Source organism: Mesoplodon mirus, assembly GCF_964341445.2.
Source record: "Mesoplodon mirus genome assembly, chromosome: 1".
NCBI classification, from domain to species: Eukaryota; Metazoa; Chordata; class Mammalia; order Artiodactyla; family Ziphiidae; genus Mesoplodon; species Mesoplodon mirus.
In genome coordinates this window covers 204,484,347-204,628,525 of record NC_138976.1, presented here as the reverse complement: position 1 = coordinate 204,628,525, position 144,179 = coordinate 204,484,347, and the positions used below count along the sequence as shown (strand labels likewise).

The 144,179-nt window shown below is 37.1% G+C and overlaps 2 protein-coding genes across 2 annotated transcripts; one reads left to right on the top strand and one right to left on the bottom strand.

The window, feature by feature from the left end:
* Positions 1-26,775: 26,775 nt before the first annotated feature.
* Positions 26,776-43,705, bottom strand: LOC309801880 (E3 ubiquitin-protein ligase RLIM-like; the record flags this gene model as incomplete). Its single annotated transcript, XM_082616969.1, has 4 exons — positions 26,776-26,823; positions 33,255-33,709; positions 35,038-35,281; positions 43,616-43,705. The coding sequence occupies 4 exons, from the start codon at positions 43,703-43,705 to the stop codon at positions 26,776-26,778; spliced, it is 837 nt and encodes a 278-aa protein (XP_082473095.1).
* A 9,083-nt stretch (positions 43,706-52,788) lies between these two features.
* LOC309801876 (E3 ubiquitin-protein ligase RLIM-like) lies at positions 52,789-104,775 on the top strand (the record flags this gene model as incomplete). The annotated part of the gene is given in 4 exon segments (XM_082616954.1): positions 52,789-52,857; positions 101,609-101,852; positions 103,181-104,472; positions 104,476-104,775. Coding segments are annotated over 4 exon segments (1,905 nt in total).
* Positions 104,776-144,179: the final 39,404 nt, after the last annotated feature.

Genomic DNA, 144,179 nt, shown 5'->3' with positions numbered 1-144,179 from the left:
AAATACCTAGAAACAAATGACAATGGAGACACGACGACCCAAAACCTATGGGATGCAGCAAAAGCAGTTCTAAGAGGGAAGTTTATAGCAATACAATCCCACCTTAAGAAACAGGAAACATCTCGAATAAACAACCTAACCTTGCACCTAAAGCAATTAGAGAAAGAAGAACAAAAACATCCCAAAGTTAGCAGAAGGAAAGAAATCATAAAAATCAGATCAGAAATAAATGAAAAAGAAATGAAGGAAACGATAGCAAAGATCAATCAAACTAAAAGCTGGTTCTTTGAGAAGATAAACAAAATTGATAAACCATTAGCCAGACTCATCAAGAAAAAAAGGGAGAAGACTCAAATCAATAGAATTAGAAATGAAAAAGGAGAAGTAACAACTGACACTGCAGAAATACAAAAGATCATGAGAGATAACTATAAGCAACTCTATGCCAATAAAATGGACAACCTGGAAGAAATGGGCAAATTCTTAGAAATGCACAACCTGCCAAGACTGAATCAGGAAGAAATAGAAAATATGAACAGACCAATCACAAGCACTGAAATTGAGACTGTGATAAAAAATCTTCCAACAAACAAAAGCCCAGGACCAGATGGCTTCACAGGCGAATTCTATCAAGCATTTAGAGAAGAGCTAACACCTATCCTTCTGAAACTCTTCCAAAATATAGCAGAGGGAGGAACACTCCCAAACTCATTCTACGAGGCCACCATCACCTTGATACCAAAACCAGGCAAGGATGTCACAAAGAAAGAAAACTACAGGCCAATATCACTGATGAACATAGATGCAAAAATCCTCAACAAAATACTAGCAAACAGAATCCAACAGCACAGTAAAAGGATCATACACCATGATCAAGTGGGGTTTATTCCAGGAATGCAAGGATTCTTCAATATACGCAAATCAATCAATGTGATACACCATATTAACAAGTTGGAGGAGAAAAACCATATGATCATCTCAATAGATGCAGAGAAAGCTTTCGACAAAATTCAACACCCATTTATGATAAAAACCCTGCAGAAAGTAGGCATAGAGGGAACTTTCCTCAACATAATAAAGGCCATATATGACAAACCCACAGCCAGCATCGTCCTCAATGGTGAAAAACTGAAACCATTTCCACTAAGATCAGGAACTAGACAAGGTTGCCCACTTTCACCACTCTTATTCAACCTAGTTTTGGAAGTTTTAGCCACAGCAATCAGAGAAGAAAAGGAAATAAAAGGAATCCAAATTGGAAAAGAAGAAGTAAAGCTGTCACTGTTTGCAGATGACATGATACTATACATAGAGAATCCTAAAGATGCTACCAGAAAACTACTAGAGTTAATCAATGAATTTGGTAAAGTTGCAGGATACAAAATTAATGCACAGAAATCTCTGGCATTCCTATATACTGATGATGAAAAATCTGAAAGTGAAATCAAGGAAACACTCCCATTTACCATTGCAACAAAAAGAATAAAATATCTAGGAATAAACCTACCTAAGGACACAAAAGACCTGTATGCAGAAAATTATAAGACACTGATGAAAGAAATTAAAGATGATACAAATAGATGGAGAGATGTACCATGTTCTTGGATTGGAAGAATCAACATTGTGAAAATGACTCTACTACCCAAAGCAATCTACAGGTTCAATGCAATCCCTATCAAACTACCACTGGCATTTTTCACAGAACTAGAACAAAAAATTTCACAATTTGTATGGAAACACAAAAGACCCCGAATAGCCAAAGCAATCTTGAGAACGAAAAATGGAGCTGGAGGAATCAGGCTCCCTGTCTTCAGACTATACTACAAAGCTACAGTAATCAAGACAGTATGGTACTGGCACAAAAACAGAAAGATAGATCAATGGAACAGGATAGAAAGCCCAGAGTTAAACCCACGGACATATGCTCACCTTATCTTTGATAAAGGAGGCAGGAATGTACAGTGGAGAAAGGACAGTCTCTTCAATAAGTGGTGCTGGGAAAACTGGATAGGGACATGTAAAAGTATGAGATTAGATCACTCCCTAACACCATACACAAAAATAAGCTCAAAATGGATTAAAGACCTAAATGTAAGGCCAGACACTATCAAACTCTTAGAGGAACACATAGGCAGAACACTCTATGACATAAATCACAGCAAGATCCTTTTAGACCCACCTCCTAGAGAAATGGAAATAAAGACAAAAATAAACACATGGGACCTAATGAAACTTCAAAGCTTTTGCACAGCAAAGGAAACCATAAACAAGACCAAAAGACAACCCTCAGAATGGGAGAAAATATTTGCAAATGAAGCAACTGACAAAGGATTAATCTCCAAAATTTATAAGCAGCTCATGCAGCTCAATAACAAAAAAACAAACAACCCAATCCAAAAATGGGCAGAAGACCTAAATAGACATTTCTCCACAGAAGATATACAGACTGCCAACAAACACATGAAAGGATGCTCAACATCTTTACTCATTAGACAAATGCAAATCAAAACTACAATGAGATATCACCTCACACCAGTCAGAATGGCCATCATCAAAAAATCTAGAAACAATAAATGCTGGAGAGGGTGTGGAAAAAAGGGAACACTCTTGCACTGCTGGTGGGAATGTGAATTGGTACAGCCGCTATGGAGAACGGTATGGAGGTTCCTTAAAAAACTACAAATAGAACTACCATATGACCCAGCAATCCCACTACTGGGCATATACCCTGAGAAAACCATAATTCAAAAAGAGACATGTACCAAAATGTTCATAGCAGCCCTATTTACAATAGCCCGGAGATGGAAACAACCTAAGTGTCCATCATCGGATGAATGGATAAAGAAGATGTGGCACATATATACAATGGAATATTACTCAGCCATAAAAAGAAATGAAATTGAGCTATTTGTAATGAGGTGGATAGACCTAGAGTCTGTCATACAGAGTGAAGTAAGTCAGAAAGAGAAAGACAAATACTGTATGCTAACACATATATATGGAATTTAAGAAAAAAAATGTCATGAAGAACATAGGGGTAAGACAGGAATAAAGACACAGACCTACTAGAGAATGGACTTGAGGATATGGGGAGGGGGAAGGGTAAGCTGTGACAAAGTGAAAGAGCGGCATGGACATATATACACTACCAAACGTGAGGTAGATAGCTAGTGGGAAGCAGCCGCATAGCACAGGGAGGTCAGCTCGGTACTTTGTGACCGCCTGGAGGGGTGGGATAGGGAGGGTGGGAGGGAGACGCAAAAGGGAGGGGTTATGGAAACATATGTATATGTATAACTGATTAAATTTGTTATAAAAAAAATAAAAAATAAAATAAAATAAAATAAACATCTCTGCAAAAAAAAAATAAATTTATTTTTATTGTCTCTGTGATCAAATGTATTGTGATTATTGATCTATTTCTCCTTTATTTTTCCATGTTTTATCCCTCCTGGTACTAACTTCGTTTAAACACATTTTTCATTCTCTTTTTATGGTCTACCTTTTTATGAATCATATATGAAGTCTTCATTTTTAGTGTTTTCTGAAAAAATTGACATATATGTCTAACTTGAAAAAGTCTAAAACTAATTATCTCATCTTCCTCCTAAGCGGTTCACGGACCCCTCAAATTTTAAATCTGATCTCCAGTATTTCAGTATATTATCTAGTGTTTTAGTTTTACTTTGTACACACCCCCATTGGCTATTATTTTTTACACTCAACCGTTATTCAGATTCATTCCAACATTACAAATTTCTTTGCTGGTCACTGTTCAGTGCACCTTCCTACTTCTTTTTATGCTTATTTTCTTTCTTACTGAAGAACATTCTTTGTACAATGGTCTCCAATCTTGCCTAAAACACATGAGAATTATGTGAGAACTTTTTAAAGCTCCCATTATTGAAACACCGCCTAGATCACTTTGGTTAAAAAAAAAAATCTCCAAGTATTGGCTTCAGGCATCAGAATATTTTTTAATGCCTTCAGACAATTCCAATAGCTGCTGCTACTGCTTTAGTCATTTTGTTGTTGTTGTTGTTACAGTTTGTGGGTGGTAATTCCTCTTTGTCTATGAATGAAAATTTCTTGACTTCTTGTTCTTGAGTAGTTTTTTAAAATGAGGTGTAGAATTTTAATTTGGACAGCTATATGTGCTCAGTACTTTGAAGATATTATTCTATTGTTTTCCAGCATCTACCTGTTTTCTGATAAGACAACAGCATCTACCTGTTTTCTGATAAGACAACAGATATTTAAAGCCAGCCCTCAAAAACAAGGCTAATTATTTCCAGGGCCCCCTTGAATTTCTTGGTTTCAACTCCTCCTCACTATTCTAATGTTGAATTTGTTTTTTCTCCTTAAATCCTGAGACTGGGGATCCCCCCATTTTTTATAAGCTTGTTCATTTTCTTTTTATGTGCTGCTACATGTAAAAGCAACATATAAAAGAAAACACAAGTATAACAAACTGTGTGTTCAGGTTGGAAGAAAGGATTCTCAATATCAGTTCAGCCTATCCTATTGACTGAAGGCATTTACCTTGTTTCTTTTACAACTAACTTGAATATTATGAGTCTTACATCTAATATACAGTACTCTTCACCCTTCTTGGAACGTCTATGCTCAATAAGGACATTAGTTGATTTGTCACTAATATTGCTTTCCCTACATGTGAGTGCATTCAGAGTTCTATCCTGTCCCATATACATAGCATAATCTTATATTTTGTATCTAACTGGCATCAGTTTTCCTTTTTTTTTTTCGATTTACTTTTAAGGTTTACTTTTAGCAAGACTGTACTGAAACACTCTTACACCTTAATAGATCTAATTGTCTGGACTTAAAATAATAGATTTCTCTATCACAGGGGCATTTGTCTGTACAGATACTGATTTCTGTTCTCTGCACATGTTTTCATGTTATATGCCCAGTGTAATATGAAGCGAGTTAATTTATTGTGTTGCATATAGTAAAGAATCCAGCAGAATAATGTTATTTAGGGTTTTTTTTCCCATTATTTCTATGAATAACAACAACATCAACAATAATAGTAATAGAAAAGATAATTTCTACCTTTAGCAAGTCTCAGTTTTTTCTTAAATGCAGTAGAAGGCCCTTCACACTCTATTTGTCAGCTTGGCTTCAGGTTTTCATATTGTTGGCTAGAAGACAGACAAAGGGGATTATGGACAGAACTGAGCCTGGTTTCTGCTAATCTCCAACTTGAATTCTTTCAAGGGTTGCAAAATATGATTCAAGTATTTCACAGGCCTTTATAACCTTTGTCATCTGTCTGGTATATGTGCCATCACGGGTGGATTTGGAACTGACATTTTATATCTCTGATCTCAACTGTATAAATATTTGTTTAGACTGACTATCAACATAGAACACAGACATTCTCTTCTGATGTATGGATGATAGAATAGTCCTTAACTGGGCCCCTAAGGATGGGGCAGGCACAAACTAACAGAGGGCAATGAGGCAAATTTTCAATGAACTCAGATTTTATATTTTCCTTTAGGTAAAAGAGTGGTTGCTTCTATACCAAAAAACTATTTCTTATAATTTGGGTTACATTAAAAATATCTCATATATACAACCATTTATCGGAATCTATAATAGTGACTTGGTTTTCTCAAATACATTATATATGGAGTCCTTTAGACTGGAATTAAATTAATCATGGTTGTATTTTTTTTTCTTCTATAGACTTCCCAGCTATTTTCCCCTAGGAAAACTCTCTTAAATAATCAAGAGAAATAGTTTAGGCAACATTATGTAAATCATCACCCTTATTAGATGAATTAATATTCTTGAAGTTATAGCTCATTTCATGGAAATCAGATTAACCTGATGTTATGGGCATTGTCATTTATCAGTAAGTTATTTGTTAATATGCTCAGTATGTGACATAAAATATGTAACTTTAATAAGAGAATGGATCACCTCAAATAATTTAGCAAATCTTGAAAATGATAAGGATTAAAATTGTGGATGTATAAAGGACACAGAAGCTTGGAGAACTTTAAAACCATCTATTTCTCTCCTGTTTCCCTCACACAAGGAAATGAAGGCTGACACTTTAGCATGGTTTGGAAATCCTTCTAAAAAGTATCTGACTTTCTCTTAGAATTAACAAGTAATTTAAAGTTTTAAGAACTGCAGAACTGATCACATGAATTACCGTAATTTAGTCAAGAATTTTTTTGAATATCCACTTTTGACAAACATTGTACATATATATACCAGGTTGTAGAGATGAATAAAATCATCCTTAGTCTCAACTGAAAGAAAAATCCCCCAATATTAGTGAATACTGAGGAATTAAGGATGATGCTATGAGAAAATTTTTATAATGTGAAATTTATTAAGTTAAATAAAATATTGTGCTTTTGAGATTAGAATGACTTGGTTTTGTTCTAATGATACTGATGATAGACAGTGGTTGTATTTTGCCGAAGTTTTATGGGAGCAAAATAAAAACTTGATAATGTGATATAAATTTGTTAAAGGCTTTCTCTCCCTTTAGAATTGTTCGTAGGAGAAGTGGTATTTTTGTGGGAAGAACACTGCATCTTCTCTACTACTCAGCTGTCAGGACTATAGACGTACATTCTCAGTTGTATAATCAAAAACCTGGCCTGGCATCAACTAGTGGGATTAAAAAGACTATGCAAAATAGCCAGTTGTTTTAAAACATTATGGCTGGTGATATAAATGGCTGCAGCATATTATATCTACACCTGCATGTTTTTAACTTCCAGAAACTAAAAATCACCTCTGCAACATGCAATCAGCCATGAAGAAAGAAAGAAACAAACAAAAACCCAGTATTGAAAATTTTCTGCCTGATATGTGAATGTATTGGCGAACAAGCCTGCTACTTCTAGTATTTACATAAAGACAGTAGTCAAATAACCAATGCAGTAAAACAAACAATTCTTCTGTGAGAAAAAAGAATGATGCTACTTAGAGTTGATGGACATGAACTTTAGGAATTTTAGAGCTGAAAATAATCTTGGAGGCCTCCTTTTAGAGATGAGGAATATGAGGTCTATGGTGGTTAAGTGAATTGTCCATTCCAGAGATGGGACTAGGGTCAAAGTTGAGGTCTTCTGCCAGGATGTTGAGCTTACTCTTTGAACTTGCTGGGTGTTTTCATATTGCATCAACAGAGCTTATATGTACTGGATTTTCTTCCATTTACTAATAGAAGCAAGTTAGTGCCTTTACAGGTATTGTAGTTTAAAATCAGCCCATTCAGCGAAAAATTAGTCAATCTAGGAGTCCCAAAGAGACAACGCTTTGCAGGCTTTTTCTTTTCTTTTCTTTTCTTTTCCACTGGAAATGGGAATTACATAGATAATGCATGTTTGTGTGTATGTATGTATACATATATATATATATATATATATATACACTTATATCTTGTTCAAATTTAAAAGAATACGATTTTTATAGTCTAATTACGTATGACATAAAAATAAAACATCGTTAATCAAATACATTTGCAGTATTTATTTTTGTAAGTAACTTTCTTTCTTTATATATCTATACAGTTTTAAAGATAATGGGATGACACAGAAATATTATTCATTTTCAAGCTAACACTGATAAATAATGTTTTGTAAGTGCCCTAAATTATGTAAAGACTAAAAGTTCCATTGTTCTATCTATTCTATGGAAAGTGGTTAATGTTTAGCTATGAAATAATGTATCAAACTCAGGAAACAATTCTTAGGTTAAAAAACTCATTTTCCCTATGATGTCTTTTCACGAAGATTTAATTCAAAGAATTTGCCTTTGTAAGATCTCCATCACTTTTCACCATTGTTCCCATGCATGTTCCTGTTAAGAGTGCCTGATTCTGTTGCTAAGCAACCTTGCAGTCTTGTTGGTTCATGATGGTGAACTAATGATTATTTAAAATGTGTCTGTTTGGATAGGGTCTTTTAAAGAATATCATGATACTTTTGTGTAAGAGGCTGGGTAAGAGGGTTCTTCATTTCAACTTACAGTTCTACAGGAATATAAGTGATAGAATGATGTTTTCCAGAAGAGTTGGAAGAATGCCAAGAGTACACTAAAAAGCACTAGGTCTTACTTCCTCCCGGTATGCTTTTTTTCTAGAAAAGGGTAAAAGTCAGTCAGATGACAAGTCAAGAAATTTACCAAAGGATTTCAAAGAAATAAGAGGAACATCATTATTCCTTTTATTGACTAGATTAAATTATTATGTTTTTCCTTCTCATCCCAAATTCTTAAGAAAAATTGTCAAGCAATATTATGTTGAAAACCAAGTCCCATGCAAGCGAGACATGGGTATTTGAATTTTATCAGGCTTCCAGATAAAACTAAATTGTTGATTAAATCCTCTCCATCCTGCTTGCTCTTGTCCCAGACATTCCTCTCCAGTTCAGGAATATCCTCCTTTAAACAGCTTATTTAACCATATGGGACTGATGCCAGTAGCCTTAATATTTTCTGTATGGTATACTGGGATATATAAGGGGACTACCATCATATCTCTAGCATGTAGTGGGAGTTGGTAAATAGCATTCCCAGTGTGTATCTGGAAAAACAAAAAGGTTGTTCTTTTAAACAAACTTTTTTGGTGATAAAGCAAAGAATCAAAGGTATTTCATTACTAAAGAATCAGAGAATGTCCTAACTCTAAGAGAAGAGCACTTCTAATGTCATCTCAATATCCATACAATCCAGAAGCAGAGCTGATGGTGCTACCAAGAGACAGAGTCTCCTTGTGGGGACACCACCTTCAAAAGTTTTGGAAGGGGGGCTTCCCTGGTGGCGCAGTGGTTGAGAGTTCGCCTGCCGATGCAGGGGACACAGGTTCGTGCCCAAGTCCGGGAAGATCCCACATGCCACGGAGCGGCTGGGCCCGTGAACCATGGCAGCTGAGCCTGCGCGTCCGGAGCCTGTGCTCCACAATGGGAGAGGCCACAACAGTGAGAGGCCCGCATACCACAAAAAAAAAAAAAAAAAATGTTTTGGAAGGTACCCCCAAACATCACCAGTTTTCTTTACACCCTTGCTTGTCTCTAGTATTTAAAGATACATCTGATACTTATTGATTCTATTTATATTTTGAGGGTGATCCCTTCTTAGGGATATCATCTCATATGCAAAGTTAAAAGTATTGATCATTTTTCTCTCCTAAACTTAAACTATTATAATTTATGTTTAAGGCAGCCAAGTTTAATAGCTTTATGACTTGGGGCCATAAAGGCGAGTGTTTCAATCTTGGTTCACTGTTCTGTAGGTGGTATATGGCCACTCCAGGTATCAGTTTTCCTACTTATAAAATAGGGTTTGCAGTGCTTTCTTCACAGATACATGATTAAATTTGATATGCTAACATAGTGTCTACCATATAGTGTACATTAAGTGTGAGCCCTCTTTCCTATCTCCACTGGGTATGGCCAACTTCTAGTTTTCTAGGATTTACTAGAAAATTTCATACCTTCTAGGAATATATGGCTTCTGATCATATTCCCTTACCATCTTCATTTTACTAAACTAAAGGCTCTTAATTTTTTTGTAATTCCCACATTCTTATTTCCTATCTCAGCTACTTTTCTGTTAATTTTTTAGAATTCAGTTTATTCTAGCAGGCATTAATTGAGGTAAGGGGAATTACAGTAGGTCCTGTGGTTACAAATGTAAACAGGATCCCTGTTCTCAGGTACCTTACAGTCCAGTGTCAAGAGTAGTAAACAGACAAAAAATTGCAATTTGACCTGATAAATTCTGTGATATTGGTAAGCCTGTGACAACACAAGTGAAATACCTAAATCAGATTAGGGAGGATGGGAAATTAAAGGTAAAGGAGCTGGTCGTACTTGTAGGCTTTTCTCTAGAGTTGGCAAACATCTGTACCTGTGTTCAAGGTTTAGATTGACCAAGACAGCCTTAACATTCCTTTCAGCTTAATAAAACTTTAGACAGGTTTCTTCCTGACATATAGGCCCTTGACCTCCCATTATTTAGAACATTTACTCTAAAAAACATGCAAATTCTTTTTTCACACCTTTGACTCGTAAATTTTCTTCTAGTCATCTTGCCAGATTTACAACCCAGGAATGTCTTTCTCACGGACATGGGAGGCAGTTTTCGAAATGTAATCATCAAGAAACATAGCACCACATTCTCTGTGGGAAGGCAAGAGTCTAACTTCAATAAGTGCTGATTAGCAAACACAGATGGCCTAATCACATTAACCAGTCTCCTCCTAATGTCCTCCAGTACCAGTCCACTAGCTCACTCCAGAATTGATAAACTGTCCCACTTTTTGTTTCAGCAGAGTTTAGTCCAATCTCTCTCTCCAATTGCAAATTTTCAATAAACTTTCCCTTGCCTGTTTAAGTCTGTCCTTGGACAGGATGCATCCACGTTTTGTACAAGGGGAAAAAACGGATTTTTGCCCAATAATCTACTCACTGATGCCTGGCACTTGGTCAACTTTTGTAATTGCTGATTAAAATAAGTCCATCATTTCAATGTCCAGGGGGAAATGTCTTCAATGGCTCTAAACACTTTGAGCAGTGATAAATGAAATCTCTGAGTTCACCATCTTCTAACTGGAACTAGAATTATTTTTCCAAAAATACATTTCTTTACACTTATGCACAAAATGAGCCTCTGCCTCAAAGAGATTGTGAGTAGGCTCAAGTATCCACTTGTCCTAATAGCTTTATACTCATTCTTTTGGTATTTCAATTATCTCAAGTGTTCAGAATCATGAATAAAGTTGGGAGCAATTCATGATGATGTTAATCAATTATAAATTACTCAACAAGGGCTCCCCTTATTATACTCTCCATGAAGCTCTCTAGAGGATCAGCTCAGGTACTGGCCTCAGGCACAGTCTAGATTGAGAGAGGATTTCAAATAATTGATGGCTTTAGCCAAAATTTTGAATTCTATAAATGGATGGAAATTTGGAAATTCTAAATCAATCATAGCAAATTACAAATTATCATCAAGAAAGACTGCATAATAAAAATTTCTAAAGGTTAATGTAGAAATTAAGCTTAATTTCAAATTTAATTCTAAGGTAAATAAAACTAGGTATTCCATTTTCTTTCTTCATTATAAAATTTATAAAACCAGAATTCTCCTTCTAATGTGCGCATTTGGTGTACTTGCTTTTTATTTCCAAAAAAAGTTTCCCTAACTTAAGGACATATACAACATAAGGTACCTTAGAATTAAGGAAATATGGGAGAATGATTTTGATTACCTCCTCATGCTACATGAAAATTCATTACTTCAAATTTTCTTGAACAGTTTTTTTAAAAGATGCCAGTTACCTAACTCATACAAACACCCACATACATATGTACATCTTTCTTGTTGGGGAACAGACTTATATTAGTGTCAATAAGTGGTCATTAAAGTTAATGTGTTCATTTTATATAGTCATAATTTAAGATATAGTAGAAATTCGTTTGAACATGATATATACCTTGTAAAAATATATTAGAGACTTATAGAACCACCTCACAGTGACTATATTTGTCCATTATGAGGTTTAGAATATACTTTACTACTTAAATGAGTTGAGTATGATATTTTATCATTATACCTTTGCTTTTGTCATATATTGTGGATGTAGAGTCTTTGGTCAGAAACATACCCTCTATATTATAAAAACATCATTATAGAAAAATGTAGTATTCTTTTAATATATAATTTAACATGAAACTAGGACAGATTTTCAGCAAAAGAAGGGAGCTGCATATCGTTGGCTTTTACTGGCAGGCCTGTTTCTGCCCAGTAATTACCCAGTCTTTACATACATGTTACAGTTCAGTGCTTTGAAGGAAATCCAGCTTTCTTTGCTCTCTGATCTTTTCTTCTCACAAAATACTTAGCAAACACATAGCTATTAGCTCCATAGGAAGTGGTTGTATACATCAGGTATTTTTCCCAAGCCCACTTAACCAAGGTACCAAGTAATTTGACTAGAATCCAAACCAAATCAGTTGAAGAGCTAAGTGTGCAAAAAATCCTGTAACACACTAGATTCCAATGAGCCACAGTTTTATTAACACTGCATCACTTAGCAAACTCAGATGGGGTCTTTGGGTCTTTAGGTTGAGTTTCTTTAATTGGCAAATGCTTAAGAGCACACTTTATTGATTGATTGATTGATTGATTAAAGAATCAACTTTTTTAAAATTTATTTATTTTTGGCTGTGTTGGGTCTTTGTTGCTGCACACGGACTTTCTCTAGTTGCGGGGAGTGGGGGCTACTCTTCGTTGGGGTGCGCGGGCTTCTTACTGCGGTGCCTTCTCTTGTTGCAGAGCACGGGCTCTAGGCACGTGGGCATCACTAGTTGTGGCACACGGGCTCAGTAGTTGTGGTGCATGGGCTTAGTTGCTCCACGGCCTGTGGGATCCTCCCGGACAAGGGCTCGAACCTGTGTCCCCCGCATTGACAGGCAGATTCTTAACAACTGCGCCACCAGGGAAGTCCCTAAGAGCCCACTTTAAATGCAGTTACACAATGACATCATGATAAGAAATGCTATAGGAATATAGGCATAGAAAAAAAAATTATCATCACTCACATATGCCCTGAGCATTTTCTGCTGGAGAATCTGAACTTCATAATGAGGGTACTAATATATTACATGCTTCTGATAGTAAGTTCTTATCACTTGAGAAATATCATTAAACGTTATATCTCTGCAGCTTAATCCTTCTTAACCTGAAATATACGTTTAGAAATAATATTTTAACAGTTTGAGAAAATTCAGCTATTACATAGCTATTTACCTAAATATTTATGTGAGATAATTATGAAAGCATTCTATTAATAATTTTTTGAAGACATTGTAATAAAAATTTAGTCTTAGAATTTTAGAAAAAAAAATAAACCAATAAAGGTACTTCTTCTGGTTCAAACTGTACAAATGAAAATTCTGAAGCTAAGTAAATTGGGCAAAGTATGTTGCTGTTTCATAAGTTAATGAAAGTAAATTTATTTATTAAATTTTTATTCATTTATATTTTCATGGGTTTATAACACATAAGGTTCATGTGTATAATATTATATTTTGACATTTATATAAACTACAGTGTGCTCACCACCAAAAGGTTAGTTGTCAACTGTCATCATATTGTTGACCCCGGCATTGTGTGTCCAGCACTGTAGCTTGCTGGGCGTTGAATGGAGCTGGGTCTTGGTGTTGAGATGGAGATCTCTGGGAGATTTTCGCCATTTGATATTACATGGAGCTGGGAGGTCTCTTGTGGAACAGTGTCCTGAATTTGGCTCTCCTACCTTAGAGGCACAGCACTTACGCCTGGCTGGAGCACCAAGAGCCTTTCATCCACACGGCTCAGAATAAAAGGGAGAAAAAGTGAATGAAAAAAGAAAGAAAGAAAGAGAGAGGAAGGAAGGAAGGAAGGAAGAGGATAAAATAAAATAAAATAAAGTAATATAAAATGAAATAAAGTTATTACAATAAAATATAATTATCAAGGAATCAATTTTCTTTTTAAAGTAAAGAACAAAAATGGACGGACAGAACCCTAGGACAAATGGTGAAAGCAAAGCTTAACAGACAAAAGCTCACACAGAAGCATACAGACACACTCAGAAAAAGAGGAAAAGGGGAAAAAATAATATATCTTGCTCCCAAAGTCAACCGCCTCAATTTTGGGATGATTTGTGGTCTATTCAGGTATTCCACAGTTGCAGGGTACATCAAGTTGATTGTGGAGATTTAATCCACTGCTCCTGAGGCTGCTGGGAGAGATTTCCCTTTTTCTTCTTTGTTCGCACAGTTCCCGGGGTTCAGCTTTGGATTTGGCCCCACCTCTGCGTGTAGGTCACCTGAGGGCATCTGTTCCTCGCTCAGACAGGACGGGGTTAAAGGAGCAGATGCTTCGGGGACTCTGGCTCACTCAGGCCGGTGGGAGGGATGGTTACGGAGTGCAGGGCGAGCCTGCAGTGGCAGAGGCCGGCGTGACATTGCACCAGCCTGCGGCGTGCCGTGTGTTCTCCCGGGGAAGTTGTTCCTGGATCATGGGACCCTGGCAGTGGCAGGCTGCACAGGCTCCCGGGAGGGGAGGTGTGGATAGTGAGCTGTGGTTTCAAACAGGCTTTTTGGTGGCTGCAGCAGCAGCCTTAGTGTCTCATGCCCGTCTCTGTGGTCTATGCTCTTAGCCTCGGCTCGCTCTCTTAATCCCCTCTCCTCGCGCACCAGGAAACAAAGAGGGAAGAAAAAGTCTCTTGCCTCTTCCGCAGGTCCAGACTTTTTCCCAGACTCCCTCCCGGCTAGCCGTGGTGCACTAACCCCTTCAGGCTGTGTTCAGACCGCCAACCCCTGTCATCTCCCTGGGATCCGACTGAAGCCCGAGCCTCAGCTCCCAGCCCCCGCCTGCCCCAGCGGGTGAGCAGACAAGCCTCTCGGGCTGGTGAGTGCTGGTCGGCACCGGTCCTCTGTGCGGGAATCTCTCCGCTTTGCCCTCTGCACCCCTGTTGCTGCGCTCTCCTCCGTGGCTCCGAAGCTTTCCCCCTCCGCCAGCCGGAGTCTCTGCCCGCGAAGGGGCTTCCTAGTGTGCGGAAACCTTTCCTCCTTCGTGGCTCCCTCCCACTGGTGCAGGTCCCGTCCCTATTCTTTTGTCTCTGTTTTTTATTTTGCCCTACCCAGGTACGTGGGGAGTTTCTTGCCTTTTGGGAGGTCTGAAGTCTTCTGCCGGCGATCAGTGGGTGTTCTATAGGAGCAGTTCTAGTAAACTCAGGTAGAATAAAATTTGTTTACATTCATTATTGTAATTAAACCAACACACATTTTAATTAAAATAACAAACTTAAACTAGGTTTTATTTACTGAAGATTATCCCAGATTAACACTTGGGTTAGTTTCTATATTTCTGAGAGTTTTAGAAGACCCAATTTTTTCAAGTACTTGACCTTCAACCCAACTAAATAGAGCTCTTTTACAAATTAATTTTGGCAATACCATCCTAAGGTAGAAAAATACCACACAGATACAATGTACATATATAGACACACGTACATATATAGACACACATAAACATACAGACAGATGCAAACAGGCCTTATAACTATAGTTTTAATATTTTAGCTATGATTAAGGTACAGTAATATAAAACTCACTAGTTTATAAATGAACAGGTGGATCCAAATTTTGTTTTGGCAGTTGGAATAAGTGACGTTCACCTGCTCAGATGGCTAAAGCTTTTTATTAATATTTGTGGAGAGGACATTTAAGATTTTTTTATTTGCCCAATTTCCAATTACCATCCCTCCCCGTTTTTTGGATGAGGAACATCTCCCTAAAATTTGCATTTTAGGGAATGGCTGTTGAGTCAATAGAGATGGAGGTAGAAAATCTACATCACAGAGAAAGTATCCAAGTTTTCTCCAAGATGGAGTTTTTCAGGCATATTTTCCTGTTTTCAGAGGTCCAGGGTAATTACTATTTAAATTTTTCTTTTTCTTAAGTGCAAGACAGTTCTGTCTCCAATGTCCTGGTTTTTAACAATATCTACAAGCATTTTGAGATGAATAGGGGAGGTTTGGAGATTGGTAAAATAGGTGGAATTTGATTTGCTTCTAGAGCCACATTTCTGGTTTTTTAGAGGTTTGTAAGACAAAGATTGTTGTTTCCAATTCCCCAAAGACCTGGTTAACAGCCTATCAAGGGACTGATGTGCCCATCCTACTAAACCTGCTTCTTTATATCAGGGAGATTTCCAACTAAGATGAAAATTAAAAGATTTCTAGAGCTTGAGGGTTTAATGCAGTACGCCTTCAAAAAGTCTGTCTAAAGCATTTAAGAAAGACCTTTCTGAGTACCAAATTCAACCTCAGACCAATTCACCTTAGGGAGAAACCTGTACTATTGCTTCTACTAGCCCCTAAACATTGGCCTCCAGGTGACCCATTTCCCGATCATTTGTAGGAGGGCCTGGGAGAACTTCTGGCCATCTGTTTCCTCTGCAGCGGGGAGGTGTTCCTCAGGGGACTGCCTGGCTTGTCTGATAGCTGTAGTATAATCAAGGGTGGGAAGAACATCCCTTAACAGCCAATCTAGGTTGCTGTGAGTGTGGTTGTGAATGGCCACTAAGCTTTCCATTCCTCTCTAAATTTGGTAAGAGGTTCTGAAAGTTGAGGTAAAAGGCTTTATAACTTAGAAGATCTGCTGCTGTCTGGGGGCCATGAATTTTTTGTGGTGTGGGTCCTGGAAACAACCACAGAGGCATTGCATAGGAAGGCCTAAAGCTGGCAGAGCCTGTTTACAGAGCCCTGGAAAGTGGCAAGGGTCATAAGGGATGGAAAAATGATCCCTACCATCTGTCTCTGGTACTTGTTCTGAATTCAGTTCCTTGCTTTTAGTATTTTAATGCCTAATCTGTATACCCCAGGTCTAGAGGTTAGGCCAGAGTGCTCTCTGTAAATCTTGTAAAGAAAGGGAAGTCAAAACAGGCAACTTGATGTTTAATGGATTTGGGGGGAAGTTGGAGGAATCTGGGGACCTAAGGGAGTTCACTGAGGTGATGGAGTTGGATTTTGAGAGGTAGGGTTGAGACCAGAGGCCCAGAGAGCCAAAAGATCTGGAGGGTCAGGGACAGGGAGTTGGGGGTAAAGAAATGTATAAGAGGATGAAAAAGGGGAATTTATGTCAGGTGTAGATGTTATTTTTGTTCTGAGTCTAATTTCTGTTCTCTCGTCTTATTAAGGGAGTCCCTAACAATAGCCATTACACTTAAATATAGCCAATTCGAAGCTCCCATTGTCTGGCAATTGACAGGTAGGATCCTATCTTAATCTCAATATCAAATCAAACCAATAAGACGTTTTATGGCTTAACCATGGATGCAAGAAATGTCCCAAAGGAGACTGCAAACATGCAGCCCTAACAATATCTAGAATGAGACAATGAAGGTTGAGATGACAAAGGCCCCTTATGGCGCAGGGCCCCTTGTGACAGACTCCCCTGAGAGCTGGCATAGTCAGACAAAGAGATGCCAGTTGCAAGCCCAGATTGTTACCAGTGATTCTGATCAACTGGCTACCGCACTTGGAATCCCAGTCTTTTCAACTGGAAATGCACATAAGTATAGGTACCTTCCAGGTGGTAGAGACTAGACGTGATATTCTCACTGGTCATAAAGCTAAGCTCTTAAGCATAGAACAACACAAAAGGAAAATTTCCTGCACCTTATTTTTTTTTTTTTCATGTACACATGAATGGCTTCAGATAAGCCTTGGGTCTCTTGGAGCCAAACTGATAGCTAAGAGGCATGTGCCACTGGATTGGGGATTGTGGTATTTTACCATGTACCTCATGACATGGGAATTTTCTTGAGGTTGGTGGTGACCTAGTCAATTTAACCCATTCATGACCAACTTATCCTAACCTGGGGGTCTTGGAGTTAGGTTGCAAGTGCTCTAACAGCTTTTAAGTGCTCGACTGTGCCCACCAATTTTGTGGCTTGCTTCTGAAATTCCATTAGTCATAGCCTTTACCTCATGTGCACATTAACTCACAGTGCCTGTCTGGTGAGAACTGGGAACTCACCAGTCTGTGAGGCAGGCTCAAATGACAAGCTTATAGGACTTTTGCCTCTGTTATACACTGTGGTTTTCATCCTTATGGCAAATGACACAAAAGACATAAACAAAGAAAAGAAACAGTAGGAAAAGAATCAATAGAAAACAAGAGTACTCATATCAAATTTTTACCAGAGTAGGTGTTCCTAAGGAACGAATTCACCCAAATATTTTCTCCTGCTAATCTAAATTTAGAAAAAGCAAAGGACTCTCACCACCTTCACTTCCATCAGACCCTGCAGGCAGAGATCTGGGAGACTGACATGAGATTTCTTCTTTTGGCTTTTGTCAGAGGTCCCAGGTTCTCTCAGCTGCAGCAGCCAGAGTGAGCAGTGTCCAGCCAGTGAAGGTCGCTTCATGGTTGCCAACTCGAGTGGAAACATTTTCCTACTACCCTTCTAGGTTCTTTGGCTGGTCTAATAATCAAATTGACCTAAGACATTAACAGGAGAAAAACAAATTTAATTTTATATGTATGGGAGTCCCATAAAAATAAGAGCCCCAAAAGGCAGCCAGGGAATTGAAGCTTATATAACATTCTGAGCTAAGGAAAGGGGTAGGGGTCTGGGGGTACAAAGGGAAAGAAGGCCATTCACAGGAAGGAAGAGATGCTTAGAAAACAAAGTTTGCCCTGTTACGCAAGTAAGTCTCTTAGGTAAAAAGTTCTCTCTGGTAATAGCTTTTTTCCTGGTACAGGCTCCCTTTCCAATGTAAATTTAAGCTGTTGAGGGGCAGGTAAAGGGCTTTTCCTGAATCTGATGTATTTTGATTATCTTTCGCTCAAAATAATCCTTATGCCAAAGAGACATCTTTTGGGGTAGAAAAATGTGTTCCCCTTTAATCCTCCTATAATAAAATACAGAGTAACAGGAATAAAAAGATAATTTTAAAAATAAATTTATTTATTTTATTTTATTTATTTTTGGCCACATTGGGTCTTTGTTGCTGCATGCGGGCTTTCTCTAGTTGTGGTGAGTTGGGGATACTCTTCGTTGCAGTGTGCGGGTTCTCATTGCGGTGGCTTCTCTTGTGGCAGAGCACGGGCTCTAGGCATGCGGTCTTCAGTAGTTGTGGCTCGCAGGCTCTAGAGTGCAGGTTCAGTAGTTGTGGTGCACGGGCTTTGTTGCCCCACAGCATGTGGCATCTTCCCGGACCAGGGTTCGACCCCATGTGCCCTGCATTGGCAGGTGGATTCTTAACCACTGTGCCACCAGAGAAGTCCCCAAACAGAATTTTAATAACAGGTATACCTCCTATATACATGGGAGGTACCCAGGAAAACTGAGTATCTCCCCAAAATGGCCCAAGCCACCACCTGAGATACCATCTCCAGCTAAAGACAAAGAAGATGTTTAGTGTGGGGGGGCAGTTATGGGAGGTTACCGGGCAAAGCACAGTAAATAAAGATGTTTGTTATGCAGATTTAAGTCATTTTCCTCTCTACTGATAAGAGTTTCTAGAGATTTAGAGTCATCCTTCCTTTTCTGATATAGAGGGGGAGACACCCTTACAAATGGAGATTTTCCCTTGTAAATGTCCTTTACAAAATGGTAACTTCTACTTGGTTTTCTGAGTTTCTCCTGAGTCTGCTCTTTTTTAAAAAATAACCAGTCTAAAATAATTCTTATGCCAAAGAGGCATATTTTGGGGTCCCAAATTTTCCTCCACTTTTGTATAATGGATGATAGAATTGAATTAATGTTAATTTTCATAAGTGTGGTAGTGGTGATATGGGTTTGTATCCTCATTACAGGCATAATGAAGTATTTAGAGGTGAAGTATAATATCCTCAGGCTAATATCAGATTGTTTGATAAAAGAGACATAGGTGTGTGTGAGTGTGTGTGTGTGTGTGTGTGTGTGTGTGTGTGTGTGTGTCTGTGTTTGGAGAGTGAGAGAGAGAGAGAAAACTGGCATTGTGGTACATTAATAGTTGGTATATTTATTCATTGTACTGGTCTTTCAACATTTCTTTGAGTTTGATACTTTTCTCACAAAAATGCAAAAAATAAAATATGAATTAAAAATTTGGTTTAACTGCTTATAGACATTATCAACTGTATGTGTATTTATGCGATTTTATAGATTTTAATATTTCATCTTTTTTTCCATAAATAATTGTATACCAAAAATCTATGGAACATCAATTTGAAGGAAACACTCTAAGTACGAATACCAAAAGTGTTGCATGTAGTGAGTATCAGCTCATGTTTTTTTGTTATGTATATAGATGATTGTCAATGAATCTATCTGTGGACTCAAGGGACATTCTGATATCAGCATTCAGTTCTCTCCTTGAGTCCATAGAATAAATGTACAAAAATCATAGCTGACTATGAAAGAGAGTTTGACTTAGAATAGATTTTCAAGAAAGGTTCACAGTATTTTTAAAGAACAGTAGTAAAATTAATGCTAGAGTAGATTAATGTCTGTGAATTTGGATTTTTTTTCAAGTCTTGAGATATTTATCTCCAATTCATTTCACAGAATTATTGTATAATGTGTCACCCAAGTAGAACTAACCTTAACATATGGATGTTCATACATTATTTCAATTCTGTTTTGTTCTTTTTATACTATGCAATCTCATTATGAGGACACTGCATAATGATAGGTTTTACTAAATCTCACGGTAAGCTTAATATTCTCTTTTCATATTGTGTGCAATATTGCGGTGTGGGGGGAAATACATATTACTTTTAGAAATCATAACCAAATCGGGTATATAGAATGGATTGAAATGGGAATTAAATGATCTGGTTAAAAGTATTCTAGCAAGACCTAGTAACTGGAACGAAAATATTTTTAATAAAAACGATTATTTTGTAGTTTCATTTTCATTGCTAAAGCATATATTTCACATTTTTATGTTCAAAAAGCTAAAATTTCCATTATTCTTTCTTTCACCTTCCACACTTGAGAAACCTATTTTTCTGTACCAGCGAGTGTCCTACTTTATAATAGTAACGCAAGTGCAATTCTGATAGCATTTATGCTATCATAAAAATTGGCCTTCTACTCTCACCTCTCTTAAAAATTATACTCCTAGATTAATAGATTACCTTCGCATGCTAGATATTTAATAGTTTCCCACCAAAGTTATATATAATTGTGCACCAGTAAGTACTTTAGTCATAAAAGCTTTGGTCCCACCAGTGTTATATGATGTCACTTTCTCTACAGAAACTTTTATTTGCAAAAATAGGTCTACAGGATTCACGTCAGAATCATATTTAGAAAATTCCTGTCTACAATTTTCTGTAGTCTAGCAGTTTTCTGGAAAGACATCTAACAAAGCAATTTTTACCTAATATACTGATGCTAGTTAATTGTTTCTTTTGTTTTTAATGTTCTTTAAGCTAGCTTTCTAATTATGGTACATATTTTCACATTTACTAATGTTGAGGTACTCTGTAGCACATAACAGAGTTTATTATAGTGGTTCACTTCTTGGAAGACAATTGTGCTATTTTGTGAGGAGTTTATGTTTAGGATAATGGCTTTAGTTTGCAAAGCTCATTCATGTGAATTATTCATGTCAACACATGTTTAATGTGTACTTACTATGTTCCATATACAAGGTTATGTACTAGAGATAAAAGGAAAAGGAGGAAGAGAGAAGGACTGGCCCAAGGAGGAGGAGAAAGCATGATCTAAGACTCAGGACTTAGTAAAGGACATTGATCCATTACAGATTTTTTTTAACTTTTACTGTTTACAACTATTCAAACTTAATAAAACAGCACAGAATCACTAGTATATCCAAAACTCAGAGTCAAGATGTGATTTTTCCCTATTTGATTGGTACCTTGTTTTAGAATAAAATATTAGTGATACACATGAGAGCTCTCAAAGTCCATGGCATTTTCCTTGCTGCTTAGTTACACACGGTCTAAAGTTTGACTATACTCTAGCATCCATATTTTTGTAAATCAAGAATTTGTTTATAGTTAGAAATCCTATTCTACTCTTTTATATTTTGAACTTGCATAAATAATATATTTCCTTTTGTAACTTGCATTTTTCATTCAATGTTATGTTTTTCCCCTCAACAGATTTGGAGTTTATCTATTCTAATTCTAGATTTTTAGTAATTAAAGGTCGAACATTCCTACTTGAGTGATCACAGTCTTATATTTAATAGCTCTAACCCTTACAGAAAACAAAATTGATGAGTTTCAAAGCATTGGTTCTGATTGTATTTTATATCATCTCCATGTAATTATCATCTCTATTTTAACTGTACTTATTTATTATTATTATTATTTGAGTTTCTAATTTCTTTTTTAAAAAATATCTATATTGGAGTATAATTGCTTTACAATGGTGTGTTAATTTCTGCTTTATAACAAAGTGAATCAGTTATACATATACATATGTTCCCATATCTCTTCCCTCTTGCATCTCCCTCCCTCCCACCCTCCCTATGCCACCCCTCTAAGTGGTCACAAACCACCTAGCTGATCTCCCTGTGCTATGCGGCTACTTCCCACTAGCTATCTATGTTACGTTTGGTAGTGTATATATGTCCATGCCACTCTCTCACTTTGTCACAGCTTACCCTTCCCCCTCCCAATATCCTCAAGTCCATGCTCTAGTAGGTCTGTGTCTTTATTCCCATCTTACCACTAGGTTCTTCATGACCTTTATTTTTTCTTAGATTCCATATACATGTGTTAGCATACGGTATTTGTTTTTCTTTTTCGACTTACTTCACTCTGTATGACAGACTCTAGGTCCATCCACCTCACTACAAATAACTCAATTTCGTTTCTTTTTATGGCTGAGTAATATTCCATTGAATTGCACTTTATTTTTGACTTGGCCCCCAAATTAGTCACACAATTACACAGTGTTTAACAGTTAAACTTCTTGGATTTATCTACATGTATATCACTTTCTTTGCTCAGTTTTTTCTTTAATCCCACTTCTTCACGGTGAGTTTAATTCCCTTCAGTAAGAAACCTATTCCTTGGAAGTTTTAGTATTGAAGATCTATAGGTAGAAATTTCTGTCTTTGTCTGAAAATGTCATCTCTTTCATTTTTTAATATGGTTAGTTAAATGTTCTATTCTAGGTTAAGAGTGATTTTTCCATTAGTACTTTAAGGATAGTGCTTTCAGTTATCTTCTGGCATCTATTGTTACTGATGAGAAGATTGCTACTTGTCTCATTGCTCTTTTTATTTGATATTCTTTCTTTCTTCCAAGTTGCTTTGTAGACTTTCCTCTTTGCCATTATTTGATGTGGTTTACCAGCTGTTTTTTAGCCTTGGTTCCCCAGAAAGCAGAGCCTCAGGCCAAGAGTTTATGTGCTATTATTTAATTAGAAAGTACAATGTAAGTGAACAGGATTGCAGGGCAAAAGCAGTGAAGCAGGGAAGGATGGCGATTCAATATGAGAATGCATGATCAAGCTGGGATTTGACCTCTGGAAGTTCTCTAAACTGGATCTCAAAATTATGGGGAGGGAATGTGAAGAAAGGAGAAAGAATTCATCCATGGGTTTAGCCTGTGGGGGAACTGAAACGGTTGCATTAGGAATATTCTCACCTGCTGGAGTAAGGAGAGAGGTGGAGGATAGATTTGTTGGAATCATGAACACAGTGAGACACTGTCAGATTGTATATATAAGTAGTCTGCCAGTGTTGCACATTCTTTTAATGTGGAACAAAGGAAGGATCAGGCTGAGGTGAGGTATACGATACAGGATATAGTCATATATTTGTTTTTATTTCTTTTACTGGTGGCTCCATGCACTTCTTTTATCTGAGGATTTATTTCTAACTTAATCTCTGAGAAGTACTATTTCTTCAAATACTTGTTAAATTCACTCTAATCTCACCTTCTAAAAATATTATTAGATGAATGTGGGTCTTCCATTTTATCTTTTATTCCTTTATCATTCACATTTTCATTTAATCTCATCATTTTTTCTGGCTTATTTTCAACTTATAAAATTCAAATTTAGTTTTATCAAATATGTTATTTAAACTTTCTATGGAGTTTTGAACTCCAATGAACATACTTTTTCTGCCTTTTTCTGCATCAATTGAGATGATCTTGTGGTTTTTCTGTCCTTCATTCTGTTAATGTGGTGTATCACATTGATTGATTTTTGTCTCTTGAACCATTTTACACATAAATCTCACTTGGCCATGATGTATAATCCTTTTAATATGGTGTTCAGTTCATTTTTCTAGTTGGAGTATAGCTTATCTTTGAAGGTTCCAGCTTATCCTTGATCTTCTAACTTCAAATCATCTCTCATTCCTGACATCCAGCCCTACTGACTTCAGGACTGGCACCAAGAGGCAGGGACAGTGGATTTACATAGACTGCTTAACAAAGCCCCACTATCATGTAAGGTTTAATCTCTATAATAAAGTCCTTCTAGTGGTTCTACTTGTCCAACCAAACCTTAATATAGAGTTTATCGAATGTCATTTGATATTCTGATCAAGGAAAAATGGAGAAAGCCAAGGTATAAAGTATAGGAACAGAAAGAAAAATAACACAAAGGGAAATATATTAAATTTAGGATGATGCACGGAACATAAATATGCTGTAAAAATCTAAAAACTGGATGAAATTGATTATTTGCTAGTAAAATATATACCACCAGAATTGATTCCAGAAGAGTGTGAAAAACAAGAGAACCCTTAGAAGACATTCATTGCTACTTTTTGTGAATTTGTCCACATTTCCATCTGGTTTGGCTTGGAGATCCCACCTCCATATTCTCGTGCTGGGCATGTGACCAAGACCTGGCCAGTTAGAATTCCCTGAACTTGAGGATTTAACAGAAATCCCAAGCTGAGTCAGTCTTTTGTATAAAGGCTGTCTCTTTGCCTGGGTTGAGTAAATTGGTAATATACAAAAATAGAGTTGTGTTTGGTCATTTTTCTTGCCACCCCTTGGAGAAAGGTTTCCCCAAAATAATACAAAACAAAACAAAACAAAACAAACAAAAGAAACTGCAGAGGGAAGAATATCCAAGTCAGAGAAACATTTTCTATTTATATCCTTTGGGACACCACACTTACATGTGTCTGAAAGTATCAGCACTTTCAAACTTTGTTGAATTGTGAGTCAATAAATTCCTTTCTAGCCTTTAAACTAATTTGTAAGTGTTCTCTAAAATTACAACTTAAAATTAATACAATGAGCTTGGCAGCAATTGCATAAGATTTCAAGAAGCTAATTTTCTTGCAAAAATGAAGTTATGGGTATATACTCTTTCAAGTTCACATACTCTGAAACCCTTTCCCTCTTGCTGAATTTTTAAATTCCTTTATATTGGATTTCAATATACAAAAGAAAATGGGCTCTGCTTCAAGATGTTTGTGAATGTAAGCATACGTAGCCATTACCTTTGCCTCTCAAAAACCTATCATAATAACGGTGAAATCTGAAAGAAAGGGAAGCCCACTACTATAATATGCAAGGAGGGGGCTTCAGCTTCTGAGATATATATGTGCCCAGCAGAACTCCTGAGTAACTCAGGATGGCAAGAGGGAGACGTAGACTGAAAGTCTATGTGGGGCAGAGTTACTTCACCTACACCTTTTTCTCCAAACAAAAAGCCTGACAGAAAGGCATTTAACCACCCTCTTACCAATTCTTTCTTTTAAAAAGGAGCCTTTTAAAAAAGATATGTAAAGACTGTTTCCAGGTGATCTATAATGGCCAGTGTGTTTGTTACAGTTCCTGCCAAAGACTTATTCTTTCAACATTTGTATGTGTTTAGAATAGTGGCAGGCCTCCATCTGTTCATGGTAAAACTAAGCCTTTCAGGTTCTTTCCTAATCCATGAATTATTCCTATTTCTCCCAGGATTTATTTTGCTATTTTTAATATTTATCTTATTCTCTCTTATGTCATGCCTATCTCAAATATCTCAACAAATATTTATGGAACATCGACTTTGGGCAAGGCAGTATTTTTTGGGTGCTATGACTATTGTAGTGAAAATTACAAAACCCTTGCTTTCCTAGGAGTTTGCATTCTTCTTAACATCTAGAGATATTTTGTTTTCTCTTCATATTTACGAATGAAGACCATGAGCTCTGTGTTTATGATTATCTTTACACCTCTCATTTTTCTGTCTTGATTATCTTTGCTAGCTTCTTTATGTCTGTCTTCTTTATAATTGCTCCTGTTCCAAAGGATTCCATCCATCTCCCTCCACTACTACCATGGAACATACTTTCACAGGCAATACCTCATACTTCTTTGACTTCAGTCTGGCATCTTTATCCTAATTTTAGAAGCATACTTGATATTCCGTGATAGCTAGATGAACATTGCCACTAAAATATCACTCTGACATCTCAAATCTCAGAGATTCCAGCTGAATTGTCATCTATTCCTCTACTATGACAAACAAGTTATATTGCATTTCTTATATCAGTGGAACTTCTCACCATCTACTCAGTCACCTAAACCAGAAACTTAAGGTCATCTTTAAATTATACAAGCAGCCACCAAATTTTATTGTGCTTCTTTAATACTACTTGAATCTATATGCATCCATATCTCAACTGTCTCACCATTATATCAGGACTTTATACTTGTTTCTTCCAGTTAATGCCGTAAATCCGTAAGTGGGACAATCTAAATTTTGACAATCTGTTCATATCCCTGCTAGTATGACCATTCTAAAAATTGAAAAATTTTATTCCTATTAGAAAAATCATGTTGACTGTGCATTGCTTAGAAGATCTAGTTCAACTCTTCAGCCTGATACACAATACCACTTGTTACCTCTTTGGCCTCATCTCTTCATTTTTTGCTAATGTACTTACATCTCTTCCTCTTCTACCCCAGAGCATGATGATTCATACTTACTGTTTACTGAGCCCTAAATTTTCAGTGCATCTTTACTGTTGCATGCAGTGTTTATTTTGCTTAGAATAAAATTAATGACTTCATTTCATTGGCTAATTGCTACTAGTCCTGTAAGATATAACCCAACTTTAAGGAGGTTTGAATTATTAGTGTAGATTTCTCCTCCTAGATCATTCCATTTTATCCTGTATCTGAATCTGTGTCAGGGCATCCCTGACCTAGAGTGTTACTGTATGTTTATTCATCTGCCTTCTTTAAAATGTAATACTTTTCGTCATGATAAGTGCTGTACTTCGTAACTATAACCCTAGCACCCAGCATCGCGCATGGAACATTCTTGGTCAGCGTTGAATGCCTGAAATAGTGATTTAGAAAAGGGATGGCAGATATTATAACTTAATAGGCAAGAAACCCTATACAAATATGTTAAGTAAGTGAGAGAGATCTAGGTTGAAATACATCAAATCCAGGATGGTAGGTAACAGTATTAAAATAGGTTTTCTTTGGAGAATAAAGGGTGAAAAATAAGTCTGGGATGCTCACAGTGGCCAAAAATTCTGAAGCAGTGTGTGTGTGTGTTTGTGTGTGTGTGTGTGTGTGTGTATGCCAGTAACTGTTCTAGTTTTTAGAAATGTAGTAGTAATTAAAAAAAAAAAAGAAAGGTCTTTTGGAGCTTCTATTTTGGGATAGGAATGGGGAAGAAAACAAGCACAAGATAAATAAAAAATGTTTTAGATAGTCACAAGTGCTACTAAAGAAAAAAAAATACACTTCCAGAATAGAAGATGACAAGGCCAGGGGTGGTAGATAACTGTGTTGTGACTAGTGATGTGAGAATGGAGAACCCAGAGCCCAGAGTTGGCTTATAATTAGTGTCTGTCCTCTACGAATGGTGGATGAGAGAAAAAGGATTTTCCCAAACATGCTTTTCCAAATCTCCACATTTTTGCAGTGATGTTAAAGATGCTGGCTTGATGCTTAAAAATGGAGAGTTTTGAATATCACACAAAGGAGAGCCTCTTATTTCATAGGGAGAAAGCCTGAGTTAGGATGGTAAAGAATTTTCAAATCTTAAATGAAGTCACAGAAAAGAAATGCAGTTCAGTTTCCATTCGAAATTCTCATACCAGGAACTTCTCATTGAAGGGAGTATACATTCACCTCTCAAATAATGAAAAGACATGAAATGTTTGGTTAATTGTAGTAAAGAAGATACTGAAGATCTCAAAGTATTGCATATGGATAACAAGTAATATTACTTAACAGAAACGTCACATTTCTTTGTGAACTTTCCAGTACATGCAGTGTTTTGATGTTCATGTTGTTCGATGCTCAGGCTTGTTTGCATTTACAAAAGAATCTTTATACTTAATTCTTCATGGAATATTGAGAGCACAACTTATTTTCATGGTTAGCCAAAAAAGATAGACTTTATATTGCTATCAAAAACTTATCCACAGGCTATAACTACTTTCAAAAAGAATTTGTTATTCAGACAAGGTTTTTTTTTTTTTTGGAATTAGGCCAAAATAAACAAATGTTTTAAAAACTACCAAGAAAATACAGAGAAAATTCTTAAGATGGAAATATTTATGCTCACAACCACAGTGATGCTGTGTATTTAAACTGATATTCTGTAATGTAAAAAACGTATCAGGTTGAGCTCAGAAGATTCAGGTACAAATCTTCTCCATTTCTGATTTGTCAGGGCAGACAGAGAGGAATATGATTTGGAAGACCAATATAATACTCAGCAATCGCTTTGAGAGAAAAATAAATGGATCTATAGTTTCAAAGTCAGAGTGTTAAATTGGGTTTATGATATAAGCAGCATACACTGGTAGAATGAGATAGGGTGATGTGAAGTAAAGTTAGAGCGATAAAATATTGGTGGTTGTTCAAACAGGAAAGATACTGTCTTCTAGCAGCTTCAGTAGCAGGAATTAGGGATTCCAATTTTGGGAAAAATGGTAGAATATAATGTTATAGTGGGCCTAGAACCAAGACATTAAGCCATTTACTTGTCTAGGACTCATTATAATCATTTTCTAGGTACAGGATGGATCCTAGATGAGAAGTTGTATTAGTTGTCTGTTGCTGCATAAGAAATTAGTACAAATGTAATGGCTTAAAACAGCATCCCTTTATTAGCTCACAGTTCTACAGGTTGGGATACTGGCATGGAGTGACTAGGTTCTGTGTTCAAGGTCTTAAAGGTCTGAAATCAGCATTTTTAAACCCTTGTCAGATAATTCTAACATCTAATTCATCTCTGTTGGCATCATCTGTCACATCTTATTCAAGCTGTCATGTATCTGGTTCTTGGTATAAGTAGTGATATTTTATTGTCTTTTGGACATTTTGGCTATTATGTTAGGATACTTTGGTCCCTATTTAAAGTGTTTTGTTTTTTTTAATTTTTAGCAGGCATTCACTCTTTATAGGTTTGGCACACATTTCCTGTACTTTTATGGATGGTGGTTCCATGATCACCTAATTTTCTGACCCTTTGTGGTACTCTTATGGTCTGTTTCTCTTGTGCAGGTGGGGTTACCTCTGGTCCCTTCTCATGCTGCTTATGGGGTCTGAAGTATCTTCCCCAGGATACGGCACTTGGTGCTTCTGGTGAGGGAAGGGAATCTCTGGAACACGTGATGAAGAGTCCTTCCTGGGCCAGGCACTTGTGACAGGGTCTCCCTGGACTGTAAGGAGTGGAGGGTGCTTACCAGGTTGAGAGCTTTCTGTGGAGGGATCTCCATTGCCGGTACCAGCAAGTTGCCTGATGTTTCTGGGGAGGGGAGAGGAGTCTCAGGCCCATCTGAGGAGAGCATTGTCCAGGTGGGAGCTTTTTGTGGTAGGAGCACTTTTGCTGGGACCCTTAGCCACTGATGTGTCTGGGTGGTGAAGGGGGATCTCAGGCCCAGTGGGGAAGGAAAGCACTTTCCCTGGTCACTTAGTGTCATCAGGGCTTCCAATTGTTCGTCCTTGCAGGTTCTGCAAGGCTCGCCTGGTGTTTGGGGGATTCCCATTTGATGTGATGGAGGAAGAGCCTCTTTGAGCCACTTCCTGTTACTAAGTTGGGAGTTAGGAAATGCTGGGCCTGGATCACATTTTTTTGTTGGTAGAGGGTCATAAGGTGCCCTGCCATGAGGCTGTTCATCCTTTCTGAGGGTCCCTAGGCAATTCACTTTCTCTAGACCTTTCAGAGATCTCCTTTGGTTGTCTCATATTATTTCCAGGATATATAGTTGTGCGTATAAAGGGGGAGCAGGGAGAGGGGAGTATAAACCATCTTATCTGGATTAGAAGTCCTCTCTGTGCCTTTTAAGTGCTCACCTGATTAGGTCAGGCTCACTCTGGATAATCTCCCAATCAACTGTGCTATATATCATGATCTAATAATGGGAATGATATTCCATCACATTCACAGGTCTCATACTCAAGGGGAGGGGCTCCTACAAAGATCACTAGGCATCATCTTAGAATTCTGTCGACCACAGAAGGTGCATGTGAATGTACTGATGTATTAATTAAGCAATTATCATCCTTTGGAAGGTTTTAATCTGTTAGGATAGTATGAAAGCCAAGTACTGTTATAAGTATTCTACTCACTTTAAGTGAAGTATATCTGATATCAAAAATACTTCCTAAAAATCAGACTATTCAAACAACTTTCAGAAGTTAATGTAAATTTCAGAGGTTTGATCCAAGCCTTCATTTCTGGCCATGCAGATATCTTCTGTGTGAAAAATATGCTACCTCAAAGATGTTTTCAAAAACTTCACCACCACTCCCCATTTATATTTTGTAGTTATGTGCAAATACTGTGGCTGCCAGCAATTCACAGAGAAAAGAAAGGTCAGTGATGTTTCTGACTTTAACTTTTTAGAGAAGGTGTATACTTAACACTGCCTACATTTGTATAGGCTGCACATTGCACAAAATTTCTGATTATTGCTTTAGGTTATAATACAATGAACTCTCACCTATACCAGGATTGAAAACTTTAAGCAAAATTTTCTGGACTGGCCAATACAACCCCCCAAAAATAGTCTTCAGGCTGAATTAGGAGAAAAATCCTTCACTATGTTTAGGTTGGAAGGAAGCATGACCTAAATTTTGATTTCAAATACTCGGGGTTTTGGGTGATGGTTTTACTGGGGACAATTAGAATTGAACTATGTAGATATGTTTCTTGAAGCCAAGTTTTACCTTTAAGGCTTTCATATTGCAGCTTGTGAGGCTCCAAGCAGCAATTGGCTACTTTGGGTCATTCACACAAGGATTCAGAGTCATATATAAACCATAAAACCCTTTATAAGAAATCAGAATCTGTTTTTAAAATTAATTATATGAACTAAACATATATAGAAAGAAATTGAACCTTGAATATATTGAAGAAGCAAAAATTAAAGACATACCTATAACTGCCCTTTATCCTTAGTTGTTTACAATCACAGCAAATCAAAGTGTGACATGTTTAAGAGAAAGGTAATTAAGTTCTAAGGCTTTGTCATCTTATCACTTTTAAAAATACAAGATCTGAGTAAATGAAAGAAAATAGAGAGGGTTGTTAAAGAGCTGAGTCATAGAGTGGAATAGAGAACAAGCGGAAGTGGAAGAGGCAAGAAAGCATACACAGGCTGGGTTTGAAGAGAGTTGGGAATGCTGGTTGTGGTAGATGGTCTCTGATTTGCTTACCGGATCTACTCGCCATCCTTCTTAACCCTGCTTCGTGATTCCAGGAGGCTGATCTTTATCAGCTTCATGGACCAGTCTGTGTCTTCAGGTTGGGTTTGGTTAATATGAACTACTGATAAGTGATTAGAAGTCAGGAGGAAAGAAGGCAAGGGTATTTATTTCCATGATCTGCCCCCTTCCAAACTTTAGGTTGGCAGTGGATGCCATTTTCTAAGGTTACATCTCTTGTTGGGTGGGCTTCTCCTATAACTCGAAGACATTCTGGGTTGCAGGAACTGCTATCTCTCTATGCCCCTTCAAACCTAGTGGTTAGAATACTGGTTTCTCACAGCTGCTAGCCTCAGGGTACTTCATCATCTCTTGGTTTCCCTTCATTCTTTACACACTTTAGTCTCTTCATTAAATGCTATTCCATCACTCTTTTAAAGTGTGCCATCAGTTTTTAGCTAGAACTGACTGATACATTGGTAGTGGGGAATAGGCAAAACGTTAAGGTAGTGTTAGGGAGGTGGGATAAACTGCTGTGGAGAGAGATAGGAAGAGAAGGGTTTCAAAGCTTTTTATGGCATTCTAGGAATGTAACATGACTTCTTTATGTGAATGACTCTAATGTAGTCTTAAATGGCTTCTTAAATATTGATATTTGGTTGGGTTTCTGTTTCTTTGCATGCACAACCAGGATTGAACAGGGCTAAGAGATGTCTGGGATTTACATGACGAGATAATACTACTAGGATCTATCTAGATTCATTATATCATATTAAGACATTTCTCCCATGGAATCAGGAACATCCCAACCCAGTGCACATGCTAAGTTTTTATTGAAATTCAGTGAACTGCTATGGTGTGAAATTAATTTTTATTGTCAGTCCCCTGCGTCGGCAGGCCGACTCTCAAGCCCTGCGCCACCAGGGAAGCCCTATAACACTTTATATAGCTGAGAATTCATCGATCAGGATTTTCACTCTCATTGGAATCCACTACTTGCCTACGACAAATCGGACACGTAGAGTTCTCAGACAGCCAGCGATCAATGCAGTGAATGTGATATTCATGGGAGCAAGGTAGTATGCGAAGCTTGCTGTTTTCTGTGTACTCTGTAAGGCAAATGCTACAGGCTTTTAGTGCATCATTTTCACCAAACGATCTTACAGCCAAGCTGTCAATCTCTGCTTTGGTGAGTCCTGTAGTTTGCAGATTATGGGAGGACCCAGAGTCACTTTCATCAGATATTATTAGGCTAATTTGTATACCCCCTTGGCTGGTCTCTGATGATAAGTTTGTTTCTTCAATGCCTTCAAACATCAGTGATCTAATTCCTGAATTTTCATCACTTGAGCTGGAACCAGAAATAGGACTAGAACTGGAACTAGACGTACAATTGGGGCTTGAATGCCAACTCAGTGTGGAACTTGAATGGGTATCATAGCTAGCATTTGAATCAGAACCAAATGTACCACTACTACTACCATTAGGTGACTCTAGCCATTCCATGTTTTGACTTGGAGGTGAGACACTATGCTCTAAATTACTGTCACTGTCCATAAGGTTATTTGAGTTACTAAATTCTGTCATTGTCTGCCTTAACGTGCTCTGAGTTGGAACAGATGTTGAATCATTTAAGCTAGTATTTAACGTTCTGCAAACGGGATTTCTAATGGTATTGACATAAGCTCTCACACCTGCCTGCTCAGAATGTGAATACATATGCCTCAGTCCTCGTTCACTTTCAGAAGTGACAGTGTTGTTTGGTGTCTCAGATGTTAACTGAGTTCTACTAGCTCTGCTGTCTCTCTGAGAATATGCTCCAGAATGAACTTGTCCTACTTCAAGATTGAAGGGTATGGTTGGATATATTTCCCTCATTCCCCAAGATTCACCACTGCTGGTTGTATCTGGAGAATTTTCTCCATGAACGGCATTCCTTGTTCTAGAAGTTTCAATAAGACCGCTATTTTGCAACTCAAATCCAGTCATTTGCTGTGTCAATATTTCTTGGTGCTCAGTTCTAGAAAATGTCGCATTCTCACTTAGCAGAGGCTGCTCAAAATTCTGAGAGGGTATACTATGATTAAGTCTTTGTACAATTTCCCTAAGTGAACGTGGAGGTGACCAACTTTCAATTCTTGCTCTGGTTCTCCGATACTCTGGGCTCCTACTTCTTGCTCTTCTCTGACTTGTGGTATGTGGGAATTCCATTAATGTTTCAGTTGTATCTTGTTCAGACATAGATGGTCTTGTAAATATTGATTCAGATTGTGGACTTTCCACTTGCCTTTGGCTGTCTTCCATATTTTCTCTTCTGGGAAGTCTTGCAGATGCTACATATTCATTCTCTGGATTTGGACTCCCATTATCAAGGTTAGCATTTATTTCTAAACTGAATATGAACTGATCACTTTTAGGATTAATTTGGCTCTCTTCTCTCCAAGATTGGTTTTCTCTTTGTCCACTTGTCATATTTTCAGTTTGTCCAGAACAGTTAAGCCAGTCTATTATAGAGTCACCACTAGACACGTCATCTGAAGAGTCTCCTCTGTCTGTTAACAAAAAAAATGGGGAGGGTGCATAAAAAACCACCAAAATTAGAACCATCATAAAATAGCACTCTGAAACTTTGTTTCAAAAACAAACAAAAAATGAGAACTTAAATACTCAGATGTTTTCAACTGATTTCACATTTATAGAGTTAATATTTTATAAACTGCACTGTGTAGATTTATAAGTAAAGGTAGAAAAGTTTCGATTCCATCCAAAAAGAGTGAGCTAATCCTAGATAAACTTAGAGAATTTTTTAAAAAGGGAATCCGGAGGAAGTCTGTGTTTCAGTATTTCATCATATACACAGCCCTGTGTACCACTGTCGGAGGAATGTCAAGAGACTTTTTTTTCAGTCCACTGTCAAAACACTAATGCAATTAAACAAGGTAAACACCAGTTAAGGTACAATGCTAGTAGTTTAGTTCAGTTTACATTATTGTCTAATTTTCATTAGTCTCCAACATGACTACTTCTAGGCTCTTCACTTATGTGCTTTTGATAATAGATAAGCTGTTTTAAAATATAAGGTTTTTGCCCAAACATAAACAAGTTTTATAGGTTTAAAAGTGTTTGCATTTTGAATACTTCTTAATGTTACCAAGATTTTTAATTGACATTAAATTGAAGGTCAGATCAAATGAATAGACTGAACCTAGCATGGTACATATAAGACCATATTCAAGAACCAAAGTATTACAGTATCCTCTTCATTAGACAGCAAAATCCTCTACTTCACACTGGAAGGGAGGGCACCAGACCTGAGGTCCGACCAGAGTTTCTCAGCCTTAGCACTATTGACATTTTGGTGCTGGACAATTCTTTGTTTTGGGGAGCTATCCTGTGCATTGTGGGATATTTGGCAGCATCCCTGGCCTCTGCCCACTAGATGCTAGTAACACCCATGCCTCCCCTGTGACAACCAAAAATATCTCTAGCCATTGTCAAATGTCCCCAGGTGTTGAAGAGAGCACAATTGTCCCCAGTGGAGAATATTTGTTTGCTTTTTTTACATGTCTATGTAGAAAAAATAATTCAAGAAGTAGGAGGGACTTTCAGTTGAGGTAGAAAACCAAGAAAAATACAAATAGGCTACTTTGCACTGTTTCCCAATTAAAACAACCCAAGTGTGAATGAGGAAAACAAACAAACAGACCTTGACATGCTCACCAAAAATCAAGTAAATGCCAGTTCTTTTTATGAGAAGTTACTTACCAAATTAATGTAAGTCACTTCTGTATAATTTACTATTTACTATTATGAAGTTACTATTTCCTATTATGAAGTTCCTTATTCATCCCATCCTATTCCCTCCAAAAGCAAAATATACCTGTATTTTCATCTGAGTCTTGTGGTGCGTTTTCTTTGATTAGCTGAAGTCTTCTCAGCAACTCTTCTTCCGTACTTTCACCTGGAATGCCTAGAAGATTGTTGTCTCTCATAAGTTCGTAATCTTCTTCACTCAGATTATTTACGAACCTGGAGAAATCTTCTTCCCGAACCAATCGGTCCGTTTGACTTATGTGTTGGGCCGAAACTCCATCTCCTTCATCGTTGGAATCCGAGTTTTCCACCTTAATAAACAAGTGGAAAATTATCTGAAATTCACGACGTGATATTGAAATTCACCAATGGTCGTTTCGCTTTCTACTTCCTGCCAGAGTGTCCGGTTCCGACTCAGTCGGATGACCCTCTGCACAGATTCCTCCCTTCTCCCTTCCCGACTCAGTTCTGTGGCCCCTGGTGACGCAACAGTTGGGAGCCGCCTCTAGCCCAGAACTTGCTAGACGTTGCCTAGTCACCCATTATCTTCCCCGCTGTTACCAAGTAGGGACTGGATTCAGGTTAGGTTTCATTTCATTCAAAACCAGCCAATGTTACTGAGGGTTTATAGTGTACCAAGCACCGTGCTTCACCTCGTTTCACCCACAGGAGCCTATTCTCAGGTTTTCAGGCTCTGATATGCTCTATTTATTCGTTACATTCCATATGACTGCCTTCTTCAAAATGCCATGCCAAAGTCAGCCTAGTTCAATGCAGCAATTCTCATTTTCAGGTGCCCAGGGACCTCCGCCTTTCCTCCTCATGAATTTCTCAAATCCTAGACTCTCACTAAGAAAGCCCACAATTTTTGATAATTTACCAGGGCCCTGGCTGAGTCTCTTTAGTGTATCTTCTCCCTTTTAACTGTTAATGGCTTCATCTTGCATTATATGGTCCTTCAGTCTTGTTTCAAACAAACAAGAAACACCAAAACTTTGGCAGGCTTTTCTGCTCAGCCAGGGAATTCCTTCTCCACAAAAGCATCAGGTTCATTTTTGTCCTCCTTTCTCATAAATATTATAAATAGTACTTAAGCAAAACTAGCCAGAACATCACAGGAACTTTTAGGACAGATACATAATAGTTACTTTGTCTGCCACAGTGAGTACTGACTTTGCTGATTTTGTCGCATGTATCACCTGAAAGCCTTGGTGAAAATAAAATAACACTCATTTGCAATGCTATCTGGAGGAGACCTCTAATTCACTCTCAGTACACAGCTTAGAAGTTGAAGGAGCTGTGTAAATTCACAGTTGTTGTTTTGTTCACGGTCCACAGCAGGCTTTCTTGTTTGTTCTCAAGGAGATGGAAGGATGGTAACTTTACCGGTGTGACAGTGAAGAATCTAAGTCTATGTCCTGCTTTTGACATTTGTTCCATGCCTCATTTAACTTAAGCTAGAAAAATCAATCTTTCCCCTCTGAATCAAATCTCAGCAAGATTTTGGATGAGAACAGAATCCCCTAGACTACCCTGCCTCCTTTATGGACTTCTGAGTGTATTTGTTATCTTTTACTGAAGTTATTCTTTTCACAGGGGAAATCTGTTGTAAACTTGTTTGCTGTGCCTCAATCAAAACTAGCAGTATTATGAAAATTCAGCGTGATTTGTACTCTTGATGCAGGAAACCCTCACAATCGTTAGTGTTCTTGAGAGTGATTGATTCAGTTTAATTCAATTCAATCAATTCAAGTGTCAAGTATGTTTAGCGTTTGTTAAATGTCAGTCATATTATCGGATATTAAGATACAAAGATGAGTATATTTAAGAATCTGTTGTCATTAGAGTATAACAAACAATTGAGCTACACAGAGGTAAAATTACAGTTTTGAGGAGAAAGTGATTTGAGTGAGAGAGAAAATCGGTTTCACTGCATTTGGGTTTTAAAGGATGAATAGGAGTTTTCTAAGTGAATGAAAGGGGGAAATATTTTCAAAAGTGAGAACAGCAACTAATGACACTCATAAAACAACAAGGATAGTAGATTTTAATTACTAAAAAAAGACATTAGTTAAATTGGCCGAGCAAGGCCAAAAAATGGAGACCTTTATGACATGTTTAGAAGTTGGACTTTATCATTAGTGCAATGGAAAGATGTTGAAGTCTTTAGACAGTTGATGGTCAAATTTGCAATTTAGAAATAATATTGATAGTAGTGTTGAGGATGAATATGAAGGGCAACAGTTCAGATGGGAGGGTCAGAAATAGATAGCGGGCAGCCTAGGCTAGTGATGACAAGGATCTGAATCAGGGCAAAGGAATATGATTAAAATGAAGGACTTTAACAGATCTCTAGGCAGCAGAACTGATTAAACCTAGTAATATGTGGGAAAGAGGGAAAAGTGGGGAGGGGGAATATATGAGGGAAAGGCAGGGGTCAGGATTACTTCTGTATTTCTGTCTTTGCTTAGTGGACAGTGGTACCAATAAGAAGTAACACCTGATTCTGAAGTTGTATGGTTTAGCTTAAGAGGGAGCATGATTGCTTATGATTAGAATAGTATGCAAGTTACCTGAAGATTCAGAAAGTCTTACAGTCATTCCAAATTTAGGTACAGAAGCACATGAACTAATAGCCCCGGATGTTTGGTGTTCCCTGTAGTTGGCTCTCAGTGTCAATGACTCTAGCTTCCTGAACTATTTGTTCCTGGTTATGTCCCAATTCTGGTGCAAGTAACAGGGTATAGTGATCATCATCCCAGAGACCTACTTATTGACCTTGATTATTTAAATAGAAGCCACCAATATAGCTGTGCTTTACACTTAGTTCTCTCATGTCTTGACTTTCCTTCTGAGTATTGCATTGTAAGTTCAGTAGTTTTTCCTCTGGATGGCAATATTGCTGCTTTGGCCTTTGTTCTATCCCTTGTCTTGATATCAGAAGTCTTCTGAAGATGTTTTTTCTTCACTTCTCATTTCAGAGATGGGAGGTGCATCAGGAAGTCCGGAGGTTGACTAGAGCATCACTCGAAGTTGAGTTGGAGGGGAAGAGATTGAAGATGGAAAGCTGCTTACTTTCAATCAGAGTCAAGCACTTAAAAATTTGGCCAATCCTTTGTTTATGATGTGGTGAAAAAATGGGGTGTGTGTGAGCAGATTTGGCTGTTCTTTTATCCTGGTTGTAATAATGGAGTTTTGTAATCAAGGGTTTTCTTTTACTGACTCTGTCCAAGGAAGCTTCTGAACAGATTCTATGACTCAAAGGGAGACTGAAAATAAGCAAGAGATAGCATTCTCCCTGAATATGGGTAAAAGGAGTTCTGTGGCTTTAGAACTGTAAGAAATGATCAAGACATATATTCCAGATACCTATTGCAGTATAACAAACCAGTCCAAAACGCAGTGGTAGATACAATAGAAACCATGCTGTTATAGTCAGGACTTTGTGAGCTAAGAATAAAGATAAAGAATACTGGGGATGGCTCATCTCTGCTCCATCATGACTGGGCCTCAGCTGTGGTGGCTTGAATGATTGGAGATAGATTAGACAACTTGACTGGTGTCATATGTCTGGGGCCTTGGTTCTGGCTAAGTTTTCTTTGAGTCACATCTTTTGGTGCTGAAATGTCCAACCAAGATGGCATCTTCATTCACAAATCTGGGGCTTGAGTTGGGCTGCACAGGGTGAAAAATCTGGGGCTGGTTTTCTCTCTGTCTCTGTCTTTCTCCATGAAATTTCTCGGTGTAGTTTTGGAGTCTTAGCAACCTGGATATCTCAAAGTAGTTGAACTCTTACATAGTGAGTGGCTTCACCCAAAAGAAACATCTCATGAGACTTGGCTGGAATCTGTAAGGCTTCCTATGACTTAACCTCACAAGTGCAAGAACACCTTTTCTCTTGCATTCTGTTGATTGACTAAGCCACTGTATCAGCCCATATTCAAGAAGTGGGACACCACATTCTACCTTTCAATAGAGAGGTAACAAAGATTTTATGGTTGTATTTAATGTACTATAGCACATGATGAAAAAAATCTTATAATGATGACTTTTCAGTTCATGTGGAAATTAATCTCTCCCTCTGTTCTCTGAATTGCATTATTCTCTGGGTAAAAATAAAAAAAGGGAGGACATAAAATCTGAAGTTCTTTGCATTCAGCCTGATTTTAAAGATACCCGATTAAGGATCTTTTTATTATGTAATAGTTTTCCCACATCAGAGACCATTGGTAATATTAAGAGCTATTTACTGAGCAACTGTAATTGCTAGACACTCTGCTTGTGTTTTAACTTATTTGATCTCAAGCCCCATGCAAGAGAGGTATTACTATTCTCAGAGATAAAGGCATTGAGGCTGATGCAAATTAAGTGATTTTCTCAAAGTTACAGTAATAGATAATATGTTTAGATTCAAACAAGGTCTATAGGATGACTCTCCCTGTTTCGCTCTACTCTGCTATGTTTAATGAAAACACAATTTTAGACATCATTACACAAACGTAGTAAAATCTCAGTTAAATGAGATGCTTGAATCATGTTTGATCATTTTCGTGTGCCATTTCAATTCTGCTTTGGGGTTAGTCTAGAATATCTTCGTTTTAACTTAATAAAGAGTAATTTTAAATCAAGAAGTAAACATAATTAAAGCTTGATAAGATATTTCATATTTTTATGTCTTTTTCTTTCCCACCAGAAGGATGGGTTAAAAGCTTGAAAGCATTGATGCAGAAAAATGAATATAAATATGCATGTCTCATGGAATCTACTGGAATTGGTTCTTTGACACAAATACTTGTTTTGAATCTAAACAAGAAATTCTTGTTAATTGAAATCACACCCTTTCCACTTACATAGGCTTGACACTAGGAATTAGTTTCATCTCTTCCTTATTCTTACGTCTAATTATGGAAATAAAAATGTATTTATTTAGCAAGGTCTCATCCCTCTTATCATTTCCTTTCTTCCTGGTTCTGCTCAGATTTAGACTGTTTTTTTTTTTTTTTTTTTTTTTCGGTACATGGACCTCTCACTGTTGTGGCCTCTACCACTGCGGAGCGCAGGCTCCAGAAGTGCAGGCTCAGCGGCCAAGGCTCACAGGCCCAGCCGCTCCGCGGCATGTGGGATCTTCCCAGACCAGGGTACGAACCCATGTCCCCTGCATCGGCAGGCGGACTCTCAACCACTGCGCCACCAGGGAAGCCCAGATCTAGACTTTTGATAGCTTTTCTATTAGTGCCGTGTCAGTGGTTAGTTTGTTTCTATGCTTTCTCTAGTTTTGAGACATTTTACACACTTTCTCTGAGGCATGCTCCAGGTCTGTTATTCACAAGCAAGTTAGTTCATATTTCCGCACATTTGTTTATTTGTAAATTCTTACCTCCTAGATTATTGTAATAAATAAGTAAACTTACATATACATAAATAATATTCTGTTTGTTTGAAAAGCACTCTGACTTTTTGTGAAAGAGACTCACTTCCCAATTTTACAGCATTAATCTGAGGAACAGGGGCCTGCTGGAATACTCCCCAGGGACAGTGGCTGGCAGGTGCCATCTTCCTGCTCTCTCTCTGCCTTGATAAAACTTAAAGGTGCCATCTTTTTTCCCATTTTTCCTTTCCTGCAGGTGACAACTTTGTGCTCCAGCCAGCTGGCTCCTTCTTCCCTGCTCTTCCTCTGTCTTGCTATATATATATATTTTTCTTCTTCTTTTTCTTTTTTCTTTTCCCTCTTTCCCTTTATTCAAATGGTGTATCTTTGCACTCTTCCCACCGCCTCACTCAGCCAGTAAGCATCATCTTCACACTTTCCTTCTGATGTGCTCCAGAGAGCCAGAATCTCCAAGACAGGAGATCCCATTTTTGTGGCCTCCACTCAGGGGATGCTCCTTGATCGCCTGGCTCTGGAGGCCAGGAGGGATTTCTTTTCTGGGTCCCATGGGACTGTAACAATTGGAGAGACAGTTCTTGGCAGGATACCACCCCCAGGATGTACCACTACACATCAGACTGAGACACAGCCCCAGCCTTTACATGAGAAAAGCCTATTTGCTAGTAGGGACAAGACTTAAGAGCAGACTTCAGGTTCAGCACACATCTAGAGGCTACGGATGTGCTCTCGGGGAAGGTAGGCTGGGGGTGCCATCTCTCCACCCTCACTCTGCCTTACTACAGTTCACTGGTATCTCCCAGAATGGAGCTTGTACACTTATCTGAAGCACTGTTTTCTTGTGACTGCTCCCCGGGGAACACCTTCAGATTGCTTGCTTCTGGGGCGCAGCTGGGCTTACACTTGCAATCTCACAAGGCTAAATATATTTGCATTCTTTAAAAGCTGTTACCAAATTTTCTGGCTTCCTATCAACCTGAATCTAGGTACTGCCTGAGATCCTCCACTTTGGGTTGCTCATTTGTCTTGGCACACCCTCAACTGCTGGGATGGTGTGCCAGGTCTATTAAAAATAAACTGCTTAGACAATCACAAAGATTTGAGAGGCAACCAAGAGTAGACAGGGTTAAATGACAAGGTTCATCTGTCACACAGCTCTTCAAGACTGGGAGATGTGGCTATTTCACTTAATGCATAGAAACCAACACAGAGAGTCAAGCAAAATGAAGAAAGAGAGGACTATACTCCAAAAAAAGAACAAAATAAAACCTCAGGGAAAAATCTTAATGAAATGAACATAAGTAATTTACTTGATAAAGAGTTCAAAGTTATGGTCATAAAAATGCTCACTGAACTCAGAAGGAAAATGGATGAAAACAGTGAGAACTTCAACGAAGAAACAGAAGATATAAGAAAGTTCCAAATAGAAGTCACAGAACTGGAGAATGCAATAATTGAACTTAGAAATACAGTAGATGAAGCACAAGAAAGAATAGGTGAACTCAAAGACAGGTCAGAGGAACTCATCCAATCAGAGAATAAGGAAGAAAAAGGAATGAAAATAATGAATATAGCTTAAGGGATTTATGGCACATCAAATGGAATAACATTCACCTTATAGGAACTCCAGAAGGAGAAGAGAAAAGGGGGCAGAAAACATTTGTAGAAATAATATCTGAAAACTTTTCCTAACCTGGGGAAAGAAACAGACATCCAGATACAGGAAGCCCAGAGAGCTCCAAAGCAGGTCAACCTAAAGAGATCCATACCAAGAAATATGAAAATTAAAATGTCAACGTTAAAGATAACAAGGGAATCTTAAAATCACCGAGAGAAATACAGCTTGTTATATAACTTGTTATATACAACTTGTTATATAACTACATCAACCTAAAAAGCTTCTACACAGAACAATAAACAATCAACAAAACGAAAGGGTGAGCTACAGAATGGGAGAAAATATTTGCACATCATGTATGTGATAAGGTGTTAATATCCAATATATATGAGGAACTCATAAAATGGCTATATATATATATATCTATCTATATATAGATAGATATAGATTCTCAAACAATTCAATTAAAACTTGGGCAGAAGAACTGAATAAAAATTTTTCCAATGAAGGCATCCAAATCACCAACAGGTTCATGAAAAGATGCTCTACATCACTAATCACCAGGGAAATGCAAATCAAAACTACAATGAGATATCACCTCAAAGAGACTAAGAGGTAACAAATGTTGACAAGGATGCAGAAAAGGAAACCCTTGTGCACTGTTGGTGGGAATGTAAATTGGTACAGCCACTATGGTAAACAATACGGAGTCTCCTCAAAAAAATTAAAAAGAAAACTACCATACATTAGCAATCCTGCTTTGGGTGTATATATATCCAAAGAAAATGAAATCACTATTTCAAAGAGATATCTGCACTCGCACATTCATTGCAGCATTATTCACAATTGCCGAGAAATGGAAACAACCAAAGTGTCCATGCATGGATAAATGGATATAGAAGATGTGGTACATACATAGATGGAATATTATTCAGCCATGAAAAAGAAAATCCTGCCACTTGCAACAACATTTATGGATCCTTGGGACATTATGATGAGTGAAATAAGTCAGAGAGAGAAAAATAAATACTGCATGATGTAACTAAATTGTAGACTCTAAAACAGCCAAACCCAGAGAAACAGAGAATAGAATGGTTGTTGCCAGGGGTTGGGGTTGGGGGAAATGGGGAGATGTTGACCAAAGGGTAAAATATCCAGTTAGCACATGAATTTCTGGGAATCTAATCTACAGCATGGTGACTGAGGTTAACAGAACTGTATTATATACTTTAAAGTTGCTAAGAGAGTAGATCTTACATGTTCTCACCGAAAAAATAATGTTATTTATGCGAGGTAACGGAGTTGTGTTAACTAGCTCCGCTGTGGTAATCATTTCACAACATGTAACATACCAACAGATTGTACACCTTAAACTTACACAATGCTATATGTCAATTACATCTCAATGAAGTTAGAAAAATACAGAAAACAGACTGTTGCACAACATTCAAGCAAAAATACTAGTTTTGGGCTGCTTTTTCTTGAATTTAGTCATTGTTCCTTCTTGAATCTGTTTTGTATCACATGATAGCAGACTCATACAGGCAGCCTACTTCTGATCAGGCGCAGCCAAAAAGAAGCAACTGATGGTATATGGGAGTTTAGGGATAAGCTACGAGATTTCTCCCTTTCTTCCTCTACTTTGTGAAGATTCTCCAGCAGCAACTTTGTAACTTCCATGGCTCCAACTCCAATGAGACAGAACTGGTATGGTCTGACATTGATGATCATTTAACCTGGCCCTGGACTCCTTTACAACCCTCTGCTTAACTCTGCCTTTCCAGCATAGGGGTAAAAGTAAATTCCTGTTCCTACTAATCACTCCATTATCTAGGTGGCCCTTCTTTACTTCTCAGAAGTTTCATCACTGGTGTTCTTAATACCCTGTATTAAATTTATTTGCAAAGACTTGAAACAATTTCTATATTATTTGTTATGGGCAAATACAGTATAATAAAATTTCCAAATATTAAAAAAATATTAGAAGAGACATGAAATCTCAAAATGGGGAAATGTTAGCCACGTTTAGGAAGAAAATGTACTAATATTATTGGAGGAAAGAATTCAGGAATTGGAAGAGAACACTAATGAGTTTGGAAGGTATAAGACTGTGGAGAAGTTTGAATGGTGGGCTTCATGCCACCGGAAATAGGGAGTGATTCAAAGTTCTATAAAGATTGTGCTCACTTCAGCAGCACATATACAAAGTTTTATAAGATTAATCTGAAAGTGGTAGGCAGTTTGAAGTATGTGATGGAGTGATGTCAAAGAAAAATTGCACCAGATGGTTACACAGGCAAGGAGTACTTTACTCAAGATGATTCTGTAATAGAGGAGAGAGACTGCACTCCATTCTGCTGAAACAAAAGGCATGGAAGTTTTTAGATGCCAGGATGAGCTGTAGGAAAAATAGTAGAGGATGCTGGAGAAGAGATTGGTCAATATAATTAGACCATCTCTGTTTGCTTTGGCTCTTATCAAAGTTAGGCTCCTATACTCCCCACAGAGACTGGGAAGTAGGGGCAATACCTTTCTTGAAGGTTATATTTCAAAGAGCTGACTCCCAGGTCCTTGAGAAAGACATTTCTGGGTTGGAAAAGTATCAAGTGACTAGGAGAAAATTTACATCTCAAAGGGGCAGAGAAAGAATTTACAATTTCAAGTTTCTTAAGGTAAATGTTTTCAGAAAAGGGAGGTTAAGGGCCTATGGTAAAGAAAAAACCTGTCTGAAGTTGAGCCAAACTGAGGGACACATTAAGGCCATCTTGATCAGTAGTTAAAATTAGCATTACCTTCAGGAAGGTTATTTTATAAAGAAAAGCAATGCTTTAGAAACTTTCTCAGAAGAATCAAAAGTAACTGTCTGCTAGTTAGATACAGGTCAGGAATAATGAGAAAGGGCAGTTACAAAGTTAACTCAACTAATGTTCTATGTGTTGTAGCTTTAATAAAGATGAAATAAGTAGAAAAAAATAATCCATTGGTACACGGTGAGAGCCAATTGGATGGATTGCCCAATTAGAAATACTTCTTTATTTTCTAGTCATTATCAGTCAAGGATTAACAAACCTACTTTTATTAGATATACTTCTGTCTAGGGATTGAGAAATATCAATTATTTAAACTTAATCACTACTTTATTTCTGTGAGATTTTTAAAAATATACTTTGGGGAAAAGTAATGGAAGAGTGATATAGCACTAAAACATTGAAGTGAATGACATAATAAGACCCTATCTTTCTCAATTTAAGGAGAAAAAAAGGGAGGGCAAAAGAAATGGGCAGAAAGTAAGTTTACCTACCAGTCATTGTGTCAAGTGTTTTCATATATTTATCTAATTTAATACTCACAAAACAATGAGACATAAGGAAGATATTTATCCCATTCCGTAGGTGAAACTCTGTTTACAAAGTAATATATCAACCAATTGTAGAGCTGACCCTTGAATTTAAGGCCTTGCATCTGTGGAAATGCAAGAGCCAAACCCTGCTAATACAAGGTGCTTAGAATAGGTAGACTTCAGGGAGCAGGAAAATTAGAGCATGCGTGAACTGATGACAAGTTTTGCTGATCTAGTAGCTTTGTGAGATTTGTCTAGATTCAAAGGCCCTTGCTCTACTAAACCATCAAATTAGAGGTGGTCTCCTTCTTAAACAACCAATATTTGCAGAGCTATTCAGACTTTGGGTCATGGTATTTTTTTCAAGGATTAACTATGATCACTGGCTTTTCAAATTTTAACTTTAGAAAGTCCTTGCTTTTGTTGGAAGCAATGTTAAATTTTGATGCAGTTGTTTGCAGGGATGAAACTTGGTCGCCCTCTGGAGGCTATTCTCAGGTCCGACTAGCATACCTTAATTTTGAGAAAGAAGTCAGGGCTCAACAATTTAACAACTCATTTTAAATGTGTGGAAATTATGTATATACATTATACTTTTTTAGAAGTTACAAAACATTGAGTTCAAAATGCTCAAAATATTTTAAAATGCTGAATTAAACGTTTTATGGCATAGCATGTTTTGAATTCCTGTTCTCCCTTTGGATATGGAGATGGTCATCATTCTCCTTTTATCATGCAATATCTATACTGGGACTAAAACCGGTTATTTTTCCTCCCCTATTATAGGAACCCATGGGCAATTAGTTCTATAAATTGAATGATAAGGCATATGACACAATACTATACACTCAATTACTACCAAGATCTTTCATTTTAAGTTTTTTTTAAAAATCTCTAAATTTCCAATTAAATTTTTTTTTCTTTCTCTCAGAGATAAAACATCGGAGCTTACAAGAACCCTTAAAAACAGAATGGCTCAAAGGATAAAAATGTTTTGCTCCCTAGTTCATTCTTGTTCAGTTTTCTTTTAGAAGGTGTATTATACCAGTTATTGTAAATTATACAAGCAAAGTTCTTGCCATATATTGGTGACAGCATTTCTACATAAAGTAAGCATTTAAGGGGCTTCCCTGGTGGTGCAGTGGTTAAGAATCCACCTGCCGATGCAGGGGACACGGGTTCCAGCCCTGGTTCCCGAAGATCCCACATGCCGCGGAGCAACTAAGCCCATGTTCTGCAACTACTGAGCCTGCGCTCTAGAGTCCGTGTGCCACAACTATTGAGCCTGCGCTCTAGAGCCCATGCACCACAACTACGGAAGCCCATGCACCTAGAGCCCATGCTCCGCAACGAGAAGCCACCGTGATGAGAAGCCCACGCACTACAACAAAGAGTAGCCCCCACTCTCCACAACTAGAGAAAGCTTGCGTGCAGCAACGAAGACCCAACACAGAGCCAAAAATAATAAATAAATAAAAAAACATTTAAAAAGTAAGCAGTTATGAGCTGCTATAAACCTACTGTTTCTTTACTTGATTTAAATGAATTTAATTCTTTAAATAACTGAGCAGGTAGAGAATTTAGACTCAGCCATTATTAGAGGTACCTTACACAGCCAAAGTGGTATAAAAACCCTGTAACATGAAAGTGTTGTGGAGGTCCTTCTGGTCTTCTGAGACCGGGACACCTGGACCTTTATGTCCCATTTATAAATGTTCCTGTATAATGTTTGGGATGTTGAAATATTTGATGAGATAGATACCTCATGCCTATTACATGCCTTCCCTATATCTCTCTCAACTACATCCCTCTAATGAGTTGGTGCAGCTCCAAGGCTCTATCCAGTAAAAAGGTAGTGTCAGGCAGTGCTTGTTGTACTCAATGGCTTTTAATCCTCCAACTGCCTTGTAATCTCCTCCTTCACACCTTGATGCTTAGAAATGGCATATTTCCTGAGGAAGAGGTTTCTAGGGAGTCCTGGATACTTGCTTGAAATGGGGACAGGAGGATGGAGGAACAGAAGGGAAGATATAGGGAAGATGAACGGATTTTTTTAATATATATATTTTTTAATTTATTAATTTATTTATTTATGGCTGTGTTGGGTCTTCGTTTCCATGCGAGCGCTTTCTCTAGTTGCGGCAGGTGGGGCCCACTCTTCATCACGGTGCGCAGGCCTCTCACTGTTGCGGCCGCTGTTGTTGCGGAGCACAGGCTCCAGATGCGCAGGCTCAGTAATTGTGGCTCACGGACCTAGTTGCTCCGCGGCATGTGGGATCTTCCCAGACCAGGGCTCGAACCCGTGTCCCCTGCATTGGCAGGCAGATTCTCAACCACTGCGCCACCAGGGAACCCCGGATTTTTTTTTATATAAATTTTTCTGCCATAAAAACTATAGGTACCAAGCAAAGCAATCAGGGAAATTTATATTCATGCATTAATTTACCACCTACAATGATGAGTAGATAGAGGACATTAGATAGATTAAGGAAGTATCTAGGAGATAAAATGGATAAGATTGATAATGGATAGGATATAGTGGCTGATGCGAGAGGTTGAACTCAAGGATTATTGTTAGGTGCCTGGTTTATACAACTGGGTGAATGATATCACTACACACTAAGACAAATGAAAATGAAGGAGGAGAGATTCGGCAGTTTAGGGAGACCATGAGTATTTAGCTTTATGTATATTTTAAATGAACAGATTTAGATGTTAAATAAGCAACTGGATTTACAGAATTCAGATTAGAGGTCTCAGGTACACAAATGTCCAAAGTTTATGGAGTTGGTAACTGAAGCTGTGTGTTTCTGTGAAATCATATTATGAGTTCTAGAGTGAGAGGACATAATGGCCTAGAACTGAATTTTGCAGAATTTCAACATTTAATGTCTGAGGAGAAGGATACGTACCTGCAAAGAAGATAGAGAATGAACTGCTGCAGAGATTAAAGGAAAACCAGAAGAGTTTTTGGGTCAAGGAAAATCAAGTCTCAAAGACAGAAGCAAATCCTACTTACAGGTCAAGTAAGTAGGAGATAAAATTTTCACATCGCATCCATGGATTTGGAAATAACTTATGAAGTACCTTTTTATTGGAGTAATAAAAGATGGATTCTATTGGGAGTGGGTTGAAGCATGAGAAGGAAGTAATAAAGTGAAGATATCAAATATAGATAAACATTTTTAAACAGCTTTATGGAGGTACAACTGATGCACAAAAAATGGCACATGTTTAATGTATACTATTTGATGAGTTTGGACATATGCATAAACCCATGAGACAATTAACACAATCAAGGTAATAGAAATATCTGTCCCCTCCAAAAGCTTCCTTGTGTCCCATTTTTTCTGTGTGTGGTAAGAACACTTAACATGAAATTGACCCTCTTAACTAATTTTAAGTGCTTAACACTATTGTTAACTACAGACACTATTTGTACAGCAGATTTCTTGAATTTACTCATCTTGTATAACTGAAAATTCATACCTGTTGAACAACAGCTCCCCATTTCTCCCTTTCCCCAGCCCCTGGCAACCAACATTCTATTCTCTGCTTCCATGAAGTCTGATTATTTTAGATACCTCATATACATGGAATTATGCAGTATGTGCCCTTCTGTGACTGGCTTATTTACTTAGCATATTGTCCTCCAGGTTCATCCCTGTTGCCACAATGGTAGAACCTCCTTCTTCTTTTAAAGTTGAAAATATTCCATTGTAAATATATACTACATGTTTTGAACCATTCATCTGTCGATGGACATATTGGGAAAAACTTCTTGACATTGATCTTGGCAATGATTTATTGGCTATGACACCAAAAGCACAGACCACAGAAGCAAAAATAGACAAGTAGAACTACATCAAAATAAAAAGCTCCTGCACAACAAAGGAAACAACCAACAGAATGGAAAGGTAATCAATGGAATGGGAGAAAATATTTGAAAATCATATATCTGGTAAGGGGTAAATATCCAAAATTTATAAGGAATTCCCACAACTAAGTAGCAAATAAACCATATAACTCGATTAAGAAATGGGCAAAGAACTTGAATATACATTTTCCAAAGAACCCATATGAATAGCCAAAATGTATATGAAAAGGTACTCAGCATCGCTAATCATCAGGGCAATGCAAATCAAAATCACAAAGAGATATCACCTCACCCCTTTTAGCATGCTTACTTTCAAAAATACAGAGGTAACAAGTACTGGGGAGAATATGGAGAAATTGGATCTCTTGTACACTGTTGGTGGGAATACAAAATGGTATATAGTCACTATGGAAAATAGTATGGAGGCTTCTCGAAAAATTAAAAATAGAACTATCATATGATTTAGCAATCCCACTTCTGAATGGATATATGTAGATATATATATTTAGATATATGTGTGTCTGTGTGTGTGTATATATATGTATAAGAGAACTGAAATCAGGATCTGAAAAAGATTGCACTCTCATGTTTATTGAAGCATTATTCACAATTGCCAAGATATAGAAAAACATTTTCAAGAATTATTTTAAAAACTGTGCCTTTGAAGAAGAGATAGTGTGGTAATTAGTAATAGAGGTCAGGTGGAGAAAGGTGAGTTTGGTTTTGCTTTTCTTTTTTGCTTTACTCTTCTTTATTATTTTTCCCAATTTGGAAGATTTTAGAATGTTTAAAAAAGATAGTGGAAAAGATCCAGATTAGAGAAGGTATTGAACAAAATAAGGATCCTTAGAGAGTGCAAGGTGATGCAATCTAAATCAGGAGTAAGGGAATTGGGTTTAGTAGGAATAGAGCTTCTGTTCTCTTAAATTACCAAAGGAGATAAAGATGGCAGCAGATGTAGTAACTCTATTATGTTAATTAACAGGAAAGTTCTCCTAATGTTTTTTTCCTTTCTTTGAATTAAAAGAGATTATCTCCTGATATTATAGCAAATGGTGGGGACATGCCATTTAAGAATAGTGCAATAGCTGAATCACTTTGTTATACAGCAGAAACTAACACAACATTGTAAAGCAATTATACTCCAATAAAGATTTTTTTAAAAAAACAAAGAATAGTGCAGAAAGAGAGAACAAAGTGTAAAGAGTGGGAAATGATGGGTCCAGATTAATGTAGCAGAATTAAAGGGCAATATTAAAGGACCTTTTAGGTTAGTGACCATGAATTTATAAAGGAAACCATCTAAACTATTATACACTTTACTTGGGAAGACTTTGAAAGCTGGAGATCAAGAAAAGAGAAAGCAATGGTTTGGGTTGATCCAGCATAATTAAAAGACACTGGAACAGGGCTAGGGACAAACACACTATTAGATAATGGACATTGGAATGTAAGAGAGTAAGGAGAGATACAAAGGCAGTATCAGGAGAAAGCAAGGGAGTAAACAGACTTGCATCAAAGTACTATCATAGTGGTGGGGTATGTGAACAAGTGAACTGGAATGTGAGAAGTTATTGTAAAGGGATGGCATATTTGTGTGAATAATTTTTAAAGACTATTTCTCTTTTTCCAGCTCTGATTTTTATTTCAGAGGACTGACTCCTGAAAACTCGGTTTCCCAGGATTCACTGGCAACTAGCTTCCAATTAATTTTGAGTAAAGGAAGGACTGGTGAGAGTTTGGAAGAAGGGGATAGGGGAGAACCCAGAATGCCCTCTTTCTTTGAGTTGTACATACAACTGAGGCTTCGTCTCCCTCATGCGTCCAATTCCTGCTCAAGGGCTTCTCCCTCCATGTCCCCAGCACCCACCAGCAGTCTCTACATTCATTCCAGTTCTGCTTAGGGGATTCAGTCTTTCCAAACTCTAGGTTGCCTTCCTATTTCATTTGACTCCAGATTTTATAACTTTTGAAACAAGCTCCTTTTATTAAAATCTACTTTCTAAACTTCCTGAAGCAGATTTCCTGTCCTGCATGAGTAATCCCAGGAAAAAGATGCTCAAGATGGGACTCTGGAATAAGGTTTTGAGCTTGAATGTAGTAGTGACTCCATTGCCAATGCAAAGACAAGTGCTTCTTCCGAGTAGTGGAAGCCATAAATAAATTACCAGCAATATTTGCTTTGAACATATTGCCAGTTGAAGACAATACTTTTACATGTCAAGCGGCAGCTGATTTTGTCTATTACAGCAGTAATAACTACAAGCACCACGGGGACCATTAGCTGCTTCTTATAGCACCAGAGAGCTTACAAAATGAAAATGTTTACACTTAATGTTAAAAGGTGTTAGGTGTTTAAACTCTCAGATCGAGGCATGGGAAGGCACAGAGAGCCACACTGAGGGCCTTAAAATTTTCTCATGTCTTATAGCCACACAGCAGACATGGCTGAGGATCAAGTTTCAAATCTAAAAGTGTGAGTTGCAGAATTAAAATGCAAGTTCAAGGTACATCTGTGCTAAGTCTCACAGATTAATATCAGGACATTGATCAGGAAGAGCTGGGTATTAAGATAAGGATATATTGAGTATTTAGGATAAGTGCAGGTAGGCAGACTCAGATTAATATGAAAATTTTTAACCCAAATCTTCCTGTGGTTTCCTCGCCAAAGGAAGCCACCCTTCTTCCTCCCCATTTGAGGAAACTAACCTTCCCTTACTTAACATATCTCTAAAGACCTCATCTAAATAGGTTAGTTTTCAAGGAAATTGCTACTTTTCTCAAGACCTACCCACATCAGCACTTACTGCATCCTAATAACTACAGTCAGATTCCACCAGGCCCCAGGAGGCAAGTATAATGTCCACCCTGGTAGGAGTTAGCGTATACATCAAAAGAAATGCTATATCCTGCTAATGTGTATCAGCAGAAACCTGTAGAATGTGTGTGTGGCATATGGTTTGTTGGGTTTTTTTGTTTGTTGTTTTGCAGTACGCGGGGCTCTCACTGTTGTGGCCTCTCCTGTTGCGGAGGACAGGCTCCGGACATGCAGGCTCAATGGCCATGGCTCACGGGCCCAGCCGCTCTGCGGCATGTGGGATCCTCCTGGACCAGGGCACCAACCCGTGTCCCCTGTATCGGCAGGTGGACTCTCAACCACTGCGCCACCAGGGAAACCCTGGCATATGTTTTATAAGTGCTAGACTGAGAAAGATGGAATATAACGTTGGAAGGGGTTGAATTTATTATAAAGAACTTACCTGAGATTCAAAGTATTAGCTCTAGCTGATGGAATTGGCTCTAATCGTTGGCTTGTTTGGCTGACTGAAACATAGATTCAATAGTCAGCAACATTCAAAGAGGGCAAGATGCCATAATTTATCTGACAGAATGTAGACAAAGGAATCCATGTACTTAAAATGAGAATGTTGGAGTGGATTAATTATGTAAAACCCACTCAACTATCCCAGAGTTATGCCCCCACAGAGGTCATCGATAACATTCTTCTTCAAGACATTAAGACATTCTTTGATGAGAGAAATACAAGCATCCTTGAAAACCTCTATGGCATCTGTCTTCTGTGGGCTAAAGATGACAATGCGGGATAGCACCAATGAAATGGCCCCCATGCTTTTAACAGGAATATGGGGTTACAGAGTAGCAGAGGTTAAGTGGTAGCATTTAATATGAGAAACAAGGTGAGTGCAATTATCATAAAAGTCAGCAGGGCAGAGTGGCACTATTTTGACCCAAAGTGACTTCCAGCAGTAACAGATTAATCACATTTACACTGGGAATTACATTGATGAGCAGGCTTGAACTGTATCAATGAAAATAAAATTCAAGCACAATGAGCAGAAACCTGCATTGATTTTCCAGGAATGAAAATTACAGCCTCGCCCAGACCTAAACCAGAGATCAGGTGGCTACAACAGCTTCAGAAACTTTGCTGCAACACTGTCAAAAGTATAGAGTGTGATTTTTTTTCTCCAGGTCTACCTCAAAGGGGTTTACAATGTTCCAGGGGGAATGTTTAGAAAGAAAAGTGGAAAACTCAGAATTTTTCAGAGATTATTAAGATAAATTTACACACCTGAGGTTCCAAAACATCACTGTGGTCTTCAGGTCATAATAGGGCTTAAGGAAGCCATGTGATAATTGAAACTTTGACACAAGTTCACCTCACTAGAAATCCTGTGCAGTGACCTACTCTATATTTCCCCATATCTGAATGTACATTTGGAGTACACATACTTGGAAAATGACAGAACTCTCAAACAACGTAAGTGCTATTAAGAACGGCTACTGCCTGACATCCATTAGGATAGTTATTATTAAAAACAATAATAAATAACAAGTATTGGCATGGATGTGTAGAAATCTGAACCCTTCTCCATTGCAGTTCCTCAAAAAATTAAACAGAATTACCATACGATCTAGCTATTCTACTTCAGAGTATATATCCAAAGGAATTAAAAGCAGGGACTTGAACAGATGTTTGTAATTTCATGTTCTTAGCAGCACTATTCACAATAGCCAAAAGATGGAAACAACCTAAATGTCCATCAACAGAGGAATGGATAAACAAAATGTAGTATATACATACAATGGAATATTAATGACCCTTAAAAGATAAAAAATTCTGAAACACACTACGATACAGATGAACTTTCAAGACATTATGCTAAATGAAATAAGCCAGAACCGAAAACACAAATACTGTGATTCCAGTCATATGAGGTACTAGAGTAGTCAAATTTATATAGACAGATAATAGAATGGTGATTGCCAGGGTCTGGGTGCAGTGATGAATGGAGAAGTGTTGTTTAATGGGTACAGAGTTTCAGTTTGGGAAGATGAAAAAAGTCCTGGGGATGAATGGTAATGATGGTTGCACAACAATGTGAATGTACTTAATGCCACTAAATGGTACACCTACACATGGTTAAGATGGTAACTTTTATGTCATGCATATTTTGCCATAACTGGAAAAAAATACATAGGAAGGGCCAAGTGGAAGCTCCTGGAACTGTCCCTACATGAAAACAATACCAAAAATTAGCAATAGCACATATCTGGGGAATTGGCAGAGTCTAAAATAACCATGCAGATGGTAATCTCCATCACCTGCCCCATTTAAATAATCTGTTTGGCCTGTAAAAAAGGCAAATAAGTCATGGACAATGATTGTTCATTATCATAAGATAATGAGGTACTAATTCTAATCAAAACTGCTGGATTTTATGGGCCTTTTTTTCCTGGAACAAATCAAAACATCTCTAACTCCTGATATACAGCTATTGATCTGGCGAATAGTTGTCTCCACATCAAACAGCAAAGGTAATGGAGCAGTTCACTTCTACCTGAGAGAGACAGAAGTACACTCAAACTCTGTCTTACCAGAGTGCTATGCCAAGTCTCCCGATGTCTATAATATTATAGCCCAAAAGGAGATTAGTCATCTGGATATCACAAAAGCATTATGATAGTCCCTTGTATTGATGAGTTTATGGTGATTGGACATGAGAAAAAGTAGGAAGTACTCAAGTTGTGTCAGTAAGATACACAGATGTCAAAGAGTGGGAAATAAACTGCATGAAAATTTAGGATGTCAAATATATCACAGCCTAGGTATGATAATGCACACAAACAGAAACCAACCTCCAGAAAGCAGTGAAGATCATGTTGATTTGTTTTAAATATGGAGGCAGCACACAGCTAGGATTCCGAACGATTTTTTACACACTCCCTTTCCTAAATCCCATTCCTGATAGTGACTGCTCTTTCCTTTTACCTCTTCTCTCCTGTCCTCACCCTTCCTTTATTGTTCCCTATCCTTCTTACCCCTCTGCCCTCTTTCATTCTTCCTCATAGAGAATAGCCTGGGCTATTATTTGTATTTTTACATTCTTTGTATCTCTCTCCCGTCCACCCCCCACCTCAACAAAGGCCTTGTACCAATTAAGAAAGTAAACATTTCAAGTCTTCAGAGTATTGAGAGGAGAAAGGTTATGGGGAAATAGCAAATCCTGACAATTTAAATATTCTCTATGTATCACATAAGTATATTTATCGTAAATAAATTCATACATGCAATAATAGTACAAACAGAAAATATTCACAAGCTACCAGACTGCCAAATTCTGCGTGAGATACAAAATCACATACCCATACTATCTGCTTTTCAATTTATAATTAAAACCACGTTACCTCAGAATTTTAAAAATAGCATTTTGATAATTATAAAAAAAATTATAACTACATTAAAATTTTAAATTTCTGCACTTTTAAAGACACCATTAGAAAATGAAAGGCAAGCAACAGATTAGAGAAAATATTCATGAGATATAGATATAGATATAGATATATACATAACATAGACTGGCATCCAGGATATGTAAGATGATCTTACAACTCAATAGTGAAGTAGTATTCGGGGGAAATATTACTTCAGAATTATAAGAAACAAATATTTGTGTTTAAGCCACCCAGCCTATAGTATTTTTTATTGAGATATAGTTGAAATATAACATTATGTAAGTGCAAGGTGTACACTTGTTGGTTTGATACATTTGTATATTGCAGTCTGATTACCACCAGTAGCATTAGCTAACACCTCTATCATGTCACGCAATTATCATTTCTTTTTTTGTGGTGAGAATAATTATGATCTAGTCTCTTAGCAACTTTGAAGTTTATAGTAAAGTATTGCTGAGTGTAATCACTATGTTGTGCATTAAATCTCCAGGGCTTATTTATCTATCACTACCAGTTGCAAGTTTATATCATTTGACCAACATTTTTCCAATTTCCCCACTCCCAGCCCCTGGACCACCATTCTACTCTTTGCTTTTATGACTTTGGCTTTTTTAGATTCCATATATAAGTGATATAAGACAGAAAAAGACAGTCTATGGTATTTTTGTCATAGCAGACCAAACAAAGGAGTATTTGGGAGATGCCATATCATGTAAGCTTTTTAGTCAATGGTGAGAAATATTGATTTTATTCAATTACAATAGGATAGTGCAATGCAGAGTTGGGTTTGGAGGCTTAAACATGGGAGAAAAATGATCTAATTTATTTTTTTAAGATTATGTATTGGGGGCTGCTTCCCTGGTGGCGCAGTGGTTGAGAGTCTGCCTGCCGATGCAGGGGACACGGGTTCGTCCCCCGGTCCGGGAAGATCTCACATGCCGCGGAGCGGCCGGGCCCGTGAGCCATGGACACTGATCCTGTGCATCCGGAGCCTGTGCTCCGCAACAGGAGAGGCCACAGCAGTGAGAGGCCTGCATACCACACACATACACACACACACACACACAAAGATTATCTATGGGGAGTTTCCTATAGACAAGTAAACAAGGATTCAAGAAGAAACTTTAGAAGGCCCTTTATAAGAGTCCAGGTAAAGGATAGCAGATTAAGGTGGTAAAAATAGAAAAACATTAACTAGCAATTAACTGAGAAATAGATTTTCAGGAACTAACCCCCACACATTTAGATAATTCATCTGAAATATGCTATTTGAAAATATACCTTCTTAGGATGCATCATATCTCTGAAGGAAATGCTAAAATACCAATGGGTTGATAGTCCAAGCAATGAAGATTTACTGAGTGGTGTGTGTGTGTCTGTGTGTGTGTGTGTTTGTCATCCTCAACTGTCCTAGGTTCAAGGAAAGGCAAATAGAAATAAAACCTTCATGTTGGAATACTGTCCCACAGTGAGTAAAGGTATCATGTACTTTTAAATTATATCTATTTAAACAAAGCCTAATATAATGGGAAAAATAAACTAGACCTGGAATCAAAAGACCTGAGTTTGAATCGCAGCTTGATTAATTACCAGAATATTAAGTTCGGGCAAGTTGTCCACATTTGATCAATTTCAGGTTCCTTATTTACAAAATGGTAGGCTGGATGGAGTGATCTCTAGGCTCCCTTCTTGCATGAGATTTTGTTATTCTACAACACCATACTGGTATTCTCATTAAAGTGAATTTCAAGTGTTTGGTCAAGAAGAGACTCATTTATTTACTTCTTTTATTTCAAATTTAATAATAATGTAAGCCCTCATCCCATCAGGCAAAGAAGAAACTCTACCAGTTTGTCATCATTCAAGAATCCATTTATTTCATTAGGTCACATGAACATTCTAGAGGCTTAAAATAACCCTAGAAAGTGTGGTAGAGGCTCTGTATTTGGGCCTTAAACAAAAGATACATCTTGTTGAACTTTCATGGTGGCTTTAAATCTGCTGACTCTACTGCTTCACTGATAAACTGGAATCACAGGAAAGTTGGTGCCTGAACCCATATTACTTGCATGAAGTGCATAACCACTGTTTCTGAAATCTTTCTCTATCTCTGGAGACATGCCCTATTTTCACATTGCCATAGTGAATGTTTAAGTTTTCTGCTACATGAAGATATGTCCCTCTCTCCAGCCTCAGGGACATCTATCCCTCTTCCTTTGGAGTCTCAATGGCTCTCCTCTTTTTCCTCTCTCTCTCTCTCTCTCACCTAACATTATTCTTTCAAAGTATTTGTGCTTTTCAAAGAACAAAGGAAAATCTGTCAATTCCAGGAAACACCAGCTTTTCACCCTAACACAAATCTCCCCTGAAGTAATTAACAGCAAATGTTAACTACCATCTCGAAGTGGTGGTAATAGAGTTCTTGGGGAAAATAAACACAAATTAAAGCTTCAGTATATTATACTGCCATAAGTACAAATAATTAGCTCTTCAAGAAAACAGATTTATATATCGACAAAATCCTCACCAAATAGCCTTAGTCTTTAAGGGAACAATCAATGATCTGAAACCTATCCCTCACCAAGCATACTTTGAAAAGTTCATTCTACTATACAGCTCATTAGATCGAACTTGCAATAAATCTTAACAGATTCAGAGAAGAAAATGTTTATTTAAAGTGGTAAATTTTTCAAAACTTCACGTGGAGCCTGACCGTGTTTCCAAAGATCTGATTCCTGCATTTCGCTTCAGATCATCCCCAATCATTAGAGAGATCTCTAACCAAAAGGTATGTAAATCTTCTATGTTCATGTTGCCATATCTGACTACATATATATTCTTTTTTTTTTTTTTATAAATTTATTTATTTATTAATGGCTGTGTTGGGTCTTCATTTCTGTGCAAGGGCTTTTCTCTAGTTGCGGCGAGTGGGGGCCATTCTTCATCGCGGTGCGCGGGCCTTTCACTGTCGCAGCCTCTCTTGTTGTGGAGCACAAGCTCCAGACGCGCAGGCTCAGTAGTTGTGGCTCACGGGCCCAGTTGCTCGGCGGCATGTGGGATCCTCCCAGACCAGGGCTCGAACCCGTGTCCCCTGCATCGGCAGGCAGATTCCCAACGACTGCGCCACCAGGGAAGCCCCATATATATTCTTATTTAACACACACAAAAACTCATGCACACACTGTCTCTCGCTCTCTCACATACATACACAAAGACACACACACCCATCCCTTCAGTTCATATATTTGTAAACCTACATACTCTTTTTGTAACTGCAATTTATTTTTTAAATCCACATTATGTTATTATGATCCACCCATGTTAATACACACAAAAACATTTCATTCAATTTACCTATTGTATAATATTACTTTTGAAAACAAACCATAATTTATTTACCAATTACCTTTAAGAAGGGAATTTAGGCAACATCCACCTTATTATAAAAGGCACTACATTAAGATTCCAATGCACCTAGCTTCTAATGTAGATAAATAAGAACTTCCTTAATGATAGAGAGGCTGACCTTTCTATTATAATTTTCGTGGCCACCCAGATTTATTCTTTTGTGTTTTTATTTGTCCATTTGTCTATACTGCTGTGGAAATGTTTCAATATTAATGTCATATAATCTGTTCAGCCTTTCTTCATATGTGATTGTTTAAATGCTGTCTTTAAGAAACCTTTCCCTAATCTGATTTCATAAAGCTATATCCATATTTTGCTTTTAAAGTATTAATGTTTTTTCTTTCATATTTAATTTTTGATTTGAACTGGAATTTATTTTCTCATTTCTTTAAGATAGGGGTCTAACCCTTTGTCCATATGAATTTCCAATAATCTCAACACCATTTATTAAAAGGTTCATCCTTTCTCCACACATCTGTAATGTTACCACATTAGTCTTTTTTTTAATCTATCTATGTTCCTGGGCCCTATATTCTGTTCAATTTTGTTTGTCTATACCTTTGCTGTGCCAGTACCACACTGTTTTAATTAATATGACTTTAAGTGTTTATATCAGGTAGCATAGGTTGCCCTTTCTTCATGTTTCTTAATGTTTACACATCTTCTTCAAAAATTTTTGGCTACTTTCAACTCCCTACTTATACCTAATGGTCACCTTGGCTAAGACACGGTAACCAGACATTTGGTCAAACATTATTTATGATATTTGTGTGAAGAATTTTTTTACATGAGATTAACTTTTAACCCAATCAGTTGAAAGTCTTAATAGAAAAAAGACTGACGGCCCCTCAAAAAGAGGGAATTCTGCCAGCAGACTGCCTTTGGACTCACACCGCAATATCAGCTCTTCCCTGGGTCTCCAGCCTGTTGCCCTGCCCTGCAGATTTTTTCACATACACATCTCCTATTGGCTCTGCTTCTGTTTCTCTGGAGAACTCTGCTTAATACACTTCTCTCCCATATAAACTTTAGATTTAGCTTGTCATGGCTTATGAAAATATCTATTGCAATTTTCATTGTAATAGCAATACATACACAAGTTATTGCCATGGTCAATTATAAGATATTGATTCATGTTTTCAAAGAATGTTACAAAGTGTTCCATTTAATTTTTTACATCCTTTAAGAAAGCTTCATTTTCTCTATGAATATTTGACTCACATTATATTTATTCTCAAATACCTGATATTTATTGTTTTATTGTGAATGATATTTTTACTTAATAGTAAAAGTATTAATGGAATAGTATTTACTAATAGTAGTACATTTTCTTACTGGTTGTTGCTAATATTTTAAATTCTTATTGGTTTTTGTACGTCAGTCATCCAGCAAGTTCAGAGATTAGATTTTCTTGTATTTTGTATGCAGACATTTTCCACCTCTTTTTTTGTTTTCACATATATTTTCCACTGGCTTTTGCTTCAGTACATATAAATTAATCTTGTGTTAATATTTTATTTGGAATAGTTTTATTGATTTCTATAAATGGATGTGTTGTATATTTTATTTATTTATTTGGTTTGGTTTGGCTATTGTATATTGAAAAAGTGAGTATACCCTCTTGTTTCACTCTCTGAAAAATTTTATATAAGATAAAGGTTAATTTGAGCCCTGAAGGATTTGCAAAGTCACTTTTAAAATGTCTGGTCCTGGTGTTTTTGTTTGCTGATTTGTAGACATTTGACCAGACTATCCTATTCATGTAAAAGTTGTTAGTATACTATGTTTCTCTATTTCCTCTTAAGACAATTGTGTTAATTGTATTTTTTAATTCAATTTTTTATAAATTTTCATATTAATGGCATAATACTCTTTACTTTATTCCTATAATTAGTAAAACTCCAAATATATGTAAATAAAACCCCTTTTCTTTCATAGTTTTGTTTGTGCCTTCCTCTTCTATGAACATAAAAAAAAACATTCTTTATATTTTCAAAGAAACAAAATTGAAGTTTACTGATCCTCTCTATTGTCTATTTAGATCCCATTTTTTACTGACATATAATTCACATACCATAGAATTCACCTATTTATATATTTCAGTGATTTTGAGTATATTCTCATATAAGTGCAACCATCATTACAGTCAATTTTGAACATTTTTATCACTTCAAAAAACAAATCTAATATTCTTTAGGCATCACCTCCCTATATTCCCACCCTACTTGCCACAAGCTCTAAGCAACCACTAATCTATCTTCTGTCTCTGTAGATTTCACTATTCTGGACATTTCATAGAAAGAGAATCATACAATATAAGGTCTTTTGTGACTGACTTTTTTACTTAGCATAATATTTTGAAGGTTCATCTAGGTGATAGCATGCATCAGTATTTCATTCCTTTTTATAACCAAGTAATATTTCATTGTATGGACATACCAATTCTGTTCATCCATTTATCAGCTGATGGACATTTTGGCTGTTTCCACTTGTTTGCTACTATGAAAAATGTTGCTATAAACATTCTTCTTCAATTGGTGTGAACATAGGTTTTCATTTCTCTTGGGTATACATCTAGGAGTAGAATTGCTGGGTCATATGGTAATTTCATGTTTAACTGTTGGAGGAACTGCTTAGATGGTTTTCAATTGAGTGACACCATTTTACTGTCCTACCACTATTTTTTTAAATAGTGTGAAGTGTGAGTCCTCCTACAAGTTGGAGATTATTGATACCCTCTAAAGTTTGTTTTCTGTTTGTCCTACTTGTTTTATTAATTATCTCTTCTTCTATGGCACAATCTATTTAATTCTTATGTTGCAAACTTAGCTAATTAATTTCTAATAACTTTCCTTTCAAATGTGTGTGTGTGTGTGTGTGTGTGTGTGTGACACAGATTACAAGTATTGATTTACAGGTTCCCAGCAAGGTTTTTTTTTTTTTTTTCAGCTCTAAATATTTAGTAAATTCTGACAGAAATTGTCATTAAATAATAAAATAGAGCTTACAGTTTCAAACTTAATAGAGTAAAAGTAGACTGTTATAAATATTTCATGATTCCAGAAGAAAAAGAAAAATATGAAAGGATTTAGACAAGTAGGAAAAAAAGGAAGATTTAAACCAAATTAGTAACTACATTTAATGCAAATGGATTGGCTGCTCCAAATGAAAAGAAAATAAGTGTCAGATTGTATAAAATGACATGTAACTATGTGCTGTCTTCAAGAGACATACCCAAAGAAAGTGGAAGAAGTAAATAATAAATGCAAGAGCAGAAATTAATGACATAGAAAATAAACAAACAAATTCAAAAGCTAACACTTGGCTCCTTGAAAATACTAATAAAAATGGCTATCTACTTGAGAGGCTTCTCAAGACCAAAAAAGAATAAAAAAAGATAGAAAGCACAAGAAACCAATATCAGAAAGGTAAAAGGGTCATATATCACATACATGTTACAGACTTTACAAAGGAAAAAATGAACAAAGTGTTTTCAAATAAATTTTAAATTTTATAAAAGTCACAGTCCCCTAGAAAAATATAACATCAAAATAGATTCAAACAGAAATAGAAATTTATACATACATTTATACATTACAGACATTGAATCATCACTCACTACTCTCACCATGAAGAAAGCTGAAATCCAAGATTTTTCACTAGTGTGTTCTAAAGAAAGGAAGAATTCCAGTAGTACACAAACTCTTTGAGAATAGAAAGAGGGAACACTATTCAACTACTTTTGAATATTTTCTTCATTTCAAGACAGGAAAGGGTAGTATAAGAAAGCATAATTAGAGGTGACCTTACCCAGGAAAACAGATGATAAATATAATATAAGCAAACTGAGTCCAATATAAAAAGCTAATTTCATGACAGACAACCAAAATTATTTTACACAACAAAATTAATAAAATTAAACATACAAAGAAATTAAATCAAAAGTTTCTTATAATTTCAGCAGTCATGTATGATTTTACAAAAACCTGCAGCTAATCTTATCAAAGTAGAAACAAACTTTCTTAAATGAAAATTAACAATCTACCATAGAGTAACATTATAGATACAGGTGAGATGATGAAAGATTTAAAGATCAGGAAGAAGACAAGGATGCCCCCTGTCACCACTCTATTCAGTATTGTACTTGAGAGTTTAGCCAGTGGAGAAAGTCAAGAAAAAGAACTAAAATGTCTAAGGATTAGAAAAGAAAACACACAACTTGTTCTATTTATATATGATATGGTTGTGTACAGAGAAAATACAAAATAATGTACAGGAAATTGCTAGGATTTGTAAGAGAGCTTCTTAAGATTTCTAGATAAAAATCAATAAAAATAAATTGTGTTTTTATATAATAGCATCAAACAGAAAGTGATAGTAAAAAGAAAGAAATCCTTTTAGATAGCACCAAAAAGCTGAAGTAGCAATAAATCCAATAAGATATACAAAGCCTTTACAGACAACATTATAATAGTTTTTCAAAGGCCTTGAAGAAATCAGAAATGAATAGAGATATATTTTGTGTTTATAAGTTGGATATCTTAATAGTGAAAAGATGTTAAGTCTCTGAAGATTAAGTTATAGAGTAAGCAAAATCTAAGTGAAAATGCCAAAGATTTTGTTTTGGACCTGAAAAACTTCTTTAAAAATTTATACAGATTACAAAAGCCCACCACACACTTGAAGAATAATATAAATGTGGGAAAACTTGTTCTACTGAATATTTAGTGTTCTTATAAAGTTATAGTAACAAAGAGGGTGCAGTTTTGATACAGAGACAAACAAATGAACCAAAAGAAGACTTAATAGAGACACAGAAAAACAAACCAAAACATATATTATTAAAACAAAACCATATGTATATATATGTACACACACACACACACACATACATATGGCACCTCTGTATAACAGAGGTATCACAGCACCTCAACAAAGACATAACGAACTTTTCAATTAAAAAATGCTGAGCACTAAGGTATCCATAAAGAAAAAATAATTAAAATTGTATCATATTGTAAACAAAATTATTTCCAGATGGATTAATGACCTATATGTGAAATGGTACCAAATATATTTTAAAAGACAATATAGGAGGCTATCTTTAAGCCACAAAGTAGAAAGATGGAAAAAAGTATAAGCTTTAAAGGAAAAGATTGATGTATTTACCCACATTAAATCAAGAAATATTTTCCAACAAAAGAAAACACAAAGATAGTTAAAAGAGAGGTCATGCCACAGAGTTTGAAAAAATCATTGCAACATATAAAACCAATAGAGAGACTACTATTCAAAATATGAAAAGAACTTAAAAAGAATAAAGCTGGAGGTATCTCACGCCCTGACTTTAGAGTATAGTACAGACCTACAGTAAACAAAACAGTATGGTACTGACACCAAAACAGACATATGGAACAGAATAGAGAGACCAGAAATAAACTTATATACACTTATGGTCAATTAATCTAAGACAAAGGAGGCAAGAATGTTCAATAGGAAAAAGGTCTCTTCAATAAGTGGTGCTGGGAAAACTGGACAGCTACTTGTGAAACAATTAAATTAGAACACTTTCTCACATCATATACAAAAATAAATTCAAAATGGATTAAAGACCTAAATACAAGATCAGAAACCATAAAACACCTTGAAGAAAACATAGGCAAAACACTCTGACATAAATAATAGCAATATTATTTTGGATCTGTCTCCTAAGACAAAGGAAACCAAAGCAAAAATAAACAAATGGGACCTAAATAAACTTAAAAGCTTTTGCACTGAAAAGGAAACCACTGACAAAATGAAAAGACAACCTACTAAATGGCAGAAAATATTTGCAAATGATATGACCTATAAGGGGTTAATATCTAAAATATATGAACATCTCATAAAACTCAATTTTAAAAAACAATTAAAAATGGGCAGAAGACCTGAATAGACATGTTTCCAAAGAATACATACAGGTGGCCAATAGGCACATGAAAAGATGCACACCACTAATCAACAAAGAAATACAAATCAAAACCACCATGAGATATCACTTCATACCTGTCAGAATGGCTATCATCAAAAAGACTACAAATAACAAATGTTGGCAAGGATGTGGAGAAAAGGGAACCCTAGTACACTGCTGGTAGGAATATGAATTGGTGCAGCCACTATTGAAAACAGTATGAAGGTTTCTCAAAAACTAAAGTTAGAACTACCATAAGATCCAGCAATTCCACTCCTGGGTATATATCCAAAGAAAACGAAAATACTAATCCAAAAAGATGAATGCACCCAATGTTCACAGCAGCATTATGTACATTATTTACAATAGCCAAGATATGGAAGAAACCTAAGTGCCTGCTAACAGCCAAATGAATAAATAACATGTGGTATGATATACACACACGCACACACACACACACACAGAGAGAAATATTACTCAGCCATGAAAAAGAAAGAAATCCTGCCATTTGCAACAACATGGATGGACATGGAGGGTATTATGATTAGTGAAATAAGTCAGACAGAGAAAGACAAGTACTGTATGTTATCATTTATATGTGGAATCTAAAAAATAAAATGAATGAATATAACAAAACTGAAATAGACTCACAGTTATAGAGAACAGACTAGTGGTTACCAGTGGGGAAAGAGAAGGAGGAAGGAGCAAGATAGGGGTAGGGGATAAAGAGGTATAAAATGTGTAAAATAAATCAGCTACAAAGATATATTTACAGTTCAGGAAATATGGCCAATATTTTATAATAACTTTAAATAGAGTATAATCTATAAAAATATTGAATCACTATGTTCTACATCTGAATGTAATATAATATTGTAAATCAACTATACTTCAATTAAAAAATGAAATAAACTCTTAAAAGCAAGAATAAAAAGGCAAATAACCCAATAGAAAAGTAGGCCAAAAATTCAATAGACCCTTCAAAAAACAGCAAATCCCAAAAGCCAATAACTATATTTAAAATTGTAAAATATTTATATTTTCACTAGTAATCATGAAAACTAAAATTCACACCATAATGAGGTACCACTACACACAGATTAGATAGGAAATATTAAAATAAATGATAACAACTAATGTCAAGGAATTTAAATATCAGTCACCACCACTGTTGGAAGTGTAAGTTGATTTGACCACTTGTCATTATGTTGTGGTTTAAGGACATATATTCTCTGTGACTCAGCATCTCATGCCTGAAACTTCCCTATAACTCAGTAGTTCACTCCCTAGAGAAATGTGTTCTCCTGTGTACTAGGATACATATATAAACATGTATCTTGTTCAGCATTGTTCATGACAGCCATAAATAGAAAACAACACAAATATCTATCAACAGTATTACAGGAGTGTGCACATAAGTAATAAATCTACAAAGAAAAACAATGAATGGGTTAACATAAAAGTTAGGTAAGTGGTTATTGTTTGTGCTATGGGAGGAGGGTTTTGTGCTTATGCAAAGCATGGAGGGGATTCTTGGTTGTTGCCAATGTTCCATTTCTTGACCCGTGTGATTGTAACAATTGTTACTGCTTCATAATTTTCATTAAATGTACATAGAGTCTATAGATTTTCCATCTAAACTCACAAAGAAAAACAGCTATTGTGCTTACTACCTAGGGAGTTAAGTACACAGGACTGATGCTACAGATGAATACTTATGTCTCCACAGCGATGCTTGCTGGTCACAAAAGCTAAAGCACCAGGATAACTGCCTTTCCTTATTTTCAAATTCCAAGTCTCACATAAATGCACTGAGTTTGTGGAATTTCTTTTATATAAAGATCCCAAGCTGAAAGAGGGTTTGGGATTTTTTTTTCTTAACTTCTATCCTCTGCCTTAGGAAGGTATACTAGAAAATGCAGTAGCCCCCTTATTCTCAGGGTATACATTCCAAGACCCCAGTGGTTGCATGAAACAGCAGATAGCACCGAATCCTATATATACTGTGTTTTTTTCCTCTACTTACATACCTATGATAAAATTTATAAGATAGGCACAGTAAGAGGTTAACAATAACTAATAATAAAATGTAAAAATTATAGCAATATGCTACAATAAAAGTTATGTGAATGTGGTCCCTTCCTCTCTCAAAATATCTTATTGTACAAATTTAATGCCTTTTCCATCTTAACTAAGCACTTATCATGCACTGTGGCCATAACGTTTGCAATTTGAGGTGTGACCGCAAAACTAGCATGAATTTATTTTTCCTTCTTCACAATTTCACATACAGAAGATTCATTCTTACCATAGATCTTAGCAACCTCAGCAAATGATTTTTTCTTTCCTTATTAAACCAAGAACTTTCATCTTTTCACCTAAAGAAAGTACTTTACAGCTTCTCTTTGGCATATCCAAATTGCCAGCATCACTCCTCTTTTGCTTTGGGGCCATTATTAAGTAAGATAAGGGTGACTTGGACACAAGCACTGTGATACTGAGACAGTCAGTTCTATAAGGAAGAGGGCTACTAAGTGACTAAAGGGTGAGATACGCCAGACAAAGGGATGGTCCATACCCCGGTGGGTGGATGGATGATACAAGATTTCATCACACTACTCAGAAATTTATGAATTGTTTATTTCTGGGAGTTTCTATTTAATACTTTTGGACTTCGATTGACTGTGGGTAACTGAAACAGCAGAAAGTGAAACCTCGAATAAAGGGAAATGACTATAGATCAAATAGATGCTGAATGTCAATCCACTTATTTCACTCTAGGAGTAATCTTGGATGAATCGATTATAATACCATCTGAACTCTCCAAATATCTTTAGTTCTTTCAGATTGGTAAGAAGTGGTCTTGTTAATGAGATAAGTAATTATTTTTCCCCTTGTCAATAAACAACATGGTGCACATATTCAGTGAAGTGTGTCAAAACTCACACCTGTTAAATGACATTTTCAAATTAACTTCCTTAAGGTGATCTTGCCCTTAGAGAAGTAACTTTTCTTGCTTTTTCAGAGTCCTTAACTCCAAGAATCAAGTTTATTTTAACTATACCTACACTTCCAAATACTCTCACCAATAGCCACTGTCCCCAAAGAGTTTAGACTCTAGTGTTGCCCTGAAGCATTTTTTCAAAGGAAAAAAAAAACTGCCTAGAAAAAAGTATTTATATTCTCTTTAGGTTTAGTCTTCCTATGGGTATCAAATAATATTCACTCCTTCCTTAAATCTAACACAGACAAAAAAAATTCCTGAATCTATACCATGCCAACTTCTGAATTCTGAATTTGGGATATAGTAAATTAATGATTAATAGTTTCTTCTTCAACTTCCTTTAGTACAAACACACACACATCCTAACTTTCTTAGTCTTTTAAAATACCATCACAATTGAATAAGATTACTAACTTCGGTACTATGATATCATAATATAGGATTTCCTACTATGGTACCATAAAACATTGATCTCTGATGGCTCAATCACACTGAAAAGCTCTACAAACTCTAGGGTTCTACAGCTGTAGTTCTCCTTTTGCACTGCTTATTGAGAGGAAAAATTTGTATTCATACCTTATAACTTCTCTTTAAACTTGCCTTCCATTCTTAGGTTAATTAAGATTTTGTATATTCAAATCTGTCCATAAATTGGAGTCAAACATTACTCTGATATTTGATTAGGTGCTAAAATCAGTGGAAAATATTGTTTAAGGGACTAAAGTCAAAATTACCCTTGAAAATCTCTTAAATCAATCATAATATACACTGTCCACTAAATAATTTATATCAGTTCCTCTAAAGCTTATTTAATCAATTTCCCTTACCCATCCTCTCAATTAATTATTCAATGAATTATTTGAGAATGGCAGAGAATCATGAATTCCTAAACAATGCATTCTTCTTCTCACGTACTTACTGGCTGTCTTCTCACTAGTTTCAAGCCCTGTTTCAAATGTAGCTGGAGCCAAATACTGTATCAACTGCATTGCCCCCATCAATATTGCCATATCATTTCAGGGACTTTTCCTCCGTCTTCATAAACAATCTAATTTCCCTTCTATCATCCATTTTGGATGATGCAGATACACAAATGACCTTCCCCAGATTTCTTCCCTCTCTTCATAGCCTGATAACAGCTTGTGAATTTTTCCTATGGGAAACCAATAAACTCACTAGAAAGTATTAACCTAGGCATTCATGTTAAACCATGCATTCTCAAACTTGACAGTCGGCCAGTGCTTCCAGGCCAAGATTACTACTTTTCTCAAGTTACTCCCCTGCTGAAAGAGTATTCATTACATCAATATACAAAAGCTGTCAGCACTCCCCTTCCTCAGCAACAATCTGGTAGTTGAGATAAACGGTGGAGTATTTCTTGGCTAATTTCTATGGTAGTCTTAGATGGAGGCACAGCCATATGTTATGTCACAGTACAGTAATCTCAGACAAGACCACAAGTATATAAATTCTTATTTATGTAGACTTGAATATCTTGAAGAGCATGAAAGTGGGTCTTTTACTAGAAGAAAAGCCTACTTTACAATACAAAACACATAGAGAACAGTGGAGAGCATGGATAGTGTTGTCCTCTTTTCCATTTAAAGTCTATACAGGTTTCAGCTTAAAGCTGCATCTCTGTAGGTTCTCCCTAACTTTTCTCCTCTTCACCATGACCTTGGTTTTTTTTTTTAGCTTTCTTCTTACTCTGCAAGGCTTGATTAGCAGTCAGTAGGCTCCTTTCATCTTCTCAGCAAGATAGGCTGTGGGAGAGGTCAGGTACCTTGAAGGTCCTATGGAAGTATGTTTTAATCTTTCAGTTAAACATCTACAATCAAAATTTCTCTTTCAAATGTTGATAGCCTTTATTTGGTGTTATGACAATAGAAACTTTCTTTTCTCATCTAAGCTAAGGCTCTCTTCTAGGAGGGGGAAATGACCAAAAAAAGGGAGCGGGGACTTGGAGAAAACAGATCTTGTCTTACTGCGTAACACTGAAGACAGAGAACAGAATTATATGGCACTTTTTCTTGAGGAGATGATGACGTTGCACTGTGGTATTCTTTTTTCTTCTTTAATTAATTATTTTTTATTTATTTTTGGCTGCGTTGGGTCTTCATTGCTGCACGTGGGCTTTCTCTAGTTGCAGCAAGTGGGGGTTACTCTTCATTGCGGTGTGTGGGTTTCTCACTGCGGTATCTTCGCTTGCTGCGGAGCACGGGCTCTAGGCACGTGGGCTTCAGTAGTTGTGCCATGCAGTCTCAGTAGTTATGGCACACGGGCTTAGTTGCTCTGGGCATGTGGGATCTTCCTGGACCAGGGCTCGAACCCATGTCCCCTGCCTTTGCATGCGGATTCTTAGCCACTTCGCCACCACAGAAGTTCTGCACTGTGGTATTCTAATGAGAGAAGTGGAATTTTTTAAAATTGTTTTGCATAGAGGGAATTTACCACCATAGTGGTGATATCTGACTTCTCTTGTGTCTTAACTTCTGAGACCTAAAGCCATTCAGCAGTGTTTTCTTGGTAGCTCTTGCAATACCAGACTGTAGTAGAAGAAATTACAGACCTTTGTCCAATGTCTAAAGCCAGTTTATTAACCAGAAGCACAATTTAAGGACTCTGTACTTCCAATAAATCAAATCCTTATAGTCTCTAATTTATACATAATCTTTCAGTTCCATTATTTTTCATTTCCAAAGATAATTCTTTTTAAATCCACTAGGCTATATTTTCTACCTAAACTATATGTTCCATTAAAATAAAAGTATGGGGGTTGCTAAATGGGCCAAGATCCTCTCATGTTCTATCATGTATGTCATTAAAAATAATTTAGAAAACAATGCCATGTTTATTATCAGATTATGTGTCTGTTATAAAAGATACATTGGAAAACCAGGTTAATCATATGTGGTTTGATTGAGAAATTCAATCTTGATGAAGTAAAAAAATTTAAATGTTTAATTTTTTTCAGTAACTGCTACAAGGGAAATTTAATGCTTTTGCAGTCTAGACCAAAAATTACATCTAATTTTAAAGAATTCATTTAAGTAAACATATGGACATTTCATGTACCACTATTATTATGTTATTATTTTTACTGGGGGGATATTTGTTCAAAGCAACAACTCCAAATAGCCAAAAAGCTTCCCACATGCTCTTCTCTAAATTCCTGTTTTGTTTAATTATAACCCTGAGTTTAGAATTAAAAAGAAAAAGGGGAAAAGAGGGAGACCCTCCTCTGACTACAAGCACAATTAGCTGCCCATTAGCAGTTATGATCCTGGTCTTCTGCCTCTAATATCAGTGGCCTCTAATAACATGGGATGGGTTCACTCTGTGGCTTCAGCATGGGAAGAGTTTATGGTTCATCCTCATTCTTGCCTCTTTTACAACGGAAGAACTCCACCAAAGTGGAAGCCATGTCTTACTTTTGTCACTTCCAGCAATAACCCCCTCCAACTTATTCTCTGGGCTACTGTTTGACCACACTGAGTTCTCTTTTAAGCTCTCTGATAGTGACAGTGAACTAACCGGAGGACTGGTATTTTCATCATCTCTTACCCAGAAACACTGTTTCTTCTACCAGGTCTGACTGGTAGAACAAATGAAACAAATTTTCAAACAACTAAGTTTCAAACACACAAAACCTATCAAATGATTTGTTTCTTGCTTTGTTTTAATCTCAATAACTGTAGCTTTCATCTCTAGAAGTTAAATTTGGTTCTTTTATATATCTTCTATATTTCGACATAACTATGTTTAACATGTGTGGTACAATTATAGAAGCTATTTTGACTTCCTTATCTTCTCATTCTAACATCTGTGCCAGTTTTGGGTCACTTTCAAGTGATTATTCTTATTATAGTTCATCTTTTCCTGTCCCTTTGTATGTCTGGTAATCTTTGGTTGGATGCCATACTTATTAATTTTGCCTTGTAGTAGTGATGAATATTTTTGTATTTCTATAAATATTATTGAGTTTTGCTCTGGAACATAGTCACGTTACTTGGAAAGGTTTTCACCTTTTTGTGTCTTGCCTTTAAGATTTGTTCTGCTCTCAAAAACTTCATTAGTTCAATGTTTTATATCTATTGTTTAGATGATGAAAATGAAATTCCTAGAGAAAATGTAAAAGCCATGTACCTGGCTGTGGTAGGATCTCAAAAATTATCATTGAATAATTTGAATTCATATCCCTCTGATTCTAAAAACACCATGGTGCCACTCTTCACAACGTTCCTCTGTTTTAAGTTAACTCACTTATTAGCTAGATGAAAAGTCCCTCAAAAGTTTCTTAAATATCAAATTTAAATACTGTGCTAAAAAATATAATAATTTTCTTACCACTGGCTGTAACAATTTACTCATCTAATTCAGGCTTTTCACTTAACAGTAATTATATATGGTTATAATATGTGAGAACATGCAACGAGAACTTATGTTGGAAAAATATCTGTTCTTACATTTCATATTATAAAAATGTTTTCACTGTACAGGAAAAGCCAGACATATTCTAAAATATTTATTTGCAGGAATGTCTTGGATATATATTTTCCTTTAATAATTAATAAAACTAAGAACTGACAATAGCATTGATTGAGAAGGAGTATAATTTTGAGGTTCCTGCCTCAGAGATGGTGTTAATCTTCATGTTCACATTTCATGTAGTTTAGTTCAGAAAAAAGTTTTCATTTTCCTCTTTGTAACTAAAAGGATCCCCATTCTGCATTCAGAACAGTAACAGTAAAAAACAGAGGCCTACTTTATATAAAGTGAGAATTTATAGAGACACACACACCCATATATACATATATGGATGTGTGTGTGTGTGTGTGTGTGTGTATTTATATAAAACTTCCTTATTCTTGTTTCCAAAATATTATTGTAAAGAAAATTATGACTTCTGTGGTATTTATTCATGAATAAACTCTAATGGAGAGTTCTACTCCCCGTTCTTGTCCAGTGTGTGAACCCGTATATAAATTATGGAAATCCCCATCTTATGAGGAAGAATCTGTCTCTCGTTATACAGACTGAAAATGCCACCTACTTAATCTCTGAGTATCCTTTAAAGCCATAGGCTAGCATATGACCTTAGCTCTGACAATCAGTTATGTCCATTCTGGAGACTGGACTAGAAGCTACTGACAAGAAGAAAAGACTGCTTAGAATATATTCTGGAAGTGGAAAGCACACACTGTTTTCAGTATCCAGAACAAATGTATCAGTGATTCATATTACTGTATTTAGCATCCCCTATCATTGATATTTGTAGTTCTAGCTGAAGTGTCTCTGCCCAGTGACTCTTGCACTAGGTTGTTCCCTGGACCAATTCTACAGCATGATTCCTAGACATAAGTTTAAACTTCCAAACACCAATCCTGGTTGTTGAATCTTTTATTTAGAGATTCCATAAACTGTCCAATATCTTTTTAATAGTTTATTTTCTACTTAACTAAACCAGAGTAAGTCACCGATTGCTCTAACATAAAAATTGATACCAGGAGAGATCAGAGACAACAGCTCATTGAGGATATAGGGGAAATTGCCATCAGTTATCTAGCTTGGTTGGCACTGGAGACAGTAAATCTCTAGTTGGCAATAAGAAACAAATTGAGAAAAAATTATCCTTAGAATGTCCTGGAACTTAAAGCCTACTAGTGACCTGACTAGGGAAAATCAAGTAGTAACTTACATGCAAAAGTATGAAGGTCCTGGGACTTCCCTGGTGGTGCAGTGGTTAGGAATCCACCTGACAGTGCAAGGGACATGGGTTCGAGCCCTGGTCTGGGAAGCAACTAAGCCCACGAGCCACAACTTCTGAGCCTGTGTGCCACAACTACTGAAGCCTATGAGCCTAGAGCCTGTGCTCCACAACAAGAGAAGCCACGGCAATGAGAAGCCCACACACTGCAATGAAGAGTAGCCCTCACTCGCCACAACTAGAGAAAGCCCGTGCACAGCAATGAAGACCCAATGGAGCCAAAAATAAATAAATAAAATTATATTTTAAAAAAGTACGAAGGCCCTGGGTATTCCAAATCTGTAGGGTGTCATGGTTACTTCTAAGGGCACTGGGAGAGCATCCTTTCCCAATTGTATGCTTAGCTCCCTTGTCAATGATCAGTTGGCTGTATATGCATATGTTTATTTGTAGTCTCTTTATTCTGTTCCATTAGTCTGTCTTTTTGCCAGTACCATGCTGTTTTGAGTACTGTAGGTTTGTAATATATTTTTTGAAATCAGAAACTCTTATGCCTCCAACTTTGCTCTTTCTCAGAACTGACAAACGGTGTTGGTGAAATTGGATATCCACATGCAAAAGAATGAAACTGGACTCTTGTATCATACACAAAAATCAACTCTAAATGGATTAAAGACTTAAACATAAGATCTGAAACTGTAAAACTCCTAGAAGAAAACGTAGCAGAAAATATCCTTGACACTAATTTTGGCAATGATGTCCTATCTATATGACACCAAAAGCACAGGCAACAAAGCAAAAATAGGCAAGTAGAACTATATCAAACTAAAAACCTTCTGAACAGCAAAGGAAACAATCAACAATATGAAAAGGCAGCCTATGGAATAGAAGAAAATATTTGCAAACCCTGTATCAGATAAGGGGTTCATATTCAAAATTTATAAGAAACTCCTATGACTTAATAGCAAAAAAAAAAAAAAAAACCAAATAACCCAATTTAAAAATGGTCAGTGGGCTTGAACAGACACTTTTCCAAAGAAGAAATATAAATGGTCAACAGATATATGAAAAGGTGCTCGACATCACTAATCATCAGGAAAATGTAAATCAAAACCACAATGAGGGAATTCCCTGGTGGTCCAGTGGTTAAGACTCTGTGCTTTCACTGCTGAGGATTCAGGTTCAATCCCTGGACAGGGAACTAAGATCCCACATGCCACACAGTGCAGACCAAAAAATCCACCAAAAAACAAACAAACAAAAACCACACAATGAGATATCATCCCGAACCTGTTAGGATGGATATTATAAAAATAAAAAAAAATAAAGTATTGGTACGGATGTGGAGAAATTGGAACTACAGTGTACTGTTGGTAAGAATGTAAAATGGTACAGTTGCTACGGAAAATAATATGGAGGGTCTTCAAAACCTTAAAAATAGAATTATCACATGACCCAGCAATGCCACTTCTGTGTAGATAGTCTAAAGATTTGAAACCAAAATCTAGAAGATATTTCTGCCCTACCATGCTCACTGCAGCATTATTTATGATAGCCAAGATATGGACAAAACCTAAATTTCCATTGATGGATGAATACATTTTTAAAATGTAATATATACATACAATAGAATATTGTCCAGCCTTAAAAAAGAAGGAAAATCTGCCATGTGCAGTAACATAGATATACCTGAAGACGTTATGCTAAGTGAAATGTGCCAGTCACAGAAGAACAAATACTGCATGATTCCACTTACATGAGATATCTAAACTAGTCAAACTCGTAGAAACAAATAATAGAATGATAGTTGCCAGAGGCTGTATTATACACTTAAAAATTTGAGAGTAGATCGCATATTGTTTTCTTACCACAATAAAATTTCTTTTCATAAACTAATAAAATAAATTAAAAATAAAGACAACAGGATACACCAATGTAATAAGAATGTAATATTCCAGTCTTAAATTCCCAGCTCAAGGTAATGCCAAATATCATTACCTTTCTGTGAATGTGGTAAAAGTCTTACTTCTTGCATCCACAGGTTGAGATAGAATAACTCTAAACATTTAATTCTGATGACTGCTTTATTATGAGAGTTTAATTGGCATTTTGGAGTGGGGCATTGACTGAAAAACAACTGGACTTCTTTGTAGTGGGATGAGGATATAATGGTAGATTCCAATAAAGAAAGGACTCTCCAACCCTCACTTGCCATCTTTCTAAGGAGAAGTCAAGTTTACAATATATAGTAACTTTTTTTCGCCATGATTGGAGACATGTAATGACTTAGCCAAGAAGAGTTACCTAGAAAATGGAAGTCAATTTTTCCCATCCCAACCTCTTTAGCCTTCCATGTATTGATTCTTGGTACTTGCAATACCACTATTCTCCACTAGTCAGGGTGGAGACATGAAGATGAAATGATAAATGGCAGTTTGACTTAAGTCTGCCTCCCAGTAGGACTAGTAGGATGCCCCAAATGTCCATAAATATTTCATTAGTTTCTTAGTATATCATTAAAGTAGTACACTCAGCCACAAGCAGAATCACCATCTTGGCTGCATGTCTCAGGGAATAATATTTTTTTAGGAAGAGCCCACTAAAAGCCCCAAGAGCTTCCTCTATTTATTATAATAATATGTCAAAAGCATGATTAAATCCCTAAGAGAATCACAGTGATTAGTTTCACTACTGAAGATTTTACAAATTCAGGGTTGGTGATTTCTATCATATTCCCTTTTAAAATTTCAATTTGTCTAGTGTAGAAGTCAGAGTATTCAGGAGTAAAACAGAAGACTGTTATAAATTTGATCAGCTAGAGACAGCAAATTGAGACCGTTGTTCTATATGTGGTCTCTTCACTAGAACAAATCAATAAGGTTCTAAGGAACCTGCTTTGCTTTCTAAGTAATCGATAGCTATTGATTAGGCACATGCTTTTATTCCTTTACTCTAAAAAGCTGAGAACATCAGAACAATTTGCTTGCAAATCACAAGGCAGCAGTATTAATTTCACTGTATTGTCTCAACTTTTTCATTCTATATCACAGCTTAGCTCATAGGGACCTTGACCTTCTGGCATCACACTTATCCTCTATTTTAATGACCTCATGCTCAGAGAACCTACAGATCAGTAAATAGACTATCCAAAGTGTCTTGGCAAGACCCATGTCTGCCTGAAAGTCATAGATACATTGCATGAACCTTGTCCATTCCCTATGTTTTAGGAATCTCCCTCTTTATGAGGCAAATCCACCTTTCACCATAGAAGCTAAAGATCTCAAGTACTTGTTTTCTCAGCCTCCTCTGAAACTAGGGCATTAGCACAAAAACGGAATTCTATCAGTTGGATGCATATGCCCCAGATTTGCAATTAAAAGCTGCCAGTGAGAGAGTGGAAAACAGCAATTGTAGAATCTATTCTGGTCACACAAAAGAACCCTAGTGGAAGCAATATCCTCTTTCCAGCAGCATCTAACGTTCTGTGTTTGTGAGCTCAGCATTACAATCTGCAGAGTAATCAAGTAATCCAGCAGTAGTGGCAATCTCATCTTCACCCCATCAGACCATGAAATAAGTTTAGACATTTCTCCTGGCTGATAGTTTACACCCACGGTTCTCTGACTCTCCAAACCATTCTGTGAGCTACTCTATATCATTGTAATAAATTCATTTTCTTAAAGTTATCTAAGTTATATCATGTTGCTTAAAACCAAGAGTTCTGCTGATACACCAATTAGCATTTAGTAAGCATCTTCAACTGGCCTTATCAGACCCTAAAGGAAACTAGACAAATAGGGTACAAACTCTGTTAGTGCATATGCTTGTGGGGGAAACTGTGATGGTGTTAGAGTACACACATATATAGTAAACCATGGGAGTATACCTAAAATTTTGCTTTTCTTATGCTAATTGTGATTTCTACTTTGTGGATTATTAAAGTAAAATGCTTAATTCCTGAACATTTGGATCTATTTTTAAATAATTTTGGTTACTGATTTCTAATTCAACATCTCAATGGTCAGAAAGCATATTTTATTGTATTTCAGTCTTTGAAATATGTTGAGACTTGCTTTATGTACAACCATATAATTAATTTTGTAATACAGTCTATATATGCTTGTTAAAAGTGTGATTTCCATCATTGTTGCGTAGAGCGTTTTATATATTTCAAATTGATCAAGTTTGGTATTTGTGTTAAAAATCTTCCATGGACTTTTGGCTGGTTGTTCTACCTACTACTGAGAGAGTTGTGTTAAAATCTCTCACAAAGGGCTTCCCTGGTGGCGCAGTGGTTGAGAGTCTGCCTGCCGATGCAGGGGACGCGGGTTCGTGCCCTGTTCCGGGTAGATCCCACATGCCATGGAGTGGCTGGGCCCGTGAGCCATGGCCGCTGAGCCTGCGCGTCCGGAGCCTGTGCTCCACAATGGGAGAGGCCACAACAGTGAGAGGCCCGCGTACCGCAAAAAAAAAAAAAAAAAAAAAAAAAATCTCCCACGATGATTGTGGATTTACATATTTATTCTTCTTTTCCTGTCAAGTTTTGCTGTATGAATTTTTTAAAACATTATTGTTTGTTTGAAATCTTAGATTTATTACATTGTTTTAGAGAATTGATCTTTTATTCATTATGGTATTTGAAACAAATTCTACAGGTAAGCCATTTGAATAAGATAATTTAACAAGGTTGCTGAATCCAAGGTCAGTATTTTTAAAAATCAATTGTATTTGTACAGACCAACAACAAATAGGATATTCAGAAAACGATGCTCTTGATGGTAATATCTAAAAAGTGAAACACATAAAAATAAATCTAATGAGAGATATGGAGATTTCTATATGCAAAATTATGAAACACTACTGAGAAAAATTAAAGGATACCTAAATAAAGGGATATAGCATGTTCATGGACTGAGGGAATCAACTTATTAGAGAAATCAATACTTCACATATTAATCTCAGTTTCAATATAGTCAAGTCCCATTAATTTGGGTTTTTTTTTATTTTTGTTTTTGTGTTTGGCTGTTATATTTGTTGCATATTTGTTTGTTTGGTTTTTGTTTCTTTGTGGTGATTATCAATGGTTTTAAAATCACTGGGAAGTGTGTCCTCCTACAATTTAAAACTGCTACTCTCTTCCTCATTGATGCTTAAAATTTCATATTTAGATATACATTCTATAACTTTACCTTTCTTTGAACCTCTTAAATCTCACTCCCCACACTTCCCTGGGAGAGGCAGCACCTTAAGGCTTGTAAGCCATTTACATTTCAGTACAAGTTTGATATAAGTTTCCTAGAAGAAGTTTTGGTAGGAGAAGGAGAGAACAGAGATAAGAGGCACCTAAAAGGGCAAAGAGAAAAGAAAATGAGTTCAATAAAGACAACCACAGATTGGAGAAAGACCAGCCTTTTGCTATTTCTCAATCCTTCTTAGAACAGCTCTGTTTATTGACATTCAGAAAAACAGATGACTGCAGTATTTCTGCTTATTGATTTACTTTATATTCCACTATAAGCCACTAACAATCAAGCAGTCATCATCTGCTTAATCCAAAGTTTTATTTTAAAATTGTTTTTTATGTTGCTTTTTAAGTTGATATGACATCTGGATTCTAAAACATGACATTCTGTTCTCTTTTGGATACAGGAAAAAATATTTTGATGTTTGAGACTGTATGATTAATTTTCCAAATGGTGGAAAGAGTATTGGATTGAGAACAGAGATTTTAATACTTCTTAATATTTAATATGCAATCATCTATCTTTGGTAAATTGCTTAGCTAATCAGGCTCATAGTTTTCTCATTTGTAAAATGAAGGGACTAAAATATCTCATGAACAACGTGTTCTCAACCCCTTTAAGGGTACATGACTCTTAGTCACATGTTCATTGGATTACTCCGGAAATTCTTTCTAAGAATAAGACAGTGTAATTTTAGATGACACCTTTCTTTTAATAACATCAATTAATTTTTTCTCAAAAATTTCCAGTTAAGCAGTAGAGATAAATATCTTTTAGATATGGGGATATCAATAAAGTCTGAAGTTTTACTAAGCTTACAGAGTTGAAAGTAAAAGGATAAGTATTGTTAATATCAATATTATCATTTAGAAAATGGTTTTTACATCTTATAGGCTTAGTTCAGAAACAAATAATGTTTTAAGTCATCCCCAAATGCTCAAAGGGCAAATAATCTATTCTATATATGACAACCATATAAACACAATGCTTTGCTTCCTTAAATATGATTTCTAATTCAAACTTACCCCTCATTTATTATAAAAAAGTTCATTATTTTGATCTAAATTAATTTACTAAAATAGATATAAATTGTCTCCGTTAGATAATATTTTCATATATAACTTCCTTGTCTTACAATACCCTCATTTGAGACAGGAATATAATAGATGCATTATTAACATGCCTGCTCTTTCTACAATCTAATGGTTTTCAAAATGACTTAGTCAATCAATAAATACTTATATCAAAAGTTACTGAGACCAGGAACTTCCCTGGTGGTCCAGTGGGTAAGACTCTGTGCTCCCAATGCAGGGGGCCCGGGTTCAATACCTGGTCAGGGAACTAGATCCCGCATGCATGCTGCAACTAAGAGTCCACATGCTGCAACTAAGATTCCACATGCCACAACTAAGTAGTTTGCATGACACAACTAAGACCCAGTGCAGCCAAATAAATAAATATTTTAAAAAAAGTTACTGAGACCAGTGGTTTTTAAATTGTAGTTCTTGGAGTTTGGGGATTTTGTCAAGGACACTTATGAGTTTATGAAAGAGCGGAGGATACAAATAATCAAAGCCACACTTATTGTGTATTTCATAAAGTTATTGGGATTACACGTAAAATTTTGTTTGAAAGATGGGATATGTTGTATTAAACATTTGGATGTCACTGACTGTACAGACGCTTTTCAAATGTAGATGTTAATAATAATAGTAATAATGCATATTGAGCATTCATTAAATACCAGGCACTGTTTGAGTGCTTAAGAGACACTGTTATTTCATCCTAACATCAATCCAATGATCATTATCTCAATTTTACAGATGTAGAAATCAAGGCACAGAAAAATTAAATATCTGTCCCAGTTAGTAAATGAAAGAACAATAATCAAACTCAGGCTGTTTAACTCCAGTACGTTCACTCTTACCCACAACACTAATTCACTTTCTTAGGACCTCCTTAGAGTAGAAAAATGGACAATCTTAAAAGTCAGAAAAAAAGAGACAAAATAGACTAAATGAAGTTTCTGATCAGAAAAGCAGTAATACAAAAGTGGTATTAAAAATATTCATCTGGTAATTAAAGTAAAATAAATAATAGGAGAACCTAACAACTTTGGGTATTTGGGCTCATTCATTTATTAATGAATATTAATTGAGCTAGTTATCATCTTTTGTGATTAGGCTACATTAATGAATAAAGCATAAAGAAAATTCTGCCCCCTTGGACTTTCTAATGGATCCAGAGACTAGTTACCTTGGCCCAAAGACCTGGCCTAGGAGGATAGCAAGGAGCCTACAGAGTGTTAGTTGAAAAAACATTCAATTTTTTTTCTATCTAAAGGCTATGGCAAGATAGAAGAATGAGAAAATCAGAAAGCGGGACTAGGTTTGGAGAGAAAAATGATTTTGAATAGCTATCTTTCAAGGAATAACAAGACATCCATTTATGAATATTTAGAAGGCAATTAGCAATACAAATTTGGGGCTTTAGTGAGAGTACATTACATGGATACCATAGCCATTTCCCACTGAGGTAATAGCCAATCCAATGACAAGTTTTAGCTGGAAACATAAAATTGAATCAATAGTCTGATAGAGGAGAACCAGCACACAAAATACAGAAGTATGGTGAATTCCCAAAATAATGGAATGGGAAAAATCAAAAAGAAGCACTCAAAGTAACAAACTGATTTGCTAAATATGTGAAAAGTGTAACAGGTAGTACATAGTCAACACAATTACAGCAAAAAGATAAGAGTCATCTGTGAGGAGCAAAAAAATCAAAAGCAATTGAGATTTTAAGGTAAATGAGACAGAAGAAGAACCTTTGAATTTGGAAATTATAAAGCCATTACTGATGTGGAAAATAAAATCTTGGTGCAATGTGGAATGAAAGCAGGGTGAAAAGAGAACATAAAGAGTTTGTATATGTCATTTGTTTTGCACATATAATACAAGGAAGGAGAGGAGTAGACCATTAGGAAGAAGGTCATGCTTCATTTTGGTGGTAACTGCATCAAGAACACTACAGGATTTTGAAACCACAAATTAGCTGAGGATTAGAGAAAACTTTACTTAGCTTTGGAAAAGCTGTGCTTCAAATAGCTTACGGATAGCCCAACTAATTCCTTAGTCTTTCCACTACTATATGCTGCTTCCAGTAGAGTAATACAAACCTGTCACTTGTTTTTAATAATGCTTGCTCATTTCCCCAGCAGTTTTCTCTTAATCTACTATCTTTGACTTCCTTGCCTTAGCTTACAGTAACACTTTAATACAGGGACTATAACAATAATGCTGGACTCATTTATAATTCCATCTCTTCAAACACATTTTCCCACATGAAATGTTGTTAGGATTAAGTAAAAAAAAAGTAAAGTGACAAATAAGAAAACCCTCTTTTAAAAAGATTTTTTTAAAAACCTTTGCTCTGAAAGGCAGATATGAATCACTGACAGCACACATTTGGGTATTAGCTAGGTGTAATAAAGTTCTCACACTCTTTCACTCAAGCTTTGTTTCAGTCCAATTGTGCCCTCTACAGTCTTATCAAGTGAATGAAGGTGACTTTAGCTTGAAGGGAATCTGATAAGTCTCTGATACTCAGTCCACACTTTTCAGACAGGAAAGCAATATTTGATTCTTTATAAAATTTCCGACCTATTTAATTTGGGGAAACTCTCTAAGATAAAAGGTAATTAAATTTAACAAGTGGATACATTTGCTTGGCTGTGTGATGACCACTGGAAAAGAAAATAAAGTTTTATATAGTCTAATTGTGTCCTTCAATACTGAAAACTATTATTAGTGACAATGTTGAATTTTACCTGAGCCCTCGAATCCTGGAAAACAGCAAAAGTTAAGATATCTCTCTGCCCTTTGTGTTGTGGAAAACAGCTTAATCCTAAGAACCACCACAGATGCCTCCTCGTGTTTACCGATGGCAATGCCAGACAAAGATATTCCAAATTGCCATTTTTTTGTCTCATAAATTATCATCTGAAGTGTTTATTCCTACTAATCAATTGGAACAAACTGCTAATTAATCAAACTGTAAAGTTTCACTCCTTCCTCCAGGCTCCAGAACTCTGACTCACTGTCAGACTGAGTCAACATATAATCTCTCCTAAGAACAGGCTGAGCTCAGGGTAAAATATTCTCTGATCTACCATCCACTCAAGCTACTCTTTTATCCCATTTTCCCACAGCCTACACTTAATACCCTTGTTACTTCCTCTCAAGAGAAGAAAAACCCCTTTTGATTAACCACTGAGAGGCTTGCAGATCGTAGGGTCACAGCATTCTCCCTAATGCAATAGTTCTCCTCCCCCAATTGCAATTGACCCCTCCTCGCACTTAACCTTTTCAGTAAAGTTTCTCCTTACTATGCTGGTATTGTTTGGGTTTTTTTTTGGTTGACATTGGCAACTGATAGAAGAAGTAAATATTGCTGCATCTGGATATATGTGATAATGGGGGATTGAAAACTCTAAAAATTTTAATTAATTTTTATTGGAGTATAGTTCTTTTACAATGTTGTGTTAGTTTCTTGCTGTACAGCAAAGTGAATCAGTCATACATATACATATATCTGCTCTTTTTTAGATTTCCTTCCCATTTAGGTCACCACAGAGCACTGAGTAGAGTTCCCTGTGATATACAGTAGGTTCTCATTAGTTACCTATTTTATACATAGTAGTTATATATGTCAGTCCCAATCTCCCAATTCATCCCACCCACTGCTTCCCCCCTTGGTAACCGTAAGGTTGTTCTCTACATCTGTGACTCTATTTCTGCTTTGCAAATAAGTTCATCTCTACCATTTTTCTAGATTCCGCACATAAATGGTACTATACAATATTTGTTTTTCTCTGTCTGACTTACTTCACTCTGTATGACAATCTCTAGCTCCAACCATATCTCTGCAAATGGCATTATTTCATTCCTTTTTATGGCTGAGTAATATTCCATTGTATATATGTACCACGTCTTCTTTATCCATTCTTCTGTTGATGGACATTTAGGTTTCTTCCACGTGCTGGCTATTATAAATAGTGCTGCAGTGAACACTGGGGTGCATTCATCCTTTCGAATTATGGTTTTCTCTGGATATATGTCCAGGAGTGGGATTGCTAGGTCATATGGTAGCTCTATCTTTAGTTTTTTAAGAAACCTCCATACTGTCCTCCATAGTGGCTGTACCAATTTACAGTTCCACCAACAGTGTTGGAGGGTACCCTTTTCTCCACACCCTCTCCAGCATTTATTGTCTGTAGATTTTTTGATGATGGCCATTCTGACTGGTATGAGGTGATACCTCACTGTCATTTTGATTTGCATTTCTCTAATGCTTAGTGATGTTGAGCATCTTTTCATGTGTTTGTTGGCCACCTGTATGTCTTCTTTGGAGAAATGTCTATTTAGGTCTCCCACCCATTTTTTGATTGGGTTGTTTGTCTTTTTGATATTGAGCTGAATGAGCTATTTGTATCTTTTGGAGATTAATCCCTTGTCTGTTACTTTGTTTGCAACTATTTTCTCCCATTCTGAGGGTGTCTTTTCATTTTGTTTATGGTTTCCTTTGCTGTGCAAAAGCTTTTAAGTTTCATTAGGTCCCATTTATTTATTTTTGTTTTTATTTTCATTACTCTAGGTGGTGGGTCGAAAAAGATCTTGCTGTGGAAAACTGTAAATATTAAATGATTTGGTTCATTCAGTGAATTGTGAGTGTTAATGAATACATTAAACAGTCCACAAAGAGAGAGTTCTTTAAGCATCTGCTGTGTGTTAGGGTTTCCTCTACTAGGCCACAATTAGAAAAATCTGTTTGCTCAAAAAGCACATAGGTCAGTACAGAAGACTAACATAAAACCATCATGAGATGCATTGATAGAAATGTACACAGAGTGCTATGTTTACATTTGATAAAGTCATTTACTATGAGTGCCTAAGGTCTATGGCAGGAAAATAATGTGACAAGAAAAGTTTTATAGTAAAGGTGATATCTGAGAAGACCAGCAAAGAATAAGCACGACTTTGTCAGATGAACAAACTGTGAAGAATCTGTGTTTGGCATTGGGAACAAAGTGATCACCAAAAACCCAAGTAATACCATGGTTCCTCTGGAGAGCAAAAGTAGTTGGAACTGACTCAACTGTAGCTCACATATGTAAGACAACTGAAGGGGAGCTGGAAAGATGAGCAGATACAAAGCAGCACAGCCTTTTACAACTATGAAAGTTGGGGACTCCACAACTCCAGGGGGTACCATTTATAACAATGTCAATGTGAATGACACATGCTGGAGTTGTGTACAGCCCTGAGCAAGACCTCTGAGCAGGTACCAAATTAGTAGAGTATTTTTATGCCAAGTGTATAAGTTAGGATGCTTTTGGTAGCAAAAAATGGAAACCGAATCTGTCTGTCCTCAACTTTAAGAGGATTTTGGAAAGAACATCAGGGCTCATGTAACAGAGGAGGACCCTATGGGGCCTTCCTAGGATAGACCCCTCCCCCATATCCTCTACTTTAGCTCCTCTCTGAAGTGCATAGATAACAGTATTTGATGCATATTTCCTGCTTTACAGATGCTAAAACCCCCACCAAATGGAAGGTTAACTACTTAATGACCATAAGCACATAGCCCCCAGGCCTACTGGAGCCAAAGAATTGATGACCTTAACCCCTGGGACACTGTCCTGTAACCTCCCCATCAACCAAACAGAGAGCTGTGCACAAGCTGATCACATACACTGGGACTCCCCTCCCTCACCTTGCCTTTAAAAACACTTTGCTGAAACCCATCAGGAAAATGAGGCTTTTTGAGTACTAGCTGTTCCGGACTCTTTGTATGGCGCCTTACAATAAAAACAGCACTTTCTTTCACCACAACCCAGTGTCAGTAGATTGGGTTTACTGCATGTGGATAAGTGGACCCAAGTTTGGTTCAGTGACACTCACAGTAGTGCTATGGGGCTTTTGCACAGCAATGGAAACCATAAACAAGACGAAAAGACAACCCTCAGAATGGGAGAAAATATTTGTGAGTGAAGCAACTGACAAAGGATTCATCTCCAAAATTTGCAAGTAGCTCACGCAGCTCAATATCAAAAAAACAAACAAACAACCCAATCCAAAAATGGGCAGAAGCCCTAAATAGACATTTCTCCAAAGAAGACATACAGATTGCCAACAAACACATGAAAGGATGCTCAGCATCACTAATCATTAGAGAAATGCAAATCTAAACTACAGTGAGGTATCACCTCACACCGGTCAGAATGGCCATCATCAAAAAATCTACAGACAATAAATGCTGGAGAGGGTGTGGAGAAAAGGGAACCCTCCTACACTGTTGGTGGGACTGTAAATTGGTATAGCCACTATGGAGAACAGTATGGAGGTTCCTTAAAAAACTAAAAAAGAGAACTACCATACGACCCAGCAATCTCACTACTGGGCATATACCCTGAGAAAGCCATAATTCAAAAAGAGTCATGGACCACAATGTTCATTGCAGCTCTATTTACAATAGCCAGGACATGCAAGCAACCTAAATGTCCATCAACAGATGAATGGATAAAGAAGGTGTGGCACATATATACAATGAAATATTACTAAGCCATAAAAAGAAACGAAATTGAGTTATTTGTAGTGAGGTGGATGGACCTAGAGTCTGTCATACAGAGTGAAGTAAGTCAGAAAGAGAAAAACAAATACTGTATGCTAACAAATATACATGGAATCTAAAAAAAAAAAAAGGTTCTGATGAACCTAGGAGCAGGACAGGAATAAACACAAAGACATAGAGAATGGACTTGAAGACACAAGGAAGGGGGAAGGTTAGGCTGGGACGATGTGAGAGAGTAGCATGGACATATATACACTACCAAATATAAAAAAAATAGAGAGCTAGTGGGAAGCAGCCGCATAGCACAGGGAGATCAGCTGGGTGCTTTGTGACCACCTAGAGGGGTGGAATAGGGAGGGTGGGAGGGAGATGCAAGAGGGAGGGGATATGTGGATATATGTATACATATACCTGATTCACTTTGTTATACAGCAGAAACTAACACACCATTGTAAAGCAATTATACTCCAATAAAGATGTTTCAAAAAAAGAAAAAGAAAAGAATGGAGGTTTTGTAAAGAAAAGGGAAAAGCCAAAAAGTGCTGGATATAATTGAGGATTTCTGTATTAGAGATTCTGCAGCACTGAAGTACAAGAAAATTGAGTAGGGGGATGAAGATTTAAGAATGTTCAACTTTTTATGAATTTAATTCCTTTCACCTTTTTTTTATGAGTAATGGTTACAATTTGAATTCCTTTATAAATTACTTTTGGGTGATTAACTGTGGTTTTTAAAATGCATCTCTGTACAAAGACTCTCTCTGAAATTTATTACGGTGGCCTAAATAAATTAATACATCTTGAAGGTCTTAGTGGTAAATCACCACGTTTAATTCCAAGAGAATTTAAAAGGTAAAGAAAAATTAGTTTCAAAAATATTTTCAACAAGTTGACATTTATGAAAAAATTTGAAAGATGAGCAGCTATGGGCATACCACCTTATTTTAGCTGATGAACTAATGAATATAGACTTCACACATTTTCAAAGTACTGAACTGCCTTTTCTTCTATAGCAATCCTCAACATATACCAGGTTAAAAAAACTAATAATCTTAAATCATGATTTCTTCCCTAAAATCCCCTTTCTACTCATTTATAAATCCTCCTTAACATTAATTTTTTCCTATCATATTTCTTAGCCTTGATTATTTCATGTATTTGATGTACAAATGTATTGAACACTTACAATATGTACAAGATACTTTTTTTTTTAAAGCTACATGTTAGTTGACTCTTTTGTGCTTGGCACTGGAAGATACACTGTTGGAAGATTCAGCCCCTGCACTCAATTTTCTCACAGGTTAAAGAAGATTCAGACAAGTAAATCCACAATTCAACACTCTGCTATAAAAGATATGAGAAAGGGTAGCCCAGGGTGTTTTGATTGTAAAGAGCAGGAGAAACTATCTTTTCCTGGGTATGGGAGGATTCCTAGAGGAGATGTTACCTGAGAAAAGGAAGATGAAAAGAAATTGCCAGGTGAATAAGGGATATTTTTTAGCTTTTATTTCTCTTCAAACTCACAAAGAAAGGAAAACTCAAAAAAATAAATGAAGGTATATGACTCTCAGAGCTCCTTAGGCTCTTTGGTATCTATATTTGTAGCTGGAGATACATGTGCCACAATTATGTTCTAAGTTAAGGGAGTCTGCGTGTGTCATGCATCAAGCATGTAGCGCAAGCTCATGTTAATAAAAATAGCCATTCAAGCATAATCAAGGTAGAAAAGCAACAACTCACTACATATTCACTGATACCTTTCCTCTAGTCTCCTCTCCCGTGTTCCTTTCACCCACCCAAATGTTTTGGTGTGTAAGCTTTCCTCTCAAGACAATGGAGTCCACAGCATGGCCATCACAAGTTTGAGTGTTGAACAATAGGTGAGATCCCTAGTGAACAATTATACCCAGTTGGAGAAGACTAAACAGTGCTTGGAGGCAGGTGAGAGAAATAGCGTTTGGCTTATCTGCTCTGAAATAATATGTGAAAGACTCAATCCATAAAGTTTCCATATGGTTGAAAGCAAGTTGAAGAGTGAACACTGGGTCTTAACGTTATGTGTGTGTGTGTTTGTGTGTGTATGTTCTGATTCATCAAATGTTAGGGAGAAACATTTTATGATAGAAAGAGCATTGGCCCCAGAGGCATGGGTTTAAAGTTCTATATCTGTCACTCTCTTGCCAGGAGGCTTTTTTAAAAGCTCATTTAATGACTCAGTTAATGCTTTTTTACATTTGAAAAAGAATGAGGCTTTTTCCAACTTTAAAGTTTGATGATTTTATGGTCACTTTTATTTGCAGCTTTTTAAGACTCCCCATCTAAATAAACTCTTAGGCTCCATGACGTGTGCCCAACCTAGACATGCCGAAGGGGCTTTGAAATCCTGGCCTGCTTTCAGCCAACTTTATCCATTTATATCAGCTGATTTGTTACTTGATAAACATGTTCAGGATAATGCAGTCACTTTTTTAAATGCTGTAGAAAAGACCACTTCAGAAACAGATTAGAACAGCCATGATAATGGACCGGAGTCCTGAGGCATTGAGCTGAGAATTCCATCTCCCCCTGCATGAGAGAGGCAGATCATTACCCTCTACAGCATCTGAAGTTGGGGATTTGCTCCCTACCCCCCTAACTCTGGCTAACAGCTTCCCATCAGCCTACCATCTGTGAATGAATCTGGACCTGCAGATTTATAGTCTCAGTTGGTACCGTGTCTTAGGATGTGGAGGACAGCTTGCATTATTTTTCTCTAATGCTGCTTCTCCTCAATCTTAAGAGCTAACTCAAGATTTAGTGAATAATCTATACACACGTTACATGTGCTATTCAGATTCCCTCCCACATCGTGTCTTCCAGACTGAGGAGTTCTTCCAACTGCCTATTCTCACACGGAAGTTCCTCCTCTCCCTCGATGGTTTTTGCTTCCCTCTGTATTTTAAGGTGTACTTATCAAAACTTCCTAAGAACTTCTAGGTTCAAGCAAATTTCTATTTTGTCCAAGGGTAAGACAATACCTTTCACTTTGTTTCCAATAACCTTTGTGATAATGTCCAACAAATTTGGTCAGTGTTGGTTTCCTGGTCGTAATCTTAGACTGAACCTTCAGGCAACGGCGTCCTTAGGCTTTCTTCCGCAGTGATAATCAGTTCTCAGAGGCTTCCATCTCATAGAAGTTGTTCAATGATTTTACCTGAACTGTTTCTCCCTGCTCTCATTAGAGCTCCTCTGCTCATTTCAACTCCTGTTCATCCTACTTTCATGATATTTTTATTACCTGGAAGAACTTAGTTCTGTGCACAAATTTGGAAATTCTCCCATGGTACTTCTTATCTTGATCCCTTGAAAAAAATGTTAAATAAGGCCAGTTCAATATGCCTTCTTAGGGGTTCCTATTATAAACCCTTTTCCTTCCAGAGAAAATGATCATTTATCCCAACTCTTCATTTACTCTCTAAGATAATTCTCTCTCCATCTCAAAACATTGTCTCTAATCCCAAGAAAACTCAATTATTTAGCTTTAGTGAGGTATAATTGATATATAATAAACTGTACACATTTAAAGTAAAATAAATAAATAAACTCTCAACTATTTCTAAACTTCCAAGTATATATAGATAGCTGATTACTTGTGACCTCTCACCGATGGGCCTGTTCCACTCAACTAAAGACAACTATGCCGCAGAAATGCACTCAGTCTGTGTAGACTACAGATCTAAATGTCTACCCACTCATGGAGTCATAATATATACTTAATAAAATGCTCTGTAATATTCATGACTGTGGTCTTTAGTGTCCCATGAACCTAAACATGTTGATTAACGGAGTAAAATGTAGATTTCACTGTGTGTTATTTACAGGAGCTTTATTTTTATTAAGGTCATTGCTAGAAAAATATGTTTCTGCTAATAGTATTTATACTATACATCAAAAGTTAAAGTTATGATTTTGGCAAGATCAGACTCCTGATACTCACTTATTTAGTACTGCCCAGTAAATTTTCAATATTAGAATTCTTTATCGATGAAGAATAAAGAATTCATGATACTTTTATTATTCACCTTTTACATTTGTATCCACTAAGAAGCATTTTCACAATACATGCATATGAATATTTGTGGATTATTTTAACGTATCTTTCACAATGTTAAAATCTCTTTCAAGACCCATTTGCTGTTAAGAGGTCTTACCTCTTTAATAATAGATGATAGATGATTTATTGTCATATTTGCCAATGAAAAGGAAAACCATGGCCAGAATTTGTGATGTCACTCTATGTAGACACATATGCATGGAAATAAACTGTAGGTGTTACACACACACATATATAGTCCTATATATATAAGTATATATTTGTATATGTATATATTGTGCATACATATGTATGTATATGTATATGTGTGTGTATGTACTCACTTATCTTTCCACCCACCCATATATGCATCCATTGATCTATCTAGCTATCTTCCAACACACAGTACCCCTACAATGATAAAATAGGATCAGAGTTTCATAGAAATATAGAGCCCAAAAGATCCTTAGACATAGTTTAAAAACAAAGAATGTTATTCTTAGAGGTGTAACTCTCCAAGATAGCACCAGTAGAAAGAACTCAGCTGGAACCTAATCCCCATATTCCAATTACAAGTTCAGTTTTCATTCCACCATACCACACTGTCTTTCGCACAGGTATCTATTATACAGATGGATAGATACTGATCCTTAGAAGACAGTGTCAGTGCTGAAACTATTTTCTGTACTGAACACCCTGCTGTCAACTAAATTCTCGTTTGAGTTTTGAAGTTTACTGATGGTTTCTGTCAGTCCCAAGCCCTCCTAGGCATTTTTACACATAATCAATATGAGGGGAACTTCCTGTCTGGCATCAATCAGTTCTTTAAACAACAATTATCTATTAAACTATTGTTCTTAAGTCAGGAAAAATGGATGTTAGTGTCAAACACAGCTTTGCTCACTCTCTCACACACACACAATCACGCAAATTACAAATAGTATTCGACTGCTCTATATTTCAGGCTATTCAATAACTAGATAAATGAAATATACTTTCTGTCTACATATTTTTTTTTTACTATGCCAAGGCATACACACTAGTTGTTCCCTGCAGTACCTGCCAAATGCAACTAAATTTGCAACAGAGTTAATCACTGGTGCAGCTGAATATTTTAAGAGATTTCTCCTCTAGTAGGAAATTCATCTTTTTTCCAAGAATAGGGCATTTACCCACTCCTTCATATCCAACTGAAGTAGTTCCGTGATTTCCTTCCTTTCTCTGATTTCCACGCTCCAATTCCCAAAGACAAGCTCATCTCTGATGACCTTTCAGTCTATGAGTATTTGGGGTAGGAGTGGGGGTAGTCCACAGTTAAAATAAAGTTTGTATACAATCACTTTCTATGTTGTTATGAAATTATTCTAAGCTTCCCTAATAATAAACTTACAAAGAAGCCATGCAAATGGTTCAGATGTGCATATGGAGATAACTATTATCTAGAAAGCATCCAGATTTCTTAAAAAGCCAAAAGAAAGAGACTGACTCACTCAGGATATATGGAAATACAAGTGAGGTAGGTGGGCTAGAGTGTATGTCATTATCAATAAAGCCCTAGGAGAAAATCATAATTTGAAAAGATACATGCACCCCAATGTTCAGTATAGAACTATTTACAATAGCCAAGACATGGAAGCAACCTAAATGCCCACCAACAGATGAATGGATAAAGAAAACGTGTCATATATATATATACACACACACACACACACACACACACACACACATATACACACACAATGGAATATTACTCAGCCATAAGAAAGAATGAAATAATGTCATTTGCAGCAAGATGTATGGACCTATCATACTAAGTGAAGTAAGCCAGACACAGAAAGACAAATATAGGGGCTTCCCTGGTGGCGCAGTGGTTGAGAGTCCGTCTGCCGATGCAGGGGACACGGGTTCGTGCCCTGGTCCGGGAGGATCCCACATGCCGTGGAGCGGCTGGGCCCGTGAGCCATGACCGCTGAGCCTGAGCGTCCAGAGCCTGTGCTCCACGGCAGGAGAGGACAGAGCAGTGAGAGGCCCGCGTACCACAAAAAAAAAAAAAAAAGAATGAAAGACAAATATAATATGATATCACTTATATGTGGAATCTAAAAAAAATTATACAAATGAACTTATATATGAAACAGAAATAGACCCACAGACATAGAAAACAAACTTATGGTTAGCAAAGGGAAAGGGGGTGAGGGATAAATTAGGAGTTTGGGATTAACATATAAACACAACTACATATAAAATCGAGGGCTTCCCTGGTGGCGCAGTGGTTGGGAGTCCGCCTGTCAATGCAGGGGACACGGGTTCGTGCCCCAGTCCAGGAGGATCCCACATGCTGCAGAGTGGTTGGGCCCGTGAGCCGTGGCCACTGAGCCTGCACATCCACAACAGGAGAGGCCACAACAGTGAGAGGCCCACATACTGCAAAAAAATAAAAAATAAAAATAAAATAAAATCGATAACCAACAAGGACTTCCTGTATAGCATAGGGAACTATATTCAATATTTTGTAATAACCTATAAGGGAAAAGAATCTGAAAAAGAATATACATGTGTATATATATATATATATATATATATATATATATATATATATATATATATATATATATATATATATATATAACTGAATCACTTTGCTGTATACCAGAAACTTATACAATATTGTAAATGAACTATACTTCAAGAAAGAAATTAAATTAAATTAAAACTAAAAAATAAAATAAACCCCTAGATATATTTTTGCATAACTGAATTAAATTCTTAAAACCCCAAAAATGAATGTTTTAACTGAATTTGAGAAATGAAGACTAACTTAAATCTTGGGTTTAGAATTAATTTGATTCATAATGGAAGGAAGTTAGAAAATAACATTTATTAAGAACAACACTGTTTAGCAATCCTATATGAAGATATAACACACAAAATATCTCCTATTACTTCCCTGTTAGAAGAGCTCTTTGCTTTAATACTTACACTACAGAGAATTTAATTAGTTCTCAATCAAATATTCTTCAGCCAGTGATTATACAGCAATAAAACATATCTGCATCTGCAAACTCAAGGTAACTTTTATAAGAACACAGTGGTTGGAGAAAATCTTGAGTTACATTCCAAATACATTGGGTAAAACTTCAGATTCCTCTGTAGACATTTTGAAAAGCCTGCAAAGTGTCACAGAAGAGGATGTGCAACTCTGATGTTACTGGGATTAAGAGAGGCCATGTTACTGCAAAGCAATGTTTGTTAAAACCATATTAATTATTAGGTGATTAGGATATGATGATTTTAAATATCTATATCATAACAATTTTTTGTTTCTTTTGTTTCATTGTGTATCAGGAAATTTGTTGGGGTTGTTGGGCAAACATATAAAACATATTAAAGGTTTCCATTAAAATAATAGGAAATTTTTTCCTCGTTACATTTTAACAAAAATGGCTTGATTTTTACAAATGGATTCCTGACCTTAAGCAGGAGACACCTTTACATATAGTATCACATTTACTTTATTTTACATAGAATGTCACTAAAGTTTACTACAACCCATTTAGTTATCATTGACTTTTACAAATAATGAAACTAAAACTGAGAGATTAAATAACTTACCCAATGTCACACAGCTCATGAGTGGGGGAGATCAGAATCCAATTCAATAGCCTTTGAATTTTTCACTATATAGTAGGACCATAGTTCAACTAATCCGGTATTTATTGAGTTTCTAACTGTGCATAACATTTGGTGTTAGGCATTAGAGGGGCACATAATGATGCCTACTTCTTGCATCACTACAGTTTACAATCTAGTAGAAGGCAAGTGCACACATTGTTCTATTTAAGAGTCTAAGAGGAAACAGGAAGGTGAAAAATGGCAAATATTTATGCAAACAGGAGTTTTACAGGCCATCTTGAAGGGCAGTGTATTTAATACAGGACTAGAAGGGTATAGATATTGCAGAGAGGTTCGATAAGAACTAGGGAAGGAATCACCCTAGTGACTAGGAATCACCTTGGAAGGTGATTAGGTCATGAGGGTGGCACCCTCATGAATGGGATTAATGCCTTTTATTTCAGATTTTTTGTGACTATTATTATTATTTTCTTTGAAATATAGTTGGTATACAATATAAGCTACAGCTGTACAATATAGTCATTTGCGATTTTTAAAGGTTATACTCCATTTATAGTTATCATAAAATATTAGCTATAGTCCCTGTGCTGTACAGTATATCCTTGTAGCTTATTTTATACATAATAGTTTGTACCTCTTAATCCCCTATCCTCTCCCCTTCCCTCTCCCCACAGGTAACCACCAGTTTGTTCACCACATCTGTAAGTCTGTTTCTTTCTCGTTATATTCACTTGTTGGTTGTATTTTTTAGATTCCACAAATTCCTTCATGAAAGGGATCAATGTCTTTTAAAAGAGGCTCCAGAGAGCTCACTAGCCCCCTTCCACCATGTGAGGACACAGCAAGAAGGTTCTGGCTATGAATCAGGAAGAGGGCTTTCACCAGAATGAGACCATGCTGCTATCTTGATTTGGACTTCAGGCCTCCATAACATTACAAAATAAAGTTCTGTTTTTTATAAGCTACCCAGTCTGTGGCATTTTGTTACAGCAGCCAGAATGAAAAAAGATGGAGAGAGAATCTTTGCCAGAGGCCCTTCCTTCCTCCCTTCCTCCCTCTGGCCTTTCTTCCTTACTTTACTTATTTCACTCTCCAACGCATATTCATTTAGTATCTACTTTAAGGAACTGAATAGATGGAAAACACAGGTTGAGCTATAAAGATCACTACTCTTATAGTAAACAGTTTATTGGAGGAAGAGATAAGCGTCTGTGACAGAGCATGACATGCACAATTTTATTTTAGATAAACTGGTCAGGAAGACCTTTCCATGGAAGTGACATTTAAACTGAAGTTTTAAAGATGAAAATGTAGTAATGTTGGCAAATCTAGAGTGATTTTTGTAAGGACTTACTACACATTTTACTTTATTCTATATGCAATAAGTTGTCAAATGTGTTTGAAGATAGAGGATGCATTCTAATAGTGTGGATAAGAGCTTGCATTTAGCCTGAATATTAAAGAGGCCCCAGGAAATCCGACCATAAGGAAACCCGAACTCTGCTCCCAATACAAATGCTACTTTTTAAAGAACTTTCACCCTTTGGTCAACCTACTGTCCATTGAATTTGTTGAGGTTTGTGGATATTGAGACTTAAGCAAGAGAGGCAACTTGATTATAGTACAGTAGTTTGAATTTAAGCAAAATGGTATGCCTGAAATGTAGGGGCCTTTTTGTAATGTAATTTGAAAATGTGGTGAGTTTCTTTGAATAGGCAACCCAGACTGACCATTCAATAACTCTCCATAAGAGCGACTACAACACCCAACTAGCACCATAAAAGGGAGAGTCGACATGACAGAGATGTGAGGTGACCATTTTTACCCACACCACACGCTGCCATTGTGGTTACACCTACTGGTGTAAATACTTGGTGAAAGAGGCGGTGCACCTCCCTGTGTCTGCAGGCTACTGAACAAAATCACCAACCTCCCTTCAATAGGAGCATATAAAATTCTAGGCCTGGAGAAGAACAAGTAATAAAGGAACTATTTAATCTCCCTGAGTTCATTATCCTCTTCTCTTCTCCCTACTGGGTCGAAGGAAGGCAGAAGATAGCATTAAAGCTCATTTTCAGGGTCTGCATGTTCAGTTGTACAGGTGGTGCACTGTATATTTATAGGAGTGTCATTCACTTTCTTCTTTACATGAATGGTGCCCCCTGGGAATTTTAGAGTGCACAACCTGTGAATCTGTATACAGCAGGCCTGCTTAATTTGGTTTTGCTCATATATTGTGAGCTTTTGTGTTGCTTATTCATTTTGTGTTCTCTGTGTTCATTTGTTTTGAGAAACAAACCTGATATCCGTTTCATCCTTGGAACCGTAAAATTCATCTTTAAATATATCTATATAGGTAACAAACAGAATATTATTTATGTATATGTAAGTTTATTTATTTATTACAATAATCTAGGAGGTAAGACTTTACAAATAAACAAATGTGCGGAAATATGAACTAACTTGCTTGTGAATAACAGACCTGGAGCATGCCTCAGAGAAAGTGTGTAAAATGGCTCAAAACTAGAGAAAGCATAGAAGCAAACTAACCACTGACACGGCACTAATAGAAAAGCTATCAAAAGTCTAAATCCGAGCAGAACCGGGAAGAAAGGAAATCATAAGAGGGATGAGACGTTGCTAAATAAATACATTTTTATTTCCATAATTAGAGGTAAGCATAAGGAAGAGATGAAACTAATTCCTAGTGTCAAGCCTATGTAAGTGGAAAGGGTGTGATTTCAATTAACAAGAATTTCGTGTTTAGATTCAAAACAAGTATTTGTGTCAAAGAACCAATTCCAGTAGATTCCATGAGACATGCATATTTAGATTCATTTTTCTGCATCAATGCTTTCAAACTTTTAACCCATCCTTCTGGTGGGAAAGAAAAAAAACATAAAAATATGAAATATCTTATCAAGCTTTAATTATGTTTACTTCTTGATTTAAAATTACTCTTTAGGGCTTCCCTGGTGGCGCAGTGGTTGAGAGTCTGCCTGCCGATGCAGGGGACACGGGTTCGTGCCCCGGTCCAGGAAGATCCCACATGCCACGGAACGGCTGGGTCTGTGAGCCTTGGCCGCTGGGCCTGTGCGTCCGGAGCCTGTGCTCCGCAACGGGAGAGGCCACGGCAGTGAGAGGCCCACGTACCGCAACAACAACAACAACAACAACAACAAAAATTACTCTTTATTAAGTTAAAACGAAGATATTCTAGACTAACCCCAAAGCAGAATTGAAATGGCACACGAAAATGATCAAGCATGATTCAAGCATCTCATTTAACTGAGATTTTACTACGTTTGTGTAATGATGTCTGATATTGTGTTTTCATTAAACATAACAGAGTAGAGCGAAACAGGGAGAGTCATCCTATAGAACTTGTTGGAATCTAAACATATTATCTATTACTGTAACTTTGAGAAAATCACTTAATTTGCATCAGCCTCCATGCCTTTATCTCTGAGAATAGTAATACCTCTCTTGCATGGGGCTTGAGATCAAATAAGTTAAAACACAAGCAGAGTGTCTAGCAATTACAGTTGCTCAGTAAATAGCTCTTAATATTACCAATGGTCTCTGATGTGGGAAAACTATTACATAATAAAAAGATCCTTAATCGGGTATCTTTAAAATCAGGCTGAATGCAAAGAACTTCAGATTTTATGTCCTCCCTTTTTAAATTTTTACCCAGATAATAATGCAATTCAGAAAACAGAGGGAGAGATTAATTTCCACTTCAACTGAAAAGTCATCATTATAAGATTTTTTTCATCATGTGCTATAGTACATTAAATATAACCATAAAATCTTTGTTATCTCTCTATTGAAAGGTAGAATGTGGTGTCCCTCTTCTTAAATATGGGTTGATCCAGTGGCTTATTCAATCAACAGAATGCAAGAGAAAAGGTGTTCTTGCACTTGTGAGGTTAAGTCATAGGAAGACTTACAGATTCCAGCCAAGTCCCTTGAGATGTTTACTTTGGGTAAAGCCACTCACTATGTAAGAATTCAACTATTTTGAGATATCCAGGTTGCTAAGACTCCAAAACTACACCAAGAAATTTCATGGAGAAAGACAGAGACACAGGGAAAACCAGTCCCAAATTTTTCAGCCTGTGCAGCCCAACTCAAGCCCCAGATTTGTGAATGAAGATGCCATCTTGGTTGGACATTTCAGCACCAAAAGATGTGACTCAAAGAAAACTTAGCCAGAACCAAGGCCCCAGACATATGACACCAGTCAAGTTGTCTAATCTATCTCCAATTATTCAAGCCACCACAGCTGAGGCCCAGTCATGATGGAGCAGAAATGAACCATCCCCAGTATTCTTTATCTTTATTCTTAGCTCACAAAGTCCTGACTATAACAACATGGTTTCTATTGTATCTACCACTGCATTTTGGAATGGTTTGTTATACGGCAATAGGTATCTGGAATATATGTCTTGATCATTTCTTACAGTTCTAAAGCCACAGAACTCCTTTTACCCATATTCAGGGAGAATGCTATCTCTTGCTTATTTTCAGTCTCCCTTTGAGTCATAGAATCTGTTCAGAAGCTTCCTTGGACAGAGTCAGTAAAAGAAAACTCTTGATTACAAACCTCCATCATTACAACCAGGATAAAAGAACAGCCAAATCTGCTCACACACACCCCATTTTTTCACCACATCATAAACAATGGATTGGCCAAATTTTTAAGTGCTTGACTCTGATTGAAAGTAAGCAGCTTTCCATCTTCAACCTCTTCCCCTCCAACTCAACTTAGAGTGATGCTCTAGTCAACCTCAGGACTTCCTGATGCATCTCCCATCTCTGAAATGAGAAGTGAAGAAAAAACATCTTCAGAAGACTTCTGATATCAAGACAAGGGATAGAACAAAGACCAAAGCAGCAATATTGCCATCCAGAAGAAAAACTACTGAACCTACACTGCAATATTCAGAAGGAAAGTCAAGACATGAGAGAACTAAGTGTAAAGCACAGCTGTATTGGTGGCTTCTATTTAAATAATCAAGGTCAATAAGTAGGTCTCTGGGATGATGATCCCTATACCCTGTTACTTGCACCAGAATTGGGACATAACCAGGAACAAATAGTTCAGGAAGCTAGAGTCATTGACACTGAGAGCCAACTACAGGGAACACCAAACATCCGGGGCTATTAGTTCATGTGCTTCTGTACCTAAATTTGGAATGACTGTAAGACTTTCTGAATCTTCAGGTAACTTGCATACTATTCTAATCATAAGCAATCATGCTCCCTCTTAAGCTAAACCATACAACTTCAGAATCAGGTGTTACTTCTTATTGGTACCACTGTCCACTAAGCAAAGACAGAAATACAGAAGTAATCCTGACCCCTGCCTTTCCCTCATATATTCCCCCTCCCCACTTTTCCCTCTTTCCCACATATTACTAGGTTTAATCAGTTCTGCTGCCTAGAGATCTGTTAAAGTCCTTCATTTTAATCATATTCCTTTGCCCTGATTCAGATCCTTATCATCACTAGCCTAGGCTTCCCTCTATCTATTTCTGACCCTCCCATCTGAACTGTTGCCCTTCATATTCATCCTCAACACTACTATCAATATTATTTCTAAATTGCAAATTTGACCATCAACTGTCTAAAGACTTCAACATCTTTCCTTTGCACTAATGATAAAGTCCAACTTCTAAACATGTCATAAAGGTCTCCATTTTTTGGCCTTGCTCTGCCAATTTAACTAATGTCTTTTTTTAGTAATTAAAATCTACTATCCTTGTTGTTTTATGAGTGTTAGCAGTGGCTGTTCTCACTTTTGAAAATATTTCCCCCTTTCATTCACTTAGAAAACTCCTGTTCATCCTTTAAACCCCAAATGCAGTGAAACCGATTTTCTCTCTCACTCAAATCACTTTCTCCTCAAAACTGTAATTTTACCTCTGTGTAGCTCAATTGTTTGTTATACTCTAATGACAACAGATTCTTAAATATACTCATCTTTGTATCTTAATATCCGATAATATGACTGACATTTAACAAACGCTAAACATACTTGACACTTGAATTGATTGAATTGAATTAAACTGAATCAATCACTCTCAAGAACACTAACGATTGTGAGGGTTTCCTGCATCAAGAGTACAAATCACGCTGAATTTTCATAATACTGCTAGTTTTGATTGAGGCACAGCAAACAAGTTTACAACAGAGTTCCCCTGTGAAAAGAATAACTTCAGTAAAAGATAACAAATACACTCAGAAGTCCATAAAGGAGGCAGGGTAGTCTAGGGGATTCTGTTCTCATCCAAAGTCTTGCTGAGATTTGATTCAGAGGGGAAAGATTGATTTTTCTAGCTTAAGTTAAACAAGGCATGGAACAAATGTCAAAAGCAGGACATAGACTTAGATTCTTCACTGTCACACCAGTAAAGTTACCATCCTTCCATCTCCTTGAGAACAAACAAGAAAGCCTGCTGTGGACCATGAACAAAACAACAACTGTGAATTTACACAGCTCCTTAAACTTCTAAGCTGTGTACTGAGAGTGAATTAGAGGTCTCCTCCAGATAGCATTGCAAATGAGCGTTATTTTATTTTCACCAAGCCTTTCAGGTGATACATGCGACAAAATCAGCAAAGTCAGTACTCACTGTGGCAGACAAAGTAACTATTATGTATATGTCCTAAAAGTTCCTATGATGTTCTGGCTAGTTTTGCTTAAGTACTATTTATAATATTTATGAGAAAGGAGGACAAAAATGAACCTGATGCTTTTGTGGAGAAGGAATTCCCTGGCTGAGCAGAAAAGGCTGCCAAAGTTTTGGTGTTTCTTGTTTGTTTGAAACAAGACTGAAGGACCATATAATGCAAGATGAAGCCATTAACAGTTAAAAGGGAGAGGACACACTAAAGAGACTCAGCCAGGGACCTGGTAAATTATCAAAAATTGTGGGCTTTCTTAGTGAGAGTCTAGGATTTGAGAAATTCATGAGAAAAGGCGGAGGTCCCTGGGCACCTGAAAATGAGAATTGCTGCATTGAACTAGGCTGACTTTGGCATGGCATTTTGAAGAAGGCAGTCATATGGAATGTAACGAATAAATAGAGCATATCAGAGCCTGAAAACGCCTCCTGAAAACCTGAGAATAGGCTCCTGTGGGTGAAAAGAGGTGAAGCACGGTGCTTGGTACACTATAAACCCTCAGTAACATTGGCTGGTTTAGAATGAAATGAAACCTAACCTGAATCCAGTCCCTACTCGGTAACAGCGGGGAAGATAATGGGTGCCTAGGCAACGTCTAGCAAGTTCTGGGCTAGAGGCGGCTCCCAACTGTTGCGTCACCAGGGGCCACAGAACTGAGTCGGGAAGGGAGAAGGGAGGAATCTGTGCGGAGGGTCATCCGACTGAGTCGGAACCTGACACTCTGGCAGGAAGTAGAAAGCGAAGAAAACGAAACGACCACTGGTGAATTTCAACACCACGTCGTGAATTTCAGATAATTTTCCACTTGTTTATTAAGGTGGAAAACTCGGATTCCAACGATGAAGGAGATGGAGTTTCGGCCCAACACATAAGTCAAACGGACCGATTGGTTCGGGAAGAAGATTTCTCCAGGTTCGTAAATAATCTGAGTGAAGAAGATTACGAATTTATGAGAGACAACAATCTTCTAGGCATTCCAGGTGAAAGTACGGAAGAAGAGTTGCTGAGAAGACTTCAGCTAATTAAAGAAAACGCACCACAAGACTCAGATGAAAATACAGGTATATTTTGCTTTTGGAGGGAATAGGATGGGATGAATAAGGAACTTCATAATAGGAAATAGTAACTTCATAATAGTAAAGAGTAAATTATACAGAAGTGACTTACATTAATTTGGTAAGTAACTTCTCATAAAAAGAACTGGCATTTACTTGATTTTTGGTGAGCATGTCAAGGTCTGTTTGTTTGTTTTCCTGATTCACATCTGGGTTGTTTTAATTGGGAAACAGTGCAAAGTAGCCTATTTGTATTTTTCTTGGTTTTCTACCTCAACTGAAAGTCCCTCCTACTTCCTGAATTATTTTTTCTACATAGACATGTAAAAAAAGCAAACAGAAATATTCTCCACTGGGGACAATTGTGCTGTCTTCAACACCTGGGGACATTTGACAATGGCTAGAGATATTTTTGGTTGTCACAGGGGAGGCATGGGTGTTACTAGCATCTAGTGGGCAGAGGCCAGGGATGCTGCCAAATATCCCACAATGCACAGGATAGCTCCCCAAAACAAAGAATTGTCCAGCACCAAAATGTCAGTAGTGCTAATGCTGAGAAACCCTGCTCGGACCTCAGGTCTGGTGCCTTCCCTTCCAGTGTGAAGTAGAGGATTTTGCTGTCTAATGAAGAAGATACTATAATACTTTGGCTCTTGAATATGGTCTTATATGTACCATGCTAGGTTCAGTCTATTCATTTGATCTGACCTTCAATTTAATGTCAATTAAAAATCTTGGTAACATTAAGAAGTATTCAAAATGCAAACACTTTTAAACCTATAAAACTTGTTTATGTTTGGGCAATAACCTTATATTTTCAAACAGCTTATCTATTATCAAAAGCACATAAGTGAAGAGCCTACAAGTAGTCATGTTGGAGACTAATGAAAATTAGACAATAATGTAAATTGAACTAAACTACTAGCATTGTACCTTAACTGGTGTTTACCTTGTTTAATTGCATTAGTGTTTTGACAGTGGACAGAAAAAAAAGTCTCTTGACATTCCTCCGACAGTGGTACACAGGGCTGTGTATATGATGAAATACTGAAAAATAGACTTCCTCCGGATTCCCTTTTTAAAAAAATTCTCTAAGTTTATCTAGGATTAGCTCACTCTTTTTGGATGGAATCGAAACTTTTCTACCTTTACTTATAAATCTACACAGTGCAGTTTATAAAATATTAACTCTATAAATGTGAAATCAGTTTAAAACATCTGAGTATTTAAGTTCTCATTTTTTGTTTTTGAAACAAAGTTTCAGAGTGCTATTTTATGATGGTTCTAATTTTGGTAGTTCTTTTATGCACCCTCCCCATTTATTTTGTTAACAGACAGAGGAGACTCTTCAGATGACGTGTCTAGTGGTGACTCTCTAATAGACTGGCTTAACTGTTCTGGACAAACTGAAAATATGACAAGTGGACAAAGAGAAAACCAATCTTGGAGAGAAGAGAGCCAAATTAATCCTAAAAGTGATCAGTTCATATTCAGTTTAGAAATAAATGCTAACCTTGATAATGGGAGTCCAAATCCAGAGAATGAATATGTAGCATCTGCAAGACTTCCCAGAAGAGAAAATATGGAAGACAGCCAAAGGCAAGTGGAAAGTCCACAATCTGAATCAATATTTACAAGACCATCTATGCCTGAACAAGATACAACTGAAACATTAATGGAATTCCCACCTACCACAAGTCAGAGACGAGCAAGAAGTAGGAGTCCAGAGTATCGGAGAACCAGAGCAAGAATTGAAAGTTGGTCGCCTCCACGTTCACTTAGGGAAATTGTACAAAGACTTAATCATAGTATACCCTCTCAGAATTTTGAGCAGCCGCTGCTAAGTGAGAATGTGAGATTTTCTAGAACTGAGCACCAAGAAATATTGAGACAGCAAATGACTGGATTTGAGTTGCAAAATAGCGGTCTTATTGAAACTTCTAGAACAAGGAATGCCGTTCATGGAGAAAATTCTCCAGATACAACCAGCAGTGGTGAATCTTGGGGAATGAGGGAAATATATCCAACCATACCCTTCAATCTTGAAGTAGGACAAGTTCATTCTGGAGCATATTCTCAGAGAGACAGCAGAGCTAGTAGAACTCAGTTAACATCTGAGACACCAAACAACACTGTCACTTCTGAAAGTGAACGAGGACTGAGGCATATGTATTCACATTCTGAGCAGGCAGGTGTGAGAGCTTATGTCAATACCATTAGAAATCCCGTTTGCAGAACGTTAAATACTAGCTTAAATGATACAACATCTGTTCCAATTCAGAGCACGTTAAGGCAGACAATGACAGAATTTAGTAACTCAAATAACCTTATGGACAGTGACAGTAATTTAGAGCATAGTGTCTCACCTCCAAGTCAAGACATGGAATGGCTAGAGTCACCTAATGGTAGTAGTAGTGGTACATTTGGTTCTGATTCAAATGCTAGCTATGATACCCATTCAAGCTCCACACTGAGTTGGCATTCAAGCCCCAATTGTACGTCTAGTTCCAGTTCTAGTCCTATTTCTGGTTCCAGCTCAAGTGATGAAAATTCAGGAATTAGATCACTGATGTTTGAAGGCATTGAAGAAACAAACTTATCATCAGAGACCAGCCAAGGGGTTAGATAAATTAGCCTAATAATATATGATGAAAGTGACTCTGGGTCCTCCCATAATCTGCAAACTACAGGACTCACCAAAGCAGAGATTGACAGCTTGGCTGTAAGATCGTTTGGTGAAAATGATGCACTAAAAGCCTGTAGCATTTGCCTTACAGAGTACACAGAAAACAGCAAGCTTCGCATACTACCTTGCTCCCATGAATATCACATTCACTGCATTGATCGCTGGCTGTCTGAGAACTCTACGTGTCCGATTTGTCGTAGGCAAGTAGTGGATTCCAATGAGAGTGAAAATCCTGATCGATGAATTCTCAGCTATATAAAGTGTTATAGGGCTTCCCTGGTGGCACAGGGCTTGAGAGTCGGCCTGCCGACGCAGGGGACTGACAATAAAAATTAATTTCACACCATAGCAGTTCACTGAATTTCAATAAAAACAGCATGTGCACTGGGTTGGGATGTTCCTGATTCCATGGGAGAAATGTCTTAATATGATATAATGAATCTAGATAGATCCTAGTAGTATTATCTCGTCATGTAAATCCCAGACATCTCTTAGCCCTGTTCAATCCTGTTTGTGCATGCAAAGAAACAGAAACCCAACCAATTATCAATAATTAAGAAGCCATTTAAGACTACATTAGAGTCATTCACATAAAGAAGTCATGTTACATTCCTAGAATGCCATAAAAAGCTTTGAAACCCTTCTCTTCCTATCTCTCTCCACAGCAGTTTATCCCACCTCCCTAACACTACCTTAACGTTTCGCCTATTCCCCACTACCAATGTATCAGTCAGTTCTAGCTAAAAACTGATGGCACACTTTAAAAGAGTGATGGAATAGCATTTAATGAAGAGACTAAAGTGTGTAAAGAATGAAGGGAAACCAAGAGATGCTAGCCTGAGGCTAGCAGCTGTGAGAAGCCAGTATTATAACCACTAGGTTTGAAGGGGCATAGAGAGATAGCAGTTCCTGCAACCCAGAATGTCTTCGAGTTATAGGAGAAGCCCACCCAACAAGAGATGTAACCTTAGAAAATGGCATCCACTGCCAACCTAAAGTTTGGAAGGGGGCAGATCATGGAAATAAATACCCTTGCCTTCTTTCCTCCTGACTTCTAATCACTTATCAGTAGTTCATATTAACCAAACCCAACCTGAAGACACAGAGAGACTGGTCCATGAAGCTGATAAATATCAGCCTCCTGGAATCACGAAGCAGGGTTAAGAAGGATGGCGAGTAGATCCGGTAAGCAAATCAGAGACCATCTACCACAACCAGCATTCCCAACTCTCTTCAAACCCAGCCTGTGTATGCTTTCTTGCCTCTTCCGCTTCCGCTTGTTCTCTATTCCACTCTATGACTCAGCTCTTTAACAACCCTCTCTATTTTCCTTTCATTTACTCAGATCTTGTATTTTTAAAAGTGATAAGATGACAAAGCCTTAGAACTTAATTACCTTTCTCTTAAACATGTCACACTTTGATTTGCTGTGATTGTAAACAACTAAGGATAAAGGGCAGTTATAGGTATGTCTTTAATTTTTGCTTCTTCAATATATTCAAGCTTCAATTTCTTTCTATATATGTTTAGTTCATATAATTAATTTTTAAAACAGATTCTGATTTCTTATAAAGGGTTTTATGGTTTATATATGACTCAATCATATGATTAAGAGTGAATTCATGTGAATGACCCAAAGTAGCCAATTGCTGCTTGGAGCCTCACAAGCTGCAATATGAAAGCCTTAAAGGTAAAACTTGGCTTCAGGAAACATGTCTACATAGTTCAATTCTAACTGTCCCCAGTAAAACCATCACCCCAAACCCCGAGTATTTGAAATCAAAATTTAGGTCATGCTTCCTTCCAACCTAAACATAGTGAAGGATTTTTCTCCTAATTCAGCCTGAAGGCTATTTTTGGGGGGTTGTATTGGCCAGTCCAGAAAATTTTGCTTAAATTTTTCAATCCTGGTATAGGTGAGAGTACATTGTATTATAACCTAAAGCAATAATCAGAAATTTTGTGCAATGTGCAGCCTATACAAATGTAGGCAGTGTTAAGTATACACCTTCTCTAAAAAGTTAAAGTCAGAAGCATCACTGAACTTTCTTTTCTATGTGAATTGCTGGCAGCCACAGTATTTGCACATAACTACAAAATATAAATGGGGAGTGGTGGTGAAGTTTTTGAAAACATCTTTGAGGTAGCATATTTTTCACACAGAAGATATCTGCATGGCCAGAAATGAAGGCTTGGATCAAACCTCTGAAATTTACATTAACTTCTGAAAGTTGTTTGAATAGTCTGATTTTTAGGAAGTATTTTTGATATCAGATATACTTCATTTAAAGTGAGTAGAATAATTATAACAGTACTTGGCTTTCATGCTATCCTAACAGATTAAAACCTTCCAAAGGATGATAATTGCTTAATTAATGCTTCAGTACATTCACATGCACCTTCTGTGGTCGACAGAATTCTAAGATGATGCCCAATGATCTTTGTAGGAGCCCCTCCCCTTGAGTATGAGACCTGTGAATGTGATGGAATATCATTCCCATTATTAGATTATTATATATAGCACAGTTGATTGGGAGATTATCCAGAGTGAACCTGACCTAATCAGGTGAGCACTTAAAAGGCACAGAGAGGACTTCTAATCCAGATAAGATGGTTTATACTTCCCTCTCCATGTTCCCCCTTTATATGCACAACTATATATCCTGGAAATAATATGAGACAACCAAAGGAGATCTCTGAAAGGTCTAGAGAAAGTGAATTGCCTAGGGACCCTCAGAATGGATGAACAGCCTCATGGCAGGGCACCTTATGACCCTCTACCAACAAAAAAATGTGATCCAGGCCCAGCATTTCCTAACTCCCAACTTAGTAACAGGAAGTGGCTCAAAGAGGCTCTTCCTCCATCACATCAAATGGGAATCCCCCAAACACCAGGCGAGCCTTGCAGAACCTGCAAGGACGAACAATTGGAAGCCCTGATGACACTAAGTGACCAGGGAAGGTGCTTTCCTTCCCCACTGGGCCTGAGATCCCCCTTCACCACCCAGACACATCAGTGGCTAAGGGTCCCAGCAAAAGTGCTCCTACCACAAAAAGCTCCCACCTGGACAATGCTCTCCTCAGATGGGCCTGAGACTCCTCTCCTCTCCCCAGAAACATCAGGCAACTTGCTGGTACCGGCAACGGAGATCCCTCCACAGAAAGCTCTCAACCTGGTAAGCACCCTCCACTCCTTACAGTCCAGGGAGACCCTGTCACAAGTGCCTGGCCCAGGAAGGACTCTTCATCACGTGTTCCAGAGATTCCCTTCCCTCACCAGAAGCACCAAGTGCCGTATCCTGGGGAAGCTACTTCAGACCCCATAAGCAGCATGAGAAGGGACCAGAGGTAACCCCACCTGCACAAGAGAAACAGACCATAAGAGTACCACAAAGGGTCAGAAAATTAGGTGATCATGGAACCACCATCCATAAAAGTACAGGAAATGTGTGCCAAACCTATAAAGAGTGAATGCCTGCTAAAAATTAAAAAAAAAACAAAACACTTTAAATAGGGACCAAAGTATCCTAACATAATAGCCAAAATGTCCAAAAGACAATAAAATATCACTACTTATACCAAGAACCAGATACATGACAGCTTGAATAAGATGTGACAGATGATGCCAACAGAGATGAATTAGATGTTAGAATTATCTGACAAGGGTTTAAAAATGCTGATTTCAGACCTTTAAGACCTTGAACACAGAACCTAGTCACTCCATGCCAGTATCCCCACCTATAGAACTGTGAGCTAATAAAGGGTTGCTGTTTTAAGCCATTACATTTGTACTAATTTCTTATGCAGCAACAGACAACTAATACAACTTCTCATCTAGGATCCATCCTGTACCTAGAAAATGATTATAATGAGTCCTAGACAAGTAAATGGCTTAATGTCTTGGTTCTAGGCCCACTATAACATTATATTCTACCATTTTTCCCAAAAATGGAATCCCTAATTCCTGCTACTGAAGCTGCTAGAAGACAGTATCCTTCCTGTTTGAACAACCACCAATATCGTATCGCTCTAACTTTACTTCACATCACCCTATCTCATTCTACCAGTATATGCTGCTTATATCATAAACCCAATTTAACACTCTGACTTTGAAACTATAGAGCCACTTATTTTGCTCTCAAAGCGATTGCTGAGTATTATATTGCTCTTCCAAATCATATTCCTCTCTGTCTGCCCTGACAAATCAGAAATGGAGAAGATTTGTACCTGAATCTTCTGAGCTCAACCTGATACGTTTCTAACATTACAGTATATCAGTTTAAATACACAGCATCACTGTGGTTGTGAGCATAAATATTTCCATCTTAAGAATTTTCTCTGTATTTTCTTGGTAGTTTTTAAAACATTTGTTTATTTTGGCCTAATTCCAAAAAAAAAAAACCTTGTCTGAATAACAAATTCTTTTTGAAAGTAGTTATAGCCTGTGGATAAGTTTTTGATAGCAATATAAAGTCTATCTTTTTTGGCTAACCATGAAAATAAGTTGTGCTCTCAATATTCCATGAAGAATTAAGTATAAAGATTCTTTTGTAAATGCAAACAAGCCTGAGCATCGAACAACATGAACATCAAAACACTGCATGTACTGGAAAGTTCACAAAGAAATGTGACGTTTCTGTTAAGTAATATTACTTGTTATCCATATACAATACTTTGAGATCTTCAGTATCTTCTTTACTACAATTAACCAAACATTTCATGTCTTTTCATTATTTGAGAGGTGAATGTATACTCCCTTCAATGAGAAGTTCCTGGTATGAGAATTTCGACTGGAAATCTGAACTGCATTTCTTTTCTGTGACTTCATTTAAGATTTGAAAATTCTTTACCATCCTAACTCAGGCTTTTTCACCATGAAATAAGAGGCTCTCCTTTGTGTGATATTCAAAACTCTCCATTTTTAAGCATCAAGCCAGCATCTTTAACATCACTGCAAAAATGTGGAGATTTGGAAAAGCATGTTGGGGAAAATCCTTTTTCTCTCATCCACCATTCGTAGAGGATAGACACTAATTATAAGCCAACTCTGGGCTCTGGGTTCTCCATTCTCACATCACTATTCACAACACAGTTATCTACCACCCCTGGCCTTGTCATCTTCTATTCTGGAAGTGTATTTTTTTTTCTTTAGTAGCACTTGTGACTATCTAAAACATTTTTTATTTATCTTGTGCTTGTTTTCTTCCCCATTCCTATCCCAAAATAGAAGCTCCAAAAGACCTTTCTTTTTTTTAAAAATTTCTACTACATTTCTAAAAACTAGAACAGTTACTGGCATACACACACACACACACTCACACACACACACACACACACTGCTTCAGAATTTTTGGCCACTGTGAGCATCCCAGACTTATTTTTCACCCTTTATTCTCCAAAGAAAACCTATTTTAATACTGTTACCAACCATCCAGGATTTGATGTATTTCAACCTAGATCTCTCTCACTTACTTAACATATTTGTATAGGGTTTCTTGCCTATTAAGTTATAATATCTGCCAACCATTTTCTAAATCACTATTTCAGGCGTTCAACACTGACCAAGAATGTGCCATGCCCAATGCTGGGTGCTAGGGTTATAGTTACGAAGTACAGCACTTATCATGACGAAATGTATTACATTTTAAAGAAGGCAGATGAATAAACATACAGTAACACTCTAGGTCAGGGATGCCCTGACACAGATTCAGATACAGGATAAAATGGAATGATCTAGGAGGAGAAATCTACACTAATAATTCAAACCTCCTTAAAGTTGGGTTATATCTGAGTTGTATCTTACAGGACTAGTAGCAATTAGCCAATGAAATGAAGTCATTAATTTTATTCTAAGCAAAATAAACACTGCATGCAACAGTAAAGATGCATTGAAAATTTAGGGCTCAGTAAACAGTAAGTATGAATCATCATGCTCTGGGGTAGAAGAGGAAGAGATGTAAGTACATTAGCAAGAAATGAAGAGATGAGGCCAAAGAGGTAACAAGTGGTATTGTGTATCAGGCTGAAGAGTTGAACTAGATCTTCTAAGCAATGCACAGTCAACACAATTTTTCTTTTCCTTTTTTTTTAATTTTTTTTATCAGTTTCTGCTTTATAACAAAGTGAATCAGTCATACATATACATCCGTTCCCACATCCCTTCCCTCATGCATCTCCCTCCCTCCCACCCTCCCCATCCCACCCCTCCAGGCAGTCACAAAGCACAGAGCTGATCTCCCCATGCTCTGCGGCTGCTTCCCACTATCTATCTACCTCACGTTTTGTAGTGTATATATGTCCATAACTCTCTTTCGCTTTGTCACAGCTTACCCTTCCCCCTCCCCATATCCTCAAGTCCATTCTCAAGTAGGTCTGTGTCTTTATTCCCGTTTTACCCCTAGGTTCTTCATGACATTTTTTTTTTAATTCCATATATATGTGTTAGCATACGGTATTTGTCTTTCTCTTACTGACTTACTTCACTCTGTATGACAGACTCTAGGTCTATCCACCTCATTACAAATAGCTCAGTTTCGTTTCTTTTTATGGCTGAGTAATATTCCATTGTATATATGTGCCACATCTTCTTTATCCATTCATCCGATGATGGACACTTAGGTTGTTTCCAGCTCCGGGCTATTGTGAATAGAGCTGCAATGAACATTTTGGTACATATCTCTTTTTGAATTATGGTTTTCTCAGGGTATAGTGGGATTGCTGGGTCATATGGTAGTTCTATTTTTACTTTTTTAAGGAACCTCCATACTGTTCTCCATAGTGGCTGTACCAATTCACATTCCCACCAGCAGTGCAAGACTGTTCCCTTTTCTCCACACCCTCTCCAGCATTTATTGTTTCTAGATTTCTTGATGATGGCCATTCTGACTGGTGTGAGATGATATCTCATTGTAGTTTTGATTTGCATTTCTCTAATGATTAATGAGTTTGAGCATTCTTTCATGTGTTTGTTGGCAGTCTGTATATCTTCTTTGGAGAAATGCCTATTTAAGTCTTCTGCCCATTTTTGGATTGGATTGTTTGTTTTTTTGCTATTGAGCTGCATGAGCTGCTTATAAATTTTGGAGATTAATCCTTTGTCAGTTGCTTCATTTGCAAATATTTTCTCCCATTCTGAGGGTTGTCTTTTGGTCTTCTTTATGGTTTCCTTGGCTGTGCAAAAGCTTTGAAGTTTCATTAGGTCCCATTTCTTTATCTGTGTTTTTATTTCCATTTCTCTAGGAGGTGGGTCCAAAAGGATCTTGCTGTGATTTATGTCATAGAGTGTTCTGCCTATGTTTTCCTCTAAGAGTTTGATAGTTTCTGGCCTTACATTTAAGTCTTTAACCCATTTTGAGCTTATTTTTGTGTATGGTGTTAGGGAATGATCTAATCTCATACTTTTACATGTCCCTGTCCAGTTTTCCCAGCACCACTTACTGAAGAGGCTGTCCTTTCTCCACTGTACATTCCTGCCTCCTTTATCAAAGATAAGTTGACCATATGTGCGTGGGTTTTTATCTGGGCTTTCTATCCTGTTCCATTGATCTATCTTTCTGTTTTTATGCCAGTACCACACTGTCTTGATTACTGTAGCTTTGTAGTCTAGTCTGAAGTCAGGGAGCCTGATTCCTCCAGCTCCATTTTTCGTTCTCAAGATTGCTTTGGCTATTTGGGGTCTTTTGTTTTTCCAAACAAATTTTGAAATTTTTTGTTCTAATTCTCTGAAAAATGCCAGTGGTAGTTTGATAGGGATTGCATTGAATCTGTAGATTGCTTTGGGTAGTAGAGTCATTTTCACAATATTGATTCTTCCAATCCAGGAGCATGGTATATCTCTCCATCTATTTGTATCATCTTTAATTTCTTTCATCAGTGTCTTATAATTTTCTGCATACAGGTCTTTTGTCTCCTTAGGTAGGTTTATTCCTAGATATTTTATTCTTTTTGTTGCAATGGTAAATGGGAATGTTTTCTTGATTTCATTTTCAGATGTTTCATCATTAGTGTACAGGAATGCCAGAGATTTCTGTGCATTAATTTTGTATCCTGCTACTTTACCAAATTCATTGATTAGCTCTAGTAGTTTTCTGGTAGCATCTTTAGGATTCTCTATGTATAGTATCATGTCATCTGCAAACAGTGACTGCTTTACTTCTTCTTTTCCAATTTGGATTCCTTTTATTTCCTTTTCTTCTCTGATTGCTGTGGCTAGAACTTCCAAAACTAGGTTGAATAAGAGTGGTGAGAGTCGGCAGCCTTGTCTTGTTCCTGATCTTAGTGGAAATGGTTTCAGTTTTTCACCATTGAGGACGATGTTGGCTGTGGGTTTGTCATATATGGCCTTTATTATGTTGAGGAAAGTTCCCTCTATGCCTACTTTCTGCAGGGTTTTTATCATAAATGGGTGTTGAATTTTGTCGAAAGCTTTCTCTGCATCTATTGAGATGATCATATGGTTTTTCTCCTTCAACTTGTTAATATGGTGTATCACATTGATTGATTTGCGTATATTGAAGAATCCTTGCATTCCTGGAATAAACCCCACTTGATCATGGTGTATGATCCTTTTAATGTGCTGTTGGATTCTGTTTGCTAGTATTGTGTTGAGGATTTTTGCATCTATGTTCATCAGTGATATTGGCCTGTACTTTTCTTTCTTTGTGACATCCTTGCCTGGTTTTGGTATCAAGGTGATGGTGGCCTTGTAGAATGAGTTTGGGAGTGTTCATTCCTCTGAAAATGTTTGGAAGATTTTGAGAAGGATGGGTGTTAGCTCTTCTCTAAATGCTTGATAGAATTCGCCTGTGAAGCCATCTGGTCCTGGGCTTTTGTTTGTTGGAAGATTTTTAATCACAGTTTCAATTTCAGTGCTTGTGATTGTTCTATTCATATTTTCTATTTCTTCCTGAGTCAGTCTTGGCAGGTTGTGCATTTCTAAGAATTTGTCCATTTCTTCCAGGTTGTCCATTTTATTGGCATAGATTTGCTTGTAGCAATCTCTCATGATCTTTTGTATTTCTGCAGTGTCAGTTGTTACTTCTCCTTTTTCATTTCTAATTCTATTGATTTGAGTCTTCTCCCTTCTTTTCTTGATGAGTCTGGCTAATGGTTTGTCAATTTTGTTTATCTTCTCAAAGAACCAGCTTTTAGTTTGGTTGATCTTTGCTATCGTTTGCTTCATTTCTTTTTCATTTTTTTCTGATCTGATCTTTATGATTTCTTTCCTTCTGCAAACTTTGGGGGTTTTTTGTTCTTCTTTCTCTAATTGCTTTAGGTGCAGGGTCAGGTTGTTTACTCGAGATATTTCCTGTTTCTTAAGGTGGGATTGCATTACTATAAACTTCCCCCTTAGAACTGCTTTTGCTGCGTCCCATAGGTTTTGGGCCGTTGTGTCTCCATTGTCATTTGTTTCTAGGTATTTTTTAATTTCCTCTTTGATTTCTTCAGTGATCACTTCGTTATTGAGTAGTGTATTGTTTAGCCTCCATGTGTTTGTATTTTTTACAGATCTTTTCCTGTAATTGATGTCTAGTCTCATAGCATTGTGGTCGGAAAAGATACTTGATACAATTTCAATTTTCTTAAATTTACCAAGGCTTGATTTGTGACCCAAGATATGATCTATCCTGGAGAATGTTCCATGAGCACTTGAGAAAAATGTGTATTCTGTTGTTTTGGGATGGAATGTCCTATAAATATCAATTAAGTCCATCTTGTTTAATGTATCATTTAAAGCTTGTGTTTCCTTATTTATTTTCATTTAGGATGATCTGTCCATTGGTGAAAGTGGGGTGTTATAGTCTCCTACTATGATTGTGTTACTGTCGATTTCCCCTTTTATAGCTGTTAGTATTTGCCTTATGTATTGAGGTGCTCCTATGTTGGATGCATAAATATTTACAATTGTTATATCTTCTTCTTGGATTGATCCCTTTATCGTTATGTAGCGTCCTTCTTTGTCTCTTCTAATAGTCTTTATTTTAAAGTCTATTTTGTCTGATATAAGAATTGCTACTCCAGCTTTCTTTTGATTTCCATTTGCATGGAATATCTTTTTCCATCCCCTTACTTTCAATCTGTATGTGTCTCTAGGTCTGAAGTGGGTCTCTTGTAGACAGCACATATATGGGTCTTGTTTTTGTATCCATTCAGCCAATATGTGTCTTTTGGTGGGAGCATTTAGTCCATTTACATTTAAGGTAATTATTGATATGTATGTTCCTATTCCCATTTCCTTAATTGCTTTGGGTTCGTTATTGTAGGTATATTCCTTCTGTTGTGTTTCTTGCCTAGAGAAGTTCCTTTAGCATTTGTTGTAAAGCTGGTTTGGTGGTGCTGAACTCTCTCAGCTTTTGCTTGTCTGTAAACGTTTTAATTTCTCCATCAAATCTGAATGAGATCCTTGCTGGGTAGAGTAATCTTGGTTGCAGGCTTCTCTCCTTCATCACTTTAATTATGTCTTGCCACTCCCTTCTGGCTTGTAGAGTTTCTGCTGAGAGATCAGCTGTTAACCTTATGGGGATTCCCTTGTGTGTTATTTGTTGCTTTTCCCTTGCTGCTTTTAATATGATTTCTTTGTTTTTAATTTTTGACAGTTTGATTAATATGTGTCTTGGCGTATATCCCCTTGGATTTATTCTGTATGGGACTCTCTGTGCCTCCTGGACTTGATTAACTATTTCCTTTCCCATATCAGGGAAGTTTTCAACTATAATCTCTTCAAATATTTTCTCAGTCCCTTTTTTTTCTCTTCTTCTTCTGGAACCCCTATAATTCGAATGTTGGTGCATTTAATGTTGTCCCAGAGGTCTCTGAGACTGTCCTCTGTTCTTTTCATTCTTTTTTCTTTATTTTGCTCTGCATCAGTTATTTCCACTATTTTATCTTCCACCTCACTTATCCATTCTTCTGCCTCAGTTATTCTGCTACTGATCCCATCTAGAGTATTTTTCATTTCATTTATTGTGTTGTTAATCGATGCTTGATTCATCTTTAGTTCTTCTAGGTCCTTGTTAACTGTTTCTTGCATTTTGTCTATTCTATTTCCAAGATTATGGATCTTGGAAATAGAATCTTGGATCAGCTTTACTATCATTATTCTGAATTCTTTTTCAGGTAGACTGCCTATTACCTTTTCATTTGTTACGTCTGGTAGGTTTTTATCTTGCTCCTTCACCTGCTGTGTGTTTTTCTGTTTTCTCATTTTGCTTATGTTACTGTGTTTGGGGTCTCCTTTTTGCAGGCTGCAGATTTGTAGTTCCCGTTGTTTTTGGTGTCTGTCCCCAGTGGCTAAGGTTGTTTCAGTAGGTTGTGTAGGCTTCCTGGTGGGGGTGACTAATGCCTGTGTTCTGGTGGTTGAGGCTCGATCTTGTCTTTCTGGTGGACAGGTCCACGTCTGGTGGTGTGTTTTGGGGTGCCTATGGCCTTATTATGTTTTTAGGTAGCCTCTCTGCTAATGGGTGGGGTTGTGTTCCTGCCTTGCTAGTTGCTTGGCATAGAGTGAACAGCACTGTAGCTTGCTGGTCATTGACTGAAGCTGGGTGCTGGTGTTGAGATGGAGATCTCTGGGAGATTTTCGCTGCTTGATATTATGTGGAGCTGGGAGGTCTCTTGTGGACCCGTGTCCTGAAGTTGGCCCTCCCACTTCAGAGGCACAGCACTGACTCCTGTCTGCAGCACCAAGAGCCTTTCATCCACCCGGCTCAGAATAACAGGGAGAAAAAGCAGAAAGAATTAGTAGAAGAAAGAAAGAGAGAGGGAAAGAAAGGAAGAAGGGAAGAAAGGAAGGAAGGAAGAAAGAAAGAAAGGGAGGAAGGAAGGAAGAAAGAATGAAAGGAGGGAAGGAGGGAGGAAGGATGGAAAGAAAGAAAGGAGGGATGGAGGGAGGAGTGAAAGCAAAAGGAAGAGTGAATGGAAGAAGGGAGGGAGGGAGGGAGGAAGGAAAGAAAGAAAGAAAGACAGGAGGGAGGGAGGGAGGAAGGAAAGTAAAAGAAAGTGGAAAGAAGTGTGGGAGGCAGGGAGGGAGGAAAGAAAAAGAAAGAAGGAAAGGAGGAGCAGAAGGAGGGAGGGAGGTAGGGAAGGTAGGAAAAAAAGAAAGATCAGGTAAAGTAAAATAGAATAAAGTATGAAATATAGTAGTGTTATTAAAATTAAAAAGTAATTATTGAAAAAAAACGGACAGATAGAACCATGGGACATATGGTGGAAGCAAAGCTATACAGAGAGAATCTTACACAGAAGATTACACCTACACATTCACAAAAAGAGAGCAGGGGGAAAAATCAAAAATCTTGCTCTCCAAGTCCACCTCCTCAATTTGGGATAATTCGTTGTAAAAAGAGGAAAAGGGCAAGAAGTCTGAAATCTTGCTCTCTAAGTCCACCTCCTTAATTTGGGATAATTCGTTGTAAAAAGATGAAAAGGGGGGAAAGTCTTAAATCTTGTCCTCAAAGTCCACTTCCTCAATTTGGGATGATTCGCTGTCCATTTATGCACTCCACAGACACAGGGCACATCAAATGGACCGTGAAGCTTTAATCCGCTGCCTCCGAGGCTGCACAGAGAGATTTCCCTTTCTCTTCTCTGCTCTCACAGCTCCCGGGTCTCAGCCTTGGACCTGGCCCTGCCTCTGCGTGTAGGTCGCCGGAGGGCGTCAGTTCTTCACTCAGACAGGACGGGTTTAAAGAAGCCGCTGATTTGGGGGCTCTGGCTCACTCAGGCAGAGGGGAGGGAGGGGCGCGCAGTGTGGGGCGGGCCTGCAGCGGCAGAGGCCGGCGTGACATTGCAGCAGCCCGAGGCGCTCCGTGCGCTTTCCCAGAATAGCCGTCCCCGGGTCCCGGGACCCCAGCAGTGGCGGGGTGCAAGGCCCCCCGGAAGGCGGGGCGGACAGTGACCCGCACTCGCACACAGGCCCTGCAGTGGCGGCAGCAGCAGCAGCCCCAGCGTCCCACGCCCGTCTCCAAGGTCCGCGCCTGTCTCTGGCGCTTCCCCAAGCAGCCCTCTTAATGCCCTCTCCTGGCGCACCAGGAAACAAAAGGGAAAAAAGTCTCTTGCCTCTTCAGCAGCTCCAGACCCTTTCCCCAGTCTCCCTCCGGGCTAGCCGTGGTGCACTAACCCCTTCAGGCTCTCTTCCTGCCGCCAGCCCCAGTCCTCTCCCTGCGCTCTGACTGAAAGCTGATACCCGAGCCTCAGCTCCCAGACCCCCCCCCCGCCACGGCGGCCGAGCAGACAAGCCTCTCGGGCTGGTGAGTGCCTAAGAGCACCGATCCTCTGTGCCGGAATCTCTCCGCTTTGCCCTCCACACCCCTGTTGCTGTGCTCTTCTCCGCTACTCTGAAGCTTTCCCCCTCCGCCACCTGCAGTCTCCGCCCGCGAAGGGGCTTGTAGTGTGTAGAAACCTTCCCTCCTTCACGGCTCCCTCCCACTGGTGCAGGTCCCGTCCCTATCCTTTTGTCTCTGTTTATTCTTTTTTCTTTTGCCCTACCCAGGTATGTGGGGAGTTTCTTGCCTTTTGGGGGGTCTGAGGTCTTCTGTCAGCGTTCAGTAGGTGTGCTGTAGGAGTTGTTCCACGTGTAGATGAATTTCTGATGTATCTGTGGGGAGGAAGGTGATCTCCGCGTCTTACTCTTCCGCCATCTTCCTCCGGGGTCCGATTTTTCTAATAGGAATAAAATTTTTCAATTTTTAGAATGATCATACTAGCAGGGATATGAACAGTTTGTCAAAATTTAGATTGTCCCACTTATGGTGTTACGGCATTAACTGGAAGAAAAAAGTATAAAGTCCTGATATAATGGTGAGACAGTTGAGATATGGATGCATATAGATTCAAGTAGTATTAAAGAAGCACAATAAAATTTGGTGGCTGCTTGGATAATTTAAAGATGACCTTAAGTTTCTGGTTTAGGTGACTGAGTAGATGGTGAGAAGTTCCACTGATATAAGAAATGCAATATAACTTGTTTGTCATAGTAGAGGAATAGATGACAATTCAGCTGGAATCTCTGAGATTTGAGATGTCAGAGTGATATTTTAGTGGCAGTGTTCATCTAGCTATCACGGAATATCAAGTATGCTTCTAAAATTAGGATAAAGATGCCAGACTGAAGTCAAAGAAGTATGAGGTATTGCCTGTGAAAGTATGTTCCATGGTAGTAGTGGAGGGAGATGGATGGAATCCTTTGGAACAGGAGCAATTATAAAGTAGACAGACATAAAGAAGCTATCAAAGATAATCAAGACAGAAAAATGAGAGGTGTAAAGATAATCATAAACACAGAGCTCATGGTCTTCATTCGTAAATATGAAGAGAAAACAAAATATCTCTAGATGTTAAGAAGAATGTAAACTCCTAGGAAAGCAAGGGTTTTGTAATTTTCACTACAATAGTCATAGCACCCAAAAAATACTGCCTTGCCCAAAGTCGATGTTCCATAAATATTTGTTGAGATATTTGAGATAGGCATGACATAAGAGAGAATAAGATAAATATTAAAAATAGCAAAATAAATCCTGGGAGAAATAAGAATAATTCATGGACTAGGAAAGAACCTGAAAGGCTTAGTTTTACCATGAACAGATGGAGACCTGCCACTATTCTAAACACATACAAATGTTGAAAGAATAAGTCTTTGGCAGGAACTGTAACAAACACACTGGCCATTATAGATCACCTGGAAACAGTCTTTACATATCTTTTTTAAAAGGCTCCTTTTTAAAAGAAAGAATTGGTAAGAGGGTGGTTAAATGCCTTTCTGTCAGGCTTTTTGTTTGGAGAAAAAGGTGTAGGTGAAGTAACTCTGCCCCACATAGACTTTCAGTCTACGTCTCCCTCTTGCCATCCTGAGTTACTCAGGAGTTCTGCTGAGCACATATATATCTCAGAAGCTGAAGTCCCCTCCTTGCATATTATAGTAGTGGACTTCCCTTTCTTTCAGATTTCACCGTTATTATGATAGGTTTTTGAGAGGCAAAGGTAATGGCTACGTATGCTTGCAGTCACAAACATCTTGAAGCAGAGCCCATTTTCTTTTGTATTTTGAAATCCAATATAAAGGAATTTAAAAATTCAGCAAGAGGGAAAGGGTTTCAGAGTATTTGGACTTGAAAAAGTATATACCCATAACTTCATTTTTGCAAGAAAATTAGCTTCTTGAAATCTTATGCAATTGCTGCCATGGTCATTGTATTAATTTTAAGTTGTAATTTTAGAGAACACTTACAAATTAGTTTAAAGACTAAAAAGGAATTTATTGACTCACAATACAACAAAGTTTGAAAGTGCTGATACTTTCAGACACAGGTAAGTGTGGGGTCCCAAAGGATATAAATAGAAAATGTTTCTCTGACTTGGATATTCTTCCCTCTGCAGTTTGTTTTGTTTGTTTTGTTTTGTTTTGTTTTGTATTATTTTGGGGAAAACTTTCTCCAAGGGGTGGCAAGAAACATGACCAAACACAACTCTATTTTTGTATATTACCAATTTACTGAACCCAGGCAAAGAGACAGCCTTTGTACAAAAGACTGACTCAGCTTGGGATTTCTGTTAAAACCTCAAGTTCAGGGAATTCTAACTGGCCAGGTCTTGGTCACATGCCCAGCACGAGAATATGGAGGTGGGATCTCCAAGCCAAACCAGATGGAAATGTGGACAAATTCACCAAAAGTTGCAATGAAGGTCTTCTAAGGGTTCTCTTTTGTTTTTTACACTCTTCTGGAAACAATTCTGGTGGTATATATTTTACTAGGAAATAATCAATTTCATCCAGTTTTTAGATTTTTACAGCATATTTATGTTCCATGCATCATCCTAAATTTAATATATTTCCCTTTGTGTTATTTTTCTTTCTGTTCCTATACTTTATACCTTGGCTTTCTCCCTTTTTCCTTGATCAGAATATCAAATGACATTCGATAAACTCTATATTAAGGTTTGGTTGGACAAGTAGAACCACTAGAAGGACTTTATTATAGAGATTAAACCTTACATGATAGTGGGGCTTTGTTAAGCAGTCTATGTAAATCCACTGCCCCTGCCTCTTGGTGCCAGTTTTGAAGTCAGTAGGGCTGGCAGTCAGGAATGAGAGATGATCTGAAGTTAGGAGATCAAGGATAAGCTGGAACCTTCAAAGATAAGCCATAATCCAATTAGAAAAAATGAACTGAACACCATATTAAAAGGATTATACATCATGGCCAAGTGGGATTTATGTGTAAAATGGTTCAACACACAAAAATCAATCAATGTGATACACCACATTAACAGAATGAAGGACAGAAAAACCACATGATCATCTCAATTGATGCAGAAAAAGGCAGAAAAAGTATGTTCATTGGAGTTCAAAACTCCATAGAAAGTTTAAATAACATATTTGATAAAACTGAATTTGAATTTTATAAGTTGAAAATAAGCAAGAAAAAAATGATGAGATTAAATGAAAATGTGAATGATAAAGGAATAAAGGATAAAACGGAGGACCCACATTCATCTAATAATATTTTTAGAAGGTGAGATTAGAGTGAATTTAACAAGTATTTGAAGAAATAGTACTTCTCAGAGATTAAGTTAGAAATAAATCCTCAGATAAAAGAAGTGCATGGAGTCACCAGTAAAAGAAATGAAAACAAATATATGACTATATCCTGTATCGTATACCTCACCTCAGCCTGATCCTTCCTTTGTTCCACATTAAAAGAATGTGCAACACTGGCAGACTACTTATATATACAATCTGACAGTGTCTCACTGTGTTCATGATTCCAACAAATCTATCCTCCACCTCTCTCCTTACTCCAGCAGGTGAGAATATTCCTAAAGCAACCCTTTCAGTTCTCCCACAGGCTAAACCCATGGATGAATTCTTATTCCTTTCTTCACATTCCCTCCCCATAATTTTGAGATCCAGTTTACAGAACTTCCAGAGGTCAAATCCCAGCTTGATCATGCATTCTCATATTGAATCGCCAGGCTTCCCTGCTTCACTGCTTTTGCCCTGCAATCCGGTTCACTTGCATTGTACTCTCTAATTAAATAATAGCACATAAACTCTTGGCCTGAGGCTCTGCTTTCTGGGGAACCAAGGCTAAAAAACAGCTGGAAAACCACATCACATAATGGCAAAGAGGAAAGTCTACAAAGCAACTTGGAAGAAAGAAAGAATATCAAATAAAAAGAGCAATGAGACTAGTAGCAATCTTCTCATCAGTAACAATAGATGCCAGAAGATAACTGAAAGCACTATCCTTAAAGTACTAACGGAAAAATCACTCTTAACCTAGAATAGAACATTTAACTAACCATATTAAAAAATGAAAGAGATGACATTTTCGGACAAAGACAGAAATTTCTACCTATAGATCTTCAATACTAAAACTTCCAAGGAATAGGTTTCTTACTGAAGGGAATTAAACTCACTGTGAAGAAGTGGGATTAAGGAACAAACTGAGCAAAGAAAGTGATATACAGGTAGATAAATCCAAGAAGTTTAACTGTTAAACACTGTGTAATTGTGTGACTAATTTGGGGGCCAAGTCAAAAATAAAGTGCAGGGGCTTCCCTGGTGGTACAGTGGTTGAGAGTATGCCTGCCGATGCAGGGGACACGGGTTCGTGCCCCGGTCTGGGAAGATCCCACATGCCACGGAGCAGCTGGGCCCATGAGCCAAAATTACTGAGCCTGCGCGTCTGGAGCCTGTGCTCCGCAACAAGAGAGGCTGCGATAGTGAGAGGCCCGCGCACCGCGATGAAGAGTGGCCCCCGCTCTACAACTGGAGAAAGACCTTGCACAGAAACGAAGACCCAACAGAGCCAAAAAATAAATAAATAAATAAAGCAAAACTGTCAACAAGTAAAAATAAACACTAAAAAATAAAAAATAAAATAAATAAAATAAAATAAAGTGCAATTCAATAGAATATTACTCAGCCATAAAAAGAAACGAAATTGAGTTATTTGTAGTGAGGTGGATGGACCTAGATTCTGTCATACAGAGTGAAGTAAGTCGAAAGAGAAAAACAAATACCGTATGCTAACACATGTATATGGAATCTAAGAAAAAATAAAGGTCATGAAGAACCTAGTGGTAAGATGGGAATAAAGACACAGACCTACTAGAGCATGGACTTGAGGATATTGGGAGGGGGAAGGGTAAGCTGTGACAAAGTGAGAGAGTGGCATGGACATATATACACTACCAAACGTAACATAGATAGCTAGTGGGAAGTAGCCGCATAGCACAGGGAGATCAGCCAGGTGGTTTGTGACCACTTAGAGGGGTGGCATAGGGAGGGTGGGAGGGAGGGAGATGCAAGAGGGAAGAGATATGGGAACATATGTATATGTATAACTGATTCACTTTGTTATAAAGCAGAAATTAACACACCATTGTAAAGCAATTATACTCCAATATAGATATTTTTAAAAAAAAGAAATTAGAAACTCAAATAATAATAATAATAAATAAGTACAGTTAAAATAGAGATGATAATTACATGGAGATGATATAAAATACAATCAGAACCAATGCTTTGAAACTCATCAATTTTGTTTTCTGTAAGGGTTAGAGCTATTAAATATAAGACTGTGATCACTCAAGTAGGAATGTTCGACCTTTAATTACTAAAAATCTAGAATTAGAATAGATAAACTCCAAATCTGTTGAGGGGAAAAACATAACATTGAATGAAAAATGCAAGTTACAAAAGGAAATATATTATTTATGCAAGTTCAAAATATAAAAGAGTAGAATAGGATTTCTAACTATAAACAAATTCTTGATTTACAAAAATATGGATGCTAGCTATAGTCAAACTTTAGACAGTGTGTAACTAAGCAGCAAGGAAAATGCCATGGACTTTGAGAGCTCTCATGTGTATCACTAATATTTTATTCTAAAACAAGGTACCAATCAAATAGGGAAAAATCACATCTTGACTCTGAGTTTTGGATATACTAGTGATTCTGTGCTGTTTTATTAAGTTTAAATAGTTGTAAACAGTAAAAGTTAAAAAAAATCTGTAATGGATCAATGTCCTTTACTAAGTCCTGAGTCTTAGATCATGCTTTCTCCTCCTCCTTGGGCCAGTCCTTCTCTCTTCCTCCTTTTCCTTTTATCTCTAGTACATAACCTTGTATATGGAACATAGTAAGTACACATTAAACATGTGTTGACATGAATAATTCACATGAATGAGCTTTGCAAACTAAAGCCATTATCCTAAACATAAACTCCTCACAAAATAGCACAATTGTCTTCCAAGAAGTGAACCACTATAATAAACTCTGTTATGTGCTACAGAGTACCTCAACATTAGTAAATGTGAAAATATGTACCATAATTAGAAAGCTATCTTAAAGAGCATTAAAAACAAAAGAAACAATTAACTAGCATTAGTATATTAGGTAAAAATTGCTTTGTTAGATGTCTTTCCAGAAAACTGCTAGACTACAGAAAATTGTAGACTGAGGAATTTTCTAAATATGATTCTGATGTGATTCCTGTAGACCTATTTTTGCAAATAAAAGTTTCTGTAGAGAAAGTGGCATCATATAACACTGGTGGAACCAAAGCTTTTAAGACTAAAGTGCACAATTAGTGGTGCACAATTATATATAACTTTGGTGGGAGACTATTAAATATCTAGCATGCGAAGGTAATCTATTAATCTAAGAGTATAATTTTTAAGAGAGGTGAGAGTAGAAAGCCAATTTTTATGACAGCATAAATGCTATCAGAATTGCACTTGCGTTACTATTATAAAGTAGGACACTCGCTGGTACAGAAAAATAGGTTTCTCAAGTGTGGAAGGTGAAAGAAAGAATAATGGAAATTTTAGCTTTTTGAACATAAAAATGTGAAATATATGCTTTAGCAATGAAAATGAAACTACAAAATAATCGTTTTTATTAAAAATATTTTCTTTCCCGTTACTAGGTCTTGCTAGAATACTTTTAACCAGATCATTTAATTCCCATTTCAATCCATTTTATATACCCGATTTGGTTATGATTTCTAAAAGTAATATGTATTCCCCCCCACACCGCAATATTGCACACAATATGAAAAGAGAATATTAAGCTTACCAGGAGATTGAGTAAAACCTATCATTATGCAGTGTCCTCATAATGAGATTGCATAGTATAAAAAGAACAAAACAGAATTGAAATAATGTATGAACATCCATATGTTATAGTTAGTTCTACTTGGGTGACACATTATACAATAATTCCGTGAAATTAATTGGAGAGAAATATCTCAAGACTTGAAAAAAAAATCCAAATTCACAGACATTAATCTACTCTAGCATTAATTTTACTACTGTTCTTTAAAAATACTGTGAGCCTTTCTTGAAAATCTATTCTAAGTCAAACTCTCTGTCATAGTCAACTATGATTTTTGTACATTTATTCTATGGACTCAAGGAGAGAACTGAATGCTGATATCAAAATGTCCCTTGAGTCCACAGATAGATTCATTGACAATCATCTATATACATAACAAAAAAAATCATGAGCTGATACTCACTACACGCAACACTTTTGGTATTCATACTTAGAGTGTTTCCTTCAAATTGATGTTCCATAGATTTTTGGTATACAATTATTTATGGAAAAAAAGATGAAATATTAAAATCTATAACATCACATAAATACACATACAGTTGATAATGTCTATAAGCAGTTAAACCAAATTTTTAATTCATATTTTATTTTTTGCATTTTTGTGAGAAAAGTATCAAACTCAAAGAAAAGTTGAAAGACCAGTATAATGAATAAATATACCAACTATTAATGTACCACAGTGCCAGTTTTCTCTCTCTCTCTCACTCTCCAAACACAGACACACACACACACACACACACACACACACACACTCAAACACACCTATGTCTCTTTTATCAGACAATCTGATATTAGCCTGAGGATATTATACTTCACCTCTAAATACTTCATTATGCCTGTAATGAGGATACAAACCCATATCACCACTACCACACTTATGAAAATTAACATTAATTCAATTCTATCATCCATTATACAAAAGTGGAGGAAAATTTGGGACCCCAAAATATGCCTCTTTGGCATAAGAATTATTTTAGACTGGTTATTTTTAAAAAAAGAGCAGACTCAGGAGAAACTCAGAAAACCAAGTAGAAGTTACCCTTTTGTCAAGGACATTTACAAGGGGAAATCTCCATTTGTAAGGGTGTCTCCCCCTCTATATCAGAACAGGAAGGATGACTCTAAATCTCTAGAAACTCTTATCAGTAGAGAGGAAAATGACTTAAATCTGCATAACAAACATATCTTTATTTACTGTGCTTTGCCCGGTAACCTCCCATAACTGCCCCCCCACACTAAACATCTTCTTTGTCTTTAGCTGGAGATGGTATCTCAGGTGGTGGCTTGGGCCATTTTGGGGAGATACTCAGTTTTCCTGGGTACCTCCCATGTATATAGGAGGTATACCTGTTATTAAAATTCTGTTTGGGGACTTCTCTGGTGGCACAGTGGTTAAGAATCCACCTGCCAATGCAGGGCACATGGGTTCGAGCCCTGGTCCGGGAAGATGCCACATGCTGCGGGGCAACAAAGCCCGTGCACCACAACTACTGAACCTGCGCTCTAGAGCCTGCGAGCCACAACTACTGAAGACCGCATGTCTAGAGCCCATGCTCTGCCACAAGAGAAGCCACCGCAATGAGAACCCACGCACTGCAACGAAGAGTATCCCCAACTCACCACAACTAGAGAAAGCCCACATGCAGCAACAAAGACCCAATGTGGCCAAAAATAAATAAAATAAAATAAATAAATTTATTTTTAAAATTATCTTTTTATTCCTGTTACTCTGTATTTTTTTATAGGAGGATTAAAGGGGAACACATTTTTCTACCCCAAAAGATGTCTCTTTGGCATAAGGATTATTTTGAGTGAAAGATTATCAAAATACATCAGATTCAGGAAAAGCCCTTTACCTGCCCCTCAACAGCTTAAATTTACATTGGAAAGGGTGCCTGTACCAGGAAAAAAGCTATTACCAGAGAGAACTTTTTACCTAAGAGACTTACTTGCATAACAGGGCAAACTTTGTTTTCGAAACATCTCTTCCTTCCTGTGAATGGCCTTCTTTCCCTTTGTACCCCCAGACCCCTACCCCTTTCCTTAGTTCAGAATGTTATATAAGCTTCAATTCCCTGGCTGCCTTTTGGGGCTCTTATTTTTATGGGACTCCCATACATATAAAATTAAATTTGTTTTTCTCCTGTTAATGTCTTAGGTCAATTTGATTATTAGACCAGCCAAAGAACCTAGAAGGGTAGTAGGAAAATGTTTCCACTCGAGTTGGCAACCATGAAGCGACCTTCACTGGCTGGACACTGCTCACTCTGGCTGCTGCAGCTGAGAGAACCTGGGAACTCTGACAAAAGCCAAAAGAAGAAATCTCATGTCAGTCTCCCAGATCTCTGCCTGCAGGGTCTGATGGAAGTGAAGGTGGTGAGAGTCATTTGCTTTTTCTAAATTTAGATTAGCAGGAGAAAATATTTGGGTGAATTCGTTCCTTAGGAACACCTACTCTGGTAAAAATTTGATATGAGTACTCTTGTTTTCTATTGATTCTTTTCCTACTGTTTCTTTTCTTTGTTTATGTCTTTTGTGTCATTTGCCATAAGGATGAAAACCACAGTGTATAACAGAGGCAAAAGTCCTATAAGCTTGTCATTTGAGCCTGCCTCACAGACTGGTGAGTTCCCAGTTCTCACCAGACAGGCACTGTGAGTTAATGTGCACATGAGGTAAAGGCTATGACTAATGGAATTTCAGAAGCAAGCCACAGAATTGGTGGGCACAGTCGAGCACTTAAAAGCTGTTAGAGCACTTGCAACCTAACTCCAAGACCCCCAGGTTTGGATAAGTTGGTCATGAATGGGTTAAATTGACTAGGTCACCACCAACCTCAAGAAAATTTCCATGTCATGAGGTACATGGTAAAATACCACAATCCCCAATCCAGTGGCACATGCCTCTTAGCTATCAGTTTGGCTCCAAGAGACCCAAGGCTTAGCTGAAGACATTCATGTGTACATGAAAAAAAAAAAAGAGGTGCAGGAAATTTTCCTTTTGTGTTGTTCTATGCTTAAGAGCTTAGCTTTATGACCAGTGAGAATATTACGTCTAGTCTCCACCACCTGGAAGGTACCTATACTTATGTGCATTTCCAGTTGAAAAGACTGGGATTCCAAGTGCGGTAGCCAGTTGATCAGAATCACTGGTAACAATCTGGGCTTGCAACTGGCATCTCTTTGTCTGACTATGCCAGCTCTCAGGGGAGTCTGTCACAAGGGGCCCTGCACCATAAGGGGCCTTTGTCATCTCAACCTTCATTTTCTCATTCTAGATATTGTTAGGGCTGCATGTTTGCAGTCTCCTTTGGGACATTTCTTGCATCCATGGTTAAGCCATAAAACGTCTTATTGGTTTGATTTGATATTGAGATTAAGATAGGATCCTACCTGTCAATTGCCAGACAATGGGAGCTTCGAATTGGCTATATTTAAGTGTAATGGCTATTGTTAGGGACTCCCTTAATAAGACGAGAGAACAAAAATTAGATTCAGAACAAAAATAACATCTACACCTGACATAAATTCCCCTTTTTCATCCTCTTATACATTCCTTTACCCCCAACTCCCTGTCCCTGACCCTCCAGATCTTTTGGCTCTCTGGGCCTCTGGTCTAAACCCTACCTCTCAAAATCCAACTCCATCACCTCAGTGAACTCCCTTAGGTCCCCAGAATCCTCCAACTTCCCCCCAAATCCATTAAACATCAAGTTGCCTGTTTTGACTTCCCTTTCTTTACAAGATTTACAGAGAGCACTCTGGCCTAACCTCTAGGCCTGGGGTATACAGATTAGGCATTAAAATACTAAAAACAAGGAACTGAATTCAGAACAAGTACCAGAGACAGATGGTAGGGATCATTTTTCCATCCCTTATGACCCTTGCCACTTTCCAGGGCTCTGTAAACAGGCTCTGCCAGCTTTAGGCCTTCCTATGCAATGCCTCTGTGGTTGTTTCCAGGACCCACACCACAAAAAATTCATGGCCCCCAGACAGCAGCAGATCTTCTAAGTTATAAAGCCTTTTACCTCAACTTTCAGAACCTCTTACCAAATTTAGAGAGGAATGGAAAGCTTAGTGGCCATTCACAACCACACTCACAGCAACCTAGATTGGCTGTTAAGGGATGTTCTTCCCACCCTTGATTATACTACAGCTATCAGACAAGCCAGGCAGTCCCCTGAGGAACACCTCCCCGCTGCAGAGGAAACAGATGGCCAGAAGTTCTCCCAGGCCCTCCTACAAATGATCGGGAAATGGGTCACCTGGAGGCCAATGTTTAGGGGCTAGTAGAAGCAATAGTACAGGTTTCTCCCTAAGGTGAATTGGTCTGAGGTTGAATTTTGACTCAGAAAGGTCTTTCTTAAATGCTTTAGGCAGACTTTTTGAAGGCATACTGCATGAAACCCTCAAGCTCTAGAAATCTTTTAATTTTCATCTTAGTTGGAAATCTCCCTGATATAAAGAAGCAAGTTTAGTTGGATGGGCACATCAGTCCCTTGATAGGCTGTTAACCAGGTCTTTGGGGAATTGGAAACAACAATCTTTGTCTTACAAACCTCTAAAAAACCAGAAATGTGGCTCTAGAAGCAGATCAAATTCCACCTATTTTACCAATCTTCAAACCTCCCCTATTCATCTCAAAATGCTTGTAGATATTGTTAAAAACCAGGACATTGGAGACAGAACTGTCTTGCACTTAAGAAAAAGAAAAATTTAAATAGTAATTACCCTGGACCTCTGAAAACAGGCAAATATGCCTGAAAAACTCCATCTTGGAGAAAACTTGGATACTTTCTCTGTGATGTAGATTTTCTACCTCCATCTCCTCTATTGACTCAACAGCCATTCCCTAAAATGCAAATCTTAGGGAGATGTTCCTCATCCGAAAAACGGGGAGGGATGGTAATTGGAAATTGGACAAATAAAAAAAATCTTAAATGTCCTCTCCACAAATATTAATAAAAAGCTTTAGCCATCTGAGCAGGTGAACGTCACTTATTCCAACTGCCAAAACAAAATTTGGATCCACCTGTTCATTTATAAACTCGTGAGTTTTATATTACTGTACCTTAATCATAGCTAAAATTTTAAAACTATAGTTATAAGGCCTATTTGCATCTGTCTGTATGTTTATGTGTCTATATATGTACGTGTGTCTATATATGTACATTGTATATGTGTGGTATTTTTCTACCTTAGGATGGTATTGCCAAAATTAATTTGTAAAAGAGCTCTATTTAGTTGGGTTGAAGGTCAAGTACTTGAAAAAATTGGGTCTTCTAAAACTCTCAGAAATATAGAAACTAACCCAAGTGTTAATCTGGGATAATCTTCAGTAAATAAAACCTAGTTTAAGTTTGTTATTTTAATTAAAATGTGTGTTGGTTTAATTACAATAATGAATGTAAACAAATTTTATTCTACCTGAGTTTACTAGAACTGCTCCTATAGAACACCCACTGATCGCTGGCAGAAGACTTCAGACCTCCCAAAAGGCAAGAAACTCCCCACGTACCTGGGTAGGGCAAAAGAAAAAACAGAGACAAAAGAATAGGGACGGGACCTGCACCAGTGGGAGGGAGCCACGAAGGAGGAAAGGTTTCCGCACACTAGGAAGCCCCTTCGCGGGCAGAGACTCCGGCTGGCGGAGGGGGAAAGCTTCGGAGCCACGGAGGAGAGCGCAGCAACAGGGGTGCGGAGGGCAAAGCGGAGAGATTCCCGCACAGAAGACCGGTGCCGACCAGCACTCACCAGCCCGAGAGGCTTGTCTGCTCACCCGCCGGGGCAGGCGGGGGCTGGAAGCTGAGGCTCGGGCTTCAGTCGGATCCCATGGAGATGACAGGTGTTGGCGGTCTGAACACAGCCTGAAGGGGTTAGTGCACCACGGCTAGCCGGGAGGGAGTCTGGGAAAAAGTCTGGACCTGCGGAAGAGGCAAGAGACTTTTTTTTCCTTCTTTGTTTCCTGGTGCACGAGGAGAGGGGATTAAGAGCGCGAGCTGCGGCTAAGAGTGCGGACCACAGAGACGGTCATGAGACACTAAGGCTGCTGCTGCAGCCACCAAGAAGCCTGTTTGAAAGCACAGGTCACTATCCACACCTCCCCTCCCTGGAGCCTGTGCAGCCTGCCACTGCCAGGGTCCCATGATCCAGGAACAACCTCCCCGGGAGAACACACGGCACGCTGCAGGCTGGTGCAACGTCACGCCGGCCTCTGCCACCGCAGGCTCGCCCTGCACTCCGTAGCCCTCCCTCCCACCGGCCTGAGTGAGCCAGAGTCCCCGAAGCATCTGCTCCTTTAACCCCGTCCTGTCTGAGCGAGGAACAGATGCCCTCAGGCGACCTACACGCAGAGGCGGGGCCAAATCCAAAGCTGAACCCCGGGAACTGTGCGAACAAAGAAGACAAAGGGAAATCTCTCCCAGCAGCCTCAGGAGCAGTGAATTAAATCTCCACAGTCAACTTGATGTACCCTGCAACTGTGGAATACCTGAATAGACAACAAATCATCCCAAAATTGAGGCGGTTGACTTTGGGAGCAAGATATATTATTTTTTCCCCTTTTCCTCTTTTTCTGAGTGTGTATGTATGCTTCTGTGTGAGATTTTGTCTGTTAAGGTTTGCTTTCACCATTTGTCCTAGGGTTTTGTCCGTCCATTTTTGTTCTTTACTTTAAAAAGAAAATTGATTCCTTGATAATTATATTTTATTGTAATAACTTTATTTCATTTTATATTACTTTATTTTATTTTATTTTATCCTCTTCCTTCCTTCCTTCCTTCCTTCCTCTCTCTTTCTTTCTTTCTTTTTTCATTCACTTTTTCTCCCTTTTATTCTGAGCCGTGTGGATGAAAGGCTCTTGGTGCTCCAGCCAGGCGAAAGTGCTGTGCCTCTAAGGTAGGAGAGCCAAATTCAGGACACTGTTCCACAAGAGACCTCCCAGCTCCATGTAATATCAAATGGCGAAAATCTCCCAGAGATCTCCATCTCAACACCAAGACCCAGCTTCATTCAACGCCCAGCAAGCTACAGTGCTGGACACCCAATGCTGGGGTCAACAATATGATGACAGTTGACAACTAACCTTTTGGTGGTGAGCACACTGTAGTTTATATAAATGTCAAAATATAATATTATACACATGAACCTTATGTGTTATAAACCCATGAAAATATAAATAAATAAAAATTTAATAAATAAATTTACTTTCATTAACTTATGAAACAGCAACATACTTTGCCCAATTTACTTAGCTTCAGAATTTTCATTTGTACAGTTTGAACCAGAAGAAGTACCTTTATTGGTTTATTTTTTTTTCTAAAATTCTAAGACTAAATTGTTATTACAATGTCTTCAAAAATTATTAATAGAATGCTTTCATAATTATCTCACGTAAATATTTAGGTAAATAGCTATGTAATAGCTGAATTTTCTCAAACTGTTAAAATATTTTTTCTAAAGGTATATTTCAGGTTAAGAAGGATTAAGCTGCAGAGATATAACGTTTAATGATATTTCTCAAGTGATAAGAACTTACTATCAGAAGCATGTAATATATTAGTACCCTCATTATGAAGTTCAGATTCTCCAGCAGAAAATGCTCAGGGCACATGTGAGTGATGATAATTTTTTTTTCTATGCCTATATTCCTATAGCATTTCTTATCATGATGTCATTGTGTAACTGCATTTAAAGTGGGCTCTTAGGGACTTCCCTGGTGGTGCAGTGGTTAAGAATCCGTCTGTCAATGCGGGGGACACAGGTTCGAGCCCTGGTCCGGGAGGATCCCACATGCCGTGGAGCAACTAAGCCCATGCACCACAACTACTGAGCCCGTGTGCCACAACTAGTGATGTCCACGTGCCTAGAGCCCGTGCTCTGCAACAAGAGAAGGCATCGCAATGAGAAGCAAACGCACCACAATGAAGAGTAGCCCACACTCCCCGCAACTAGAGAAAGTCCGCATGCAGCAACGAAGACCCACCACAGCCAAAAATAAATAAATTTAAAAAAAAGATGATTCTTTAATCAATCAATCAATCAATCAGTAAAGTGTGCTCTTAAGCATTTGCCAATTAAAGAAACTCAACCTAAAGACCCAAAGACCCCATCTGAGTTTGCTAAGTGATGCAGTGTTAATAAAACTGTGGCTCAATGGAATCTAGTGTGTTAAAGGATTTTTTGCACACTTAGCTCTTCAACTGATTTGGTTTGGATTCTAGTCAAATTACTTGGTACCTTGGTTAAGTGGGCTTGGGAAAAATACCTGATGTATACAGCCACTTCCTATGGAGCTAATAGCTATGTGTTTGCTAAGTATTTTGTGAGAAGAAAAGATCAGAGAGCAAAGAAAGCTGGATTTCCTTCAAAGCACTGAACTGTAACATGTATGTAAAGACTGGGTAATTACTGGGCAGAAACAGGCCTGCCAGTAAAAGCCAACGATATGCAGCTCCCTTCTTTTCCTGAAAATCTGTCCTAGTTTCATGTTAAATTATATATTAAAAGAATACTACATTTTTCTATAATGATATTTGTATAATATAGAGGGTATATTTCTGACCAAAGACTCTACATTCACGATATATGATAAAAGCAAAGGTATAATGATAAAATATCATACTCAACTCATTTAAGTAGTAAAGTATATTCTAAACCTCATAATGGACAAATATAGTAACTGTGAGGTGGTTCTATAAGTCTCTAATATATTTTAAAAAGGTATATATCATGTTCAAACGAATTTCTACTATATCTTAAATTATAACTATATAAAATGAACACATTAACTTTAATGACTACTTATTAATACTAATATAAGTCTGTTCCCCAACAAGAAAGATGTACATATGTATATGGGCGTTTGTATAAGTTAGGTAACTGGCATCTTTTAAAAAACTGTTCAAGAAAGTTTGAAGTAATGAATTTTCATGTAGCATGAGGAGGTAATCAAAATCATTCTCGCATATTTCCTTAATTCTAAGGTACCTTATGTTGTATATGTCCTTAAGTTAGGGAAACTTTTTTTAGAAATAAAAAGCAAGTACACCAAATGCGTACATTAGAAGGAAAATTCTGGTTTTATAAATTTTATAATGAAGAAAGAAAATAGAATACATAGTTTTATTTACCTTAGAATTAAATTTGAATTTAAGCTTAATTTCTACAGTAACCTTTAGAAATTTTTATTATGCAGTCTTTCTTGATGGTAATTTGTAATTTGCTATGATTGATTTAGAATTTCCAAATTTCCATCCATTTTTAGAATTCAAAATTTTGGCTAAAGCCATCAATTATTTGAAATCCTCTCTCAATCTAGACTGTGCCTGAGGCCAGTACCTGAGCTGATCCTCTAGAGAGCTTCATGGAGAGTATAATAAGGGGAGCCCTTGTTGAGTAATTTATAATTGATTAACATCATCATGAATTGCTCCCAACTTTATTCATGATTCTGAACACTTGAGATAATTGAAATACCAAAAGAATGAGTATAAAGCTATTAGGACAAGTGGATACTTGAGCCTACTCACAGTCTCTTTGAGGCAGAGGCTCATTTTGTGCATAAGTGTAAAGAAATATATTTTTGGAAAAATAATTCTAGTTCCAGTTAGAAGATGGTGAACTCAGAGATTTCATTTATCACTGCTCAAAGTGTTTAGAGCCATTGAAAACATTTCCCCCTAGACATTGACATGATGGACTTATTTAAATCAGCAATTACAAAAGTTGACCAAGTGCCAGGCATCAGTGAGTAGATTATTGGGCAAAAATCCGTTTTTTCCCCTTGTACAAAACCTGGATGCATCCTGTCCAAGGACAGACTTAAACAGGCAAGGGAAAGTTTATTGAAAACTTGCAATTGGAGAGAGAGATTGGACTAAACTCTGCTGAAACAAAAGGTGGGACAGTTTATCAATTCTGGAGTGAGCTAGTGGACTGGTACTGGAGGACATTAGGAGGAGACTGGTTAATGTGATTAGGCCATCTGTGTTTGCTAATCAGCACTTATTGAAGTTAGACTCTTTCCCTCCCACAGAGAATGTGGTGCCATCTTTCTTGATGATTACATTTCGAAAACTGGCTCCCATGTCCGTGAGAAAGACATTCCTGGGTTGTAAATCTGGCAAGATGACTAGAAGAAGATTTACATGTCAAAGGGGTGAAAAAAAGAATTTCCATGTTTTTTTAGAGTAAATGTTCTAAATAAGGGGAGGTCAAGGGCCTATAAGTCAGGAAGAAACCTGTCTAAACTTTTATTAAGCTGAAAGGAATGTTAAGGCTGTCTTGGTCAATCTAAACCTTGAACACAGGTACAGATGTTTGCCAACTCTAGAGAAAAGCCTACAAGTATGGCAAGCTCCTTTATCTTTAATCTCCCATCCTCCCTAATCTGATTTAGATATTTCACTTGTGTTGTCACAGGCTTACCAATATAACAGAATTTATCAGGTCAAATTGCAATTTTTTGTCTGTTTACTACTCTTGACACTAGACTGTAAGGTACCTGAGAACAGGGATCCTGTTTGCATTTGTAACCACAGGACCTACTGTAATTCCCCTTACCTCAATTAATGCCTGATAAAATAAACTGAATTCTAAAAAAATAACAGAAAAGTAGCTGAGATAGGAAATAAGAATGTGGGAATTACAAAAAAATTAAGAGCCTTTAGGTTAGTAAAATGAAGATGGTAAGGGAATATGATCAGAAGCCATATATTCCTAGAAGGTATGAAATTTTCTAGTAAATCCTAGAAAACTAGAAGTTGGCCACACCCAGTGGAGATAGGAAAGAGGGCTCACATTTAATGTACACTATATGGTAGACACTATGTTAGCATATCAAATTTAATCGTTTCTCTGTGAAGAAAGCACTGCAAACCCTATTTCATAAGTAAGAAAACTGATACCTGGAGTGGCCATATACCACCTACAGAACAGTGAACCAAGATTGAAACACTCCCCTTTATGGCCCCAAGTCATAAAGCTATTAAACTTGGCTGCCTTAAACATAAATTATAATAGTTTAAGTTTAGGAGAGAAAAATGATCAATACTTTTAACTTTGCATATGAGATGATATCCCTAAGAAGGGATCACCCTCAAAATATAAATAGAATCAATAAGTATCAGATGTATCTTTAAATACTAGAGACAAGCCAGGGTGTAAAGAAAACTGGTGATGTTTGGGGGTACCTTCCAAAACTTTTGAAGGTGGTGTCCCCACAAGGAGACTCTGTCTCTTGGTAGCACCATCAGCTCTGCTTCTGGATTGGATGGATATTGAGATGACGTTATAAGTGCTCTTCTCTTAGAGTTAGGACATTCTCGGATTTTTTAGTAATGAAATAACTTTGATTCTTTGCTTTATCACCAAAAAAGATTGTTTAAAGGAACAACCTTTTTGTTTTTCCAGATACACACTAGGAATGCTATTTACCAACACTCAATACATGCTAGAGATATGATGGTAGTCCCCTTATATATCCCAGTATACCGTACAGAAAATATTAAGGCTACTGGCATCAGTTCCATATGGTTAAATAAGCTGTTTAAAGGAGGATATTCCTGAACTGGAGAGGGATGTCTGGGACAAGAGCAAGCAGGATGGAGAGGATTTAATCAACAATTTAGTTTTATCTGGAAGCCTGATAAAATTCAAATACCCATGTCTCGCTTACATGGGACTTATTTTTCAACATAATATGGCTTGACAATTTTTCTTAAGAATTTGGGATGAGAAGGAAAAACATAATAATTTAATCTAGTCAATAAAAGGAATATTGATGTTCCTCTTATTTCTTTGAAATCCTTTGGTAAATTTCTTGACTTGTCATCTGACTGACTTTTACCCTTTTCTAGACAAAAAGCATACCGGGAGGAAGTAAGACCTAGTGCTTTTTAGTGTACTCTTGGCATTCTTCCAACTCTTCTGGAAAACATCATTCTATCACTTATATTCCTATAGAACTGTAAGTTGAAATGAAGAACCCTCTTACCCAGCCTCTTACACAAAAGTATCATGATATTCTTTAAAAGACCCTATCCAAACAGACACATTTTAAATAATCATTAGTTCACCATCATGACCCAACAAGACTGCAAGGTTGCTTAGCAACAGAATCAGGCACTCTTAACAGGAACATGCATGGGAACAATGGTGAAAAGTGATGGAGATCTTACAAAGGTAAATTCTTTGAATTAAATCTTTGTGAAAAGACATCATAGGGAAAATGATTTTTTTAACCTAAGAATTGTTTCCTGAGATTGATACATTATTTCATAGCTTAACATCAACCACTTTCCGTAGAATAGATAGAACAATGGAACTTTTAGTCTTTACATAATTTAGGGCACTTACAAAACATTATTTATCAGTGTTAGCTTGAAAATGAATAATATTTCTGTGTCATCCCATTATCTTTAAAACTGTATAGATATATAAAGAAAGGAAGTTACTTACAAAAATAAATACTGCAAATGTATTTGATTAACGATGTTCTATTTTTATGTCATACATAATTAGACTATAAAATTGTATTCTTTTAAATTTGAACAAGATATAAGTATATATATATATATATATATATATATATATATATATATATATATATACATACATACACACAAACATGCATTATCTATGTAATTCCCATTTCCAGTGGAAAAGAAAAGAAAAGAAAAGAAAAAGCCTGCAAAGCATTGTCTCTTTGGGACTCCTAGATTGACTAATTTTTGGCTGAATGGGCTGATTTTATACTACAATACCTGTAAAGGCACTAACTTGCTTCTATTAGTAAATGGAAGAAAATCCAGTACATATAGGCTCTGTTGATGCAATATGTAAACACCCAGCAAGTTCAAAGAGTAAGCTTAACATCCGGGAAGAAGACCTCAACTTTGACCCTAGTCCCATCTCTGGCTTGGACAATTCACTTAACCACCATAGACCTCATATTCCTCATCTCTAAAAGGAGGCCTCCAAGATTATTTTCAGCTCTAAAATTCCTAAAGTTCATGTCCATCAACTCTAAGTAGCATCATTCTTTTTTCTCACAGAAGAATTGTTTGTTTTAGTGCATTGGTTATTTGACTACTGTCTTTATGTAAATACTAGAAGTAGCAGGCTTGTTCGCCAATACATTCACGTATCAGGCAGAAAATTTTCAGTACTGGGTTTTTGTTTGTTTCTTTCTTTCTTCATGGCTGATTGCATGTTGCAGAGGTGATTTTTAGTTTCTGGAAGTTAAAAACATGCAGGTGTAGATATAATATGCTGCAGCCATTTATATCACCAGCCATAATGTTTTAAAACAACTGGCTTTTTTGCATAGTCTTTTTAATCCCACTAGTTGATGCCAGGCCAGGTTTTTGATTATACAACTGAGGATGTAGCTCTATAGTCCTGACAGCTGAGTAGTAGAGAAGATGCAGTTTTCTTCCCACAAAAATACCACTTCTCCTACTAACAATTCTAAAGGGAGAGAAAGCCTTTAACAGAGAACACATTAAAGGAGAGTCACAGTTATTTAAAACCAGAAACTTAAATATTGATGGAAGAAGCAAGTAGGTTTAGGAAGAGAGCAAGCTTCAGAAATTGATAAAAGCTTTGCACTTTTAGTTGAAATTTTTTAAATTATAAACAAAAATGAAGAATTCTCTGCAATTTGTATTTTATCCAGTATTCAACTAAGTGGCCTATTAGTTTAGTAGGATGAAAAGTATCGTGCTGGCAAATGTGGAAACTAATACTGAAACAAAAAGATAAGGCAGAGACATATTTTTGTAGCAAAGGATTTCACCAGCTTTGTCAAGGTTGACACAAGAATCATATTATAGTTATACTTAATATAAATGTTAGATTATGTAATACATAAATGTATATTCAGTAGAAATAGTCAATAAATTGTACATAATGTACTACAGTAGTAAATGTTAGGTTCTTTTCAATGAATACTTTATAGTGTTTTTGCGATCTTTATAAAGAGCCTAGTTTTTAAATAAATACTATTTCAAATTTGGGGAATGAGAAGTTTAAAATAAGATGAACCAGATTTCTACAATCCATTTTCTGATGCTCAAAGTGGGCAGACTACAAAATGGAGCATGGCTGAGGCCATGTGGTAATCTGTGTGTTCCTTGCACTGTTTGAATTATATTATACATCCGTAATATGCAGGGGCACAAATCACTCATAGGTTATGCTTTTTAGGCAAACTTTTACACACAAATAACAACTAATTAGAATAGACCTTAGCAAAACCGTGATGTTTGCTTGTTTCATCAGGCTCCACTTTCTGACATTCCCCTGTGAGTCTATTTATTGCTCTGTCTTCTCTATTCCCTAATACCCTCTGCAGAACACTTATGCCCTCAAGTTGTCTTCCCTCTTGCACATCATCAAAACTTGCTTTTGGATCATTCAGGCTGAGGTAAAAATGACTACGATTTAAAGCACAACCAGTATTTGAATTTTAATGGGAAAAAAAGATTCAAGCTAAAGGGATGAGATTCCGAGATAAAGGGATGAGAGTTGAGTGCCAACCATCAGTTAGTAGATGAGAAGACATTTTTAGGCATCAAAACTTTTCTGCATCTCTAGTCATAATACTAATTCTGCAAGCTATATAGTTGGAGAGATGCAGTCATATGAAAGGCTCAAGATATCAGAAAATAGAAACCAAAACTATTTCTTCTTATTTCATAAATAGGGTGTAGGTTTACTAAAGAGGACATTAAAATTGCTCCCTGTTTCCTGAACCCAATCCAACCAGCAAGGGAAAGGAGTTGAATAATGTGGCATTTGAGTTGGTTAATGGCAGGGAGTATTCAGAGTGGAATTACAGATATAAAATGGATATCAGGATGTTATTTGTATGTATGTGTCCATTGAGTATGTGTATAGAAGCCACCTCTGTCATCTAGGAAAAGACATTTAAATCTTCCAGAGTTACAAATTCACTGAGAAGAAACGATAAACTTCAGCATCATTTTGTTGCTCAATTGGGTCCTATTTGAGGGATGAATCAATAACAATGATTTCCTTGAATGGTCTCTCAAGGCTATTGTTTTTTTATGGCCCTGGTATGCAAGGGGGTTGTTCTGAAAGGACACAAACAGGTAATTCTCTCTTTCAAGGATTTTGGTCGTAGGAGTTGAGCAAAAACTACAGTATGATAGAAAGCAGTTCATTTTCTTTGTCTCATATACAGAGTTAAAATTAAAAAGTGAAAAGACCCTACGTTTTATCATTTTATATTCAACACTGATCTACATAAGTGTTAAAACAAATTGATCTTACTACCCATTATGATTATTAAGGAACCAAAAAAAATTCACTTTGAAAACGATTCCTGAATATGGATACATTTTGTATTCAGAATCACATGGAAAAAGAAGCCTCTTAATTTACATGGGCCAGTGTCCCATAGTTATTGATCATTATTCATGGGAAATAAATTAATTTTCTAACATTCCATCATTTGCTATTTTTTTAACAAAAGAGGGATTTTGTTGTTCAGCACAGGGAAATATAGCCATCACTTTATAATAATTAAATGTAGTATAATCTATAAAAATATTGAATCACTATGTTGTACACCTGAAACTAATATAATATCGTAAATCATCTATACATCAATAAAAAGAGGTATTTTAGTTTTCTTATCAGCTGTTCTGTTCTTTGTTAAGAAGTGAGGAAAAAAACACTTACTGATTCTAAGGAAGTCAGATCCTTTATTTGCCTGATGATTATGAATATGAAAAATGTGTTCTCTTCAGAACAGTAGCTCTTAATCAAAAAAGGCCGGCTCTAGCATATTCTACAAAGAAGAGTGTGCCAAGATATAACGATGCTTTTTGATTCTTTTGAAGTTTAAACAAATAGTGTACTCTGCATGAATTTTATCTTTCAACTAAATCATTCTACTGGAATTTATGATGCTATAGTACTAGTTTACGAAGAAAGTGTAGTAGGCTCCACATATCTCCATATCTTATATTGATGGCATTTAAATTCTAATACCAAACTGTTATTGTTTCATAAACTAGGAGAAAATTACGCTTATAACAAGCAGGAGAAGCTGGAAGAAGCAATAGATTTTCTATTCTTTGCTTTCTATTGTTTGTAAGCCTAATTACCCTAGTCGACCAATTAATGACATCACATGATGAAATTTTCCTGACTGCTAATTAATCAGCTCTAATTTCACTAGCTTTGTTACTGCTAAGGCTTCCACTAATTCTATGTGTGAATGTCTTCTTACCCTACTCCTCCTACTTTCCCCTTTGAACTTCCTCCTATGTAGAGAACCCATTTGATTGACTTAAGCATCAGAAGATACTTATAATCAGAGAAAAAGCAAAAAAGAATGACTATAATGCCAATTAGTATATCTATTAATTAGAAATTATGTTTTGAGGATTTTCAGACAGAAGAGTAGTAGAAATGATAATAGTTTAGTTTTAGGAAAGCTGTAGTACACAAAGAGAACCCCAAATCACACCACAGAGAATTTTGCAGGAATTTAATATATCTGATATACACTCAATTTGTGCCCATGAATGGTGAGCAACTAGAAGTAAAGGAGAATCACATAGTTACATTTCTGGACAAATCAGGTTATCAGAATGATGTAATAATGGCAGGTTTTTTTATGGCCCTGGTATGCAAGGGGGTTGTTCTGAAAGGACACAAACAGGTAATTCTCTCTTTCAAGGACCACGGTAAGGATTAAAAATATTATAATGTTTGGATCCAGAAAGGGCATTCATTACCTCATTTAATGTAAACTCTTAGATAATCTGATTGAGTTTTGAGAATCTGATAACGGCTCTGCATCCTTTTGCAATAACAACAAAATCCCTCTTTTGTTAAAAAAATAGCAAATGATGGAATGTTAGAAAATTAATTTATTTCCCATGAATAATGATCAATAACTATGGGACACTGGCCCATGTAAATTAAGAGGCTTCTTTTTCCATGTGATTCTGAATACAAAATGTATCCATATTCAGGAATCGTTTTCAAAGTGAATTTTTTTTGGTTCCTTAATAATCATAATGGGTAGTAAGATCAATTTGTTTTAACACTTATGTAGATCAGTGTTGAACCTCAATCACTTCATAGGCTTTCTTATTTACTATGCTAAATGTTAAATGAGATTTCTGAGTAAAAGCATTACAATGACTTCAGCATTGTGGGACATGAAACACAGTGAGAACTCAGAGCAAGGAAGGAAATAAGTCAGGTAAGAAGGAAAAAGAATTGAAAGAGCTGAAAGATGTATTACTTGGCTGTCAGGTGTTAGGAGAGTTTATTTGTGCTTTTTCTTAATCTTCATAACGCTCTTGTCAGAATGGTAGTAACATACCCATTTTTTTTAGATGAGCGACCTTTAACTGTAGGTTACACGTGATTGTCTGCCAGGTTTTCAAGTCTGTGATGGGGACAGTAATGTCAGAAATTTCAATCCCAGTCAAATCAAGACCTGGTAGAAACACCATTATGGCAGTGCATAGTTTTGACCCAAATTTGACCACATTAAAATGTTGTTCTTTCTTCTCCAGGATGATAGTCTGTATTTCAAGAAGAATTCTAATTCTTGCCCCATAACAATTTCTCTGAGTTCTTTGTGCCAACTAAAGCCTTTGATTGATTTTCGTATTAGCAAAGCCCTGGAATTCTATGCAAAAAGCTATGAATAGTTAGCAAATAGCAAAAGGATGCAGAGCCGTTATCAGATTCTCAAAACTCAATCAGATTATCTAAGAGTTTACATTAAATGAGGTAATGAATGCCCTTTCTGGATCCAAACATTATAATATTTTTAATCCTTACAGTGGTCCCTGAAATGTCTATTATCTCTAATTATCAGTAAGGGAACTGAGGCATCGTAAAGTCTAAGTAGGTGAGAGGTCTGGAATTCAAATCCAGGTCAGTTTCAGTCTTGAACACCACTAATTCTATAGCCTACACTGCATTCTATACTCTCACTGTAGATAATCAATAAATGTTCATTTATTTCCTTTACCCCAGTTGAGGACAAAGAACATGGGTGTGTAAAAGAAAGTACAGATTAGTTTTAATGTAAATGATATAATAATAATGCTAGTCAGCAGTTACAGAATATTCATATTGTGTTAGGAGTTGAGCATTAAGTACTTTACAGGCATTCTTTTATTTAAAATCTCATATATATAATACCTACCTTAGGAAGTAGGTAATATAAATGTGCCAAGGTGATTGAAATAACGTGGTCACGTACAGTTAATGAAACTGGGAAGGAGTTTTCTGGGCTGATGGTTGAATTTTGGCCAAGACATTAAGGGGAGAAGGGATGAGCACTGGTGGGGAGACTGAAAACTTATTCATCATAGGGAGAAAGCACTGGTGGAAGCATTGTACTGCTTGCTTAAGAACTGTGACCCTCATAACCCAAAAACTGAGGTTTTGCTGAAAGCTGAAGGCAGATTTCTTGCAGTGTGAAAAAGAATTTACTGATATCTCTTCATGTTTGAACATGACTGTTTTGCAGATTTGTTGAAATGACTCAAGTTCTCTTTCAGATCTGGACTAAATGTCTGTATCATAGCATTAGGGCCCATGAAGCAGCATCTGCAAGCCCATACTCACCTCCCCCCTTTTTAGTGTTTTGCACTCTGGAAAAGCAAACAACAGCAACAACAATATCTTATTTCCTTTTATCTATAGTTATTATTCATCTTGTCAAGAAACCCAATTTGATATATTTATGCTAAAATATAAATGAGATTTTTCCAGTTTTATTGAGATTGAATTGATATATAATATTGTATCTGTCCAAGGTGTACAATGTGATGATTGATATATATATAAATATAGTGTGAAATGACTACCACAATAAGTTTAGTTAACCTTAATTCACATAATTACAAATTTTATTTTTGTGATGAGAACTTTCAAGATCTACTCTCTTAGCAACTTTCAAGCATAAAATATGGTATTGTTAACTGTAGCGACCAAGCTGTATATGACATCACCATTTCTCACTTATCTTATAACTAGACGTTTTTATCTTTTGATCATCTTCACTCATTTTCCTCACCTCCAACCCCCAGCTCTGGCAACCATCATTCCATTCTTTCTATCATGAGTTCAGTAGTTTAGATTTCACATATGAGATCCTAAAGAATTTATCTTTCTCTGTCTGACATTTCATTTAGCATAATGCCCCCCAAATCCACCCATGTGGTCACAAATAGCCAGATTTCATTCTTTATCATGGCTGAATAATAGTAGGTTGTATGCACCCCATTTTCTTCATCCATTCATCCACAAAAATCACTGAGGTTGTTTCCATGTCTTGGCTACTGTATTGGGTTGGCCACAGAGTTCATACAGTTAATGAATACACTGTTCAATAAAACTTGGTGGAAATGAAAAATGTGTCTTTTATTTTTACTTAAAATAAATCTTTGACAAAGGCAGCTAGGCATCCCTTTGAATAATGACTTTTATCACATTGAAATATTTTAAACATATGAACAATAAT